General features: G+C 47.4%; 4 protein-coding genes across 7 annotated transcripts; 2 read left to right on the top strand and 2 right to left on the bottom strand.

Annotated features, from left to right (window-relative positions):
* Positions 1–6173: 6173 nt before the first annotated feature.
* MAP2K2 (mitogen-activated protein kinase kinase 2) lies at positions 6174–32008 on the bottom strand. Of its 2 annotated transcripts, none has more exons than XM_084825884.1 (11): positions 31731–32008; positions 26503–26713; positions 25948–26094; positions 20217–20294; positions 19273–19324; positions 15877–16001; positions 14306–14519; positions 12279–12343; positions 10615–10676; positions 10127–10172; positions 6174–7955 (listed from the first exon to the last, which is right to left on the bottom strand). In XM_084825884.1, the coding sequence occupies exons 1-11, from the start codon at positions 31826–31828 to the stop codon at positions 7845–7847; spliced, it is 1209 nt and encodes a 402-aa protein (XP_084682010.1). In that variant the 5' UTR covers positions 31829–32008; the 3' UTR covers positions 6174–7844. The 2 variants fall into 2 exon arrangements, with proteins under 2 accessions (XP_084682010.1, XP_084682011.1); XM_084825885.1 differs by lacking the exon at positions 6174–7955 and adding an exon at positions 8497–8572.
* A 130-nt stretch (positions 32009–32138) lies between these two features.
* Positions 32139–66971, top strand: LOC146333548 (cyclic AMP-responsive element-binding protein 3-like protein 3). 2 transcript variants are annotated; one of them, XM_084825882.1, is made up of 10 exons: positions 32139–32399; positions 49786–49910; positions 51232–51535; positions 53775–53893; positions 54399–54533; positions 58579–58685; positions 59458–59526; positions 61171–61255; positions 62125–62221; positions 63696–66971. In XM_084825882.1, the coding sequence occupies exons 2-10, from the start codon at positions 49788–49790 to the stop codon at positions 64055–64057; spliced, it is 1401 nt and encodes a 466-aa protein (XP_084682008.1). In that variant the 5' UTR covers positions 32139–32399; positions 49786–49787; the 3' UTR covers positions 64058–66971. The 2 variants fall into 2 exon arrangements, with proteins under 2 accessions (XP_084682008.1, XP_084682007.1); XM_084825881.1 differs by lacking the exon at positions 32139–32399 and adding an exon at positions 43745–43893.
* Positions 66141–85030, bottom strand: SIRT6 (sirtuin 6). Its single transcript, XM_084825886.1, has 8 exons — positions 84902–85030; positions 80810–80937; positions 79034–79216; positions 77145–77204; positions 75549–75644; positions 73682–73762; positions 71194–71317; positions 66141–68498 (listed from the first exon to the last, which is right to left on the bottom strand). The coding sequence occupies exons 1-8, from the start codon at positions 84965–84967 to the stop codon at positions 68196–68198; spliced, it is 1041 nt and encodes a 346-aa protein (XP_084682012.1). The 5' UTR covers positions 84968–85030; the 3' UTR covers positions 66141–68195.
* A 7580-nt stretch (positions 85031–92610) lies between these two features.
* On the top strand, positions 92611–134333 carry ANKRD24 (ankyrin repeat domain 24). 2 transcript variants are annotated; one of them, XM_084825422.1, is made up of 20 exons: positions 92611–92682; positions 100565–100695; positions 102738–102826; positions 105100–105164; positions 106809–106866; positions 107954–108024; positions 110281–110387; positions 111896–112083; positions 113138–113166; positions 113286–113378; positions 116089–116196; positions 116289–116396; positions 118506–118550; positions 119821–119916; positions 122551–122623; positions 124060–124181; positions 125888–127459; positions 128410–128577; positions 131575–131640; positions 134256–134333. In XM_084825422.1, exons 1-20 carry the CDS (start codon positions 92614–92616, stop codon positions 134331–134333), a joined length of 3336 nt encoding a protein of 1111 aa, XP_084681548.1. In that variant the 5' UTR covers positions 92611–92613. The 2 variants fall into 2 exon arrangements, with proteins under 2 accessions (XP_084681548.1, XP_084681546.1); XM_084825420.1 differs by having other exon boundaries at positions 92614–92682; positions 113141–113166; positions 119821–119907.
* The last annotated feature ends 7366 nt before the right edge of the window (positions 134334–141699 follow it).

Genomic DNA, 141699 nt, shown 5'->3' on the forward strand with positions numbered 1-141699 from the left:
GCCATAGGAACCTGGAATGTAAGATCTATGAGCCAGGGCAAATTGGATGTGGTTATTGGGGAGATGTCAAGATTAAATATAGACATTGTGGGTGTCAGTGAACTGGAATGGGCCACTTCACATCAAATGACCACCAGATCTACTACTGTGGACAAGAGGACCACAGAAGAAGTGGAGGAGCCTTCATAATTAATAATGAAGTGGCTAAAGCACTGCTTGGATACAATCCAAAAAACGACAGAATTCTCTCAGTTCGAATTCTGTGTAAGCCATTTAACATCACAGTGATCCAAATATACGCCCCAACCACAGATGCTGAAGAAGCAGAAGTAGATCAGTTCTATGAGGATCTGCAGCACCTACTGGATAGTATGCCAAACAAAGATGTTATTTTCATTACAGGAGACTGGAATGCTAAGGTGGGTAGTCAAACGACACCTGGAATTACAGGCAAGCATGGTCTGGGAGAACAAAATGAAGCGGGACATAGGCTGATAGAATTTTGCCAAGACAACTCACTGTGCATAACAAACACCCTCTTCCAACAACCTAAGAGACGACGTTATACATGGACTTCACCAGACGGTCGACACCGAAATCAGATTGATACATCCTTTGTAGCCAAAGGTGGCGGACATCTATGCAGTTGGTAAAAACAAGACCTGGAGCTGATTGTAGTTCAGATCACGAACTTCTCATTGCACAATTTAGAATCAGACTAAAGAGAATAGGGAAGACCCACAGATCAGTTAGATATGAGCTCACGAGTATTCCTCATGAATATGCAGTGGAGGTGAAGAATAGATTTAAGGGACTAGATTTAGTAGATAGGGTCCCGGAAGAACTATGGACAGAAGTTCGCAACATTGTTCAGGAGGCGGCAACAAAAAACATCCCAAAGAAAAAGAAAACCAAGAAGGCAAGATGGCTGTCTGCTGAGACCCTGGAAGCAGCCCAAGAAAGAAGGAAAACAAAAGGCAACAGTGATAGGGGAGATATGCCCAATTAAATGCAAAATTCCAGAGGTTAGCCAGAAGAGATAAGGAATTATTTTTAAACAAGCAATGCACAGAAGCGGAGGAAGATAATAGAATAGGAAGGACAAGAGACCTCTTCCAGAAAATTAGAAACATCGGAGGTAAATTCCAGACAAAAATGGGTATGATCAAAAACAAAGATGGCAAGGACATAACAGAAGCAGAAGAGATCAAGAAAAGGTGGCAAGAATATACGGAAGATCTGTATAGGAAGGATAATAATATCGGGGATAGATTTGACGGTGCGGTCAGTGAGCTAGAGCCAGACATCCTGAAGAGTGAGATTGAATGGGCCTTAAGAAACATTGTTAATAACAAGGCAGCAAGAGATGACAGTATCCCAGCTGAACTGTTTAAAATCTTGCAAGATGATGCTGTCAAGGTGATGCATGTCATATGCCAGCAAATTTGGAAAACGCAAGAATGGCCAACAGATTGGAAAAAAATCAACTTATATCCCCATATCAAAAAAGGGAAGCACCAAAGAATGTTCAAACTATCGAACAGTGGCACTTATTTCACATGCCAGTAAGGTAATGCTCAAGATCTTGCAAGGTAGACTCCAGCAATTCATGGAACGAGAATTGCCAGATGTACAAGCTGGGTTTAGAAAAGGCAGAGGAACTAGAAACCAAATTGCCAATATCCGCTGGATAATGGAGAAAGCCAGGGAGTTTCAGAAAAACATCTATTTCTGTTTTATTGACTATTCTAAAGCCTTTGACTGTGTGGATCGTAACAAACTGTGGGAAGTTCTTGGTGGGATGGGGATACCAAGTCATCTTGTCTGCCTCCTGAGGAATCTGTATAACGACCAAGTAGCAACGGTAAGAACAGACCACGGAACAACGGACTGGTTTAAGATTGGGAAAGGAGTACGGCAGGGTTGTATACTCTCACCCAACCTATTCAACCTGTACACAGAACACATCATGCGACGTGCCGGGCTTGATGAAGCCAAGGCTGGCGCTAGAATTGCTGGAAGAAACATTAACAATCTCAGCAATGCAGATGATACCACTTTGATGGCTGAAAGCGAGGAGGAGCTAAGGAACCTTATGACGAAGGTGAAACAAGAAAGTGCAAAAGCTGGGTTGCAGTTAAACCTCAAAAAAACCAAGATTATGGCAACCAGCTTGATTGATAACCGGCAAATAGAGGGAGAAAACGTGGAGGCAGTGACAGACTTTGTCTTTCTAGGCGCAAAGATTACTGCAGACGCTGACTGCAGCCAGGAAATCAGAAGACGTTTACTTCTTGGGAGGAGAGCAATGACAAATCTTGATAAAATAGTGAAGGGCAGAGACATCACACTGACAAAGGTCCGCATAGTTCAAGCAATGGTATTCCCCGTAGTAACCTATGGCTGCGAGAGCTGGACCATAAGGAAGGCTGAACAAAGGAAGAGAGATGCTTTTGAACTGTGGTGCTGGAGGAAAATTCTGAGAGTGCCTTGGACTGCAAGATCAAACCTGTCCATACTCCAGGAAATAAAGCCAGACTGCTCACTTGAGGGAATGATATTCAAGGCAAAACTGAAGTACTTTGGACACATAATGAGAGGACAGGACACCCTGGAGAAGACGCTGATGCTAGGGACAGTGGAAGGCGAAAGGAAGAGGGGCCGACCAAGGGCAAGATGGATGGATGATATTCTGGAGGTGACAGACTCGACCTTGGGGGAGCTGGGAGTGGCAATGGCCGACAGGAAGCTCTGGCGAGGGCTGGTCCATGAAGTCACGAAGAGTCGGAAGCGACTGACCGAATAAACAACAACAACAAAAATTTTGACATATGCCACCCTGATAGCTTTATTTAATTTATATCCCACCTTGCTACCAAAGAATGGCACTCAGGGCGGCTAATGATAAAACTGAATTAAAACATTACATAAAAACAAATCAATTAACAACACAATTAAAACACATCAAGCAGCACCAGTCAATTTACAAAGTCCTTAAGGAGGGGACCATCTTACACACCAAAGGCCTGCCTAAATGAAAATGGTTTGCCTGCTGGTGGAAGGACAATGGAGAAGGGGACAACCTAGCCTTCCTCAGCAGGGAGTTCCAGAGAACAGCCACTGAGAAGGCCCTCGGGGCAGCCACTGACGAGACCCATTCTTGTGTCCCCACCAGAAGCACCTCTGATAGTGACAGGACCGAGAGAAGTGCCTTCCCCAATTAACATAAAACCTGGGCAGGCTTGTATAGAAGGCACCCTTTCAAGTAGCTTGGTCCCAACCTGTAGTTTTACTCAATGGTAGCCTAAAAATCTTTAAAATATAGCAGTGGAAACAAACCTAACAGAAATATTGGGGGGACTCTTCCTTGGCTCAGGGAGACAAGTTGGCCTTCCAACTCCTCAAACTTCACACAAGTCAAAAGACAAAAACAAGCACAGACTTTTAATGTAAAGTGCCATTTATTTTATCTCCCCATGATGAAAATATTGAGTTTCTTAAAAAAAAAATTGCACCATCAAAATGCTCACATTCTCCATAAACACTCCCCAAATAACCAAAGCAAAAAAAGCAAAACACAACCCAAAAACCTTTAACTGTAGAACATCTTACTATTTTCTTTTAAAAATTAAATAAGAGGCAGAGAAACATAAAATACACCCCTGCACGCACACACACCCCAGCAAAAGCCTCACTGTTCATATATGCATTGTGTCAAAATAAAAAGGTACAGTAATTAGATCTCATGATCCCACTGGTTCATTGACAACTTTTTTTTTTTTTTGAACTTGGACACTGAATATTATACATTCAAATCTGCAGGACTTACCCCATTTGATAAAACACAGTTGCACTCGGGGTAGGGGGGGAAATTAAATTAGCTGTGAGAAAGCCAGACTGCACCATGCGCAGCACATCTGGCCGTAACAGTGCATTTCAAATTCCTGGAAAACTTCTGAACGCTGCTAGTTCCTTAAGGGCCTAATGCTGCCTATAGATTTTCCCTTGGCCATTATGAGGATCAGAAAATATTTTTCAATATTCCCTGGCTGCTGGGGGAGGGGGGGGGGAAGAGAAACACACAAGTAAAAAGACTTGGATTCCTGCACTGAGCAGGGGGTTGGACCCGATGGTCTTATAGGCCCCTTCCAACCCTGCTTTTCTATGATTCTATGACCACCCCCTTCTGCCATTGCTTCATTGGCTCTACAAAGACACATATAACGTGGGTTGGGGTCCCTTTGGAAGCACATCGAGTAACTCCAGGTTAAAAATCAAGGCCTTCAAATAATTAAAAAAAAAGCACAGTTGAGCCATTCTTCAAAGGAAAGAACAATTAAATGGCCTCCAACACCCAGTACATCTGGACCACAATCAGCAGCATAAGATGGAGCGGTGGAGAGGAAACCAACTTTCCTTCCCTGCCCCAAATGTTCTCTTCCTAGTTTTTCTAGAACTGCCTATCACCGCACCCCCTCTCCCCCTTGCTCTAAACACCCTCACCACACAGGTGCATCATGTCCTGAATGGTGACTCCTCAGAGGAGCAAAAGGCCGCAGAGGCCCAGGGGACCCCAGAGCAGGGGCTGCCCCCAGACCACAGGCGCCTCAGCAAAGGAACCTTCCTCTGAGGCAGAGCCAACCCCTGATCCCAGAGAGGCTAGCACAGCTCCTGGGTGAAGGGGCACCGGCCTCCAGAAGAGGTCTCAGGAGAAAGGGCCTCCTCAGTGAGCTCTGGCAAGAAAGCTCCGATTGCTGGCTGGCTTTGGGCTTAAAAGCCTTCACTGGAAACCCAGTGTTGGAACAGTTGGCCCACCCAGCCTCTGCCATGCGCCGTGCCCCCTGAAGTGCACCGAGACTGATGCTCTGTTTGCTGACCTTCTGGACCGCCCAACGACCCTGCTTCAGGGCCGTGTAACTGATTTACTGTGTTTGACCTCTCGCTCATCACCTTGACTACCCTTGCTGCTGCCTGATTTTGTTGCCTGCCTGTGGCCTGACCTCCACCTGGACTGTGACCACTCCTGCCTTAGCCTAAACCTCCTTGGACTGAAACCTATGAGCTTGACCCTTTGCTCGCCAGCTTGACCATTCTATTGCATTGCCTCTGGCATTTGCTTACAGCTAGCCAACAGTCAGGTAATCTGCGGCCTGGCCCTATCTAGTGGGAAATTCGAAGAGGGGCCAAGCACGCTAGCTACTTGACGTAGGGCACTAAAGATAATTTGAGGCATTGATGAGACATGGGGCTCAGTCTCTTTCCTGAAGTTCACTAATGGAAGCTGGCTTACTGCCTGCTCTACAGCCAGGGATGAAGTTGCTGAGAGTACTGACCCATAAGCACCTTCTGGGTGAAAAATGTAATGAGGAAGTCTGCAGACTTCAGAGCAAAGATGTCTACAGGCCTTGCTGACAAAAGGAGGAATTGCGCTTGCTTGGGGTTTTCTGCAGTAAGAAAAGGGCTACCCCCACCCATCTTGAATCCAAGGTCTACGCCCATATACACACTGACCACAGAAGTTCCTTGAAGATAAACAGCATGCAGCCATCAGCCTATGCCATCTAGCCTCAATCCGATGGCGGTTCTATAGATACATCTGTGCTGACGATGTCGCCAGGGGAATAGTCAAACTGTTAAGGGCCACTTCCACTTTATTAGCATCCCCCAACTCTTTGAAAGATCTGGGAAGGCAGTCCACAAGGTATTTTTTCTTTGAGGAGGGGGCAGTGGATGAGGGAGAGCGAAGGTGAGTGCCTGGGAGCCATGCTGGAGACTTTTGCCTACCAACATCACAGGTGAGAAGCCATCCATCTCCTAGAGGCAGAGGAGGACCATCAAACCTTGCAGTCAGCCACGCTCTTTCCAGCTTGGTGCTTGGTAACCAGGCTATCCAGCCATTCCATGTACCATTGCTGATACACACATGCTCTACTGTTGGCTAAGAGGTGCCGCCCTTCCACGAGAACATGGCTAGAGACCAAGCACCTCAAACAGGCCCTGCTTTGGACTCCATGTGGTTCAGCCACCAGACCACTGCTACTTTACCTACAGGAATTAAAGTGACTTTTTGAGCACTATGATGTGCCCAATTCTTCCCTGCTTCTCAGAAGGGCGGAGGGCCCAGTCCTCAAAGAGCAACGCAATACCAACATTAGCTACCGGAATACCTCAAAGCACATCACCAACTTTTGGATTTAGGTTTTTTTTTTTAATGGACCAAGGAAAAGTATTAGCTTGTTCTCATTCAAGCCTCCTCCACAACTGGGCTGCTAAAAACCAACTGCTTTGGAAATCAGCAAGTCAATGCTTGTAAAGAAAATGAACTTTTCCATCAGAAATGGAAAAGGGTGGGGGTGAGGGAACAGTTTAAAGGGCACTGGGGAGGACTGGAGAAGGGCTAGGGTGGAGTTGTTGGAGAGGGGGGGCCAAAATCTGTGAAGGCCATGCACAAGTGGTCCTACTCAATGCACACCTCACTTCTGCTTCAGCCTTCTTTGAGCTGTGCAGAAGAGTCGCTTGATCAAGACACAGAAGAGCATCAGGTGCGGAGTGAGAATGTCACTAATTACATCATGCACTCTTGGGACAGAGAGACAGCAATATCACTGCCAGAGGAAATGCAGAAAGGGATGAAGCCTTATCAGGAGGACTGAGATACTGCTGTAAGGCAGAGTTGCCACGCCTGAGGAATAGCACATGTTGAGCAAACATTTGAGAGTGAGGGGAAGGCAGTGGCCACAGGCATCCACATCCCATCTATCGCAGGACCAAGAACTAGCAACTATTATTCCACCCCACCCCACTCTGAGCAGGGCTCCTAAAGGACTATTGACCCTCTCTCTATCTTCTCCTTAATGAATTAGTAGTGCTTATGATTCAAGAAATGTAGCACACTGTAGCTGATTTGCTGAGCAGACAGAGGCCGGAAGGAAATGGGCTTTGAACCCTCACACCTTTGAATAGCAGGTGTACAATTGCCAGCCCATTAGATGTTGGGCTAATAACCAGACAATTCCTCCCATGGGGCATAGCAGTGTGCGCACATGCGCATCTCTCTCTCTCAATGGTTGCACTTTTACCCTCAAGGAAGTCCCACCCCCCAAACACACAGAGAATGAGTAGAACTAAAGATAAAACTTCCTTGTCAGAAACCAAATGCAAAAACCAGGGCGAGAGAGAAGGCACAGAGGAAGGAATTTACTGCTGGCTTCTCGCCCAAGCACAAACTCCCTTAATCTTGCAGCACGCTTGCTATCTCCCCCAGGCAGGTCCCATGAAGCAAATGGGTCGATGTCTTTGTTCTCCGTCAACGCCAAGGAAACCATAATGCCGTCCAGCCTGGTCATCTGCCCACTTCTGCCCTGGCTGCTCCCCACAGTGAGCTCTCCACTCCTCCCCAGCATCCATTGTGAGTCATCCTCAGGCCCGTCCCCCAAAAAGCTCCTCCCAAAGGTGCAACCATTCTGCCCCCACAGCAGCCTTTTCTTTCTCTTACCCTCCCCAAAAACCAACAACACAAACAAAAAGCAGCAGAACTGTTTTATACCCCATCCCGCCCAGAGTCAGAAGCTCCAGAGAGTGAGCCATGTTCAGTTGCAGGAAGAGAAATGAAACCAAACAAGGAAACTGAACAGCGAAACCAGAACATAATGAAGCCAGCCAATTTCTGTTCTTGGTGTTGGATGATTGGACAGTTTCCAAACCATGGTGCTTCGCCGTTCCAGAGCAAAGAGGGGGAGGAGGGTTAGGCCAAGAAAGGTGGTTCTTCCTTCTGCTGAAGGACAGCAAACGGCAGCAGACAAGCAGGTGCACAAAAGAATAAAAGAAGGCAGCTTGCTTGGCGGTCACATGGCAGTGCGGGTGGGGGTGCTGGGCTGGTTCAACCTCAGCGTCTTACATAGCCAGCCAGCAAAATCCACCTCTTCCACCTCAGAGCGTTTGATAAAGGCATGATTCTGAAAGCAGAGAAGACAAAAAAGGTGTTATCATACTTGACGATGGGTGGGTTATCCAAACTGTGTAAGGGCAAGGAATTGTGGGATCTTGGAGGCAAGGAAGAACAGGGATCCAGAATGAAAGGCAGTGACTAATACCCCAAACCACTTGAAATCCACCCCCTGCTTTGATTACGAGGCACTTCGCTGGAACTTCCTGTATGTTTCCAACCCCCCCCTCTGAAACAGGGCTCTAGGATTGTGCCGTTTAGAAACTGGATTCCAACTCCCCAGGGAAGAGACAAACCAGAGTTCTGGTTTCAGATACCACACTAGATAATCCAGTGTGCCTGGGATGTTTAGTTGCTCCCAGTGGCAGGAAGAGCCAAGAGGGAGAGATAAAGCAGCATGAACTAGCACACTGGCTTGTTCATGGTAACCCAGGGTTTAAAAAACCCTGGTCTACCATGACATGTGAACTGGGCCATTATGTGGGATTTCAGCTTCCTTGTAAATGGAGGGTGACTCCTCTGACACATAAATGAACCCACACGTACCCTCTCCACAAGGATGGGCAGCACAACTGTTTTGTTGGGTGAACATGGAGTTCAGAATCTCTCTCATACATAGTTGTAGCACTGTCCAAAAGAGATTCCAAGAACACCTGTTGCAGGGAACACTAGTGAAGAGAACAGGTGCTCCACCCAAAATATAGAAGCTCATCTTAACAATGCCTGGGTGGAGCCTGTTTTCTTCCCAGAGATAAAGTGAGGGTCAAGTGCTCTGGACTCTGCACAAACATACACATACACCCTTTTCCTTCAATTGTCCTCTTGAGAGTCATCCCAGATTCAGGTTTTAGATGAGGGTTTGAGAGGTGTTCCACTTCAGGACATTCAATTAATTCTTACAGTTTTGGAGACCACATTGTCATTTTTTGAATGAACCATTTCCAAACAGCAGCCTGCTTTCATAAGCTAATAAATGTACCTAAAAAGAAGACTCCAGACAGATTTTTGAGAAGCTGCTGTCACTGGCCAGGGGTGAAAAACCAAAACCAAAGAGTGCTACCCAGAACAGATTGGTTCTATAAGCACTTATCAGTACAGAATGGTCTCAGCAAGAAGCGGCTTCTGAACCACCGACATCTGTCTGAACGATCTGTTGACATTCAGAGCTCATGGTGGAGCGGGGAGAACAAGATGTAGTCACCAGGCCACAGGCAACTTCCACTCAGCCTCAAATGGGCAGAAAAAGGCTCTGTAACAGATTCTCAATCTTTTCCCTGACAATCTGTGAAATTGTACAGAAGTGGACAAACCAGATACAGAAGTATTGGGGGACAGGTGGGTGGATGAGAGAGAAAAGAGGTATTTGCATATGGGCTTGGCAGGTTTGCAGGGAGGGGGAGACAGATGCAGTAGGCATGAGAACTACTTATGCCTGAGTCGTAAGTCTAGATTCTCTGCTGATCCAGAACTTCCTTCCTCCTCTCCTCCTTTTAAATTGAAGCAAAAGCTGAACACTGGACCCCCTGTCTGAAGGGAATCTGTCACAGCTTCGTTGGGAATACAAACCACACAGCAAGTTGTCTACCATGGGACAACTGCAATGCAAAAGAGCACTCTGCTACTACAGCAAGTATACTCTAGGGCAGTGGCACTGTTCTGTGCTTTTCAAGGGCAAGTGAGGGACTGGGTATGAAATGAGAAATTCCGCATCCTAAGATTCTTTGGGCCACTTCATACGTTATGCAAAGAGCAAACCTGAGTGCACACTCAAGAGAACTGCAGGCAGCCACACTTCCCTGGTTAAGTAAACCAATATGATGCATATGCTCACAAACCCGTGTTGCACACTTGGAGCATGTTACGTTCACACTTAAAAAAGCCATGTCTGAAACATCCCTCAGTTTCTATGTTATTTGTTATGTTTCTAGCCCACATGACTTTGAAGGTAAAATCTTTAAAACTTGTGGGGCAGTGCTTAGTGAAGTCTTTAGAGCCTGGAAGCAGGTAAGCTGGATCCGTTTGCCCCCCACAGCCGGAAGAAAAATATAGACAAATAAGCAGACACGTACAAAATTGCCTAATCGATTCAGACAGAAAAATTCTGCTTTTCTTGAGAGCGGAACTGAGATTTTTAATTTTATTTTGGCATAGAGCAAAAATGCAAAGTTTTTATCCACTTACCATCAGCATCTTTAGATCTGCCCGTTCAGCAGGGTTTTTAATTAAGCTGAAAAAAATAAAAAAATTAAAAGGAGGCAGAAAAGCTGGTCAACGGCTGCCATGGCAAAGCCAGACACTTTGGCCAGGCAGATGGGAGCCTGGTACGACTCCATTAGGTGCTCCTGCTCAACCCCACCCACATGGACCGCCCACAGAGCCATGCAGGGAGAAGAGGATATTCCCATCCCCTCTAGATCAGCCAGAAGGAAGAGTCAGCCTTGTGGCCAGAAAATTGCTAGCCCACCTGTCCACATATACCCATATTAGTCACTGGTGGCTCAGAACAAGGGAAAGGTGAGGAAAAGGACTCAAGTGGTTCTTACACCCCGGAGGAGCCATTTTCAAGGCTGGTGTTCGGAGAAGACATTATCACAGGCTCTGTCCACCAGACACCTTCTCCCACGCCATCCCAAGGCTTTATACCCCCCTTGATAAAAGCAAATCCTTACCATTTATTTACAAACTCCTGGAAATCTTGAGTGAAAACCCCGGTCGGCAGCTTTGGAGGCGGCTGGAAAAACAGGGGAGAAAAGGCACAGAGGTTAGACTTGGGAAAAGAAGAATCAATTCAGAAAAGCAGCCTGAGAGATGGGGACAGAGTGCGGTGGACAGAGGCCCAGGAACAACTGACCCTCTGGATGGAAATAAACCAATAGAAAGGGATGGTGTGTCATTTAATTTATAAATACCCAACTGCACTGAAAAATGTTTCTATATCCAGCGATCTTACATATTTTAATAACTGAGAAATATCAAATGATATTGCGCTTTAATGATTAATATTGCCTATTTTATTACAAATGTAAAACATTGAATTGTTAATATTATTGGTCCCTGAGCCAAGGAGGAATCAAGGCACTGAGGTTTCAAAAGGAAGTCCTTCATGAGCCTTTTCCCTAGCCTGGAAATGTTACACAGAGCATCCTACAGCTGTCAATACTAAAAGAGCTACATGTCTGCAGTGACTTGGACTCAAGTGCTAATATCTAGTGCAGAACATAAGATCCCAAGAATCTTGGCTTTGGGTTAAAAAAAGCTTCTAGCCTTCACAGGGTGTGATGCCAGGAAATGTAGGAGGAGAACACAGCAGGCCTTCAGTGCCCACCATGATTATTTGTTCTGGAGGCTCTGTCTCTGGAGTCCATCTGCTCTCTCCTAGTCTGCAAAGTTTTATGCTGCCACACACTCTTCAACTCTTACGTTCCCAACGAACTCTTTGGCATTTTAGTGACGATGGACTAGTGTGGCCATCCTTCTGAATGTGGTTTTGGGTGGTGTGGGCTGACCTTACTCTCTGCAGTGGCTCCCTCTTTGTTCCCATATTTGATCCAGGTTCTAGCGATTCCTAATACAATGCTCTTCTCTCAGTCTCCCTGCTTCTTCCTCTCCTCACTCCTGTGCTGCTCTTGTCCACCCACAGAACATGAATGATATTCTCCACCTCTGTGACAGCACCCTCCCTTTTGCTGCTCCCTAACTTTGGAACCCTCTGCCTTCTGGCCTCCCTCTGGCTCCTTTCGCTGGTGCAGTTAAACACCTTAGAACTCACCTCTTCACTTAGGCATCACCCAGGTACATCTACATTTCCCCTTCACATCCCTTCCTCTTCCATGCCAAAGGGCAGGCCCAGTATCGATTTCTATTTCATGCACAGCACCTCATTCTTATAAGCACTCTAGAAATTATAATAATCCACAGGAGGAGGGAATAGAATGAACCCCACCCCCCGCCCATTCTTGGGTGCTATGAAATGGGCTTGGCTTAACTTGCAAAGTTTAGCCTTGTTGTGGCAATTCATTTACTGTGCAAATTTTGAACACATGCAAAAGAAAGGAAGGGAAGACTGGACTGGGAAGGCATATTGCAAAAACCAGGCTATATTACTGAGACAGGGGCATACAGGGGACCGAAGGCACTGCTCCCACCCCCTCAATTTTTCAAACCCTTCTGTGCAATCATACGGGCTAGTTACTTGAGAAGCTGGATTTAATCCTAGACTTTGCATTTTGCCTGGCACAGTAATAAAACACACGGCCCTGGTCCCCCCCACCCCATCCCACTATTTTAAAAGTATGAAGCAAAAAGCCCACTGAAGCCTCTTCCAGGCACCAACCTCATTAACAATGTAGTCCAGCAGTTCAAAGATGGCCATTGCAGGCCGACTGTCCATCCCATGCCCTGCAATGTAAAAGGCACAGAATCAAGATGAGAAGATGCCCACACGTAACGCATTAAAAAGAAACCCCCCAAAAGGCTTATATTCTCCCAATGGGCAAGCAAGCAAGAGTTCAGGAATGCAAGAGAACTGAACCCAAGATGGTGAAACTTAAATAAATTGAGGCATTGATCCGGCTTGAATGGGACGGCTGGCCCATCATGAGTTATTTAACCCATAATGAGTGGTGGCGTGTGCTGTGGCCAGTTTGACTGCACAACCCCCGATCGGGCCAATTGGGGGTCGCACTGTGTCCTCTGAACCCAGTAATTGTGGGTTATAACCCTTGATTTGAAGTAGGGGTTAAGCAAGGATTATTTAACCCTCCAACACCCCATGATGACCAAGTTCGGACAACACGGCGCAACCCCCAAATGGGGGTTGCTCAATCAAAATGGCACTTGAAAGCTATGCCGCTAAATGGCTCCCCACCATCAAGCACCTCTTGTCACAATATACATGGGTAGCCCCAACTCCCAGTGTCAGGATGATGAGGGTTAATGAGACAGACTATGTTCAGCACTGTTGTAGGTTAAGCAATTTGAGGGGAACAGGGCACAGGGCTGTGGCTGGCCAGCACAACTTGTGATCCACCAAATCAGATGCATCTGGCCAGCCTTAAGAACGTAAGAAGAGCCCTTCTGGCTCACACCAAAAGGGTCCATCTAGTCCAGCATTATGTTCATGCAGTGGCCAGCCAGCTGCCTGGGGAAAACCCACAAATATGGACATGATTTAAAAGCATAACTAAAGCAAGCTCTTTCCTGCAAAATCAAGGGAAGGACATTACACTTAAGGGGTGACATGTTTGCAGCTTGTGCTTGCACAATAGATGAGGAAAGTTAATTCAGTGAGTAGTTAAGGTTTGCCAAAATGTAACATCTGGTCTTTTGGGTGGCATACTAACTGGCTTCCCTTTAGTCATTAGCAATTGTGGTTTTTCTATGTTTTAGTCACTTAATCTGACTTTACTGAAATGAGTTGTGTTCATTACCTATTTCATGATTTGCGGTTGCTATAATGTTTGTGCCTGGTTTATCACGATGTAGAAACTTTTAAGCCAGGCAATAAATACAGTTTCAAGACAGGTTAATTAGATCTATCCTCCATAAATATATCTATTAATGGCAACTGGGCCTGACAGCTAAAAGTGGAATTGCTATGTGTGAGGACAGGATTTTTTGTATTATTAGATATTGGGGATGAACAGGGCATGGCTATCGCCTTCATTCTTACATTTATATCCCACCTTTTTTCAAAGGAGTTCAGGGCTGCACACCTAGGTCTCCGCTCCCCTTTCATCCTCATAACTATGCAATGCAGAGCAAGCTGAGAGATCATGAGTGTACCAAGGTCACCCCAGCAAGGGCTTCATCGCTGAGTGGGGATTTGGAACAGAGTCTCTCTAGACCAACTCTAACCACTAGGCCACACTGGGTCATGCATTACTTAGGAGCGTTCCCAGAGGTTTCTGGGAGGCCACTATTGAAGAACAGAATGAGGGTGAGAGAGATCAGCTGTCAAGTCTCATGTTCTCATTGCTCTAAGCACCTTGGCATGAAATTTCAGGTTTCCAGACTCAAATTAAGCGGTGAAGGTCAAAAGGTTTTGAATTTGACATTAAAGGTCAAATCCAGAGCCACAGAGTTCCAATGGGACCCACCACACCTCTGCTCCCACTCTGGTCACAACCACCACTCTGCCTTAACATGGCGTGGTGACGAGTAGACAGATGGGGCTGCCGCTGATCACTGGCCAACACAACAGGGAGTGTCTGGTCCTTCCCTTCACTTGATCAAGTAACACCAATCTGGAGGAATCATCAGAACCAGTTTGGCTGTCAAGGGAAGTCCAGCCTTGCCTCTGGAAAGAAAACCTAGAGACAGTGATCCGATTGTCAGCATAGCTCGTGATAAAGCACCTACCGCTAATGGGACGTCCTGGGGGCCTTGGCCGTGGCGAGACACTGTGGGGTTCCCCTTCTGCCCCATCAACCATGGGGCGACCGAATATCGCTTCCAGTTCCTTGGCATCTGGCGGGGGGATGGGATACCTTCCAATGGACAGTTCCACCAAAGACAGGCCCATGCTCCAGATGTCAGACTGAACCGAGTAGTGGGTGCCCTGCAAACGCTCAGGCTGCAAACAGTCGAAAGGGTGTGTGCACATTAGCATAGTCTCGCAAAAGCACACATCCACAGAAGTCACTAGCTCCTTCAACTTTTTTAAATAGCCTGGCCGCCCACACATCCCCATGTCAGCCATTTGTGGCACAGCAACTGGAAGAGTAAGAGGACCGACTTTTCTGTTTACAAAAACAAGTTTCCCCTATCCAGTCAGCTGGAGGTTTAGTCACCAGTGATGAATGGCTCTTTACCAGCCTGGTTTTGGATTACTGCAAACCGCCCAGAGAATCTTTGTTATTGGGCAGTATAAGAATATTACAAACATGAATAAATAGCACAACTGCAATTCCTGTGAAAAGGCAGACAAACTAGATAGCAAAAGATGCCTTTCCCTTCCCCACAGGAAAGAAGGAACCTATGACTGCAGCTAGTTACTGAAAAGCCCCTCTGTGTTGGCTTTGCAGAGGCCATGCCTTGAGAACGGAAAAAGTGCCAGAGGTTTGGACCAGGAAGTTTAATTCCACGAAATAACTGACCTACATAGTCAGTGTAGCAGCTCTGGTTGCAAAGCATCCTCACCAACACCAGTGGTGCCATGCCTGGGGGCGGGGGGGGGGAGGGGGGAGAAGAGGCTCCTCTGAAATATTCTCGACCACATGCTGATTATTCCTCAACAGCACATCTCTCCCTGGCTATTGTGAAGTAACAAATGCTCTTAAATATACTGTAGTGTGTGTGGGCGGGATTACAAAAAATCCAAGATCAAACCTTTGAGCATCGCTATTTTTACATCACCTCAGGTTTAAGCATCACCCAACTGGTTCCCAAATACTTGCCCACCATGACTGGTAGCCAATTTATTAGGCAGCCTAGACCACCCTTCCCCAACCTGGTGCCCTCCAAATGTGTTGGACTACAATTCCCACAATCCCACATGACGCTTGATCCTGTTATGAACAACGTAAGGTTCAAAAAGCTCTTATTCAACTCTGACAAAGTACTTTTTAAACAAGAAAGCCCACTAGATTTAAGAGAGATGCTAAGGAAACAAGAATGCAAAAGTATTAGAGATCAGAAACAGGGACATGTTTAAAACAAACCATGGTTGCTATATTTTTCAATTGTCTTCCTTTGTAACACCTGCCAAAGACTTCAAACACTGAATATACAGCTTTAGGAGAATAATACTGTACAATGTAGCTGTGGCGGGACACCAAGATTCAAAAGACATGCTAGGGATAAATAAGTCACCTTACATGATGCTCATACATATTGCCATATATGAGCTGTCCTCAAATGTACGGGACAGGCCACCACCACCACCCCACTTCTGATGTATAAACATTACACGAAACAACAAAGGGACGTACAGACATATAGGATCGAGTGCCCACGAAAGAATTCGCCATGGAGTCGATGAGCTGACCACTGACCCCAAAATCACAGAGTTTGATCTCTCCCCGAGAATTCACCAAGATATTAGAAGGCTTCACATCTGCAAGTGGATTTTTAAAAAACAAAACAAAGGGAAAATACTGAAGAGCAGGACCAGAGAAAACAATTCAAACTAGGCACCCAAGTGAAGGGTCCACATATTCATAAACATTCACTAGAGATGTGCATCTGATTCAGTGAACGCTTGAGCAGAATTAGCCTACCAGCTCTTGCTTCTTGGAGGTTCTGGTTCTTGACTTCTGTTTCTCTGACAAAAGGCACAGGCTGCATAGAACTGTTGCGGTTCTGTGCTTATGTGGTTGTGGAGCCGGAGCCGGTCCAATCAAGGCAAAGTAGTTAGTTAAGACAACGTAGCACAATGGATAAAAATCAGTACTTCAAACAAAATCCAAAAAATGAGATTTTATTTTAAAAATTTTAATGTGTTTTTTATAAATGTAAATGTTAAGTTTCTCACCCTACTTATTATTTAACATTAAATAATCTGGATATAACCCTGTTAGTCATACAGTTAACCTCTGAACTGAACTGACACCTCTACCAGATAATGACTGGGTTCACACAACATGACAACCTAGAGTATGGGTTGTTGTTGAATTGCGGCTTGCTGCGTTGTGTAAACCCAGCTGCGCTAACAAGCCAGGGACTGGGTCCACACGACACGCTAACTCACACTTAGCGATTTGAGTGTGGGTTGTTGCTGAACAATGGGTTAGCATGTTGTTTGAACCCAAGACATTTTGTGCCGGGTGACTTGTTAGCCATGCGGTATAGTTTATTTTTCTCTAACATGCCACTTTGAGAACCCTTGGTTTGTTGTTGGGTTGTTCAGGGTGGTTAACAAGCCACCCTGTGGAAAATGTCCTGGGTTCAGACAACACAATAACCCACAGTTTAACAACAACCCACGCTCAACCACTAAGTGTTGTGTGAAGAGCCCCAAGGTTTGTTACCTACAAAACCCCCAGAGTTCACAATCCAACAACAAACTGTGGGTTGTTTGTGGTAAACAAACCATAGTTTGTTAGTGCGGCTGGGGTCACACAACACAACACTCCATGATTCAACAACAACTCACAATTCAACCTATACTCAGAGTTGTTGTGTTGTGTGAACAACCACAACATATAGAGTTTACAGATTAACTGTATGGCTAACATGCTTATATCCAGATGTAAGGAAGTTTTCTATCCAAATGAAGAACTAATTTCTCAAGTATGAATATTTACACTATACCCAAACACAGGCATTTCATTTTCACCTAATGAAAATAAACTGTTCTGTTCTGCCCAGTAACTGTCAAACCTTGCTTCAAGCTATCAGTCATGTGCAGTTCATTTTTGTTTCCTACTTTGGTTTTGTGAGGGCAAGGCAGGGCCAAGACAGAATGAAGCAGAAAGGAGCAACACTGAAAAGAAAAAGACAACAAAATTGTCCAGTGTGAATCTGGCTGTATTCCTATTCTTAGGCTGTAATCCTGTAGTCACTTGCCTGGTAGTAAGCCCCATTGAACTCAATGGAATTTATTGCTGAATAAATGTGTGGGATTGTGCTGTTAATTTCAAACTGTTGTGGGTGTGAGTCATAAGAAAAGACTCTTATGTGGGAATGTTTTAAAGACATTTCCTCTATAGGTAAAAAAGGAGAGCATGCAAAATATATACAGTGAGACAGAGATGCAAGCTCCACTTCTTAGAATGAAATAGTGTAACACTAAATTTAGTTGCAAATTAACATGATTTAGCTGTCAGGTCTGCACCATGGTTTAGGAAATATGTTTCAAAGGGAAACTTTCAATCGGACCTTTTTGTGTGGATTTAAACAAATCCACCCTGGTCCATTTTTTATTACAATAGTAATTTCATTAATTATCATTTATAGTATTATTTGTTTATGCGTCTTCCCTGACATTTCCCGATTCCTGTTTACTGCAGGCAGGCAGTTGAATCCAACAGTATTCTTTCCTTGTTATGAATTTGGAAACAATGTTTTAACTCCCAGTCTCTTCTGGTTCCAACTCTCTTTTTGTTCCTGGTTTAATTCGGTACATTTTGCATTACATCAGAGCTGAAGCAGGGGTTTTTCCAAAGCGCCGAATGAAGGTCTGAATCATATCTTGGGGTTGGTACACATGTCTAGTGTTCACAAAGCAAGGGCAAAGTCTGTATCAGCTGCAGACCTGGCTCCTCCCAAGAATATGAACTTTCAGAGCCGCTTCTTTTTAAAAAACAAGACAAAAACTAAGTGCAAGTTCCTAGCCCTTATGACTATAGAGCTGGGGTGGGGAACCTGTGGCCCTTAGCCTAATTTCATGCAATTCTTGGTGTCATCCAGGTATCTGGATGCTGTGGACTCACTCTTCCTCGTGCGTGTATGCAATGGATAGAGAAGGGATGCAGTAGCAGAGAGAGAGGGAAAGCTTTGCCATCCTGCAACCTTCACCCACAACTGAATTCATTTATTTACTTAATTTCATTTCTATACCACCCAATAGCTGGAACTCTCGGCTGAATTTTCTTGTTGATCAGTGGCCCTTCAGTGGGAAAAGGTCTCCCCACCCCTGCTGTAGAGGAAAACCTGGAAGCATGTGGGCCTACATCAAAACCACGAAGGACCTTTCCTACAAAGCAACCTTTTTCCTAGTTCAACATCCACCATCGCCAGTTAAAAGGATCTAAGGTGGACTGGGAGGGAGACCTTGGAGAACTACTGCCAGCCAGAGTTGGTAGAACTAACAGGATGACTCTGTGTAAGAGAAGTGCAGCTGTCCCCTTCCCACAGCACTCTTGCTACTACTAATCTTGCTTAAATGCGACACACAAAACTTTGGAGCAAAATCTAGTACAAACAGCTTGGCTCTTGTAGTAACAGAGTCTGGCCCAGGGCTCAGGAAATAAATGCCCCTTCCTCCCTGACGCCCAACAGGATAGGGAATTATGCCCTCCTGCCTGAGGCCACAGAGGGGAAGCAGGATGATTCCAGAATCCCTGGTATGCCCTGGCACTCCAGTGCCAGTTTGGTCACTCCAAGCAATATGAGAGGCTCAAACGACAGCCTGGAAATTTCAAGTGGTCCCTGAAACAGTTTGCTTTCACTTTGCTCCTACCTATCTTCTAATCGACAATGGTTTTAGGGGTCGAAAAGATTCTGAACAATTGCAGAGCCAAAGCTTGGAAGCAGAATAATGTTGAGTAAGTCTACACAAACCCATTGCCCTTGGGCAATTCATTTCCAATGCAGAATCTGGGTCCCCTGGGCACAGAACACCCCCCCCCCACACACACACACACACAGCCCTGGCTACCTCTCACCTCTGTGCATGATCTGGTGCTTCTCTCGAAGGTAAGCCAACCCTCGCAGAACCTGTCGGTAGGAAAGGTGGGAGTGGGGGGAGGAGAAGAGAAAGGTCAGGGCAAGGCCAGGATGTGGAAAACAGAAGGCTTTGGGGGGCAGGGGTAGGGGAGGAAAAACAGGCTTCTTAAGTAAACCATAAGGATCTGATCAAACCAGACCTTTCAAGGAGCACAAACCTTTCCGAGTGTTGGCCAAGACAAGGCAGATTGCAAAAGAGGGCAACTCTTCCACCTCCTCCTCCACAGAGTGGCTGGTTTCTTCCCACTGGCTAGACTAGAAATAACTGGTCCCAATTACGCTTGGCTTCAAGCTCCCACTATCATTCTGTCATCTTGTTACAGACTTTCAAGTGGGCTCAGAGAGGCACAGGTACTTACCAGGTGAGGTTTTCTCCTGCTTCCTGATTCCTCCCACCCCGCAACCCATTCTAAATCCATCATGCCCATATCAAAAAGTGACACAACATGCAGGTCCAACATACACACCTGCTCCCACTCCCTCTTTCAGGAACACTGTTTCTCTAAGCTCGTTATGCATCCAAGCATGAGTCCTTCTCTCTCTCTGCCCTGTCTTCTCCCAAGAGAAGAGGGGTAGCAGTGAGCTCGACAGAAAAACTTTCTATTGTCTGTTAGTCTTGCAGAGACCTGAGGGTATTTCCCCCCCTACTGACATGATTCGAGAAGCTCTCTTTCATGTGAAAAGAGAAGGTAAACTTCAAGATGATGCATGCAAGGATTTTGATTGTTATCACTTGCTTAGTTCCAAAGAATGAAGGCAGGAAGAGCGGTCCAGAACCCTACAAGTCTTCATCGTTAAAGAGTTCACAATTTAAATATATTATTTTTGAGACACTCCTTTTGGCAAGCAGCTCACAAGAAGCAGCTGGGGGCAGCACACTCACCGCAATGCTGACTTTCCCCAAGATTTCCTCGGGAATTCTCTTAGCTTCTTTCAGAACTTGATCCAGGGATCCTCCATCCTAAATTCAGAGAAAAGATTAGCTGATACAGAGATAAAAAGGATTGGCCTCAATGCCCAGCCATTTACACCAAACACCCCCCTCGCCGAGACAGACTGAGTGGAGTTCACCTAGTCTTCCCCAACCTGGTGCCCCTCAGATGTTTTGGGCTTCAACTCCCATCAGCCCCAGCCAGCATGGCCAATAGTCAGGAATGCTGGAAATAATCGTCCAAAGCATCTGGAGGGCACCAGGTTGGGGAAGGCTGAGCTGACCCATTTTTTTTCTGGTCACATGCAAGGGTGCATTGCCACTTCCCGCATTTTACTGAAAACGGTTTGGGGAGGCCAATGAAGCAAATTTCTCTATTTTCCTGAAGCTGTTACTATTGATTATGCATTCATTGCATCTCAGGGTGTCGCCTTCTTTGACAATGATCTACTTATAAGCCTCAGAGCATGTTACAGTGTGAGCGCAAACGTGTGTTTCAAAAATACATGGTTGGGCTATAGCATGTGATTTGGCCTGAGAATCACAACCACAGCCAAACAGAGACTGAATAAATAAAGTCTCAAAATGTTAGGGAAAGAATTCAGTTTGGTGTGTCTCGAAGGACAGATTCTACAGGTACGTGGCAAGTACTAATATTTATTTATGGATTACATTTCTATGCCGCCCAATAGCCAAAACACTCTGAGCAGTTCACAAAACAAGACTGCCAACCATAAAATAAAACATAAATCACAAACCTTAAAAAGTTTAAAACAGAATAAAAAAACAGAGTAAAAACCAAAGTAAATGCCAGCAGGAGTGCAAAGATCTTAACACACACTAAACCCTGGAGTGCCACTGCCAGATGGATTGATGATATGACTTAGTATAAATCAGCCTCCTCCCATACCTTATATTTACTAAATTTATACTCTGTCTTTGTTATTATTTATTTAGTGCCACCAATGTGGCACTTTCGAGTGGACAAGAGGACTTCCCCTGCCCCGAGGAGCCTATAAATCTAAAATCTGACAGAAGAGAAACAGAGGCAGGGGAATTATCTATTATCTTTGAGAAATCATGGAGGATGGGTAAAGTGCCAGATGACTGGAGGAGGGCTAATGCTGTCCCTATCATCAAAAACGGCAAAAAGGAGGAACCTGGGAACTACAAACCAATCAGTCTGACATCAGTCCCTGGGAAAATTCTGGAGCAGATTATAAAGCAATCAACCAATCAATCTGTAAGAACCTTGAAAACAATGCAGTGATTACTCGAAGCCAACATGGATTTGTCAAGAACAAATCCTGCCAGACGCATCTGATCTCATTTTTTGATCAGGTCACCTCCCTTGTGGACTGTGGGAATGCTGTGGACATCATATACCTCGACTTCAGCAAAGCTTTCGACAAAGTGCCCCATGATCTCCTGATAAGCAAACTAGCTCAAAGTGGGCTAGATGAAACAACGATCCGGTGGATCCACAGTTGACTACAAAACTGGACTCAAAGAGTGCTCCTCAGTGGGACCTTCTCAAACTGGGGAGAGGTAACGAGTGGGGTACCGCAGGGCTCAGTCCTGGGCCCAGTGCTCTTCAACATTGTTATTAATGACTTGGATAAGAAGGTGCAGGGAATGCTGATCACATTTTCAGATGACACAAAATTGGGTGGGATAGCTAATACCCTGGAAGACAGAAACACAATTCAAAGTGATCCTGACAGGCTGGAGTGCTGGGCTGAAAACAACAGAATGAAATTTAGTAGGGGTAAATGCCAAGTTCTGCACCTAGGAAAAAGAAACCAAATGCACAGTTACAAGATGGGCAATACTTAGCTCAACAATACTACAAGCAAAAAGGATCTTGGAATTGTGGTAAATCACAAGCTGAATATGAGCCAACAATGGGATGTGGCTACAAAAAAGGCAAATGCTATTTTGAGCTGCATTCATACAAGCGTAGCTTCCAAATCACGTGAAGTACTAGTTCCCCTCTACTCAGCACTGGTTAGGCATCATCTGGAGCACTGTGTCCAGTTCTGGGCACCACACTTCAAGAACAACGCAGACAAAGTGGAAAAGGTTCAGAGGATGGCAACAAAGCTGATCAGCGGACTGGAAACAAAGCCCTATGAGGAGAGACTGAAAGAATTGGGCATGTTTAGCCTTGAGAAGACTGAAGGGAGATAGCGCTCATCAAGTCCTTGAAAGGTTGTCACAGAGAGGAAGGCCAGGATCTCTTCTCGATCATCCCAAAGTGCAAGACACGGAATAATGGCCTCAAGTAACAGGAAGCTAAATTCCAGCTCAACATCAGGAAAAAATTCCTCTTAGAGCAGTACCACAATGGAACCCATTACCTAGGCAAGTAGTGGGCTCTCCCACACTGGAGCCGTTCAAGATTAAACTGGACAGCCATCTGTCAGAGATGCTCTGACTTGGATTCCTGCACTAAGCAGGGGGTTGGACTCCATGGTCTTACAGGCCCCTTCCAACCCTACTATTACATGATTCAGGGGAGAATGTGCAATTATTTCTGTTTTACATGTATAGGCTGGGTTATAGGTTTAGTTGACATAGGACAGTGAACTCCAACCTGGTGTCCTCCAGATGCCCTGGGCTCACACCTATCAGTCCTAGCCACATGGAGAGCAAGTTTGGGGAAGGTTGCAGTGGGGCACAGGAGGTTAAGCACACACTTAATTCTGTATAGGCCTATGTAAGCCAGCTTCCCATTTCTCTATGTTCACCATCAAGGCTGCCCTTTGCCAGTCCTTTGTCATGTAAACTGCTTTGCAAATCATTACTCAGAACTACCCCCTGAGGAAAGCCACTACCATTCCCATTGTGCAAACAGAGAAGTGATGTTCCCTCGAAGCAACTCTGTGGCCAAGTTAAGATCTGAACTGAGGCTCCCAGAAGAAGTTCCAACCGTCCACCCACCCCCTAACAGTGGTGCACACACCAGCTGCCCCTTGTGTTTCCGCCAGAATTTTATCTCCCATGTCTTAAGGAGGCTCTCTAGGATAAAGTCAACAATCACTGGCATAATGCGTTTGGACTGCTTTGTTTTTCTGATACAGAATTCATAAGGCTCTATGAAATGACTGAGTAAGTCACCAGATGGCAGCATTTCCAATACTAAACGAAGGGGGCTACCACATTCTGCACTAGAGACACTGCTTTGCCGTGAACCAGGTTCAGACGAACCTCCAATGTCGCTCAAGGTCTCCTTTTTGCTGTATGAATCTGACTGCTTGCCAAGAGCATTGGTTGAGGCTCTGCTCTGGATGATCTCACTTTTAGTATCCAGGTGAATGGTTACCAGGAACAAGGCTTTTTTCAGCTGTGCCATTTTGGTTATATAATCCCCACCCCCTATGTTTGCCTGGCATCCAAATTAGTATCTTTTACATGCTGAAAGAAAGCTGCTTCTCTCAAGCTTTTAACAGAACTGCAGAACTATTTTTATATATTGCTAATTCTGCAGATGCTGCTCCATTACTGATTTTACCAGCTTTTATTGTTTTGTAAAAAAATGTTTTTTAAAAAGAACAAGCATATGTGTAAGCCATGTCAGCAATTACTTAGACCGAAAGGCGGAGTACACAAGTAAATAAATAAGTAAATAAAATAAATATACCCTTGGCCAGAACTCAAGGGCTACTGTCCTCTGCTGACCACTACATCAACAATTTCCCATGTTGGAGACCTTTAAACAAGGCAGTGCAATTCTCAAACCTACCACCATAAGACAGCAAGTTCAGTCTCAGTAGCCCCTGACTAAAACTCAATGATAGGGCACAGCAAGAGTGTGCTGGCTGTTTTGGTCCCATAGCTTCTTAACAAAGAGTTCTGCATTGTAACCTTCATTAAGCAGCTCAGAGATCAGGTATATCAAGCCATCTAGCCCAGTATCCCGTTCTTCGGAGTGATCAGCCAGCTGCCTCAATGGGAAATCAACCAGCAGGGCTAGAAGACAACAGCTCCCTCCTGCAGTTGCCCACCGGCAGTTGGGGCTGGAGCTTTCTGCCTCTGAATCTTCCAGAAGCTCCATAAAGCCACCATACCTGACTCATAGCCAATGATACCTTACATGAATATGTCTAATATCTCCTTTTAAAACAATGTAAGCCAGCAGCCATCCCTACAACTTGTGGCAATCAATTCCATAAATAAATTACGCGTTGCATGAAGTACCTTTTTTCGTCCGCCCTGAATGAACTCCCAATCCAAGTTCTAGCATTACAAGGGAGACTTCCCCCACCAAACTCCACTATCGACTTTCCCTGCACCCTGCATGCCTCTGTGCAGTTGTCCCTTTTCCACATGTGAAACAGGACTTAAAACAGAAACTGAAGCAGAACTAAAATAAAATCCATGCACAATCCATGCATAAACTGAAAACACAGACAACCCAAAAGCTGCTGGTTGACCCCACCAACACAAAAGGTGAACAGTCAAGTTCACACATGCCAGCAGAATGAACAAGTTGAACAGTCCACAGAAAGATGTTCTAAATCTCCGAACAGGCCACTGAAGAGGCCCCAATTCTAGCAGAGACTGATCGGACCTCTGTGTAAGCTGGAACTAGGAGCTGGGCCTCCCTGTCAGATCCTATAGTTCAGGGAGGTTCATAAGGGAGCAGCCCTTCCCACAAGGTTCCCAGGACCAGACATTTTAGGGCTTTAGAGGTCAATGCCAGGACATTAAATTGAGCCTCAAACTACTATTCCAACTTGTACCCAGCGGTGCTCTGCACCAGTTGCAATATCCACACCATCTTCCAGATCACACGTTGAGAGGTTTGGGACAGCAAGGACACGGTTAAACAGCTCAGCAACAAGACAATGACTTACTTTTTCACATCTCATTAATTCTATGCCAGTATAAAGAAGCTTGAGGAACTGGATCGAGTCCTATCACAATGTGGATGATCCATTAAAGAACCAGCAGACAAGTTTGATATATGTAGGTGTGGCAAGGGAGGGGTAGGAAGAAGGTGTAGAAAGTGCAGAGACATTTGGGTTAGAGTGGTACACTAACGGATTATGAGGAGAGAGAGAGAGATGGCTTGATAGAACAGGGAGATACACCTGGTTCCAGGCACAGGAAAAACTCAAGCACCTATTTACCCACAAAAGTTACCGCGGGTGTATAGGAATCAGACATGTTCTCTCAGTTCTGCGTGAGGCTGGCTCCTAAGAAGAGCTGATGACAGCACCTAGGCTTTTAAATATTTTTCTGACACTAGGATAAAAGGAACGCTGGGTGATAGATGAACCTGAAAGGAGCAGGAAGTGGGGAGAAAGTCTATAATCACAGACGGAAAAGTCTTTAAACGTAAAGACATGGAGCCTGAAGCACACGGAGCCAATGTAGAAATGCAAACGAAGGAGAAACTGTACTGGAATCACTACACACGTAGTCCAGTATGTTATGCAAGTTTTGCACGACCTGGATGTGTGGAGGAGCTACAGCAGCCTCTCCCAAACTGGTGCCCACCAGAGTGTTGGACTGAACTCCTGTAATCTCTAGCCACATGCTGGATGGGATGATGGGAGTTGCAGCCCAACACATCTAAATGGCACAGTTGAGGAAAGCTGAGTGATGGTCAAAGCGTGGCAGTCTTTCCCCAAAGCCAGTGGCACTGAACAAGCCACCTGAAGGAACATGGCCTCACCATATGCTCCATGCAGATGCTGATCTCCCCGTCACTGTAGAAGGCGCCGTAGAAGCCCACAATGTATGGGGAGTTGCACTCATGAAGCACCTGGAGCTCACGGATGATCTGGTTTCGGATGGCAGGTTTGATCTCCAAGTGAATCAGCTGCAGAGAGGAAGCAGAACGGGGGAAAGTCAAGGAGTGAAGGACACACAGAGCAGCCCCAAGAGCTGTTTCACTGTTGCTTCCCATGGTTTGTTGTTGGGTTAACCGCTGGGTTGTTCAGCGCCTAAACAACCCAACTCTCCAGGTTTGCACGTCACACTCAACAACGTACAAATGGGCCAATTGTAGGTTGATGATTAAACGTGGAAGTGAATGGTGCACTGCAGGCAGAGCGCCTGCTCTCCCCCCATGCAAACTGGCCCTCTAAGATGCCACAGAACTCTCATCACTTCATATGTTTACTGTTGCAGTGTTATTATTGCTTGCCATCTCTGGCTTCCTACAGATGCCCCCAAACATTTGGTCATACTGGAAGAGACTTCATCCTCCCTCTTCCCCCTGCCTCACCTTGCGTGCCATGATTAGCCCTGAGGGTTTGTGTTGTACTTTGGTGACCACCCCGCCATTGCCAGCTCCCAGTTCTGAAATCCTCTCAAAGTCATCATCTTTCAGCTCTCCAACTTTGGCCTTCTGAGTGAGGAAAGCCTCCAACCGCTTCTTTTGCTGCTCATCCAGCTCCAGCTCTTCCAGTTTCTTCTGGAGGTCAACAAGATGTGCTCTGAGGAAAAATGGAGAGAACCATTGGACCTGCTAAGAGTCATGCTGCATAAAGCTCAAGCTATTTGCAAGCTATAGATTAAACCAATGTGTCCTGCACATAAATTGCCAACTGAATCCATTCCAAGTCACCATGGCTCCCCAAATCCTGGTGCTGGAGACTTTAAATGCTTTCTTAGCTCTGTACAAGGTTGGCTTCAAAATTATTAGTCCTGGCTTGTAGGAACTGGAAGCTTTTTCCAGCCCTAAATGAGATACTCTCGGCCTGTTTAATGGGTATTCCTGCAGGGGTATCAGAGGCAGGGAGATGCATAAGGAATACCAGTGTTCTCTCTCTACTCCCTTAAGGTAGTTGCATCAGAGTTGCACCCTACCCCCTAATGATCACATGAAGGCCCTAAAGGGGATCCTGTGTTATTTTCTTGATGAATTTTAAGGTGCATCTTGACATCCCTATAGGACCATCTCTTCTGCACAGAATGCATTTCTTTTTCCCAAGGAGCAGCCCTCAACTCTACTTTACATTTCCTAGGCTTTCTGATCAGCTCTCACTTCCCTACACCATCATGGTATATGTTAGCCCCTGACACCCCCATCCAAGATTTGATCTTCCAAAGTAGAAATCCAGAGCCTAACCAGGCTCTTTTTCTAACTCCCAAAAAATTCTTCAAAGTACCCAACCCCCTGCCAAAGCTCTCCTTCATTACACACACCCAGATTATCCAGCCTCATATGCTCACATCACCATCCTCTGTTTGGAACCCCACCCTTGGCTCCCCCCCACCAAGAACCCTCATTTACAAGCCTCTTACAGCCCCATATAACCACCTCCCTCTTCTCCAGTTATTGACCTGTCTCCCTCATAAATGTCTAAGTGCTGCCCAATTCATTCAACTGATAGTAGTTCCTTCTCAATCCCCCTCAATGTAAGTTGCATCCCCTGGCCTTCCTCACCCCACAGTGCTTTTATACATAAGCACAAGGCTAACCTTCTCTCCCCACCACCCTGCTCACAAGCTTGCAACATGCCCATTCCAGCCCCATACATGGCTGCTTTTCAGCAACATTCTACCCACGGATTCTGAATAGCCCACTCTTCTCATTTTAAGGAGTAATCACTGGGTAAAATGTAACCATGATGCAGATGAGAAATATTATTTTTAATAATATAAAATCTCCCCCAGACCTTAGATGTGCTCACACCACATTCACTGCCTATCCTGCTCTTCCTCACCTCTACAGACTCCTTCTGCCAGCAGTTTAGCCCTGGGTTCCAACTCTGGCTTGCTAGGGGAAACAACCCAGAGTCCCAGGTTTGAATGACGTGCCAAACAACCCAGAGATAGAGCACCCCTGGGTTGTTTAGCCACTCCCACTGGCATCAAGAGCAATCAAGCCGTCTGAACTAGCACGGTAGCTCATTTACAACAACCAAGGGTTTTAAAAAATCCTGGGTTGCTGTTGTGTGCAAACTGTGCCAATGGTCCCCAAATCTGTTAATTTCCCCTCACACTTCCAACCAACCCCACAACCCCATCCCTGCAAACTACATGGCTCCCCTTTAAACACCACTGCTCCTTCAATCTGAGCAACCTTTCCCAGGGCTCCCAGTAACCACCCCCTTTCCCACACATTTCCACATTATAAAATCCATTGTGAACATAGAGATGTAACGTTCTCCCCGACCTCCATCATTTGTCCTTAGAAAGGCATGCCATCACCACATATTGTCAGCCACCCTCCACATCCCCAGCCTCCCTACTCAACCCACTCCAGCCCCATATATGGCTCCCTTTAATCACTCCTCCTCCCTTATTGCAACCCCCTTCCACAGCTTCCCAGGGACCCCAACTAACCATTCCCATCCTGAAATACCCTCCCAGATTCCCGTTTTCCACACATGCATTTTAAGTGTCTAATCCCCCCTGCCACATACACATATAGACTTTCCTCCATTACCAGCCACTCTCCCCACCTCCCTCTCTTGCCTTTCCTCCACCCCATAATGCTCACCCCACTCCTCCTTCAACCCCAGCCTGCTCCCTGTTTCCCATAGAATCGAATATCCCATTCCCCTCTTCACCACAGAACCCCCAGATCTCCCATTCTATACATGCCCCACCACCACAACACACACCTCACAGAACTACCATTTATCTTCTTCTGCTCTTCCTCATTCCCATAACAACCACCACCCTATTGGTTTCCCTTCACATAGCCAGGCTCCACCAGTGTGGTATAGTGCTTATGCATCACTCCCCAACCTGATGCCCTCCAGATGTGGACTATAACTCCAAAACATATGGAGGACACTAGGTTGGAGAAGACTAGCTTAAGTGTTGGACCAAGGAGTCCCAAGCCTTTACACGCACATTCTCTCTCTCAAACTATTCTCCACACAAGTCACTATCTCTTAGCCTAATCTCTTAGTTCAAGGTTTTTGTGAGGAAAAAAGAGAAAGGCTGTGAGGAAGGGTGGGATAAAAATGTGATCACATTAATATTTTATAATAAATACTATTCCATGCTATTATTAGTTTTAAACAACATATGGATACCTTTAGCTGTCACTTGTCCTTCTGCTCTGCACTCTCCCATTCATTTCCTTCCCCAGACTTCTCCCTGCTACTGTCATACAAATATGTCACCTTTAAATGCCTTATGGCACCCACACAGTTATCACACTTTCCACACCGCAGTATTCCTTGCCTTCCCCATTCTCCAGCACTCAACCATCCTCCTACAGCCTATTACTAATGATATTATTAATCATGGCAACAGATACCAAAGTAATGCACAATTTCAACAATGATGATTGTCATCACGTTACTGTAGCACCCTTTGAACCCCAGTCCTCCCTCAACACCACCATGCCATTCCTTTCCCCAAACCTCCTCCCCGCTTCCCTATATGGATCCTCTCTTTTAAATGTCTAAGGTCCCCAGTCTCCCCTTCCCAGGTTCACTGCCTCCCCTGCTCTTCCTTTGTCCTCTTAACATTTAACACCCACCCCACCCTACTCATGGAAATACTTAATTTCAATACAAATAGTTCCAATAATAATGGCCCTTAAAATGCCAATTCTCCCTCAACACAAAGCCTCTCCTTGATTCCCTTTCCCAGACCTCCCCCATACGCTGATCCCTCTTTACAGCTGCAGCCCCATGCACACTTATTTGGGAGTAAGTCCCATTTAACTCAATGGGCCTTAAAGGAATATGCTGTAAATATCTAATGCCCCCACTTCACTGTCTGGAAACTTGTTTGTAACTTTTATTTAGACGGTAACACGAAGAGTCGGACACGACTGAACAACAACAACAACAACCTATCACCACTTTAATCATAATAAGCTGACTCTGATTCCATTTTGATTTGATCACAGTGCAGTTCAAATCTTGTTTTGATACAATGCTCCTGCATTTCCCCTCACTCAAGGCACAATGTTTTTGAATACATTCTCACATACAAGGAGCAAACAGAGTAGCATTAAAAAACAAAACAAAACACAAGCCTTGCTTCATGAAGTATACTGATGGAAAATCTACTGTGTTTTAAAAACTCCTTTGTAAGTTTGCCTTGGGAGTCCCTTTGGGGACTAAAGAGGGGAGCACCAAAGACCCCCCACATAACAATCTGATCTTCCTCAGCCCTAACACTCGACACCCACCCCACCCTATTAATGATGGCAAAAATAATACAGGATATCACAAATGGTGCAGCTAATAATACCCCCTCAGCTGAAGCTACCATGTATCCACTTCCTTTCCCAACCCCCTCCGCCCCTTTTATGGATCCCTCAAAATGTCCAATGTCCTCTCCCAACACAAGCTGCCTCCCCAACCCTGCTCATTGCCTCCTTTGCATTTCCTCACACCCATAATGGTACTACTACTACTAAATGATAACATTATTAACCCACTGTCAGCAAAAGCCTTCACTTTCCCAGACCTCTCCCCAACCCCATACATGGACCCCCCTTTAAATGCCTCATGTGTGTGTCCCAATCTTTCTTTCAGCTGCCTCTCCCCTCTCCATTTGCCCCCTTATGCTTCCCCACCACATAAGAATCAACACCCACCCAACCTCCTAATACCATTTATAATATGAGTAACAATAGTAATATGAATGACAGTCCTCAGCCATTCCCTTTCCCACGCCTCTCCCCATTCCCATAACACCCCCCACACATAAAACTACACAAGGTGGTTCTACTGCTACTAAATGATTGTAACAATATTGTTAATTAATAATATCACAATCATGGTATTAACGCTCCCTGAGCCCACACCGCCAGTCATCCATCCCCTTTCCCAGACCCCTCTCCACTCCTATACATGGACCCCCTTTAAATGCCGTGCGCGCCCCCCAACAATCTCTCAGCTGCCCCTCCCCCACTCATCACCTCCCCTGTGCTTCCCCACTCCCACCATCTTCGACACTCCCCCAACTACAGAATATCTTGGCAATATGAATAATTAGCCTCACTTGCCCCCTTCCGCAGACCCCTCCCCACTCCTATGCACGGACCCCCCTATAAAAGCCTCGTCTGCATGCCCCCCACAACAATCTCTCTCCTAGCTGCCTCTCCCCCAATTCACCCCCTCCCGTGTTTTCCCCTCTCCCACCACATTCAGCACTCCCCCAACCTCCCCATAACAGCCTTATCTTTATACGACGAGGAATATGAATAAGAACCCCTCCCCGCTCCTATACGTGCCCCCTTTGAATGCCTCGTGTGCGTCCCTCCATAACTATCTCTCTTTCAGACGCCCCCCCCCCGGGCTTCGCAAGGCTCAACGCCCACCCACCCCCCTAATAATACCATCATCAATATTAATGCCAGCAATCTTAGCCCTCTCTCAGCCTGAGCCCCCACTCCGCCAAGCCCCTCTCCTCCGCTTCCATACATGGATGCCTCCCTCTGGATGTCCCATATCCCCCCCCCAAGCCTCCCCCTTCCCGCCGCCACCCCCTCTCCTTCCCACCACACATCCCCCTCCGCTCGGTTCCACTCACTCGGAGCCGTCGCCCTCCCCGCCGGTGGGGCTGGGTCCCTCGGCGATGGTGGGGGTGATGTTGAGGGCCGGCGGCACCAGCTTCCTCTTGGCCGGCATGGCGGTGGTGAGGGCGGCGGAGGACACGGCGGCGACCTCTTCCTCCGCTCCGTTCCGCCTAGCGAGGGCCCCGCCTCAGGAGGACCCGCGGCAGTAGCGCCGTCATCGCCCGGCTTGGAGAGCTACGCGAGGCCGAGGCTCGCCGCGAGGCCTACGCACCCTCCGAGCCCGGCCCTGAAGGGGGAACGCGGAGAAGCGAGTGAGGCCAAGGCAAGGGAGGGGGCGTGGCTGGACGCCTCGCGCGCGCACGAGCGGCCCGGGCCTCCCGCGATTGGCTGGCGGACCGGCGCGCGAGCGAGCCCCCCGCCCTGCGATTGGTCGGCTTCCTTTCGGAGCACGGGAGGGAGGGAGGGGGGAGGCGCGCGGCAAAGCCCGCTCTCGATTGGCTGGTTCTGCCCGAGTTCCAGGAGCGCGCGCGCTGCTGGAGCGAAGAGGACGAGAGAATGAAGAAGAAGGATAGAGGGAAATCTCGCGATAGTATGTCGCTCCTCTTTTCTACCCCGGCTCCCGCCCGCCCCTCCTCCACCTCCTCCACCCGCGAAGACGCTTAGCTCGACCGAGCGGCAGAAAGGTTGGCGCATGCGCGTAGAAAGGAGATTGGGAAATTGGGCGGGAAAATTATGAGGCGCGCGCCTGGCAGCTGTGAGGGAAGGAGGGCCGAGGGGGAAACGCGACGTGCTTCAATGGCCCCATACATGGGTGTGATGATATTATTTTTTAAGTGCTTCTGAGGGTGTGCAGAGTGCTTTCCCCCCTCAGCAATGCGTCGTCAAAGTCAGGGCTGGGTCGAACCTGGTCTTTGAATAGGCAGTGGGCCTGCCTCAGAACGTGAAATAATAACGTGATAATAATATTACTGTTGGTAAATCATTTCTAGAGTGCCGGTAACAAACGGTATTCGAGACGAGAGCGCATCTGGCCATGGACAGAGAAACGCTATTCCCCTTGCCACCGAAGCACCCGTCTTGCCAACCTTCGGAGACCTGGGACTGTGGCAGAACCGTGTGATGGTCCTGTCGTGCGCAGACACACATTTATTTACTTAGGGCACAATCCCATGCGTGTTCAGATGGGGAAAAAGCCCTACAGCTCCCAGCATCCCCCAGCCAGCCATGTTAGCTGGGGAATGCTGGGAGTTGCAGGACTTTCCCCCCCATCTAAACATGCGTAGGATCGTGCCCTAAAACAAACAAATGGTTCAAATGGTAGTGCAGGGGTGCCGAGCCTCGGCCCCACAGGCCAAATCTGGCCTGCCTGGGATCCGAATTCGGCCTCCTGCGGTTCTCCAGATGGTCACGCTCCCGTTCCCCGGGCTGCTGATGTTTTGCTGATTTCCCGGCTTCTGTGCAGTTTCCCCCCCCCCGTTTCTAAAAGGCTGAAATGCCTCTCGTGAACCTTAGTTACTGGAAATAAGAGCTTTAAGCCACAAGATGCTGGTATCTGGGGGTATTTGGCCTTGCTCCCTTTGCCTCTGGTCCAGCCATTTTTGGCCCTTGGCCCTGCCCGCTGCTGGAACGCGGCCCCCGAGACTGAATTCGGCCCTTTGGCTGAAAGAGGTTCAGCACCCCCGTTGTGGAGCAACAGAGTTGAGGTCCCCTGAGTAGCTGATAGCCTGACTTTCTTTAACTTTTGTCTCTTATTTATTTATTTATTTATTTATTGCATTTATACTCCGCCGTTTTTCCTCTTGCAAGGAACCCAAGGCGGCTTACATTATCCTCCTCCTCTCCATTTCATCCTCACAACAACAACCCTGTGAGGTGGGTTGGGCTGAGAGTCTGTGGCTGGCCCCAAGTCACCCGGTGAGCTTCCATGGCCGAGTGGGGACTAGAACCCGGATCTCCCGGCTCCCAGTCCAACACTCTCGCCACTGTCTCACATAGCCCCACAAGACTTGCCACATGAGCTGCGCCTTTTCCGTGTCTACAGTTAGCACACCCACGTGCGGGTGTGCGAACTCTATGTACGAGTAGACCGACTTGTGTGATAATTAGTATTTTTAAAGTCATTATGTAATGATGCGCTCACGGCAGTGTGCACGGCAATGGTTCTCTTGCATCGTGTTCTCGCAACAACTTTGTGAGGTAGGCTGAGCTGAGAGATAGTGACTGCCCTGAAGTGGTGTAATGTCAGACTAGAACCGGTGAGACCCAGATTCAAATCCCCACAAGGCTCACTGGATGACCATGGCCGAGTCACTATCTCTCACCTGAACCTACCTCACGGGAGTTGAGAGGATAAAATGGGGGAGGGGGAGGAAACCATTAACCTGTTGCAGGAATAGTATAATATAAATGTAATAATGTTTTTAAATAAGGGGTCCCAATCCTGAGGTTGTCCTCTTCCCCCCCCACCCACTAATTGTTTGGTGGTTTCCTAGCTTTTGTTTGTATTTTCCCTCATGCTAAAAGGTTGAAATGCCTTTTAAAAACCAATTTAAACATGCTTTACCTGTACTCACCTGTTTTGACCTTCAGAGAAATAATATCTAAAATAAATCAGGGCAACTTCTCACAACGCATTCCATACAGATGCAAGTTTCCTAAAATGGTATCAGCCGTAAGGAGCCGCGGACAACTAGGAGCTGTCTATGGGCATGTACCCATCTTTGTATTACTACGTGTTACATAAAAAAGCAAAAAATAGCCATTTTGGCCATAAGAAAAATGTAAAAATCTGTATTTGAGTACTAGCTTTAGTACGTGCAAGCTTTTGAGATCTCCAGGTCTCTTCATCAGGCAAGATGTTACATAAAGGTAGATTTGGTTGGGGTGAGGGACAATAGGGAAAAAAGGGTGGGTTGATACTGAAGAGTGTTAGGTCAGAGTGTTAAGGTGAAACTGCAGTCGTTGTTACCCCACAGCACTCATTACAGGGTCTCCAAGAAGTGACATTTATAATGGCTCCATCCAGTGGGCCTGAATCACAACACTGCATTTTGCGGTGTTGCGGGGGGGGGGGGCGGTATGACAGTGTACATGTGCTGTGAGGAAGCATTGCACCCGATATATTATGTTCCTCTTAATTCTCAGCACCCCATCCATCTGCCAAGCTACTCACGTTGCTTCCCGTCCCCATGGCAGCCAAACACCTCTCAGTTACTTAAAAATAGAAAGAACAGAACATGCATCTTTCATGCTCCTGCAGAAGGAAAAACTGGGTTTGTTGCAGGTTGGTGCACGTGCATAGTCACAAACACACACATGCCTGTGAGAGAGAGACACATTACCACTCTCAAAACTCTGTCTGCATTTCTTGGTGGGAATGAAATCAGCCTATTACTCCTATTACAATTGAACGTATATTTAGCAGCCAATTCCATGGAAGACGCTGTATATAGAAGCAGTGACTAGATAAACAAATAAGCCTTGGTTAAAAGCTACATCATGTTCTCCTTTGAGAAGCACATCTCTAAGCTGTATACATGCCTTTGGAGGAGTTACAGGGCACACGTTATGATTAAAGCCACATCACGTTGGTGCAAAGTAGAGGTGCATGCATGTTATGCTCTGAGACCTAGAGTTGAGGGCACCCAGAGGTCCCATTCTCTTAAAATGTTTCTGCTCTTGCAAATGAGTTGCACATCCAGTGGATACTTTCCCCCACTTCCCCCAGTTATTAAAACCATGATGGTATCGTTGAACTGACTGCATGTTTTGTTTGCAAAAACAGATATGCAGTATTCGCATCAGAATCTGCTGGTGATAAATAAGATATTTACAGCTGCCAGCTTCTCTATGAAGCAGCAGACTGGGAGAGGAACATGTAATGTTTTAATGGTATTATTGTTGTTGTTGTTGTTGCAATTTCCTACAGTGGAATCCTATACAAATCTACTCAGGGGCTGGGGAATGCTGGGAGTTGTAGGACTTTTTGCTCTCTAAACATGCATAGGATTGCACCCTCAGATGCCTTTCTCAACAAGAAAGCAAAGAAAAGAAAGCCTCAAGGCAAATTACAATAGAATTAAAACAAATTTAAAACAGCTACAATTATCCATTAAAATGCAACCACCCCATAAAACAACTAAAACATCTGTTTTAGTTTAATTGTATTATATTTGTGGTATATTTTGGTTCTTATTGTTTGTTTTGTTTACTGCCCTGGTATTCTCTGATGAAGGGCAGGTTAAAATACTTATAATAAATAAATAAAAACATGAGAGAGATGTTACAGAGCAGGTTGAGATGCGTGAGTGATGTGCCATCCATGTGACAATATAAACTCGTTGCAAGGTAATTCCCCCTCCACTCATGACCCCTGCCTGCCTGTGTTGAAAAAACATTGTAGAGAAGGACTCTCCACTTCTTGGCAAATGTTCAGAAAGTGAAAGTTGTAGCAATGGGGCAAAAAGTTGAGATGGTCAAGATGCCAGTGAAATTTTCTTGTGGCAATGATGTGCTTATCAGCATATCAGCACTCTGTGGAACTCCCTCCCTAGGGAACTCCGTCATGCCCCCTCTTTAATGAGCTTCCGTCGTGCATTAAAAACGTGGTTGTTCAGGCAGGCATTTGGGGTGGGTTAGGGTATTTAAAAAAAAATAATTATGGTAAAATTTTATTGTTTTAAATTGTTTTATGGTGGGTTGTACATCGCCCAGAGTGGCTGGGTGACCAGTCAGATGGGCGATTAATAAATTTAATAAATAAATAAATAAATAAATAAATATTAATAGGGCCTTGGATTTGAACAAGCACACAGTGGGACTAAGTCAGTCAGGGGAGCCAAAGGGCTCTTTTTGCCCCTGTGTGAACACAACAACAGCGATTTGGAGAGAATTTCTTCTTATGGAGCTCAGCTGCTCTCTTCACTCTCTTAGAGGAGTCTCCTTTGTGTCTTGGATTTAGGAGAAAGTGGGTGAATCGCATAATAAGAATAAGTTATCATTGGGCTATGTTAGGAGACAGATTCAAAGCACCTGAGCTGGACTTCCTCCCTGGCTTTTAGCTGGCTATCTCTAAAAAGAGAGCCAATGGTGCAGTTTGGTAATTTTTGATGGCTGTGTGTATCGCTTCGCTTGTGACGCACACAACGAACATTTCTCCCTCCCTGCTCTTCCTGATTTACAGCTGCTTCTACATTCCTGTTACGATACAGCAAAGCATGAGAACATAAGATGAGCTGCACTAGATCAGACTAAGAGTCCATCTAGTTCAGCATTCTGTTCACACATTGGCCAACGAGCTGCCCGTGGGAACCCATGAGCAGGGCATGAGTGCAACAGCACCCTCCCGCCCATGTTCCTCAGCGAGTGGTGTACACAGGCACTGCCTCTGATCCTGGAGGGAATGTGATAAATAGCCATCATGGCTAGTAGCCATTGATAGCCCCCTCCTCCATGATAAAGCATGTGCAGTTTTGCATTTTAAACCAGCACCATCATGACTCCAGGGTGCTAAATGCATATAGAATCATAGAATAGTACAGTTGGCAGGGGCCTATAAGACCATTGAGTCCAAGCCCCTGCTCAATGCAGGAATCCAACTCAAAGCATCCCTGACAAGCAGCTGTCCAGCTTCATCTTGAATGCCTCCAGTGTGGGAGAGCCCACCACCTCCCTAGGTAATTGGTTCCATTGTCATATTGCTATAACAGTCCAGAGGTTTTTCCTGATGTTCAACTGGAACCTGGCTTCCTGTAATTTGAGCCCATTATTCTATGTCCTGCACTCTGGGATGATCGGGAATAGATCCTGTCTGTGACAAACTTTCAAGAAGTTAAAGAGCACTATCATATCTCCCCTCCATCTTCTCTTAAGGCTCAGCATGCCCAGTTCTTTCGGTATCTCCTCGTAGGGCTTTGTTTCCAGCCCCATGATCATCTTCCCCTCCTCTGAACCCTCCTCTGAACATGGCCCCCCGAGACTGAATATATGAATATATTTCCTTTACTTGGAAGAGAGAGAAGGATGAAGAGAGAGAAGGAAAGGGATGAATTATGGGGAAAGGGTTATTTAAAACACACATACACAGGAAGATTTTTTAACTGGTGTCTGTAGTAATCCAGACATAGGTTTTTTGAACGTTTGTTATTGCCGTTTTGTTAATTTTTAAGCGAAGTCAGCTTGACATGTTTAAAGTCTCTCCTTGCTAGAATCACCCTTCCAGAGAAGATTTAGAGGCTCTTTGTCTGTGAGGCAGGGGTGGCCAAAAAAGTGAGAAATGCACCCATTTTCTCTCCAGTTGCTCCCTCCCAACCCACCTGTCACTGAGATCCAGAGTTCAAGGTGAAGTGGCCGCACAGATCCTCCCTGTAACTTAAGTCCCTGCGGGAGAACAGGTGAGCAAAGCAGCTCGTGATCGAGGTGTGGCAAGCAGGAGCAAAGATTGGGGTGCAAGGGGCAACTTGGCGTGCCAGCTGGCGCCATCATGTCCTGGTTATGCAATGCCCCCTATAATTAGAAGACCATGGACTGGTAATCCAGGGAGGAGGTGAACTTCTTTTTATCAATAGATTGCCCAAGGACTGCTGGACTAGCCCCATTATCACCTCAGGAAATTGCTCCAGGAAGAGCTGATTCTTGTGGTTCTGCAGTTGGTGCAGTGTGTGTGTGTGTGTGTGTGTGTGTGTTTGTGTGTGGTGGAAAAGGCTGGCCATCAGTCAATGTAGATATTGGAGGGGAGATGCTAGTGAAAGAGGGGGTAATAATAACCAGTGCTGCCTTCAGTTTTTGGAGGTCCCTTGGGCAAGGCACCCTCCATGCGCCCCCTCCCTCGGTGACTCTACCTTCTCACCACTACTGTCACCAGCTGCTTTTACTCCTCCTGCTCTTTATCATCTGACCACCTCTTGCTTGCTTGGCAGGTGGAGAGCCAATGAGTATGTAGGCTCTGGCATCTTCTGTTCCTCCTTCTCGCCACCGCCGTTGTCTGGGCCAGAGCGAGAGGCAGGTGAGCAGGCGGATTGCAATGGTGAAGAGGATCAGCAACTCCAGGGGACTCTTGTCAGTGGGTCACTGCTGGGGTGTGTGCCTAGGCAAGTGCCGACACTTGACATCAGCCCTGGTTAAAACATTTTCAGTGCACTGCTGGACACCTGATGGGAGACAGTAGAAAAGGGGGCCCCAACCTTTTCGGGTCGTTGGGGAATTTTTGAGAGGGTGTTATGGGCGCTCTCACAAAATGGCTGCCATCGGGGGTGGGCTTGCCCATTTCTAAAATGGCTGCCATGGTGGGCATGTCCGGTCCCGAAATACTCATTCCCCAGAAGGCAAACTGATGAATCTAAAAGAAAATTAACTTACCCAAGAGCCAACTTACAAGGCAGAGGTGGGGTCCAAGCTCCCAAACACAAAAACACTCTTTGGAACCCCAGTGAAGATGGCGCTGGAGGGAAGCACTTTGCTTTGCAGCATAACAGCATCCCAATTTAAAGATATAAAATTAAACATCTTAAATAAAATAAAAATCAGGAGAGGCAGGGAGCCTGGCAGGCACCAAGAGAGACGTTTTATGTATGTATGTATGTATGTATGTATTAACTTATCAAAATATCTGCATGAGAAGATGAGTAACACACCTTCTGGCATTTCACAGAGGAAAAATAAAGACATGCGGCATGCCCTATTCTCATACCAAGGAAGGAGCACTTCGTTGGGGGTCGTCAGCTCCATGTTTGAAGAAGCCCTTGCCAAAGCGTAGGGGTGGGCAGACTTCAGGCTTGTGGGATCTACTTTGGGTTTTACTAGACCTGAGATCTACTAACTGGAGCCTGGTGCAAAAGACGTATACTTAGAACATACTAAAGACATACTAGCCCCGCTCCAGGGGATAGGAAGTGCTACCACAGGGGTGGATGCGGGGCTGGGGGGCCTGTCGGACTGCAAGAAATAACTTGGCAGGCTGCACTTTTTGCAATTAAAGGGTCCTGAGCCCAAGATGGAGGTGCTCAGAGCAAAAACAGAAACAGGACAGGGAACCTTGGACACGGTGGTCAAATCCGGCCCTCCTAGGGGTCCCCCATATTGCCACACCTTTTCCCCAACCAATAATTTGGTGGTTTTCTGGCTTTTGTGCAGTTTCCCCCCATTCTAAAAAGTTGAAGTGCCTCTCCTGTTGAAATGTACCAGCAGTAAGATCTTTATGCTATAATATGCTGGGATTTTTATTTTTGGATGTTTGGCCTCACTCCTTTTGCCTTTGACTTTGTCCACACAAGAAATTAAATTTCGGCAGTTGGCTGAAAGAAGTTTCCCCTCCTTGACCCGGAAGGAAATGTTTTATGTTCAAGTGCTCTGATTCTGATGATCTTTAAAACAAAGAAGCAGGACAACTGTGGAGAAGTTGTACATTACATTACAAGCAGCTTTCTCCCACCTCAACCATCCATCAGCGACACATCAGAGCCCTTTAACACAGCTCTTAAGCTGTCTGAGAGGGTATAAAAGCTCCAATCTGGAGATGAACGTTCAAGTCCCACCTCTGACACAGGCACTTTGTCTGACATTGGTAACTTCACCATCTCCCAGCCTCAGTTCCCACCTCTGTAAAATGGGAATAAACAACATGTTGAAGATTGTAAATTGATACATTTGTTGTTCAGTCGTTCAGTCGTGTCCGACTCTTCGTGACCCCATGGATCATAGCACGCCAGGCCTCCTGTCCTGCGCTGTCTCCCGGAGCGTGCTCAAGTCCATATTCATTGCATCAGTGATGCTATCTAGCCATCTCATCCTCTGCCGTCCCCTTCTCCTCTTGCCTTCAGTCTTTCCCAGCATCAGGGTCTTTTCCAGAGAGTTTTCTCTTCGCATTGTTGTTGTTGTTGTTGTTCAGTCGTGTCCGACTCTTCGTGACCCCATGGACCATATCACGCCAGGCCTTCCTGTCCTGTGCTCTCTCCCGGAGCGTGCTCAAGTTCATATTCATTGCATCGGTGATGCTATCTAGCCATCTCATCCTCTGCCGACCCCTTCTCCTTTTGCCTTCAGTCTTTCCCAGCATCAGGGTCTTTTCCAGAGAGTTTTCTCTTCACATTAGGTAAAAGCCAACAGCACATTTTTGGTGGGCAAGATGGTTTCATGAATGATTTACTCAGCAGTGTCTTGACAACTATTTTGGGTTCACAAGTTCTCTCTGTGCAAATTTACTGGAAAAAGAAATGCCAATATTACTCTTTTTGTGTGAATTTGTATAGAGGGAACTTGTGAACCCATAACGGTTGTCAGGACACTGAGTGAATGATTCACGAAAGTAGCACGCCTGCTGAAAAAACACTAGGTGCTTTAGAAATATTTAGGGGAATCAGTCCACAGATGCTCTTGAAACTTGCATAAATACCCAGTGCTCATTGATTGTGAACATGGCAGTCCAAGTCCAAGAAAGATTAATATCAGAATCAAGAATCATGGACGAATAGCTTCAATGTGTTTGCAAACATGGATAATGATAAAAATTACCCCAGTTTATTTCTTGGGAAGTTGCATGGGCTGAAAGCAATAAAAGCTTATTGACTGACCCACTTGAAAAGACTGTGAGAAAGAAACTCCACATTTAAGCATGATTGGACACCTTTGTTTTAATACTGCAATGGAATTAAAACTTATGAAGGTGTATGTCAGGGAATATTTGATATTGTATAGTTTCTTTAAGTTGTAAAGAAACACAATTAATATCACTCTTCTGGTGATATTAATTATTGTAATTGTGCATCTTATATTTATTTTTATGAGAATAGTTAAAATTATTAAATAAATAAAAAAGAATAAATAATAACATTTCTATACCATCCAATAACCAAAGCTCTCTGGGTGGTTCACAACAGTTAAAACCATAAAATACAACACGACAAAAAAAAAATATAAAACTTTTAAATGTTTAAAACTACAGTATAAAACCAAAATAATAATAAAAAAAATAGCAGCAGTGGGAAGATCTAAAAGTACAATACCAGATTTAACGATAACAACTGAAGAACCAAAATGCCAAAAAAGAACTATGTTAGCTTGATTTAAAAAACATAATGTTAGTGCCAGATGAATCTGGCTAGGGATAGGGTTTTACAGTGCAGGTACCACCACAGAAAAGGCCCTGTCTATGGTTGCCACCAGTCTAACTTCCAGAAGTACAGGGCTTCAGATGAGGATCTCAGCTGAGTGGCAGCTTTGGACAGGAGAAGGCCTTTACAATCTTTGGTCCCAGAACCTTTAGCATTGGCCCACCTCCCTCGGGGAGGCACAGTTCATTGTCACTTAGAGCCTGAGCCTAGAAGAGTGACCAGCAGGTTGGAATGGAGATGCAGCAAAGGGAAGATGGCAATAGGGATTGGGGGAGAACTTAATGTCAGTTAATTTTTTTATATATGAATTGGCCGAAATTTGCAAATATCTTCATACGTGTGAGGGAAAGAACTTGAGATTTTTAAAAAATCTGAATGTGGGAGAAACCAAAACAGAGATTCGTTCACCCAGGCCCAGGGCTTAGGTCTTAAACACATGGTTTTGAATCCTTGTATATTCAGCCATGTTAGTAGTGAATTAGGTTTGCCAATTCTTTTTTTTCTGACAGGTTCTCATCTTTACCAACTAAATGGCAGGCAGGTATGTCATATTCGTTTCCATGAGATGGGTGAGAATTTCAGTTCAGTTCATTTTTTTAATTAAGAATTTAGCCAAATGTGCACATTTCTTCATATTCTGAACGGAAAGGACTTGAGATTTTTAAAAATTGAACGCGGGAGGTAGAGAAACTGATTGACTCATCCATCCCTTGTTGGCAGGCCAAGGATGGTGGATGAATAGGCAAGCTGGAAGGCAGCAACGCTGAGGATCATGGGAGGCAACTCACTCAAGGCCATGGTCTGGCTGGTGACCTTTTCCAGCCCTGACCTGGAAGCATTTATAACTAGCGCGGCCAGCATTAAGGGTAGGAATGGCTGGGCCCCTGCTGGGACCCACTGAGGAGAGCCCTCTGGAATTGCTCCCCTTCTTCACCATTGCAACCTGCTTGTTCCCCTGCCTCTCGCTCTGGCCCAGACAACGGTGGTGGTGGTGAGCCGGAGGAACAGGAGATGCCATGGCCTACTTGCTCACTGGCTCTCGGTCAAGCAAGCAAGTGGGAGCAATGATGAGGAAGAGGACCAAGAACAGCTGGTAGCAATACGAAGGTGGACTCAGTGAAGGGGGGTGCATGCAGTGTGTCTTACCCAAGGGCCCTCCTAAATCTGGAGCTGGCACTGATTAGCTAGGTGGCATCAAGAAGAACCAGTGTGCCCCATGCTGGCCCCCAAAATGACAGTACTGCACCTTCACCCACCCCCGAGTGCTCCCTACAAGGGCTACCAACTTCCTTGTTCAAGCACTGGCTGACCTTAGCAACATTGCACACAGACACTTTGCAAGACTAGTCTGTCACAGGGCCGGCCCTACCATTAGGCAGAACGAGATGGCTGCCTCAGGCGACCGGCGCTCGGGGTCAGGAAGCGGTGGCGAGGTTTTGGGGGATAGAGTGGTGTGTCCCATGCGACCGACCCTGTGTCCCCTAAGGAAGCTTGCCGTCCATTGAGCTGTGAATATAGCATCTTTTGAAAACGTTGTGACACAATAATGATGAATGTGCCGTATTGATTAATATACAATTAATTAACATACTGTTTGTGTTGTGTTTGTTTAAAGGAGAGGAAGCAATTCCTGAAAAGTAGGTAAAAGTTCACTGTGACACAGTCCAAGAGAGGACTCTGTACCTATGGGCTCAGCACCCACCTCAAATTGGAAAGGAGTGGATGGGTGAATAGACGGGGGGACGGGGGTGGGGGCAGACAAAGTTATTTAGATAATGGTTACCCAATGCGGCCCAGCGATGACTGCCTCTCTGTACCTCTTTGCCTGTTGAGCTGTCACTCTTTGCCCCATTGGCGAATTGGACGAAGGGAGGGATTTAAAGGACCTGACGCTATTTTTGCTCAGTTGGAGTTTAAACTTTGCCACATAGTAGAAAGAGGTTTCAGCTGGACAGAGGTATTAAGAGAGAAGAAGAAAGGTTCACAGCCACCTTCCCACCAAAGGATCTATTGGAATAAAAGACCACTTGGCAAAACGACGTCAAAAGAGTCAAAGCCAGCGTGAACTGTGGTGAGTAAGTTGGTGGACGCTTGATTTCTGGTGAGACCTGTCGTTTCTCTCTCCCCTGTCTCTCTCCTTTAAACCAACACCATGGTCCTTCTTTGGAAACCACTGCAATACAAATAAGAGGACAAAGGTCAGAACAGAGTTGGGGCTGGGGTGCATAGACGAGCAAACAAACCGTTCAGCTCTCAACAAGCCTTGCTTGGATTAGAAGAGCTAGTTGTACTGCTCTGTGTGTGCACACTTTTAATTATATTTCTCAAAGCTGGGAATGTCTTCAGAACAACAGCCAGAGATGAGAATTGTCGCTTCGTGCATAGGTGTGAGTTGGAAAAGTTTGCAGAGGTGTCAAATTTGCTGGAGTCTGAGCCACAGCAGTGGAATAATATGTATTCAGTGCCAAGAACAGATGGTATTAATAATGATGGTGATGCATCTATACCTAACCCTTCCTTATATAAAATCATTTCAAAGCAGCGTTGCAAAAATCACATCATGCAGTAAACATGAAATGAACATTAAAAATGTAGGCATGTGTGCGTGCGTATTGCACGATGAATGTATGTGACCATTTCTTTACAGGGAGACGTAAGCAAGGATCTGAGTGGATACAATTTAAAGCATGATTTGAGCATGTGCAGCGTGCACTCCCAGCACCACTGAGGAATCACAACCAATCCTCTTCCCCACCCGATGTGAAGTGTGCGAATCTGGCTCAGCATCATAACTCATTGCTTTTTGGAAAGTCCCTGACATGTAGATAAAGGTTCACTCTTGTGGGACCTTTATATATATATAGTTGATGAAATTGTGCTTTTGTCATCCGTCACAGACATGATGCAGGATATATGAGCAGCAAATCTTGCCTTGTCTGCCTCAAACATTAGATCATGTAGGAAATCGGCTTATATTGAGTTAGACCTGTGGTCTATCTAGCCTAGTATTGTCAACACTGACTGGCAATATCTTTCTAGGGTTTCAGATAAGGAGTTGTTCCCAGCCCTACCTGGACACGTCAGGGGATTGAACCTGGGACTTTCTGCATGCAAAGCAGTGTTCTGCCACTGAGCTACAGCCATTAAATATATATAATGTATTTTAAATTTTCTCATCTGCTATTGTGGTATTAGTATATATGTTACCCTTTTAATTTCTGTTTATGCTGTGGACTTTGGCCCACTCAAATGAATAAACTAATTTGTAAATTTGATGTCTTGGCAGGCTTGAATGCCAACACCTTTCATTCTGATTTGTGTTTATTTCTTAATGTAAGGCCTTTCCCCACTAAAAAAGTGCAATATAAATCTTTAGAATAGTAGTAGTAATAACAACAACAACAACAACAACACTTACGAAGTGCTGACGGCTGCAATCCTATACTCACTTACCTGGGAGTAAGCCCCACTGAGCACAATGGGTCTTACGTTTGAGTAGACATGTTTAAAGTTGTGCTGCACAGCTGCACTTGGGATGCAATCCTGTACCCACTTACTTGGATGTAAGCCCCATTGAACTCAATTAGATTTACTTCTGAGTAGAGATACATAGGATTGCAGTATCCGTGTTGTCCAGTGTGTGAGTTATAAGTCCCTGTTGTGACACAAACAGGATATTTAAAACAAAACAAAACAGTAAGAGAGGGGAAAGAAAACAGGAAGATGAATCTTAATTGTACCATGCACCGTTTACATAACAAGTTAACAGGTTGCAAAAAGGATTATTGCTAATGGGTGTTGGCTTTTTTGGTGAAGTTTTGTAAATTAAGGAAGAAAGATTATTAATTTAAATAGCTCCTTGTGGGGAATAAAGCTAAATGAAAAAAGAGGAGTTTCCTACAAAAAAAAGAAAGAGAAGGAAGGTGAAGAGAAGAGGGAGAAAAACATTCCAAGCAAAAGGAGCAAGTTTGCCAACTGACAAGGATAAAAACAAAACAAGAGAGCCTGTCTTGCAGTTGTGGCCTTAACTGCAGTTTACAGTGCAGAAAAATCATCAAGTGACTATTTTTACCACATGGAGATAAGGCTATAAGACCTGCTGATGTTATTATTTTTTTGGCATATCAAGCTATTGCTAAAGGCACAACTACAGTGGCTGGGGGTAGAGTTGGCAATCCTAAAAAGGAGTAGCTAAGGAAAAAAGAGAGGGGGGGAGAGGGAGGGAGAGCAATGAAGAAATCGAAGAGACCAAAATGTGGTAAACACATCGGTCTATTCTGACTATTTATCTTTGTTATGACATATGGAGCTCTGGTCAGGTCATTGTCAGAATGCTCTGTGCTGTTCTAGTGCAAGATGTTGCAAACATGGGAGAATTGCAGAGAAGAGCTACAGGGCAGGGGCTGAAAAGCATTTGTTTGAATGACTTTAAGGGCACCCAGGCCTCTTTATTGAACCTTTGGGAACTGTTGCAAAGGCATTTACTTCAATATAAAAAACCTTGCAGCCCCTGCTAGCATACTGCACTGCACAGATATTCCAGTTCTATAGGGATATCTATATTGGATTGCACTTCTGGCGGTGAAGCTTCTAATACTTGTTGCCTGGTGGGTCAGCATAGAATGTTCATGAACACTCCAACTGCTCAGTGAACAAAGGTGACAGAATGATTGCAATCCAGGTTCTCTAAGAGAAGGGGAAATTGTCCATCTGGCTGAGGCTGAGGCATCCCGCAGATCCCTAGTGTTTGGGGGCAGGCTGAAGACTGGAAAGGGATTCCAGCAGGTAGAGGATCTAACTAAAGAGGCAGGGAGTTGAGCGGCAACATCGATAAAGAACAGATGTGGAACAGAAACATTGAGGGGAGATAAAGAAGGCTTGAGAAAAGGGGCAGAGAAGCAGGGAAATAATTTTGCTTATTGATTTGAATTAACTAGTCATTTTCCGCTTGTTTGTTTATCTGTGGGCTGCTAGTTCTACTAGAAAACAGTGTGAAATATATCCAGATTTTGAAATGAGGACATTGCCCACACAAGGGAACAAATGTACTGTCTCCTCCATCTGGATTGCTAGGGCTGTCACAACTAGACAAATAGAAATGCCTGCGTGACTTCTTAATTTGAGCTGGGACTTGCTGGATTTGGATCCTGAAGCTGTTCCTTGCATCTCCCGTAATCATGAACCAGGCATATGCTGAGTTATGGTTAAGTAGTGTTCAGGAAAGAAGAAAAAAAGATTTGCTGGGTACATGGGGGTGAGGGACGATTATTGCACAGACGCTACTGAATTCCACTCAGTCATTTAGTGTTGGAGCGGTGCATAACTTGGGTGATTCCAGAGCTGGAATCAAACAGCTGAAGGTAGAGCACTTTATTTGCATGTAGAAAGTCCCAGGTTCAATCCCCGGCATCTCCAGGTAGGTCCTGGAAAAAGGCCCGTGTCTGAAACCCTGGAGAGCTGCTGCCAGTCAGTGCAGTCAGTATAAGGCAGCTTCCTATGTTCCTATTTAAAACATTTATTCAGAATCATGAGGACTGGAATCTTACTTTATTTTAGGCCGAGGGCATAGCTCAGTAGTAGAGCCCCCGCTTTGCATGCAGAAGGTTCCAAGTCCAACTGTCATCTCCAAGTAGGGTTGTGAAAGACTCCGGTCTGAGATCCTGGAGAACCTGCACTGCCAGTCAGTGTAGACCACTATGGCCATGCTAGCAGGGGATTACGGCAGTTGTAGTCCAGTACATAATAAAAGGTACCAGTTCAGGAAAGCTGGTATACTGTAAACATAACTGGGCTGGATGAACATCATATGTTTCTAAGATTTGGGGAAAAACCTAGGCAGGTCTTCCACTCACTCGCCAGCCAACTGCATATCAGGTATTGAGAAGAGGGTTTGCAGGTCAGGTGCTCATAAAGAAGAGCCATAGCTTTGTAGGCATAAGGCCCCAGGTTCAATTTCTGGCATCTGTGTGCCTCCTTCAAGGGAGGTTCAGAAGGCATCAACAGGGGAGAGGTCCTTCTCAGTGGTGGCCTCCCAATTACGGAATGCTCTCCCCACTGAGGCCCACCTGGCGCCAATGCTGTCATCTTTTTGGCACCAGGTTAAGACTGTCCTCTATTCCCTGGCATATGATGGGGGCATTTATGTTAGTTGTTCTGTGTCCAGTATCCTATTGTAAACATTTTTAGCTGTTTGCATTGTTTTAAAAGTTGCATGTTAGAGGTTTTATATTATGGTTTTATTATCTTGTATTATGATGTGTATTGTTTTGTGAACCTCCCAAAGAGCTTTGGCTATGGGGCAGTATAGAAATGAAATAAATAAATAATCTACCAGTAGAGCTGGGGGGAAAACTCCTCTCTAAAACCCTGGAGAACTTGCAGTGCCAGTCATTGCAGATAATACTGAGATAGGTGTCCTGATCATCTGTCTTCATATAAGGTAGCTTCCTATGTTCCTGTTTCAATCAGCCCTTTATTTGGAACCATGAGGACTGGAACCTTACTTTATTTTTTAGGCGAAGGACCATAAATCTCTGTATTGGGGCTGTGTATTTGAACGGTGGGAACAAAGGAATTGTTTAGTGCACTGGGGCTCAGACCCCACTTCTGCCCAGTCTTTTGGGTGGATTTCTTGTCCTTTGCCACACCTCCCATGGTAGCCATTTTGTGGTGGTGCCCAGGACAGTTTGCCAAATCTGCCAACAGTTCCCAAAGGCTACCTTACCCTTGGTGTAGACTAACTTAGATAGATCAATGGTATGGCTTTGTAGAAGGCCATTTCTTATGTTCTCTAATCTGAAGCATATTCTGGAGGAACAGGAGCCGGATGTTTTTTGTGGACATCTGACAAGAGAATCCAGATTCACTGAAATGTTTCCAACATTCCTCCTGTTTTCAGAGCTATATAGATCCACTTTCAGTTAAGATACACCTTGGGAAGAGGAATTGACATCAGCTTGTAAATGTGTGTGGAGCTGCCAGTAGACAGATTGCAAGCACAGGGAAGAATTGTTCTTGAACCTGGTTTGCATGTTCCTGAAAAAAGAGATAATAAAACTGGGAGGAAGGGGAAGAGAGAGAGAGAGGCTAGATGAACAGGGATCAGTTTTGAACTGCAAATGCTTATCGTGAGGGTCCCCATAGCCATGTGTCCGAGACTGTCCAAAACTGCATGCAGCTGTGTTGATTCATATCCACAAACCAGTCCTAGCAATTTTCATCTCCCCAAGGAGCAGGTCTTCAGTAAAGCAAATGGGTAGTAATTGTCCATTACAGATCAAGACACCCCAAAATACTTTTCATTACAACAGGGAACAATATATTGTTGCTGGGAAACTTCACTTCTGCTGTGAGAATTACAGCTAAGCTCAGAGGAAACAGAATTCTGAGTGGGGTGGCAAATGATGTTATGAAAATCCCAGAAGAGCCCTGCTGGATTAGACCCAGTGTCCATGTTAAGGGTCATCCAGCATTCTGTTCACAGAGTGGCCAACCAGCTTCCTGTGGGAAACCCACAAGCAGGAAATGAGTGCACCAGAACCCTCCTGCCCATGTTCCCCAGCAACTGACATACATGGGAATACAGCCTCTGACACTGGGGTAGCATATAGCCATCAAGAATAGTAGCCACTGGAAACCACCTCCTCCATGAATTTGTTTAATCCCTTTTTAAAGCCATCCATATTGGTGGCCATCGTGACATCTGATGCTCCTGAATTTTCTACACTTCTATGGGATGACCCCACTGGGTTCTAGTATCAGGAGAAAGGGAGAAAAATGTCTCCCTATCCACATCAGCATACCTACTACTAAAACGGTACCGGGGCTGTGTCCCTGTGAGGCCTGGTTCCACGACGCCACTGCAGACGGTTAATTGCAGTGTGACCAGTTGTAGCAAAGCATGGAGAAGACATCCTCCCGTACTCCTGAGCCTTTGTCCGTGCCGTTCTTTTTTCTCTTGCAGGCATGGACTCTGCCAACCTCAACAGCATGGAGCTTTTGGACCTCTTGTTTGACCGGCAGGATGGGGTCCTTCGCAATGTGGAACTTGGGCCCTCCGTGGCAAATTGGCTGGGACCGGAGGACAGTGTGAGCAATCTTGTGTATCAGTGCAGGAGGAGGAGGAAAGGAGGAGGAAGTGTTGACTTGGGGGTGGGGTGGGAGGTGCTGAGATGCAGCAGCAAGATGGTTAAGAATATTGTCACCTGTGCCCTGTGATCAAGGAGCGTTTAAAGCAGGTTTGGGCAGAAGATATCTCTAAGTGATTTTGCAGTAGGTCAGCAAGGCTTTCCAGCTCCCACTAGCTTACACAAAAAGGTCACCATTTTGCACCTGGCACCAATTGGTGGACTTTGGGCACTAGTAGAACAAAGTGTGGTGTAGTGGTTAGAGCGTTGGACTGGGACTCGGGAGATCCGTGTTCTAGTCCCCACTTGGCCATGAAGCTCACTGGGTGACTTTGAGCCAGTTTCTGACTCTCAGCCTAACCTACCCCACAGGGTTCTTGTGAGGATAAAATGGAGAGGTGGAGGATAATGTAAGCCACTTTGGGTTCCTGGCAAGAGGAAAAAAGGCGGGGTATAAACGTAATAATAAATAAATGTAGGTCTTGCAAACCTGATGTCTGCCCACCCCAATCTAAAATACCCTGTGCCTAAGGCAGAATCTTGCAACCTGAGCCTGAAAGAACAACCTCAGGAGCAGAACAAAGTGGACAGAGAGGGCTTTGCTATGCATGGGGTTTTCGCTCTGCAGTATTTTGAGAGGCACGTGTACAGTCCCTGGAAAGGAGAACTTGTCACCCTTAACCTCCCACATTGGAGGCTTCCAAGCCACCAGAGCAGGGACAAGAGGTGAGGGACAAATGGCTTTGAAGCCTCAGATCCGGTGTTTGTGTGTGCAAACATTTAACATCATCCCAATGCATCTCCTTCTGGTTTTATGTATGCTGCCCACTACCCCCAGCCGTATTGCTCACACACATTTGCTGGTTTTGCATTCTTCTAGCTTTGTTCCAGGTTTTCAAATGCAATAAAATAAAATTGCAGTTTTATAGTTTTTTTGGCAAACACCAGAGGGCATAAACAGACCAAAGAGAGATGAAGGGATATCCCACTCTGGCCTGTGATCAATGGGAGTCCAGCTCCGCTGTGGCATTTTTGATTTCACTAGGCATTGTAGGCCACCAGGGCTAGAAACTCCTATTTTAAAGGAAGTGAGAACAGGGCATGTCCAAGTTCTGTGCTTAAACTGCAGAATTACAGATGTGCGGAAGATGCTCAGTGGTTTAGATAGCACTCAGAAAGAAGTGGATCCCTGAGTTGCTTATTTGGAGGCCAAGCGCACCCCAGCCAGGAGACCTCACGTCACTTTCTCTGCATTCACAGTCTTCTTTCCCTGTATTTTGTAGCACTTGCTGAACACTCAAGAGAATGAGGATTTCATCAACTCCATCTTGGGTCCCTCGGATGCTGTCCTTGACTCCCCAAGTTGGTCTCCGGCTGCCAGTGATAGCGGCATATCGGAGGACCCGAATTCTGACCAGCTGGACAGCCCCCCGCACTACGTTCCTACAGGCAGTCCGGATGCCTACTCCGATGGCAGCTCGCACAGCGACCTGGCTTACCCACCCTACCAGGACTCCCGCCAAGCCATGTCTGCCCTGAAAGCACCAGCCACTGAATCGAGAGAAGCAGAGGTGTCGATAGACTTCGGTGAGTTCTCTTTCCCCAAGGTGCTGAACCCCAGCCCCCAATGGGTTCAGCACTCTGGATAGCTCCTTTTAGAGTTCTGACTGGTTCTGACCGAAACCCAGAGCGGATGCACTGCCCCACTGACATCAGAGCCCCCAGCCCCCGCTGTATTCACTGGAGGATAAACCAAATTAACAAAGGATGATGACAAATGGAACATTTTTGTAGTGTTTAGGCCTCTCTGGAAGCACTTTCATGGCTGTGTTCATAAGAAACAATCTCTGTGTGCCTCCTGCAAGAGAAACTTGGAGGGGGTGGGGGGGCAGTTCTGGAATGGCCTTTTTCTGTGATAGTCCCACGTTTATGGGGTGCTGTCCCCAAGGAAGTTCTCCTGGCACTGTCATCTTTCTGGCATTAGGAAAAAGTGTATTTATTTTCCCCCACATTTGGACATTAGTTATGCCCCTGTGAGCTGCTTTTGTGGTGTTCTTTCTAGGCTGTAGCGGGGGCGGGAGAGATTTGTATATTGTGGATGAACACATTTCGTACTGTATTGTTTTTCGATTATATTTCTTGGGTTTTATTTTTATTTATATTGTTGTGTGGATTATGTTTTATATCATTTTTTGTTTTTCCCTGTTATATTAATTATGGATTTCTGGTTGTGTGTGCTTTGAAACTTTTTGCAGTGGGAAGCAACACATAAATTTAATAATAATAGTAGTAATATTAATAGTAATCTGGCTTCCAGATGTGTTGAACTACAACTCCCATCAACCACAGAGACTGATGGGTGTTTTAATCTAACACATTTGGAAGGCACCAGGTTAGGAGAGGTTACTATGGGGTCATCTTGTTCATCCACCATCCCATGCCAATATTATGTCAGTCTCTACCTAAAGCTCATGGGAATACAAAAAAATGATGCCCGATTGCTAGATGGAGTGAGCTGAAATAGAGAGGAAGTGGATCCAGCCTGCAAAACTCTCCAACACCAGAAGATGGTGATAAAACTATCACTTGAAGTATCTGTTGTAGCAAGTTTGCCTGGATAATTTGAGTAAAACCCCCAAACCAAACTAACTTGCTGCAACCAGAGTTTTGGCCAATTAAGTCAACATAAATTTAAGTCACATCAGATTCATGTGTGGGGTGTTCCTTTCTCCCCAGCTGGCAAATAACTCACTTCTTGGCACTTGCAGAACATTCTGCCCTTGGAGCATTTTCTGGAAGCAAATCCTGGGTTCTGGGCAGGATTTTGGGGCCCATGGGATACATTTTCAATGGCCAAGCATATCCTTGATTTTCCTCTGGAAGGGGGCTCATTATAAATGGTAACCACAGCCCAAGAATAGAAGTGTGCTATTTATTTATTATTTGTTTATTACATATCTATACCACCCAATAGGTGAACCTCTCTGGGCAGTTCACAACAATTAAAACCATAAAATACAACATAAGACACACAGAAAGCATTTAAAAGTTTAAAACTACAGCATAAAATAGAAGTAAAAACAAAACAAAAAAACCTAGCAGAAATGCAAAGGTTTAAAATAGAGTAACAGATTGAAAACAGAAACCAAAGAACTAAAAAGCCTGTGAAAAGAAGAGTACTACACCTGAAAGAGTCCAACATAGGTGCCAGGCAAGCCTCTCTGGGAAGCTCATTCCACAACTTAAGGAATCAAAGCTATCAGTTTAAGGAAAACAACCCATCACTAGCATGATAGGAGGGGGCACAGCTCTTTGGCACAGCACAAGTTTTGCGTGCTGAAGGTTCTTGGTTCAGTCCCTGCCATCTCTAGTTAAAAGAATCCAGTAGCAGATGATGGAAAAGGTTTCTCTCAGCTTGAGACCCAGGAGAACTGCTGCCAGTCAGAATAGATAATAGTAGGCTAGATAGATCTGTGATTTGACATAGTATAATTCCTATTTAAATCAGCCTTTTTGCCAGAATGATGAGGACTGGAAACTTTATTCTGAGGGGAACAACCATAGCTCAATGGTGGACCACATGGGTTCCATGCAGAAGGCCCCAGCTTCAATCCCTGCCAATCTCTAGTTAGAAGAATCAGGTAGCATTGACAGGAAGGGCGCTTTCTGGCCTGCGGACTTGGAGACCATAGTGGGCTAGACTGACAAATAATCAGCACTGGTCTGCAGGCACCTTCCTCTGTCCCTAGCATGCAAGCTTTAACATTCTTCAGGTTTCAGTGTTTTGTGCCCTAACAAACGGTTTCGCTCTTTCCTTTCTTTGCAGATCTGTGGGAAGCAGGATTTTACCCTGGGGAGAGGCAGGACTTGGCTGCTGCTCGTCTGAATTCACCCTCCTGCGCTCTGACTATAAAGGACCTTCTTCTCTCAAACAGCTGCGAGATGGCAAGTGTCTCCGTCTCGTCTAAAGGGAGCTTTAGGCTTTGAGAAACCCTCAGTTATTTTTATGGGCTTACTTTTAAAGGACATGGGGAGCTTCCTTCTACCCTGGGGTGGGCAGGGGCTGAATTCCATTTCAGAGAAGCTCTCGGGGGCCGCATGCCAGGGGTGGGCGGCACTGAATGCAAAAACACCAGGCTACTGTGACTTAAAGCTCTTCTTGCTGGGCCTTTAACTGGGCCTTAGAAGAGGCATTTCAACCTTTTAGGATAGGGAAAAACTGCACAGAAGTCAGGAAAACCACCAACTGATTGGTGGTTGGGGGAAAGGGTTTGAGGCCGGATGAAAGGGGTGTGGCCATTCGGCCCCCTGCTCTGAGGTTATGCAGCTGTGGTCTAAAATGAGTTTTAGAGTTCTAGAAACCCTCGACCATTTTTGTTGGCTTGCTTTTAAGAAGACAGGAAGCTGCCCCCTGCCAGGTCAGGTAACCTTCCCCTTGTGATGTTCGTAGCACCAGCAGACATTGACCCCATCCCTGATTCAGCAAAGTCCCGGGGCTTGCCAGGAATTGGTCTTGACTGAGGATGAGAAGAAGCTGTTGGCCAAGGAAGGGGTGATGCTGCCCACCCAGCTGCCCCTCACCAAGGTAAGGAGAACATCACCCGGTTTTTGAATCCCTTTTGCCCCACAGAAATCTGCGACATCTGGCCAAGGGAAGATCATTAACATATTCTACATTTGGAGAATTTGTCAGGGACACCCCAGCCATTCCATGCTCCTGGGCAGCACCCATTCACCTCAGTGGGTCTTGTGCAGGAGAACTTCCCTGCTCCTCATTATCCTGACTTAGCTGGAGCTGTCCAGTGAGTCAAAGATCAGAGGAGCTGTCCAACAGGGAACACTGCCAGGTTAGCTGTTGCTTCAGCACTGGCAAGGCTTCGGTTGGACAGCTGTTTCTGGCCCGTCATTGGGTCCTGATCCAGAGCACTGGAGGAATCAGGCATCCTCCATATGAGTAGGGCTGTGCTGCCAGAGGCATCTCTGGCTGTGAGCTTCGAGTTGGGAATGCTGCCGCCTCTGCTCCTGGGGTCCTTGTGGGGGGGGGCATGGGGTGGATCCAAAGTGAGGGCACAAGACCGGTCAGGGTGTCTCAGTTCCTCTCAACCTCTTCAAATGGGCTGCCCCTCAGGTGGTGGCATTTATTTATTTATAATACTTTTGCACCACTTAATCTATTAAAATTCCTAAGCGGTTCACATTAAAAGGCAATAGAACAATATAAAAACAAGATATACATTCTTAAAAACATTACAATGCCATAACAACAAAACTGAGTAGTAACACAGTTCCTCACGGGTCAGGGAAAGCCTGTGTGAAGAGGTGCGTTTTCAAGAGGTGTTTCAAACTTGCCATCGTTTCTGCCTCTCGAAGCACGTGTGGGAGAGTGTTTGAATGCACAGGGACAACCACTGAAAAGACCCAGCTTACGTACTGCTACTTGGTAACATTCCAAAGGCTGCAGAATGACCAGGAAGGTCTCCTCAGAAGATCTCAGGGGTAGACTAGGTATATATAGGGGAAGGTGGTCTGCTAGGTATCATGGTCCAAGGCATTTAGGGCTTTGTATGTCAACAACAAAATCTTGAACATGGCTCGGTAGCTAATAGGCAGCCAGTGCTGTTCTTTTTAACACAGGTGTAATATGTGTATAAGTTGGTGCTCCGCTGAGCATCCTAGCTGCTGCATTTGGTGCTAGCAGCAGCTTCCAAACCAGGTGCAAGGGCAGCCCCACATAGAGTGCATTACAGTAGTCTAATTGTGAGGTTAACGGTGTCTGGATTACAGTGGCCAGGCTGAGGTTTCGGAAGGGTTATTGGTCTCCGTTGACTCCCCTGGAACCCCGTCAGTACTGGAGCTAGCAATTGGCTCCTCCTTCTCTTCCTCTGAGGTCTCATGCAGTCTGGGGCTCGTCCAAGAAAGTGGCAAGGCTCAACAATCCCTCTGGATTGTGCCCCGCACTACAAGAGCTGTACTCCTCGTGTCAGGACTGCCAGGATTCTAACCAGGAACCGGTTGCTCTGTGTACAGTCTCCCCATATTCTGAGCTAGCGGGGCTACATGTTGGCGCATCAACAAAGAGTTTCCAGGGACACAGGTTGCCAATGGCTATCCTCAACCGGAAGTGGCTGTACAGGCTTCCGGTTCAGGCTGTCATTTTGTCTGGGCCATGACCCTCTTTACTGTCTTGACTCTGACCTGGACTCAACCCTCCCTGACCGCCTGCATTTCAGCATAGTCTGGGGCAGAGGAGAGGGTGCTGTTTGGATTTCCTGCCTCAGCTGCCACAATGCCTTGGGCCCAGCGGTGCCACAAGGGTTGGAACTTGGGGCCAAAGTCCAGAGCTCTGTAGCCCAGGGGCCCTTGAAAGACCACCCAGGGAGAGGCAGGTGATGAGAGCACCACAGCAGCAGAAGCAAACTCCATTTTATTCCTGTAGTCAAGTGCAGTGGAATGCGGAAGACCACTGTTATTTCGAGCAGTTACTGGTGCACACATAGGTCCTTCTCATGTTTAAACCTCCTGTGAAGGTTTGAGGCCTACAGAGGCAAAGGGGGAAAGAGTCAGGCTTTGAGGCCTGGTTTTTTTGTTGAGAGGTGCTATCCCTAAGAGGAGAAGTTTCATTTCCCTGGTTAAGTTTCAATTTCATTTCCCCAGCTAGGTTTCATTTCTCCAGGTTTGAAGCAGTACTTTTGGTTTTGAGGGAGGAGGGTATATAAAGACAGCGAGAGAACCAGAAAGGGCAGAGACAGAGACCAGAGCATGAAGAGGGAGCAGGGAGAAGCAGCCCAGAGTAGCCTAAGTACAGCTAGGGTAAAGGAATGTGTATTTTGCGACTATTATTTTCTTCTAAGGCCTTTTGTATCGCTCACTCTATTGTGTAAATACCGTTAATTGGGATTTGCTTGCTTTAATCAGTAAACTGTTGCGATTAAACCCTGTGTCTAGAGTGTCCATCACCCCACACCTACAGCCTAAACCTCACCTTATTGGGAAGGGGAAGTTTAAAAGAAGGAAAGTGGGACTCTTAAGGAGGCAAGGGATCCTTAAGGAGTTGCTCAGGCCATAAGGGGAACCCTGACCCTGTTGTGATGCTTAGGAGTTAGCTATGCCTCTTCTTTATCTGTTTGAGACTGTACAGCTTGAGGCTGGGAGATAAATCTCAAAGTCTGGCCGCTTGTTGTTAGCCAGAGTGGTGGGGCTCTGGCTGCCTGCCACTTGCAAGAGCAGATCGTCTCACTGGACGATGTCCAGCATAGAAAGGGTCAATGGGATAATATATGTTTTCCAGGAACACTGCCCCCCCCCCCATTCAGAACCTGGAAGCTGGCTGATCCAGCAGTGCTGCGCAGCCAGGCCGCTGCTGTGCTTTCGTCCTTGATTAAGCGGGCTTCCAGTGACTGAAAGGACGTACGTGTTACGATCTTGCTTTGTGGTTTCTTCCTTGCTGCAGTCATTCCACTGCAGTGTTCAGCTTCAACTACTCGGTCAATCTGCCTTTTGCCTAATAAATCATTAGCCTTCGCCCATGAGTGTGTTTATTGCATTCTGAATCCTTAAAAAGGATGTGCGCATCAAGATGGTGCAATGATTTACGTGAGTTTGCACATGCTCAGAGTATTTTTTAAAAATCAGGGGTGGTAAACAGTGTTGTTGTTCTAACATGTAAGGAATGTAGAAGCAATTGTAAGGCATGGAATGGCAGGGCTGGGGGAAGGAGGATGGCTCAGGATCATTTTTTATATTCCCCATAGTATAAAGATAAAGCTATTATGGGGAGCCTGGGGAGTGAATTGGGGGAGAGGCAGCTAGGAGAGAGATTATTGTGGGGACACACACACACGAAGCATTTATAGGGGGTCCATGCATAGGAGTGGGGAGAGAAATGTTATTTGTATAGACAGCCATTTGAAGTAATGGCTGTCTAAAAGAATCCCTCACAAGATCCGTTAAGCGCAGGGTCTAAAATTACTTAGCTGCACGACTCCTTGGGCCAAACCCTGAATGAACATTTAGCTTTGAAGGCTTTGTTGTGCTTCTGTTTTTTGTGCCTCCCAATAAATTTGTAATGTCGGTTTTACTCATGGTGATTCATTTGATGTGAGGCTTGTTAATGTTTGTTTGTTTGTTTATTACATTTCTCTACCTCCCAAAAGCTGACGCTCTCTGGCAGTTCACAACAATTAAAACCATAAAATACAATATACACATTTAAAAGTTTAAAAATACAGTATAAAAATACAATAATAATGTTGCGTAGCTTCAACCTGTGGAGAAGCTGAGGCATTGCAAGAAGCTCCATTTCGACCAAGCAGCAGCATATCCTAAATTCCAGTTATAAAATGGGAGGAAGTAAAGCCAGCATGGGTCCCAATATTTCCTCGAAACTGTTCACTGCTCCCCAGGGAAACCTGCCTCACAGTTTGAGAACTCTGGGTCTGTCGCCATCCCTCCAGCACTCACATTCCTCACGCCTCACAGCTGCTTTAAGGCTCTGTAACCCTCACGAGAGGGAGGCTGCATTCCCTTTGCGAAATCCTGGCTCCCAGCCCAAGTGGGCTGTAGTAAGCCTTTCTAGCCGGTTACCCAAGGGTAGAATCCAGTCACTAAGCTGTTCCCTTTGCACCCGCCAGTACGAAGAGAGGGTGCTCAAGAAGATCCGCAGAAAGATCCGCAACAAGCAATCAGCGCAGGAAAGTCGGAAGAAGAAGAAGGAGTATATTGACGGTTTGGAGAGCCGGTAAGCCAGGGGTGCAGGACCCCTGTAGGGGTCCCAATCTGGCCTGCTGTGTTTCCCCAGATGGCAATGCCCCTTTTCTCCCAACCACCAATCATCAACTTTTGTGCAGTCCCCCCGCCCCCCTGGCCCCAAGGTTGAAATGCCTAGCAGCAAGAGCTTTAAGCGACAATATGCTGGTGTTTTTGGAATGTGGCCCCACCCCTTGCCCTCGGCCCCACCCTGTTTTGCCCGTGGCCCCGCCCCCTACTGGGTTGCAGCCCCTGAGAGCTCCACCAGAATTGAATTCTGCCATTGGGAGGAAAGAGGTTCAGTGCCCCTGTGGTAGGCTGTCTGTCTACGTTCTCTTCTTTCATGGTTTCCTAGGATTTAATAGCAAAGGGCCAAAGTAAATGTAAAGTGAAGGGCCTCTTTGCATTTGGTGCGCAGTTGTCTGCCTTTTAAAATGCAAATTGCATCAGCTCGATGTGGGCAGGGGGTTAATTATTGGCATTAGAGCAGGCATGTTTTCCTCCCCCACTGTGGTCCTGAGGAAACCCCTTATTTTGAAGATATTATCTGCACTGAAAGTAACACACACACACCCCCGCCACAATGGGGGCAATGAGAGCTTTATGCATGGATGTACATGCGTTGAACCGGCCTAGTGAGCCATTCAGCCTTTGTGCTAATTTTGTCAGCTGGCAGAACTAAAAAAGACTGGGTTGAGTGCTTTTGAGGCAATGCGCTCGCTCTCTCTCTCTCTCTCTCATCTGTTGGCTTTGCTATCTTCCAGGATGTCTGCCTGCACAGCTCAGAACCAAGAACTGCAGAGGAAAGTCGTCCACCTGGAGAAGCAGAACTTGTAAGTCACCTACTGCTCGAGGGATTTTTGGCTACCCATCTTCCCAAAAGGTGGAGAGGCACAGAAGGTGCAAAAGTACCTCTGCCCTGGCCCCAAATGGCTCAGTTGCCAGCTTTCACCGGGTCAGCCCCAAACAATGTTCCCTGAAACTGGGCATTAAAATGGCAAAGTGGTTCAATGTAAGCAAGTGTAAAATGATGCACGTTGCGGCAAAACATCCCAGCTCCTCATATGCTGATGGGATCTGAGCAAACGAAGAAAGAGATCTTGGAGTTGCGGTGGACAGCTTGAAAAAAACATTGTCCCGGTGTCTGGCTGCAGTGAGAAAGGCAAATTCCATGTTGGGGATCATTAGGAAAGAAATCAAAAATGAAACTGCCATTATCATACTGCCCTTATACAAATCTATGGTGTGACTGCCACTTGGAATATTGTGCACCATTCTAGTCATGGCAGCTAAGAAAGGATATTGTAGAATTGGAAAAAGGGCAGAAAAGGGCAACTAAAAAGATCCAGGGGCTGGAGCAAGTCCCCTATGAGGAAAGGTTACAACAGCTGGGACTGTTTAGCTTGGAAAAAAGGCGAGTGAGGGGAGATATGATACAGGCATACAAAATTATGCACGGTGTGGAAAAGGTGGATAGGGAGACATTTTTCTCCCTCTCTCTTAATACTAGAGCCCAAAGGGGTCCTCCCATGAAGCTGATTGGTGGGGGATCCAGGACAGGTAAAAGGTAGTTGTGAACCACCTAGAGAGCTTTGGCTATTGCGTGGTATAAAAATGTAATAAAATAAATAATAAATGAATAAGTATTTCTTCCCCCAGTGCATAGTTAAATCACAGGATTCACTACCACAAGGTGTAGTGATGGCTGCTACCTTGGATGGCTTTCAAAGGGGATTAGAGAAATTCAAGGAGGACAAGGCTTTCAGTGGCTACTAGTCCTGATGGCTATAACTGTCAGTTATATCAGTATTGGATATAAATTGGAATATCCAGTATTGGAAGCAGTATGCTGGGGAACCTGAACTCATGTCCTGCTTGTGGACTTCCCACTGGGTGGTCTGATCCAGCATGGCTTTTCTGGTATTTTTAACAGGTGACAGAGAGTAGGTAAACGGTAGAGGACATAGCTCAGTGGTTTCATTTGCACTCCTGCGTTTCATCTGATGATGGCTAGTTTAATATAATGATGGCTAGTAACTGTTGGGGTCCTATAGTCCCCTTTGCCCAATGATAAGGGCTTCCCTTTCAAAAGTAATGCCCCAACGAAAGGAAACCAGGCAGTGCAGATGGCTTTCCTTGGGAGGCGTCCAGGAGCTGGACCAAAGGAGAGTGCTGTAAGGGTATGCCTGCTTTTAGATGGAATATCCAGCAGAAACCTTCGTCTGACAGAATGGAGAGGGAACAGAATCTCAAGCGAGAGAGGACAAGCAAGGGGACAAGTAAGGATGAGCCATTTCCTGGTTATTTACCTGTACTCTCCCTTAAAAAAATATGTGCCTGGCATTCTTTGCCACGGACTACGAAAAAGCCATCAGCAGTCATTCTGGTTCCACAAACCCTCTCTTGTCTGAACACCCCCAAATGTGATCCAGCCTTCATAACAGCACGGTTGAGTTGTCTTCTTTGTTTACTCCCAGGTCCCTTCTTCAGCAGCTGAAGAAGCTTCAGGGTTTGGTGATGCAATCCAGCAGCAAGGCAGCTCAAACCGGCACTTGTGTTGCGGTATGTGGGACAAATTGTGTGTGTGTCGGGGGGAAGAAGCTGCTATCATTTCCCCCATCTCTCTCTTTTCAAGGCAGGTTTCAAGGCAAGGAAGGTGCAGGAGTAGAGAAGCTTAGACTAGGCTGCGTAAGAAGACCAAAATTCCTCCAAGCCTAGTATCTTGTTTCCAACATCAGCAAGTTGGATGCCACTGGGAAATCCACAGTGGTGAAGTCAATAGTATTGCACAAGCAGTCACACACACTTGCCCGCAGCAAGGAGGGTTTGGAAGCAGAGATTCCATTTAGCTATCATTTATTTATTTAGGGTGCAATCCTATGCCTGTTTAGACAGAACGAAGTCCTACAACTCCCCGCATTCCCCAGCCAGCATGGGAATTTTAGGACTTTTTCTGCCTAAACATGCCTAGGATTGCACCCTTAAGGTATTTTTATCTCCTCAGACAAATAAGATTCCCAGAGTGGCTCACAGTCAGTCATTAAACAAGATGGCCCCTGCCCTGCAAGCTTACAGTCTAAAAAAAAAAGAAAAAGACATGACACACAAAGAAAAAGGGATGAGGAAGGGAGAGGAAAACACTACAAGACTTCCCGCAGGGCTAATGGGATGGCCCTGCTTACCCTCTCATCTCCTGGGGGCGAGGTGGGTGGCAGACCAACTGGCCGTCTTGTTCCCTCTGCCTGCTCCTGTCTCCCATGTTGATAGCCATTGAGAGAACTCCCCTCCTCCTCATCCATGCATTTGTCTAATCCCCTTTTAATGCCATCTAAACTAGCAAATCAGACTGCAGAAGCTTCGTGGTCTGCCCCAAGTCCTGGCCTCAGGATGGAAGGAAAACGCCTGATTTCTCCTCTTCTCTTTCTCCACAGGTCCTGCTGCTTTCCTTCGCCCTGATCGTCTTCCCATCCATCAGCCCTTTTGCCCGCAACAAAGCCGAGACAGAAAGCGACTTTGTACCTGTGAGAGGTGAGCAGTGGCACTGGGTGAGGCAGGCACCTTGAGGTATGCACAGATTTGCACGGATGTGCCTTGTCGTGCCAGCTGGAAAACAGTTAGCTGACAATCGCCCAGAAAAAGATCAACAATATTGAATAGTCAGTGCCTTGGGTGTATCGTTTCATGGTCCCCACTCAGTCAGAGAGGGGGTTAGCTTCTTTGGAGGAGGGCACCGGAGACTTCACAGTGTTGCATTAGCAGGGCTTTTTGGACACCAGCAGAACCCGAAAAACAAGCAGCTAAATGGCTGTCTGTACACCCAATTCACAGGGAGATGCTGTTTTGACCCCTAGGTCCCCTAGGGCTTAGCCCAGTTTTAGCCAACTCCCACTGACAATACCCCCATCTATCTCATTTCATTTCTTATATTTCTATACTGCCCCATAGCCAAAGCTTTCTGGCTGGTTCACAAAAATTAAAAACCATTAAAATACATTATATAAAATGTAAGAACCATTCACATAATGACATAAAACAAATAACACACACAACAACAACATATATCTAAAACAATTTAAAACAATCAGCCAGAGACAATCAAAAGAATCATTATACGCTGCCAAATGCCTGAGAGCCATGGACTGAGGAATTTCTCTCTATAAATTCGAACAACAGAACTGCCCCGAAACTCTTTCTCTGCGCCTCCCTCCAGCCTGACATCTCTCCCTTTCCAGAGGCCAGAGAGAGTGATTCCAGGTCATCGAGGGACATAACTGTGGTTTTGTTCAAGTCCCTGGCCCCTGTGGATTTTGCCCAATCGCAATAAATCAAGACAGCCCCAACCCATAACATGATGAAGCATGGGCAAGTTCAGCTCCTGACCTTCTCTAAGCCTTGATCAAAACAGAGCTTACAACCAGCTTCAGAACATCTCTGATTAGGAGAAGGAGCTTCTGAAGCAAAGGCTGTTAATTCCAGGCAGTGCATCTTGTTTCATATATTGATATGGGATCTATGCCTGTAGAACAGGAAGGGGGAACCTCAGGCCTGGCTTCCAGTGTAGCCCTCCACAGTTCCCCAGATGGCGACACACCCTTCCCCTGACATCATTTGGTGGTTTCCTGGCTTTTGTGCAGATTTTACCTGTTCTGAAAGGTTGAAATGCCTCTCCTAAGGTATAGTTACTGGCACAAAGAGCATTAAGCTGAAATACGCTGGTGTTGTATTTTGACCCCACCCACCACTGGAATGCGGCCCCTGAGAGCTTCTCTGAAATGGAATTTGGCCCTTGGGCTCAAAGAAGCTCAAGACACCCCTGCTGTAGATCACATCAAAGATTTCGGCTACTAATGCAGAGGGGAGATCAGACGCTGTGGATATGCTCCAGCAGAAAAGATGTGTCAAGGATGACAGGTGGACTCCTCAACAGCGTAGGGGCCACCAAATACCCAGCCCTACTCACTGATAATGTTGCCCGTGCCTTGAGTGTCTCCCCTTCTCCCAGTTTTTTCCAGGTCCCTCCACAATGATGCTTCTTCCAGGTTTGCCTATTCCCTGGCAAGAGATGCAGAGCAGAACACCAAAGAGCTGGAGAAACCCCTCTGGGCCGAATATGCCCAGGAAGCACACGGCAGGCAGGATGAAACAACCAGCAAACTGACCGCGAGCCACATCTTCTCAAGGCTGAACAAGGCAGGAGAGACCCTCACGCACAATGGCACGGAGGTCTTCCCGGAGGGCACAGGCCCACGCTTGGAGGGACTTGGGCATGGTGATCACATTGACGGGCACAGCTTGGCGTCGGTGGCATGGACAGAACCTGACCAGCCCAACCAAGTAGTTCTGGAGCAGGCTGAGGAGCTGTGACTGTCCCCTCCTGCTGCCTTCTCCCACATACTGCGTTTCGAGGATTTAATGGGGTAGTGATTGGGCAACCTAGGTGTGCAGACAAAACTGCCACACACTCATTGAGCAGGGAGGAAAAGGCATGGATTAGCCTGGGGTGGGAGGCCATGCTGTGTGAGAGAGGGCGTAACGAGCACCTCCTTCTCCTCTGGCCCTCTCAGCGGCCCACCACAGAAAAGCACAGGATAAGGCACAGGTTCCTGGGCTACATCCCATCTTCCATTTTTAAGTCATGGGGAATTCTCCCAACCACTGCTCCCATGTGATAGCGAAGGAGTCTCAGGGGGGCAGTCTACACTCTGACCACTGGAAATGTGACTTATCCAGTCCTCTGACTTTTGAGATCTCATCAGGCATTGCTCATGTTTTCAAGCATATTTTTTGCAGTCATGAGGACTAGAAACTTAAACAAAAGAACATGAAAGCTGAATTCTATGTCCACAGTCTGCTGCACTTTTGTTGAATCGCGGCAGGGGCCCAGACCTGGCTATGCTCCTTCTATTGCTGGGCAAGAGTTGAAAAGGGGCCAAAGTTTCATACAATCCAATTCTTAAGGCTAGCTCTACCTCTTAATTCTTTAAAAACTTAATTTATATTCCAATCTTACATGGGGTCTCCAATATCCCCTATCCACAGGACCCGCCAATTCCATACCCACTTAGGTTTGTGGTGCTCCTGGATCATTCAGGTCCCATTTTAAAAACACATGTCCTGTTTGCTTACTTGGTCCCAGAAAGACATGTAGGTCCCACCAACTGCGAAGGCCACAAACATACAGGGTAAGATCTGGGCCTCTTCAAGAGAGACTTGTAAGAAAGGCAGGCCAGGGAAGGATCCAGTTTATATCTCCATACATCTAGTTCTACATATTTATGGGGTAGAATCATAGAATAGTGGGGTTTGGAAGGGGCCTACAAGGCCATCGAGTCCAAACCCCTGCTCAGTGCAGGAATCCAAGTCAGAGCATCCCCGACAGGTGGCTGTCCAGCTTCGTCTTGAAGGCCTCCAGTGTGGGAGAGCCCACTACCCACACTGGAGGGTGGATGGCCCAGGATGGGTATAGTTTGTACTGAGCCTTGCACACACAATCAAGGGAGAACTGGCCCTCAGACGAGCATAAAGCAACCCTGGCAGATGACAGCCCATGTTTTTCAGAAATTTCCCTAGCGCTACCTTCCTGCTCCCAACATTTTGTGCCATTTGCGCTCTGGAACGCCGTGCACAGCGGGGTTTATGTATGTGACTACTTCCAAGAGTGCAGCTCTTGGAATGCCAAATCCACCTCAGACACTTAACCTTCTGTCCTAGAAGTAGTCATGTTTCTTAATGTCCCCACCACCTTCTTTGGAGGGCACAACAGGGGCTTGCACACACAACCCTGCCCCCAGCCTAAAAATGTTTTGCTGGCGCTGGCCTAGTTTCATCTTTGCTTGGTGCCTCTTTAAAGTCCCCCAGGATCTCTTGTTTAGATGGGGTCTATTTCCCTTCCTCCCTACAAATCCAGACTTTATGCGCTCATCAGGTCTCTGTATCTAAATCCATTTGTTAGCCAGCTTTGACTGTGGAGAAGAGGAAGGGCAGTGTGTGTGGTGAGGGGGGAGTTTTGTTTCTGGATTACTTGAAACTAGCTGGGACCAGCAAAGATAAGAGGACAGGGGGGACCTTGGCCCTTAACCTGGAACAGGCGAGATCTTCAAGCCCCAAACTGTCTTGCTAACTTTGACCTCCTTGGATGCTGCATGCAAAGTACTTTGGGATGGATTGAGCATCATGTGTACACTCTGGCACTGATGAGAAGAGCATGTGCACAGCGCACATTGCCTCAGGTGCAGGTGGAAGGTGAGCAGATGCAGAGAGGGAGAGGAAATCTAGAGATGAGCCATTACCTTCTTTGCTGCCTCCAAAATGTAAGAATAAGTAGCCCTGACTGAATATATTCCATGTACGTGTTGTTGTTTTTTTAAAACCAAAACAACCCACCAACTACTCAAGTTAAAATTAAATATTGGACGCACAGAATTGTCTTGATTTGTCCGCTCATTTTCTACATCACCGTTCGGTCGCCAACACTAAAGGGTCTCTTCCTCTCTGCCCTACCAAACCAAAAGCACATTTGGTGGGAACGCAAGACAGGGCCTCCTTGGTGGTGGCTCCTGGGTACAGGAACTTCCTGCCAACTTATTCAGACAGGCTTTTCCTTTTTAAGGCTGACCTGATTGCTGAAGCAGCTTTTATCAGGTGGGTTTAGTGGGTGTTTCTAATGGATGTTTTTATGTTTTAATTCCAATTTTAGAGTTTATTGTTAGCAGCATCTAGCACTAGTTTGAGTGGAAAGGTGAGATATAAATGTAATCAATAAATAGGGAGCAAGGGAAGGGGAAAAATGCTGACTGGAGCCTTTGCACTGAATGTAGCCCCCAACTATTCCAAAATACTTAATAGTGGACCTGATCAATCAAGCAACGGTTCCATTGAAGAAAATAGGAAAATCCATAATGGATCACCCAGCTTTTATGCTCTTGTTGAACATTGCTCTCCTAAGAAATGTCTTATTCCTTGACATCTTGGAATCGCTCTGTGCTTCTGCATCTCCAATAGCGTTATTGCTAGCTGAGCACGCAAATGGCGAGCCTCACCTGAAGTCTGCTGAGACTTGAACACACCTACAACTACACACTTGCTGGGGAGTAAGTCTCACTAAACTCAACGGGGCTAACTTCTGAGTAGTTTTGTAATTTCTTAATGCTGGTTGAAACTCATCCATTCGTGATGTTCACTGTTGTAACGAGCCTAGATCACTGTTTGTGGATTTGCTATTAAATTCAGAATGGATTTCGAGCTTCGGAGGAAGCGCGGTCCGTTTCTAAACAATGCCATTTCTGCGCATGCCCTGATTTGGTTGGATTAACCCTTTCTTGATAATCCAATGCTGCTTTCCTCCTCACTGCTGCAGCTCCAGCTCTGTGAGTAACACGACACGGCGGTGCCATTCCTCTGCCTCCTCCACGACTGGCAACAGCCAGGGAGCAATCTTTATGCGGAAGGGCCTCACAAAAACAACCGATCAGGAAGGTGTCACGTTGCCCCATGCGTTTCCAAAGTAGCTCCCAAGATGCACTTTGATACTGCGCAAAACCTCGTGAACACAGAACGAGATTTTGTAATAAAGGAGAGCTCTTGTCTGAGCTAACATGGGCGAATTTGTTATTTTCCACGGAAATAGCAAATTCACCCAGCGAAAGTTCACCCATCGCTTTTTCTGAGTAGACAAGTGTTATCTTACACTGCAATGTATGAACCTACTGAAGCTGTAAGATTCCCCCTCCGCAACACAGCTGGCTATTATTTTTGTGTTAGCTTTTTCTTCTCTGAGAGGAGCAAGTTTTCACTGTTTTTTAAACGTTTTATGCTGGTCTTGGACCACCATAAATCTTTGATTTAATCTGAAAGCTCTAACAGTGAGGCTAGCTCACTTCAATGGCCTATCCATGCATGCAAAGTCACCCCCTGGCACTGCAGTCACTGGGCGACTCACACGCACATGTGAACCAGGCTTAAGACACTTCAGCCTAGTTTAGAGTTAATGGGGAATCATGGTTTCCAGCTACCTTGAATGCACACACATACGCCTCCTGGTTTGTTTTTATTAAACCTAGTTTGTAAACAAACCACAGTTTCCCAAGTTTGGACATCATAGGGAACTGTGGTTTAAAAGTGGACACAGATGCTTCCAATTTCTTCGGACGCACAAGAGAGGGAAGGGTGGGAAGAGTGTAACCCAGAGGTTTCTGCAGACTCATTCACGCAACAGAAAACTGTGGCTGCCCCATTACTCGCAAACTCAGCCTTGGAGCTGGGTGGCGCTCAGTGGGACTGAGCATAATCTAGACTACAGATCACCCTCCTATTTTTTGGTATGACTCATGAAAATGAGCTGGAAGGGCATCTTGAGCAGCACTTGCAAGCTCTAGGGGAGAAAAACCCCACACAAACAAGGGTGTGATGGAAGACAAGTCTTTAAAAAGTTGTATATAAAGATGAATGTCAAAAAAGGTTTCTAAGACATACACAGGTAACACAAACACACACAGAGGGTGGATCAGGTAGGCAGCGACTCCAGTTTCAGCCGCTTGGCTGTGGTGGAGTTGGTGTCCAGTGCACAGGATTCTTGTTTTGGAGTAGCACTGTGCTCCCCGATGCCGTTGCAGTGCGGGATGGGCTCCTCTTTGCACAGGAACTTAAAGTCCGTGCTGGGTTTTGCAAATGGTTTGTCCTCGCTGAGCTCTGCGCTTTCCACCACCACTGGCCTGGTCCATTCGGGGATTTCCAGCCCGAGGTGCTTCATGAGCTTTGTCATGATGTCGTCCACGTAGCCGTGGATGCGCAGATCAGCATGCTTGTCCTGAACAGGTGGGAGAAAGGAAACAGGAATCACAGGGGGTGAGTGGGAGTTTTGCTCTGACGGAGAGAGGTGGAGAAAGAGCACACAGCAAGCAGGGGAACACAAGGCAGCCACTTTTCTGAAGCTAAGCAAGTCTCGATGGGAGACCATGATACTTCACTCCACCCCCAGATAAACTGCTCTGATTTCCTTGATGGGAGGAAAGGCAGGGAGAAAAAACCCAGGGCTACAATCCCCTTAAATGTTAGATCAAGGAGTCTACAAAATCCTTGAGAGAATTTTTGTGAACCGCCCAGAGAGCTTCGGCTATTGGGCGGTACAAAAATGAAATAAAAAATATTGAGAAAAGGTGTAGTACTGGCCTCTTTAAAGGAGACAGTAACTAAGCCAGAACTGAAAAAGCCTAACTTGGACCTGGATGATGCTAACAACTATAGGCCGGTGGCTGATACCCCCTTCTTGGGCAAGGTGCTTGAGCAGTAGTTGCTGGCCAACTCCAGGTACTCTTGACTGAAACTGATCATCTAGACCCATTTCAATCAGGCTTCAGGCCTGGTTTTGGAACACAAACTGCCTTGGTTGCCTTGTGGGATGATCTTTGCCGGGAGAAGGACAGGGGAAGTATGACCCTGTTGATTCTCTTGGACCTCTCAGCAGCTGTCGATACTATCAACCATATAGGCTGTCTGGGTTGGGAGTTGGGAGGTACGGCGTAGCAAAGGTTCTGCTCCTATTGGATGGCTGATTCCAGAAGGTGGTACGAGGGGATCATAGAATAGGAGGGTTGGAAGGGGCCTATAGGACCACTGAGTCCACCCCCCTGGTCAGTGCAGGAATCCAAGTCAAAGCATCCCTGGCAGATGGCTGTCCAGCTTCGTTTTGCATGCCTCCAGTGTGGGGGAGCCCACCAGGATTATTGCTCTGTGCCTTGGCAGCTATGCTGTAGGGTTCCACAGGGCTCTATTCTATCCCCCATGCTATTTCACATCTACATGAAACCACTGGGAGAGGTTATCCAGAGGTGTGGGCTGAGGTGTCATCAATATGCAGATGACACCCAGTTCTGTCTCTCCTTTTCATCAAATACAGGTGAGGCAGTGGCTGTTCAGAAGCATAGAATCACTGAATAATAGGGTTGGAAGGGGTCTATAAGACCATTGAGTCCAACCCCCAGTGCCTGGGCACAGTAATGGACTGGATGACAGCCAATAAACTGAGGCTCAATCCAGACAAGACAGAGGTAGTTAGTGGGTGTTTCTTCTGCCTCGTTAAGTGATGTTCAACATATTCTGGAGGGGGTTGCACTCCCCCTAAAGGATCTTGATCATGATCTGGGGATGTTCTTGGATCCAGCATTGTCAGTAGAGGCAGAGGTGGACCCAGTGGCACGGAGCACTTTTTATCAGCTTAGGATGAGATGCCAACTACGTCCTAACATGGACAGAGATAGCCTAGCTACAGTGATCTATGCTTTGGTAACTATTCGTCTCAATTACTGCAATGTTTCCTTTGAAAACGATCCAGAAACTTCAGCTGGTCAAAAATAAGGCACCAAGATTGTTAATGAGGACTGCCAGCGTGATATTATGCCAGTACTTTCCCGGCTGCCAGTCCATTTCTGGGCCTGATTCAAAGTGCTGGTATTAACAGTCAAAACCCTAAATGGCTTGGGGCCAGGTGACCTGAAGGATCATCTCCTCCTGTATATACCTGCCTGGACCCTAAGATCATCTCCAGTGGTCTTTCTCGAGGAGCACCCATGGAGATGAGGTGGGTGGCTACTAAGAAGAGCCTTTTCTGCTGCGGCACCTGGTTGTGGAATGAGCTTCCCAGAGAGGCTTGCCTGGTGCCTACGTTGTGCTCTTTTCAGTGCTAGGTGAAGACCTTATTCACCCAGGCATTTTAGTCTTTCATTTTCCGTTTTAAATCTGTTACTGTATTTTCAATCTTTGCACTGCTGCTAGGTTTTATTTTGGTTTTTATTTTTTATTTTATACTGCAGATTTAAACTTTTATATTGTGTTTTGTGTTGTGTTTTATGGTTTTAATTGTTGTGAACCGCCCAGAGACCTTTGGCTATTGGGCGGTAAAGAAATGGAGTAAATAAATAGATTGAGCCACGTGGGTTTTGGTTGATTAATCTACTAAATATATTTGCAAATGGGGAAAAAGATTCCTGAAGCAACCACCATACTTTTTGGTTTTGGTTTTAGCTGATTTGCCGAAGTGCGTTGCATGGTGGGCACCGTCCCTGAAGAGGCATTCCCGTGTGTGCGTGTGCGAGAAAGAGAGAGACAGAGAATGGAGAATACTTCTTAGGATGGGGCAGTTGCCAAATGCCATTTCAACCACCACATGATCAGTGGATTAGGGGAAAGGGACAGCAGTGTGGCCATATGGGGAAGCCAGAGGAAGTGACCCCCAGGACTGCGGTCCCCACCCCCCATTTTACAAGACCCTTGCTTGTTCTTGCTGCCACAGACTAACACAACCACCCCTTGTCTAAATAGCAGCGCCTCTGTACATGCCTCACAGAATCCACACTCTCTCCCTGCCCTCCCTCCCCAAAGTTTGGCCATCCTTCAAAGCAGCCATAAGCAACGTGTCACGCACCAAAGGCCAAACTGAAGCAGCAGACCTGCCCCCGGCCAACTGCAGGGGCAAATGTCTGGGGGTAGGGTGGGGGTGGACTTACGTGCTTCGTTTGCTGCAGGTTAATGATCACCAGCTTCCCGCCTTTCTTCTTCGTCAGCAGAGGAAGGTCTCCGCTAGGCTTGATCTGCAGCGACGTCCCCAGGGTGATGGACAGGTCGGCTCTCCTGCAGGGAGAAGAGAAACCGATGCCAGTTTTCATGCCTGGTCAGGATGGGGCTACAAGTGGACAAGGCTTTTCAGCCTGTCTAGCAAGGGCGCTTCTAGAAAGGATGCTAGCTCAGACCCGTCAGCACATACGTGAAGTCAGGATTATTTGCTCTGATATGCAGGATGGCCACATTCAGAGAAGGACTACCTCTGGAGAAACAATTCAGGAAGGTTGTCAGCTCCAGACCCTGCTGCCCATGGCTTTCCCAGAGGCAGCTACCTAGGCCGATAGCCGAGCTTGCCGACTCTTCAGAAAGTTATGAGTTTGGGCTGCTGTGAAAGAGCAAAATTCACAGTCGTGAAGGCCTTTCACAAAAGCACTGCATTGTGCTGCTCGCATTTCGGTCCCTGTGGGACTGGAGAGGTTGCGTCTTACTACCTTGTCCATTTTAGGCAGAGCTCTGATTGAAATGAGGGTCAGATGGGAGGAATTCTTTGAACGAGCAACTTGGTTGTTTGATTTCTGTTAAATTACAGCTTTCGGATTTAGGGCACTATCCTTCTGATTGCGCCCTTGCTACTATGAGGCCCCCGAACCTGGAGGCGTCTGAGCTTCCTATGTTCTGCTGGGCTGAAGCCAGCAGGGTGGAAGGAACGGTGGAGGTGATGGTTGACTCCCAGTCCACCAATTTCTTGTATTTTTGCTAGACAGGCTTTTTGGCCTGTCTAGCGAGGGCGCTTTGGTGGGGGAAGGAAGGAGGCTGGAGGAGGCTCAAGATAACTCATATCCTGGGCTCTCCGGTCTCTTCCCCTCCCAGCCCACCAGAACGCCCCCTTTCCTGAGGCACCAAGGTTGCTTTTCTGACCTCAGAGAGGCAGCCAGCGCAGTTCTTTCTGCGCCAGCTGAAAGGGGGAGGGGTCTGATCTCCGACTCCCCCTTCCGAGGTCAGAACGCTGGCTCTGACCTCAGAGAGGTTTTACAAGCCATTTGATGGTCCCTGGACTGCTGTCCCAGGGACCACAGGACTGCTCTCTTATCCACAAAGGTTTTTGTGGCACCTTAAGCGACCACACATTTATTATGGCACAAGTGTTTGTCGACTTATGCCATAATTCAGCCTCCAGATGTCTTGGGACTATAACTCCCATAATTCCCAGCCAGCATGACCATTTGGGTCCAACACAACTGGAAGCCACCAGGTTGAGGGAGGCTGTCATAATGAATTTATTAGTCTTTAAGGCAGGGGTGCAGAACCTCAGATCCGGGGGTTGAAGCCAGCCCTCCAAGGTTTCCCAGAAGGCCATGCTTCCTTCCCCTGGCCCCACCCCTTTCCCCCCAAACACCGATTGTCCGGTGGTTTTCCAGCTTTTGTGCAGTTTTTCCCCCTATTCTAAAAGGTTAAAATGCCTCTTTGAAGGCTTAGTGACTGGTAGGAACAGCTTTCAGCTAAATTATGCTTGGGTTATTTTTGGCCCCACCCTTTTGTACCTTAGGCCCCACCCCCTTTTGCCTTCAGCCCCACCCCCACTGGAATGCAATGGAATTTGAAATGGAATTTGGCCTTTGGGCTGAAAAAGGTTCTGTACCCCTGCTTTAAGGTGCCAGGAGACTCTTTGTTGTTTTGTCACGTTCCTCTGTCCTCTCCCTTCGCAATCAACACACTCCAGGAAACAAAGACCAGACTACTTTACTGATTAACGACTAGCTTCATTACAAATGCAAATTCTAGGAGTGCAAGGAACCAGCTAATGCACACATCTACGAATATCAATAGAGGATATGAAGTGGAAGTTAGGAAAGCTGCCAGCAGTCTGGGCAAGAACTTCGCGGCCAGACTAGATTTGCAGGGATGCCCCTTCCTTAGGGTGGCTCCCTCCTATGTTAGCATCCATGAGTGGCCAACCTGGTGGAGCATCTAAGCCCTACCCCTAACTTTTCCCGCTTTGCTCTGCAATGGACTCTTGCATCCCCCAAGTCACGCCCTTGCCCCCGCTCTCCTCCTCCTGGAGGAACGGGGGAGCCATTCAGCCTGTGCCATCTGTGTGTCAAGGTCCTGGGAAGAAAGTCCCTCTGTATCTAGGTGCACTGGAGAGGTTGCTTCCCCCTCTTCTAGCTGTTCCCATTCTGAATCTGAGCTGCCACACATCTCCACATGCTCAGATTCATTCCTGACATTTTTCCTGCAACAGACTAACATGGCTAACCCTTTGGAAAAAGATATCAGATGGCGGTTCTTGCAAAAATATTATGTACAGGATCATAAAAATGCTGGTTTAAAATCTGGTTTTAATTGTATTATGGTCATTGACCAGCATAAATACATCTTTGAACTGAGTTTATCAGGCATGCTTTTGGGAACTGGGACTGTGGAAGATCCTACCTGCTCGCTTCACTAGCCAGGTTGAGGTCACGATCTGGCAGGGAATCTTCCCAGTCTAAGATGGTATCCATCAGCTTTCCTCTTTGAAAATAAAAATGAAATTTAGATACACAAACCCGTGAACTTTAGATGAGGCATGCAATTACTTCCATGTGAGATGACACAGCCATTCACTCCCAGAGATTTTTGAGGCAGTTCTACACCACAGATGGAAAATCATTCCCTGTGCCCCAGGGAACTGCAGAGGGGCAAAAGACCTCCAATTTAGAATTTGCTGCACCCTCTCCAAATGACAATTCCTAGAATTCTTGGGGGAAGCTGAGACAGCTTAAACTGGTATAAGCCTGAAACAACATCTGTAGAGCAGCTCTGTATTTTGACACTTTCAAGTAAGGTGGAATTTAAAACAGCAAGAACAGCCTCCAAAATACTGGGAAAGGCTAGCAAAGCCCACGGCGTAAGAAGCAATAGTCTTCAAATATAAACAGATTCTGGGAGTCTTCCGCTACTTCAAGAGCTCATTGGGGTATCCTATTCCTTAAATTCACTTCTTTCATCTTATCGTTAGCACATTCAACAGTCCCATTTAATCCAGGTATCCACACACTTGATCCATCCAAAATCCAGGGAACATTTTCACATGTATTGGCTTTCAGCGCTCCCCCCACCCCCATGTGTAACTCTGTACTTTTTTTCTTTTTAGAGAGAAATCCCCCCCAAATCCCCACTCCATTGGCTGAACTTGGTGTGATGTCATGGAAATTCGCCAACATTTGAAACTGCTCAGGGGAGACATGCGCTAATAGAATGCTGACAAAAAATGCAAGTGCTGCGAAGGAAGCAGAAGGTGAGCATAGCCAGATGAAACCTCAGACAGGATGGGCTGGGCTGTGCCCCTTTTGATGCAGCAGGGGGAGGGAGGGCAGGCTAGGAAGAGCCTTAGGCTGAAAGGGGAGGGGAAAGAGAGACGCGCAGCTGCCCAAGACCTAGGCAGTATGCCAAAAATCCAGGACTCTGAGGGAAGTATTACTGCAGGGGTGTCGAACCTCTTTCAGCTGAAGGGCCGGATTGAATTTCGCAGAAGCTCTCAGAGGCTGCATTCCAGTGGTGGGAAGGGTCACAGGCAAAAGGGGAAGGGCACCCCGCCCCATACCAGCATTCCTTGCTATCAAGCTCTTCCTGCCAGCGACAAAGGAGAGGCATTTCAACCTTTTGGGATGGGGAAAAAAACCCATGCAAAAGCTGGAAAACCACCAAATTATTGGTGGTAGGGGAAAAAGCGGGTGGCCACTTGGGAGAATCCCAGAGGGTAGGACCGGGACCCCAGGAAGCCTGGTGTTTCCCAGCCCTGGATTGGTGGAAGAGGCAAAGGCCCAAGAGAAAAAGGGGGAAAGGGCGGGGGGGGAGAGAATCAGACAGGGCTGGGGGGGCAAATCGCACAGAGCTGAATTTAAAAGGTTGGGGGGAGTGTACACTCAAGAAAGCATTGATGCCTAGGACAGCAATGGCCCCAAAGCCAAGCAGCTGGGGAGGCTGAAATGAGGGCTGGATTTCACATTGCAGATTTGAAACCACCCACCCGCCAGACCTCTGGGACCTCGTATGCCTGCAGTAGCCCTTTCCAACTTTGACCTGGCACCCGAGGAGCCCATTTCTTCCAAGATGCCCTCCACCCTCCCTTGGGCAGCAAGAGGGAGACCACCTGCAACCCCGTCCTTGGTGGCTTGGTCTTTTCGGGGGAACCCACCGGGGACTAAACTCAGCACGAAACGTATCGAACACCCCCCTCAACGCATCGAACATGCCGCTACCCAAAAAGACTTAACACTGGGGGCTCGCAGACAGCTGGTGACAGATGGGACCATACCTGCAAGAGCGAAGCCCTCTGCGTTTGGAGACGTCACACAAGCGGCCGGTGGGTTTGAGTCCCATGGTGCCCACCACTGCGTCCCTCACATACTGCCTAAACACAAACACACGGAGAGGACACAGCAAAGCATTACGGTCTCCGGGAAGCAGTGGTGAGGATGATGCCAGGAAAGGAAGAATCCCTCCTCCCTTTTATCTGTCATTCAGCCCCCGGCGCCCGGGTGAACGTCAGAAGAGCCACGCTGGAGCAGAGCAAAAGTTTATCCGTTCAAGTAACCTGCTTCCTCAGTGGCCAGGCACCCCAATGGGAAGCCCCCAAGCAGGGCGTGAGCGCAACAGCATCGTCCTGCTACCAGTCATGATGGCTATAGACTATCTCCAGGATCACAGGCAAAGTGCCGCAGAATTCTTGCCAGGGAACACACGCAGGAGGGTTGCGTTCCCATCATGTTGCGTTCATGTCCTACCTGTGGGCTTCCTATTGGTGCTTCTGGTTGGCCACTGTGGGAAACAGGATACTCAAACGGATAGGCCTCTGGTCTGATCCAGCACAGCCCTTCTGATGTTGATCCTGACCTTTCTCCCCCTCCCCAGCTTTGGTTGATCCTCGGCTAGGCCAGCATGAACAGCTAACTCACTTTAACAAACCAATTGATGTTCTTTGACATTCAGTAGCCCTGACAGAGAGTTCTAATCCACTTTAAACCAGCATAGTCATGCTGACTGGGGATAATGGGAGTTGTAGCCCAAAGCATCTGGAGGGTGCCTAGTTGGGGAAGACTGCTTTAAACTAAAAAGTCCCACATGCTTTAGCCTTTCCTCACAGGGACGGGGGTACTCCAGCCCCTCCATTGTTTCTGCTTGCCTTTTCCCTGCTCCCCAATCTCCCTTTGGTGCCAAGGCAAGCAGAACCATACAGAGTATTCCAGCCTTGTACTGAACTCACCAGTTTGCCACAGGTAACCAGGAATTCCACATAGGCGAGCATGCAGGCTGGTGGAGGAAGGGGACATCACTTGGTCCCTCTTCCAGCCACCCATCTGGTTTCCATGCTAGCCACAGAGGGGAAAAGGACCTTTCCCCCAAGTCCAGCGGGAAACACAGCAGGCTGGGGCACGGGGGTCTGGTGACGAAGGGTGGAGGAGTGCCCAGCCCCTTTTCCACCACTCCCATTGGGTAGAAGCCAATTATTTTTAAAAACTAGCCTAGTAAGACGTTACTAGCCTGCCTTTCCATGCTGGCTGTTTCTTCACAGCCAGTACGGAAATGCAGGCTATAAGCCTCTTAGTTGGGTAGTACTTTTTTCTTCAGGCTACTAACTTCTGTGGGCTTATTTATAAGGCTGTAAATAAGGGAGCTGCCCGGGAGAGAGAGACAGCTTCCAATTCTACAGTCCCTGCTCTTCTCCAGAACACTGGTGGGCAGAAAGTAGATCTCCAGAGGTTTTGGACTTCAACTCCAAACATTCTTGAACATTGCCCATGCTGGTAGGGGCCTCTGGGAGCTGTAGTCCTAAAGATCTGGAAATCTACCTTCAGCCCACCAATGCTCTGGAAGGCCTAGGGTTGGAGCAGTGGCGAAAGGGGGGACATACTTGCCACATTTCGTGCATTCTTCCACAAACATGTTGCCATGCAACTCCGCCAGCTTGTCCCTGTGGAAGAGCAAATAGCGGGGAAATCTTGGTTAGACAACCGAGATCAGCTCCAGTAAAAGAGCAAGAACTATGGATCTGCTTTAAGATTTTCACCAGTCCTCAGCAATTACCCAAATATTGCTGGGTACAAGAATGCATCGGGGGGGGGGGGGGAGTAAATTAAATAATCCCAAAGCACCCGTCCAGAGTTTGCAAGCTGTGTCCCTGCAGGGGGGCAGTTGGATCATTTTCTGCTTTGCTCCCAGGAGGAGAGAGACAGGAGAACTGCTGGTGAAGAGTCTCTGCTCTGGTCTCACCTCCTTATAAAGCAAACAAGGAGAGGGGATTTCTCCTTGGGCAGTTCCACCTTTCAGTCTAAAGGCAAACCTCTTTCAGGTTTGTGTGCCTACAGTGTAACTGGCTGAGACCCTGACCATTCAGAGCTGTGCCTGATGATTTCCCGTGCACCTAAAACCACACTGTCATTGTTGTTTTAAAAACTGCCAGTTCTGCATCTGGTGTAGCCAGCTGTGGTGCTGTCAGGATTGGGCCCCAGCGTCTTGGCAGAGGCCTCTCAGGAGGCTGCAGGGACAGACTCAGAGTCAGAAGGGGAACAGTGCGACGTGGTGGGAGGGGGACCAGAGCTTCAGGGTGGCAGGGACAGAGAGGAATCAGTCCAGGGGCAAGCTAATCGGTTGGAACAAACCCCAACCATAACCTCTCCCTCTGTGGGAACACAGCAACTCATGGGGGTGGGAGGAAGCGGGCATGACAGATGCAACAAACAGCTGTCAGGTCAAGAGGGAAGCGCATCTTCTGGAAGTTCAGCGTTCTACAAGGTCGGCCCATTGCAAGAGGTCTCTAGGGGAAGACCCTCCCTGAAGGCGGGACTGGGAAAGCCTTCCAGGTTCTGTTCTGCAGGCTGGCACCAGATCTGCAGCAACTTCTCTCCTAAGAGTAGTGTAGTGCATCTCTTAGAAAGATCTTTAGGTAGTCTATTTAGTACTGTGCCAGGTTACGCAGGGATGTCGGCATTAGGTTGCTGCAGCATGACAAAGCCTGTAACCTCAACTGCTGTAGGACTGATTGATTTGCATAACAAAGCTGGTTTATTTGGAGATCGACTTCTTGTTTGCCAGGAGGGCTCAGCACTCGAGCATTCTAGAGACAGAGGTGCAGCATCGTGGTCTGCCTTTAGATGAGGCTGCCTGTCACTCCACAGCATAAGTCAGGTCTCCAGTCTTTCTTCCTTTTAAACTGAAGACGCTCTCAGGCCAAAAACACACTAGAAAAATGGGCCGGGGTGGGGGAGCTTCCTAAAGGGCAGGTGCTGCTTCTTCTTCCTGCACTCTAGAATACAATCTTTTCAGGTATAAAAGAGCAAAGCTGCCTCAGCAATCAAACTTTGGAAGGGGAGGGATGATTGTTCAGTGTAAGAGCACCTGCTTTGCATGCAGAATGTCTCAGATTCAATCCCAGTGTCTTCAGGTCAGGCTTGGGAGGAATCCTGCCTGAAACTGCTGCTGATCAGTGACTAGAATCAGGAGTCAGAAGAACAAGAATCTTACTTTATTTTTATGGGAAGGAGCATTGCGCAACAGTGGAGCCCTTGCTTTGCATGAAGAAGGTCCCTGGTTCGATCCCTTGCATCTCCAGGTCGGGCTGGAAAAATTCCTGCCGGAAACCCTGGAGAGCTGCTGCCTGTCAGTGTCAACAATATTGGGCTGGATGGACCAATGTCTGACTCAATATAAGGCAGCTTCCTATGTTGCTATGTCTGGGGAACTCCAGATCAGTGGCAGTGCCTCTTTTTGTATAATATGAAACAATGATAAGCGGCCCGTTACCTGGGGAAGCCGGAACGCACGTGAAGGCCGTCCACATTCTGGCTGACCAGAAACCGCAGGATGCCAGCTCTCTGCAGCTCCAGCAGGGCCATGTGGGTCTTGGATGGCCGCGCGTTCTCAAAGGTGGTGTCAAACTTGGGGGGGAGGCCCCGCTCCTCCATGGTCCAGACACCATTGGGACCTCTGCAAGGGGGGGAGGGGAGGGAATCCAGTTGTTAAAAGCAGATATAGTGGCTGCTAACCAGTTGCTCCCCGGGATGCTCCAAATCCACAGTTAGGGGGTGGGGGGGAGGGGAAAGAGTGGGCTTTGAGAGACTGAAGGATTATCATTTCATTTATTACACTTCTATACTGCTCGATAGTTAAAGCGCTCTGGACAGTTTTCAAAGAGTAGAACCCTTAAAAGACATAATATTTATCACAATTGTTACTGGACCCACCTAGAATGGCCAAGATTGACTTATAATTTGGTTCGCAGCAAAGATTTCATGGAAAAGGAGTTCAGGGGTTGGTTTGGTCTTCGATGAATTCTAATAGATCTAATTGCTATTTGGGCAGAAAAGCAATCAACCAGCTTTTTTTGCAGAGGGCATTTTGGCCCAGATCATACACAGCAATCTCAGGGCCAAGAATAAACTATCATTTATCAGACCAAGGACAACCACTGGCCCACGTATTGCCATGCCATGCCATGCCTCCCCTTCCCCTCATATGCCCAGCCTTCAGGTTGGTACCTTGGTTAGTTAAGCAACTATTTCCCATGATGTCTGAAAGCCTGGAAACTGTGGATTAAGACATCCATTTAATGCAGCTGCTTCCTGGACTGCCCAACTTTGCAAAATGAGAAGGGGGGGGGGGATCAATGCCTCATATATCACCTCAGGTGAAGTGCGGTGTAGTGCATTGTGTGCTGGGCTGGGGAGATTTGGCATAGAGCTTGCAGGGTGACCTTGAGTTAGTTATTCACTCTCACTCTCTCACTGCCCTCGCAGGGAGGTTGTGCAAGGATAAAAGCAATGGAGGTCCATGTATGCCAGCTCCCAAGTGCCAAAGAGGGATAAAACAAAGAAATAAGATTAGGATGAATAACTGCATCACTGGATGTGGGATTTCCCCTCCTGATCTCTCTCAGAGCCATCACTCACGAACCACGGCACAACTTCCCCCCTTTGATCACGGGAATAACCAGCTGAACAGGCCAAAGCTTCCTCTCAGAAAAACAGACCGGGGCTTGGGGGCTAAATTAGCTTTCCCCCACTTTCTGGATGTGTTGAGACTACAGATCCCATCACCCCAGCCAGCCTGAAAACAAGAGGGATGATGGAAGTTATTGCCCAAGACAGCATGGTCCAAATAGCAGGACCGTTTCCAGATTCTGGGGGGTGAAACTGAGACAGATTAGAAAGAAAGAGGGAAATGGAGGCAGGGAAGAACGAAAGAAAGAAAAAGGGAAACTGAGGAAGAGAAGAAAGAAAAGAAAGGGAATCTGAGGCAGAAAAGAAAGGCAGACAGAAAAGAAGGGAAAGTGAAGCAAAGAAGAAAGAAAAGAAGGAAAAGAGATTTTCAGTGCCCCTGCCTCGACTTGGCTACTTTGCTATTACCCATTCAGTTGCATCTCCCTCCAGGCCCAATCCACACAATGTTCCAGAGCAGGGGTGGGCCGGGAGGGAGGGACTCCGCCCTTGTGGCTCCTTTACTGCAGTGGGAGGCAGGGTGGTAGGCAGGGGGCCCCTCCATATTCCCTCCTCCAGCTGCAGGTTTCCTCACTCCACTTACCTGAAGTCTGGGATCCCCGAAGCTGTACTTATGCCAGCACCGGTGTGAAACACCACATTGGAGGCGCTCTGGATCAAGTCAGCCAGCTGGCGGACCTTGCTCTCCAGCTCTTCTGGCGGGTCAAAAAACTGGACAGAAAAGAGCAAAGCAGAGGAAATCCTGTGTCTGCGAGCATTAAAAGTTGTTCAGCGTTGCAACAGGTACACTGTGGAAACCCACCCACACCGCCAAAGCCGCATTATGCCCCTCGGACCTTTGTAGTTTCTAATCCTGCCAGCTAAACAGGAGGTCCCCAGTCTTACCTGGGCATGAGTTGTGGCCCACTTGCTGGGGGGCTGCTTTTGCCGAGTTCATGCTAAGCTGCAATGGAGGTGTGGAGGGTTTCATGTATTGTGCATGAACCCTTTTCATACTGCATCACTTTTTTAGATCATGCTTTTGTGGTGCACAGTTTTATTTGGGTTATTTTGCCGAGGACAGTTTACATTGATTCTTGGCTGCTTCCTGTTGTATTCATTATAGATTTCTGTATTTGCATGTGGAAGCCCCAGTGAGACAGCTTTTTACGATGGGAAGCAACACATAAACATAATAACATAATTATAAATAATATTATATTGTTATTAATAATGACTAATTATTCTTCTTAGGGCGCAATCCTAGGCATGTTTAGATAGAAAAGTGCTACAACTCCCAGCATGCTGGCTTGGGCATGCTGGGAGTTGTAGAGGTTTTTCTGTCTAAACATGCCTAGGATTATGCCCTTTGTTGTTGTTGTTGTTCAGTTGTTCAGTCGTGTCCGACTCTTCGTGACCCCATGGACCAAAGCACGCCAGGCCTTCCTGTCCTGCGCTCTCTCCCGGAGCATGCTCAAGTCCATATTCATTGCATCGGTGATGCTATCTAGCCATCTCATCCTCTGCCGTCCCCTTCTCCTTTTGCCTTCAATCTTTCCCAGCATCAGGGCCTTTTCCAGTGACTTTTCTCTTCGCATTAGGTGGCCAAAATATTTGAGCTTCAGCTTCAGTCTCTGTCCTTCCAGTGAGCAGTCAGGGTTGATTTCCTTTAGGATAGACTGATTTGACCTCCTTGCAGTCCAAGGGACATGTAAGAGTCTTCTCAAGCACCACAGTTCGAAGGCATCAATTCTTCAGCGCTTAGCCTTCCGTATAGTCCAGCTCTCACAGCCATACGTTGCTACTGGGAAAACCATAACTTTGATTATGCAGACCTTTGTCAGCAAGGTGATGTCTCTGCTTCTTACTATGCTGTCTAGGTTTGCCATAGCTTTCCTCCCAAGGAGCAAGCGTCTTTTAATTTCATGGCTACAGTCACCGTCTGCGGTGATCTTGGAGCCCAAGAAAATAAAATCTGTCACTGCTTCCATTTCTTCCCCTTCTATATGCCAGGAAGTGATGGGGCCAGATGCCATGATCTTAGTTTTTTTAATGTTGAGTTTCAAAGCAGCTTTTGCACTCTCCACTTTCACCCTCAACAAGAGGCTCTTGAGATCCTCTTCGCTTTCTGCCATTAGGGTGGTATCATCTGCGTATCTGAGGTTGTTGATAATTCTCCCGGCAATCTTAATTCTGACCTGTGATTAATCGAACCCGGCGTTTCTCAAGATGTACTCTGCATTAAATAAGCAGGGCGACAATATGCAGCCTTGTCGTACTCCTTTCCCAATTTTGAACCAATCGGTTGTTCCATGTCTGTTCTTACTGTTGCTTCTTGACTCTCGTACAGGTTTCTCAGGAGACAGGTAAGGTGGTCTGGTACTCCCATCACTTTAAGAATTTGCCACAGTTTGTTCTGATCCAAACAATCAAAGACTTTACTGTAGTCAATGAAGCAGAAATAGATGTTTTTCTGGAATTCTCTTGCTTTCTCCATGATGCAGCGAATGTTGGCGATTTGATCTCTAGTTCCTCTGCCTCTTCGAAACCCAGCTTGTACTTCCGGTAGTTCTTGGTTCGCTTACTGCTGAAGCCGAGCTTGTAGCATTTTGAGCATAATCTTGCTGGCATGTGAAATGAGCACAATTGTATGGTAGTTCGAACACTCTTTGGCATTGCCCTTCTTTGGCGTTGGAATGTAAACTGACCTTTTCCAGTCTTGTGGCCATTGTTGAGTGTTCAAAATTTGTTGGCATATTGAGTGCAGCACTTTAACAGCATCATCTTTTAGGATTTTAAATAGCTCAGCTGGAACACTGTCATCTCCGCTAGCTTTGTTGTTAGTAATGCTTCCTAAGGCCCACTTGACTTCACTCTCTAGGATGTCCGGCTCAAGTTCAGTGACCGCACTATCATGGCTATCAGGGACATTCAGATCTTTCCTGTATAGTTCTTCTGTGTATTCTTGCCACCTCTTCTTAATCTCATCTGCTTCTGTTAGGTCCCTGCCTTCTTTGTCCTTTATCATGCCCGTCTTTGCACAAAATGTTCCCTTGAGATCTCCGATTTTCTTGAAGAGATCTCTAGTCTTTCCCATTCTGTTGTTTTCCTCGATTTCTTTGCATTGTTCATTTAAGAAGGCCTTCTTGTCTCTCCTTGCTATTCTCTGGAACTCTGCATTCAGTTGGATATATCTTCCCCTTTCTCCCTTGCTTTTCGCTTCCCTTCTTTTGTGAGCTACTTGTAAAGCCTCATCAGACAGCCACTTTGCTTTCTTGCATTTCTTTTTCTTTGGGATGGATTTCGTTGCTGCCTCCTGAACAATGTTACGGACCTCCGTCCATAGTTCCTCAGGCACTCTGTCTCTCAGGTCTAATCCCTGAAATCTATTCCTCACCTCCACTGTATATTCATAGGGATATGATTTAGGTCATACCTGAACGGTTTAGTGGTTTTCCCAATGTTCTTCAATTTAAGCCGAAATTTTGCAAGAAGCAGCTCATGATCTGAGCCACAGTCAGCTCCAGGTCTTGTTTTTACTGACTGTATGGAGCTTCTCCATCTTTGGCTGCAAAGGACATAATCAATCTGATTTCGATATTGACCATCTGGTGACGTCCATGTGTAGAGTCGCCTCTTGTGCTGTTGGAAAAGAGTGTTTGCTATGATCAGCGTGTTCTCTTGGCAAAACTCTATTAGCTTTTGTCCTGCTTCATTTTGTACACCAAGGCCAAGCCTACCTGTTATCCCGGTTATTTCTGGACTTCCTACTTTAGCATTCCAATCCCCTATGATGAAGAGGACATTTTTTTTGGTGTTAGTTCTAAGTGTTGTAGGTCTTCACAGAACTGATGAGCCTCAGCTTCTTCGGCCTCAGTGGCTGGGGCATAGACTTGAATTACTGTGATGTTGAATGGTTTGCCTTGGATTCGTACTGAGATCATTCTATCGTTTTTGAGATTGTACCTTACTTCTTCTTCTTAATAATTCTTCTTCTTCATAATTCTTAATAACTGCTCTTCTTCATAATTCTTCTCCTTAATAACTCTTGTTCATAATTCTTCTTGATCATAATTAATTCCTTTTCACAATTTTTCTTCTCCTTAACAACTCTTCTTCTTCTTAATCATAATTCTTCTTAATAACAACACTAATAGTACTTCTTAATAACTCTTCTTAATAGGAATAGCTCTTCTTAACAATAACCCTTAACAATAATAATTCTTAATAATAATTCTTAATAATAACAATAATGATAAGTTCTCCATTTGACAATTGCGTTAGGCTGGCTGGAAAGAAAGCGCCGTTGCAAGCAGGGGCACTTTGGGGAGAGGCAGCGGGGAAGCAGCAAGAAAGGGGTTCTGGTGGGGGCCCCGAGATCCCAGCCCTAAAAGGCAAGGGGCGGAGGGGGCTTCTCTTTTCGGGGGGGCGCGAAAACGACGGCTGGCCGCGGGTGCCAGGCGCCCCCTGAGACACTGGAGGGGGAAAGAGGACGCCCCTTCTGGGGGGGGCGTTTAAAGGTGGGAGGGTGCCAGAGGCAACGGGGGGGGCTTCCTGTACACCCCAGTGGGCATTATTGCCGTTTATTTTTCTTTCTACGGGGGGGCTGTCCCCGCCCCCCCCGTCACTTGCGGGTGGGGCGGGCAGGGCAGGGCCTGGAGGGTTTCCATGGCAACCGCGGGGCCTCTCCTCTCACCTCAGGGAGGCCGCATTTGCCCTTATCCGAGTAAGGCGAAAGCCCCGCCGCGTAATTCACCGACATTCTGCTGCTGCTGCCGCTGCCCCCGTTTTATTTATTTTTATATTAATAAAGTTTCCCCTCGTTAACTTCCGGTCAGGGGGAAGCCTTCCCTGCGCACGCGCAGCATCACGGGTGCTGGGGGGGGTTGGAGAGGGATAAATGCGGTGGCGGGCGCCATCTTTGTCTCTGGCAGGGGGGCTCTTCTTTCTGAAGGCACGACGGCAGGTCGCGCCATCTTTGTCTCTGGCCGGGATGGGCTTTTCGTTTTTAATGGAGGCGGGGGAGGGAGAGATCGACCGATGGGAGCCGCCATCTTAGTTTCTGGCTCAGGGGCTTCATTTATAAACGTGTAACGGCAAGTGCCGCCATTTTTGCTTCTGGCAGAGAGGCTTGTCTAATTAATGCCAGTGGCGCCATCCTTTATTTCTTCCCAGCCTTCTGTCTGTCTGTCTATCGTACCTCAGTTTCCTTCCTTTCCTGCTTCAGTTTCCTGTCTGTCTGTCTTTCCTTCCTTCTTTCTGTATCTGTTTTCTTTTCCTTCCTTTCTTTTCTGCTTCAGTTTCCTGTCTTTTTTTCCTTCCTTCCTTCCTCCCTTCCTGTATCTGCTTGCTTGCTTGCTTTCTCTCTCTCTCTCTCTGTTTCCTTCCTTTCTTTTCTGCTTCAGTTTCCTGTCTTTCTTTCTTTCCTTCCTTCCTTCCTTCCTTCCTTCCTCCCTTCCTGTATCTGCTTGCTTGCTTGCTTTCTCTCTCTCTCTCTCTGTTTCCTTCCTTTCTTTTCTGCTTCAGTTTCCTGTCTTTCTTTCTTTCCTTCCTTCCTTCCTTCCTTCCTTCCTTCCTTCCTTTCTGTATCTGCTTGCTTGCTTGCTTTCTCTCTCTCTCTGTTTCCTTCCTTTCTTTTCTGCTTCAGTTTCCTGTCTTTCTTTCATTCCTTCCTTCTTTCTGTATCTTTCTTTCTTTCTCTCTCTCTCTCCTTCCTTTCCTGCTTCAGTTTCCTGTCTGTCTGTCTTTCCTTCCTTCTTTCTGTATCTGTTTTCTTTTCCTTCCTTTCTTTTCTGCTTCAGTTTCCTGTCTTTCTTTCATTCCTTCCTTCTTTCTGTATCTTTCTTTTTCTTTCTTTCTTTCTCTCTCTCCTTTCTTTTCTGCTTCAGTTTCCTGTCTTTCTTTCATTCCTTCCTTCTTTCTGTATCTTTCTTTCTTTCTCGCTCTCTCTCTCTCTCCTTTCTTTTCTGCTTCAGTTTCCTGTCTTTCTTTCTTTCATTCCTTCCTTCCTTTCTGTATCTTCTCTCTCTCTCTCTCTCTCCTTTCTTTTCTGCTTCAGTTTCCTGTCTTTCTTTCCTTCCTTCCTTCCTTTCTGTATCTGCTTGCTTGCTTGCTTGCTTTCTCTCTCTCTCTCTCTGTTTCCTTCCTTTCTTTTCTGCTTCAGTTTCCTGTCTTTCTTTCCTTCCTTCCTTCTTTCTGTTTCTTTCTTTCTTTCTTTCTTTCTCTCTCTCCTTTCTTTTCTGCTTCAGTTTCCTGTCTTTCTTTCATTCCTTCCTTTCTGTATCTTCTCTCTCTTTCTTTTCTGCTTCAGTTTCCTGTCTTTCTTTCATTCCTTCCTTCTTTCTGTATCTTTCTTTCTCTCTCTCTCTCTCTCCTTTCTTTTCTGCTTCAGTTTCCTGTCTTTCTTTCATTCCTTCCTTCTTTCTGTATCTTTCTTTCTCTCTCTCTCTCTCTCTCTCTCCTTTCTTTTCTGCTTCAGTTTCCTGTATTTCTTTCCTTCCTTTCTGTATCTGCTTGCTTGCTTGCTTTCTCTGTCTCTCTCTCTGTTTCCTTCCTTCGTTTTCTGCTTCAGTTTCCTATCTTTCTTTCCTTCCTTCCTTCCTTCTTTCTGTATCTGTTTGCTTTCTTTCTTTTCTCTCTCTCTCTCTGTTTCCTTCCTTTCTTTTCTGCTTCAGTTTCCTGTCTTTCCTTCCTTCATTCTTTCTGTATCTGTTTGCTTGCTTTCTTTCTCTCTGTCTCTCTTTGTTTCCTTCCTTTCTTTTCTGCTTCAGTTTCCTATCCTTCCTTCCTTCCTTCCTTCCTTCCTTCCTTCCTTCCCTGTCTCAGTTTCCCTTCTTTGCTTAAGAAGCAATCCTATGCATGTTTAGATAGGATGAAGTCCTACAATTCCCAGCATCTCCCAGCCAGCATGACTGGCTAGCGAATCCTGGAAATTGTAGGACTTTTTCCTGTCTAAACGTGCATAGGATTGCGCCCTTAATTTCTTTCTTCTGCGGGCTTCCCAGACATACATTGGGAAGAGAATCCCAGTCTAGATGGACTGTTGATATGAGCCAGCAGGGTTCCTAATGTTTTTTTGTGTAATAACAATCATGATGATAGTATTAATAGTAATAAAAATAATAGCTAAATGTATAAGTGTTTGTTTCCATTTCTGCTCTCTTGAGACTGAAGAAAGTCTGCCGATGCAGAACAGCAAGTTTAACACCATGCATAGGCGCAGAATACCTTCTTGCTGCAGAATCCCATGTGACTCCAAAGCTTGCATCCTGCTATTTTAAGCCCCAGCTGGGAGGAACTAAAGGAATGGTCTTCTGCTCTGTGCTTCTTTTTACGGGGAACAACACAGCTGATATAAGACTCTCAGCTCCTGCTCAGGGAGGGGTGGGTAATTTTACCTGTTGCAGGTGGTAACTTAATTCCTGCCTTCCCTCTGCCATCCATTTCTCATTGGCAGGGAGGCCGTCCAGCTGGCGCTTCAAACACCCCTGATACATTGAAATAGTTTTTGAGCCAGGCTCCCGTAAGGAGATACCGCTGAGGTTGTTCTTCTGTCTTAACTCTGTGCTGAAAAAGGACAAGGACACCCAGCGTGGACCTCACCAGAGGCGACAAGGTAGAGACAGGGAACTGAGGCAAAAAGAATAATAATGCAACTGCTATCAAAGAATTTGTAACAGTCCATCCCCCAGAGACAATGCCACGTAAATTTGGTGTTTGTAAGTGTTGTATTTTTAAGACAATATTTGGAAATGGGAATATTTTTTCTTCTTCAAGCTGCGCGGCCTGTTGGAAACATTTGCAAGGGTTCACACTCAGGTGTGAAGGAAAAAAATGGAGAGCTTTGGTTGGTTGGTTGGTTTGCAAAGTGGAGGTGAGTTCCTCTGGAAAAACAACAGGGCTGAGCAACAGGCAAACACACACAGCGGTCTCGCTCTCCTGGCACAGCGGAAAGTTGGCTCCTAATTATGCCAGTGGGATTGAGGCTGCTGGTGTCTGGAGGTTCGAGTGCAGGGAGTAGAGAACCTGACTTCCTGACTTCGTATCCCAGGTGGGCTGTGATGTCAGTAGCAAAAGCCGGTTTGCTTCTGAGCTTCGGTGTGGAAAAGGGAAGGCCGCAAGGAGGCGATGGCGGTCATGTGGCGAGGCTTCAGGGTGAAGCCAGCTGTTGCTTAGGTTCCAATCCACACGTGCAGAAAGTCCCAGGTTCAACCGCCGGCAACCCCAGGTAGGGCTGGGAGAGACGCCCCTGCCTGAAAATCTGGAGAGCTGCTACCACTCAGTACGGACAATCCTGGGCCGGATGAACCAATGGTCTAACTTCTTACACATTGTTTTGTTCCTATGATGCCCACTCTGTCTATCTGTCTGTTTATCCTCTTTCCCCTTGTACTGTCTCCATTAACAACACAGCCATTGTCTAAGGTCCAGGGGTATTGAGCCTGATGATGCAACTTCTACATCAGCGCCAGCACCTCTTTTTTTTAGGTGTGACGTACTGATCTGCTTCTTGATTTGTCTGTTGCAGAGAGTGAAAGAACTGAAGTCAAGATGAAGAGTCTCAAGGCCAGGTTTAAGAAATCCGACGTGAGTAAAAGTTGTCATTGCTGTTCTGTGTTTTAAACCTGAGGATGCATTCTAAGGTTAGATTAAACACCTGCCCAATACAGCCTCCCAACCCCATTTTTATTGGAAGCAAATTACACTAAACTGGGCTTAATGCAGGTAGAATCATAGAATAGTAGGGTTGGAAGGGGCCTACAGCTACAAGGCCATCAAGTCCAACACCCTGCTCAGTGCAGGAATCCAAGTCAGAGCATCACTGGTACATACACTCCAGAGTTCCTATTTGTCAGGGACAGTCTTCTAGTCCCTGTTGTCTCCAGTAAATCACCGTTCTTATTTGTTTTACCTTTTGGGAATGCTTTGTGAAAAAAAATTGTTAGTCTGTGTGGCTAGGGTTGTTCTTTCGGTCTCAGGTCTCTCCCCAGGGTCTCTTGAAGTTATATTTCTAATTGAGGCCAGGATGCATCTAATCACATCCTTCCCCAACCTGGTGCACCCAACCTCCTGGATGTGTTGGACTAGAAGTCCCATCATCCTCAGCCAGCAGGCACACCCTGACAGTGTGATACAGTGGGAGAATAAGCATTTTTCTGGCATCTCTTTAACCTACAGAACAAAAGCTTCTTGGCTTTTTAAACAAAGCAGGATAGGCTATTGCGGGATAAAATGAGTACATCATACGGCTGGCTGATGGATTACAGCGTCCAGCCATGTGTAATGGGGGCGCTTGGCCATGATCCTTGGTGTGTGAGAAATCACTCCCTCTAATAGCCAACTCCGGTGGTGAGTGCCAACAGAAACGGAGCCAAAATGGGGCCACCGAAAAACAAGAGGAAGGTATTATCATGCAGTGTATGTGCATGGCAGGGGGGTGGGGGGATGTAGGCAGGGAAGGGATCCTGAGGTCTGCAGAATTACCAAAAAATATATTAAAAAGAAAAAAATAACGCGAAGGGGGCACCCCCTATAAACTGGCCAGAGGAGGGGGATGGTTGACTTGTTGGCTGTTAGACCCTAAAGAGGAGCACTTCTGTTAGGAAGTGAGGATACACTGCAACAGGTGTTTTTTTGTTTTTTTTTGCAGGACCCATGTTTGTTCCCTCTTTTTGTCTGTGATATAGGAACATCAGGAGCTGCTGTCCTTTCATCCATCTTGCTCAGTCTTACCTGCAGTGACTAGCAGTGGCTCTCCCAGGTTTCGAACTGGGATACTTCCCAGCCCTACCAGGAGATGCCAGGGATTGAACTGGGGACTTTTTGCATGCAAGAATAAATAAAGAAAAGAAAAATGCTGCTGTCCCAGGTTGGCGGCTGGGGCATTGCAACAACACAGAAAACTCCCAGCAATGACATGACCTCCAGTGCTCCGTGTGCCAAAGTGTGCTCTCCGTTTCGTAATTAATCCCCAAGCCGATCAGAGCCAACGGCAACGCAGGTCACCTGGCACACGGACCCATCCAGCTGCAGCCTTGGAGGCATCAGGCCGAGACGGGGTGGGGGAGGACCTGCCTGGCTCAGCTCTCACATTTCCCCCTTCTTTGTGCACAAACAGCATATGTGGGTGGCACTGGCCTGGGAGGGAGGAAATGGGGCACCCTTTAATGTAAAGAGAGAGAGAGAAAGAGACAAGGGGAGCTCTGACCTGGGTATCTCAGCCACACAGAGACCTAGGTATCTCAGCCACAATCTCTTGAGTGTAGAGATGGGAGGCAGGGGCAGTTCTGGCTGGCTGTGCTCAGGTGATGAGGCCATGCGCTCTGTACATGCTCAGGGTGCCCCATTGTCAATGTGGCTGAAGCTCGGCACAGGAAGCAGGTTCCGGGGCTTAGCCTCAGCTCACGTTCATTTTTATTAGTTCTTAGGAGCAAGCAAGAGGCATCCAGATTTACGGGCACCGGGGCATCGTGGGAGAAACTCCTGAGCCAGAGAAAGAAAACCTAACCCTTCCATGACCTCTTCCTAAGGGTTGCCAATCCCTCCCCCCCACACACACACCCCTTGCATTGCTCCTGTGCCCTTAACACAGGGCTGTTGAACCCCTTTCAGCCCAGTGGCCAAATTCCATGTCAGAGAAGCTCCCAGGGGCCGCATTCCCATGGTGGGTGGAGCCAAAGACAAAGGGGAGGAGCCAAGGCAAAGGGGGTAGGGCCAAAATAACCCAATGCCAGCCTGTTGTCGTTTAAATCTCTTTCTGCAAGTAACTAAGCCTTAGGAGAGACATTCCAGCCTTTGAGAATAGAGGGAAATCTGCATAAAAGCTGGGGAAAGGGGGTGGGGTCTGTGGAAAGGGGTGTGGCCATCTGGGGCGTTGGTCCCCAATGAGCTACATCCCTGCCTGAACAGCTGCATAAGAGGCAGGCGGGACATCCTGGCTGAATGACGAAGTGGTGGAAAGAGGAGCTAGCTTCTCCTGTTGAATTTCTGCCCACTATGCAGCTTTTAAAGGCACTGGACAGCCCTGCTAAAGAGGAAGCAGTGACTCCCTCCCAGATCTTAGGTTACCCAGTGAACACATGTGGTTCTTTCCTGATGCGTGTACAGTTGCCAGCGTGTGCGGTTTTGCGTAGCTCTGCTCCCACAGGGCTTGAACAATTGCCAGGCACCCAGGAGTTCATCAGGGGAAGATTTTTTGTGACACGGGGACAGGACAAAGGCGGAAAAAAAATCACTGGCTAAATGCCTGTGTGTCGAGCTCTCATTAACTGTGCAGGAGTGGGGCTGGCAAAAAAGGAAGAAGTTGGCAGTGTTGCATCCTTGGGATTTGGAATGGGGGAATTCCCTTAGAGACCTCATCCCACAATCCTAAACACAGCAACAACTCAATCACCATCCATTTAGATTATGATGCTTTGTTACTCCCAAGGGACGTGCAGTCTAGATTAAGACTGTGTATTTATCTGTATTACTTTTACACTGCTTCATATCCTAACATCTGTCTCAGTGGCTCACCATGCATCTAAAATACAATATAAAAACAATGGAAAAAAACAGTGTAAGAATAATAAAAACAACAAATGCTTACTTAAAAACATTACAACAAGACAATCAATGGAGCAATTGTTGCTGTCCCTTACAAGGCAAGGATGAGGTGCTTAAAGCTCTTCACGCACCCTGCCTCTTGCACAATGCACAGGAGAGCATTCCAGAGGGTGGGTGCCACTCCAGAGAAGGCCCGCTTGTGTGCTGTTCCCTGGTAACACCCAATTTGTCAGAGAACGACCAATAAGACATGACAGATGATGGAAACAAGGGGGCTGATACCCTGCCTCCCCCTCCCTGCTTTGGGGACTCAGGACTCCACCTGGCCGAGCCCACTTTCACTCCAAGGGACTCGTGCCTGGATGCCATGATGCGGCCAAGAGTGCCCCCGAGCATGTGCAGTGTGCCTTTTGCCAGCCGCTGAGTCACACCGCACACCTGCCACAAGGAGGCCTGACCGCCGGGCACAGCCGATGTGTTGGACCACAACTCGCAGCACGCTGGGTGAGGGGGATACTGGGCCCAACACATCTGGAGAGCACCTGTTTGGGGAAAGCTGGGCTAGCGAGATGGATTCCCATCGCACTTCTTGCTATGATTATTAGGAAATTAAGTGCCGATTGATTAGCGTGGGCTTGAGGGCCGTTTTCCCTCGAAGGGAGGTTTTTCCGCACATGCACCAGCCTCCCTTCAGCCACTGGAGTGCGACGTCTCTTCTGAGCCGCCGCCGCCGCCGCCGCTGCAACCCGGCTTGGCGCATCATCATCAGGGCCAGGGAAGCATCCCTCCTCTTGCATCCTTCATCCGCACGGTCACCTCCTGTCCTCCTCCTTTGCTGGGCTAGGTGGTGGATGGGTCGGGTGGATGGCTACTCGCTACTTCCTGGGTGGAACCATGAAGCAGATTTGCTTCTGCGCCGCCTCCTCATTCGCGGTATGTTTCTCTCCCCCCCCCCCGCACCAGTCTGGGAGCCCCTCCCTCTGGTGCGTCTCCTCTTCCTCCCCCCTTCCCTATAATTGCACCATCTTCTTCCTCATCCCCAGACCTCCTCCTGGGATGCACCTCACCCCCACCTACCCGGTTTATTTATTTTTAATGAGAGGCGCCCCGGTTTAGGTTCCCTTCCCGTTTTTTGTCCTCAGGTGGTTAGGGAGATTGGCTGTTTGGGGTGGAGGGAAGGAGAGGGGGAATGCAGTCTGTATATGCTCAGAGAGTGGCAGATGTGCATGTATGGTCACTTTCTGTATCGATAGAGCCTTTGCCGGGAAAAGAAGACGAAGAAAAGAAATAGGTGCTGCGGCAAACATTAAATCCATGCATTTGTTCCTTATTGGAAAATAACACCCCTTATTCCAGAAGATGACAGCTCTGAAGAATGTACTGAATGACCCTTATGTATTGCATAGGAAAAAAGGGGATTATTTTTGTCCCTCCCACCATGGGATTGTTCTTATGGGATGTATTATTATTATTATTATTAGGCATATTTATTTCATGTACATCCTACCTTTTCACTAAGGATCTCAAGGCTGTGTCCATGTTATCCTCCCCACACAGCATTTTATACTCATACCAGCCCTGTGAGGTAGGTTAGGAAAGAGATAGTGACTGGTCCAAGGTCACCCAATGAGTTTCATGCCTGAGTGGAGGATCTGAACACAGGTCTCCTGGATTCAATCCCCACCCACCTACCTTATTAAATTCACCTCCATCCCAGCTGACATTCTGTATTCTGGGTTTCATCAGCCCAGCTGAACCTCTTGGGCCCTTTGGCAGTTTGTGACTCCCCACTCCGCCACTTCTCCAAGAGTATGTACTTGAGAATCTCTTAATTCAGATCAGTTGCCTCCTATTTTCCCTATAGTTAGTTACGGTGGGGAACAGGCTGGCTTTCTCCTGACTTTTCAAATGCATGCTTGTAGGTGAACCTGCATTAACATCTTGCAAAGGTTGCTTTAGCTGTCTGCATCCTTCCTCAAAGGTAGGTAGGTAGGTAGGTAGGTAGGGGTGTGTGTGTGTGTGTGTGGTTATCCCATTTCATCCCCACCACCCTCCAAGGTAGGCCAGGCTTAAAAAATAGCTGAGAGGGAGATTTGGGGGTGGAGTTAAGCTGATTCAGTTGAATGACTCCAACCCTGCAAAAACTTCCAACAACTGGGTCACGGCTGTTTTGTCCCCCAAAAGGGGGGCGTGGGGGGGTAGGGGTCGATGTGGGGCTAGAGAGGCTGAATCAAAAATCAAGAAGCCCCCAGTTTTAATCTTGCTTCTGCCATGAGGTCATCCAGTGGCCCACTCTCTCAGCCTCAGCCCCTCCATCTGTAGAATGAGCACAGTGACTCTTGTCTACCTTATGTGAGGACTGGTGAAACAAAGTAGGTGAATTGTTGTGAATGCCTGAACTACTGAAAGGAAGGGCTAGGTGTTGGGTGTAGAAATCTTCCCTCAGCTACCCCACATTGTGGGTGTCCCCTGCCTAGGGTGGCTGAATGTCCTACTTTACAGAGGACAGGGCTATTTATTTATTTATTTATTTATTTATGTATTATCCCACTCCTCAGTCCCCCACTGCAAAAGGCACCTAGAATGGCTTACAAACAATTGGTAAACAAGATAGTCCCTGCTCTGCAGGCTTACAATTTTAAGAAAGACACGACACACGAAGAAAAGGGGAAGGGGAGGGCAGAGGAAAAAAATAAGTAGAGCTTTCAGCAGGACTGGTGGAATGGCCCTGCTTCACCTCTCATCTTGGGGTGGGTGGAGAGAGTAGTCCAACTGGAGTGGGCCCTGATGTTCCCTATGCTTGCTCCTGTCTCCCTCACTCATTTTGGCTTTGAAGGTGCTCTCTGTTTGAAGGGCTGGCCACTTTAAAGGGGAAGAGCCCTAAGAAAAGAGACCATTCTGGGGTCTTGGAGTTGCCCATCCTGTTAGCTCCTGGATAGAAGAATGAGCAGGCACACAGCTCACCTGGTCACTGTCTTCCCTGGTCTGGTACTTCTGTTTACAGTATAATCATCCTGTCCAAATTTGCATCTATCCGTATGGATTAGCATATGCAAATGCCATGCAAATCTGTGTCCTCTATTGGCTTCTTTTTGGGAGAAGCCTTTCCTCTTTTCTGGCAATGTGGAAGAGGCAAATTAATGCGCCCCCACTCGAGTTTCCATCTCCTTGGGAAATGGTAACCTAAATGTGGAGGAGAAGACATTCAGCTGGGAGGGAAAGCGGGTATCCGGCCTTCTGTTTCTCCCTCTCGATCCAGCACCTCTTCCTGCAGCTTCCCAGAAACTTGCTGATGGGGTCCTCCTCTTTTTGGCTCTGGTAGCCTAGTTTCTAAACCCCAGCTAAGGAGATTTTAAGGGTGTGGCTGTGCTCCAGAGGCCTGGCAACTTCTCTGGCTATTAGAGATTTGCAGTTGATGAACTGCAAGGATGAGATATCTTGCACACTGTAGGCCCGCCGCAAACTGTAATAAACAGTTCGGCTGTAAACTGAGCAGATGTCTGCCCCACTCCATAAACCTACAGAGCAAGGAGAGGCCTAATATGGGGGAATGTTAGGCTACAAAACATTGCAGCATCCCCACTTTCCTGTTCAGGGTTCCAACCAGCTGTTCCTCCAAACAGGACATCCCATCCCTCTTCTCTCTCTCTCTCTCTCTCTCTCCTTCCTTCCTTCCTTCCTTCTTTCTTTTCTAACAGACATTTAGTGTTGCTACTGAGCACATGCTCAGTTTTCATTCGGCTGTTTTTTTTTTGTGAGGAGGTTCTCCCCACAGTTTTTGTTTAGCTTTGTCATGCTTATGCAAAGCTCTGGGTTCTTCCAAGCATGCTAGTACCTCCCCTCTTGTTCCTCAGTGGGCCCATTTTTACTTTAATCCTGTTGGCACTCACCACCCATGTTCAGTAATAGAGGGAGTGATTATTGGTTAATGCTGGATTTCATAATGGCCAATCGCTTGCCTTGTTGTTCTTATTAATATTACTGCAGCATGAAAGGGGGGTGAGTTCCATTTTCCTGCACTGTCTTGTGCCGATTCTGCTACACAGGTGTTCGGAAGATGCCCCCTCTCCAACAGTCCTTCCCCTCAATCCTTAGCTTGTGGTCGTAGCTGCCATAGGGTGAAATCCTATGCATGTTTAGACAGAAAAAAGTCCTACAAATCCCAGCATGCCCCAGCCATCCATGCTGGCTGGGGGATCCTGGGACTTGTAGGACTCCCCCCGCCCCGTCTAAAGGATTCCATCCTTAGGGAGAGCTAGGAGCATAGGAACATACTTTATACTGAGTGAGACCATTGGCCCATCTAGCCCAGTATTGTCGACACTGACTGGCAGTGGCTCTCGAGGGTTTCAGGTAGGATTCTTTCCTAGCCCTGCCTGGAGAAGCTGGGGAGCAAACCTGGGACCTTCCGCAGGCAAAGCAAGGGCTCCATCACACTGAGCTGTGGCCCGTACCATAGCGGGCAAGAGCGACACTGGCTTTGCCAGCTTTGTATTGATTTTTGGTGATGAATCTGGTGGTGGCAAGTGAGAAAAGTGGAAAGGGGCAACATCTCCCAAGTACCAGTGATGGTGGTCTTACATCCCCAGGCCTCATGCTTCAGCCCGTTTAGCATTGCCCTGTCCTTTCTGTGCAGCTGGGCTTGTTCTTTAAAGAAACAGATAACAAGTATTGTGATGATGAAGAGGTGTGCCTCTGAGCACGTGCAGAGTGTCTCTCCCTGCAGCTTGGACCACGTACTCAGGTTTAAGGATCCTTCTTGGGCAGATCAGCTAGGGCTCTTATGCAGTGTCCCCTTCTCCCCCTTCCTAGTTATTTTTAGAAACAGCTATGAAGAAGTATGTTACAAGGGTGCCTGAGCATGTACAGAGTGCCTTTCCCTGCCACTTCTTTCATTCCCCCCCAAAAAAAACATAATAAGAGCCATGCTGCATCAGACCAAGGGTCCATCTAGTCCAGCATTCTGTTCACACAGTGGCCAATGAACTGCCCAGTGGAAACCCACAAGCAGGACAGGAGTGCAACAACACCCTCCCATCCATGTTCCCCACCAGCTGGTGCACATAGGCATACTGCCTCTGATACTGAACGTAGCACAGAGCCATCCGGACTACTATCCATGGATAGCCTTCTCCTCCAGGGATTTGTCTCACCCCCTTTTAAAGCCTTCTAAACTCGTGGCCATCACCAAATTCCATAGTTTGATTATGCGTGGTGTGAAGAAGTCCTTTTATTTTTCCTGTATCTCCCGCCCATCAGCTTTATGGGATGACCCCCACTGGGCACCGGTATTATGAAAGATTTCGTTAGCTTGATCGATCTGCAGAAAAATCAGCCGATGGAGCTCTGCCTGTCATAGAGACAAGCACAGTCACTGGCTAAAGTTAATAGATCAAGCTGCTGCTCAAGGCAGAGGAGCTGAAGCCAGTAAAAAAAAGTTGGTAACCCTGCCGCGTTTTTAAGCCTGTTTGCTAATGGTATTTCTCAGCTTGAACCTCTGGGCATCGATCTACAGAGGGTGGCTGTTAGCAGGACAAAACTGAGCCATCTCCTTGTTCTAAAGAAACCTTCTATGGAGTTCAGTCAGGGTGTTTGTTAAAACAAACAAACGGAGCAGTTGGCACCCCTCCGACCCTTAAAGTACTGGCTGATCTGTTTAACAGGGAGAAAAGACAGGGCCCCAAAAGACAAGTGGGGGCAGTCAAGTGGGGAAGGGGAGATTTAGCGAAGGCTTGGCAAAGGCTACGGGGACCGCCTCCGTTTTACGGCAAAGTGTTCCCGTCAATGCTCAGAGGTACACATCGAAATCAGGTACAGATGCGGGCCCTGGTCCTCGGTGGGGATTAACTGTAGCCACAGCAACCAGGTGATATCTGGGGAATATTAACACCAACATGGGAAAGAATTATCCGTAATCTGGGGAAATGAGGAGCGATTGTGTTGCTGTGGTGCTGCGCTGTGTGTGTGTGTTATGAGAGCTGAGTCTTTGGTGGGGGGCCAAAGGGCCCTGTAGCAAGTGAACCTCCCCTCCTCTGCAACTGGGTGGGGTCGGGGAGCAACAGGCCAAGGCAAACACTGCAGGCAGACCAGTTATTGTGACCCACTCCCTGAGCCTTAGAGATTCCACTCAGATCTCTTCTACCATTATGGAAGAGGCCTTGGAGAGCATCAGAATCTGTAGTGCAGGGTCCATGAGAGACGGTGTTGCAGAATTTTACCCTTCTGCCAAGCTCGGCCAGAGAACAGACACAGACTTTTGTTTGAGTGGATGTTGATTACCAAAACACCAAGGTGTGGTGCAGTCAAGAGTTGCCAACACGGCCCCTCGGGACTGGACCCAGAACAATAGGCGACTTTGGCATTTATGCAAACAAGTAAACAAGGCACATGACGTCAGCATTGGCCAGTGTTTGGTGCGGCGCTGAGTCAAGGGGTGACAAACTTCCTTCAGAGGAAGTTTTCCAGTTTCCAGAGACAAGGGCCCTGTGAGGCATTGCGACTCATGCACAGTAAGTTAATCAGCCACCGTCCTCTGGCTCTGACTCAATTACTACGTCCTTTTACCCATATGACTCTCGGCACCTCAACAACACATTCCCATGCTAACAATGCAAGTGGTATTTTCCCACGTCAGTGGCCATCCTGCCTCTGCTTAAATACCTCGAACAAAGGAAAGCCCACCGCCTCCCAAGGTAGCCCTATTCCACTGTTCCACCACTCTTACCATCAGGACGTTTCTCCCAATGTGTAGCTGAAATCTGCTTCCCTGCCAATTCCACCCCTTGGTTCAAGTCCTGCCCTCTGGAGCAGCAAAGAGTAAGTCTGCTCTGTCATCCGTGCGAAGGCCCTGCAGATATTTGAAAACAGCTCTCACGTCTCCCCTTTATCGTCCCTTCCTCGGGCTAAACATACTTCACTAGCTACTTAAAGCCACATTTCAAAAAATGCAGACGTTGCACTCGGGGCAGTTTTTCCTGGATTGCAGCACTGCGGATTGCAGGTGCAGGGAAATTGCGTGCTAACTATTCCTCCATGGGGAGAGCAATCCTATGGGCCCTAGACAGCGTCTGGGGGGGCACGGGGTAGTTCGGATGCCTGGATCCGAGGTCAGACATAGTGCTCCGACCTCAAACCCAGGAGTCCGAGCTCTGCACCCCCTTCCCCTCCCTTCTGGTGCAGAGAGTACCACGCTGACTGCCTCTCTGAGCTCACAAAAGTGACCTCAGAGAGGACAGAAAGGGGGTGGTTCTATGGGTGGGGAGGGACTGTGGAAGTGAGGATGTGAGCTACCCCCAGCCCTTCCTAGCCTCCTTTCCTCCCACTCTGCAGAGCCCTGGCTAGACGGGCAAACACTCCCGCCTAGCAAAAATGCAGAGCAGAAGAAGTGCAGAGGGGGGACGATTGCGTCTGCACTTTTCCCACTCTGCATAGGATGCCCGTCAGGCCCCCAAGTTTGAAGGTGACAGGCATCCAGATAGGATTGCACCCTAAAAAATAATAATCTTCCTAGACATGGAAAGTTAGCATGGAATGCAGGAACCCTTCTCCTGGGTCCTAGTGTAGCTGAGGATCATCATTCCCTCTATTTTTGATGTTCAGAGGTGATGTTTAAATAGCCAAAATGGCGTCGTACACACACAAGAGGAAGGTGTAAGTAGGGTCGGGGAACCCTCAAGGGTTTTCAAAAGTGCAAAAAGGCTTTGGGAAAAAAGCCCGTCAGGTGGGGAGAAACCCCAAAGGCACCGGCTGAGGACTGAACTTGCTCAGTGGGTGCAGAATGCCAACTAATTATGAGGAGGGGGAAATGGAATGGCTGGTGCCCATTAGGGCTAGTGGTGCCAGTAGACGATCATGTATGGGACTTGTCAGCAGCACATTGGAGCAAATGTCCTGTTTGTTGGGGATCTCTCTGCCACAGGTGGGTGGGGGACAGGCAGGGGATCGCTGCCCAATTTGCCACAAATACAGAGCTGCCTCTGGAATAGCACATTATGGAAAACGGCATGGCTGAATTCTTAGGAGCTCTCAGTTCTGTTGAATTAAAAGATTACTTCACACAAGGCTTCCCCAAGTTCGTGCTCTCCAGATATGCTGGACTTCAACTACCAGCATAGCTGGATGGGGGATGATGGGGGTTGTAATCCCAAACTGCTTTACACAGCTTTTCCCTTGGAAGGGTTCGAGCTTTGCTAGTTTTTTGCCTGCAGGATGACATTTCTGAGCTGGCGACATGTTCGGCCAAACCAAACAAAAACATGCACACCTTTGGGAAACGCACCAAGGAAAATGTGAACATTTCCAAAATAGGCACAAATACACTTTAGTCGATGGGTGTGTGCGTCGCCAAAATGAATACATTTAAGAAGGCATCCCTGGATGTGCAAATGCCGAAAATTGTGTACAAATTTCCATACATTCATTTTCAAAAACTGCAAGCTCATGCGGAAACGGGGTGGAAGGAGATTGACCTCAAAAAACCCAGTCATCTCAGCGACACCAAAACTGTGCGATCTGTCCATCTCTAATCATGGTCTTTTCCACAACGGAGAGATGTATTTTTATTTAAAATTATAGTCGTTCTTTCCAGATTTGCATCTATACATATAAGTTAGCATATACAAAAATTATGCAGTTCGGTGTCCCCCTCGTCCTCCTTTTACGCAGTGTGTAGGTGGTGACCCTAGGTATGCTGCTCCGTCGGCAGAAGGTCTCTGGATCGGGGCCCCGAAGTTGGAGAGGCTGTAAATAAAATAGAAGTGTCTTTGTGGAAGGACATATTTATATTTTTTGTAACTCTCTCCCTCTTGGTTTTCAGAGCCAGGACTGGAGCAAGAATGACGAGAAGTTGCTGCAGGCGGTAGAATACAATGATGCGGATCGTGTCTCCTCTCTCCTCCTCCGGAAGGGCCTCATCCCCACCAAACTGGACTCAGAGGGGAAATCAGCGTAAGCCAATTCCTTTTTTAAAAGATATTCTCAGCCAGTTGTTCTCAAGATACCTTGGGGGGGGGGGGTGGAGGCTGTGAATGTAAAAAAATGCATGAAGGGGAAGGCTATCAATGGCTACTAGTACTCATGGCTATGTGCCCCCTCCAGTATCAGAGGTGGTATGCCTGTGTATACCAGTTGCTGGGGAACATGGGAGGGAGGGTGCTGTTGCACTCGTGTCCTGCTTGTGGGTTTCCTGTGGGCAGCTGGCTGGCCACTGTGCGAACAGAACGCTGGACGAGATGGACCCTTGTCTGATCCAGCAAGGCTCTTCTGATGTCCTTAGAACACATTTTAGCAGCGGTCCCCGCTGTGGTATATGCCACATTTGGGGCAGTTGTCCCATCTGCCCCAAATAGGCTGGTATCAAGGGTAGGCATGGTTGGGCACCTGCCTGCAGCGCTGCCTGCAGATCCATCTCAGCGGGGTGAGGCGGACTGCTCTTTCAGCTTGCAGCTGAGGGTTCTTCTCTGTCTGTGTGCCCAGCGATGATTGGCTGGACCTGGAGTCCATCATTGTCGCCCCCTTGACACTTCCTCCGAGCAGTTTTTCACGGAGGAAAAAGTAAATCAATTGAGCACAAAACAGGTAAGATTGCATGAATGCATTTATGAAGTAAGGTGGGCAGCCTGAAGCAGGTGTGGAGCTGGGTTGAGGGGGACAAAGAGGCAAAGGCCATCGGCAGTAGGTTCAGAAGCTGTGTACTCATGTGCTGGCAACCGGCGCTCTGCTCCAAGGGGACTTCACCCTTGGCACAAATGATGCACTGTTTTTTTTCCGGATGGTGATTCTGGGACATGTAGTTCCTGTGCCCAGCAGGGAAAGACACTCTTCCAGGGACTGGAAACCTCTTTCCTTCACCTGCCCGCTCCACATTACATTTTGGGGCTCTTGGGGCAGGTGGGGTGAGGTGCGGTGGCAGGGGCTTTCCAAGTGTCCTGCTTGATAACGATTCCCCACATCCCTTGGAAGGGTCTTCAGTGGCAGTCCATGTAGAATGGGTCCTCTTCCCCCAGGATACCAGATTTAAAAACCACTGTTGTAGCTTACAAACTACTGGCAATTTTGACAAGACCTAGAGCAAGGTGGGACATGCCTCCCCCACCCACACCCCATGATAGGAACCTCAGTAGGAGCTTCAGTTGGGCAGAATCCTTACTCCAGGGTTGAGGAAGCTTTTTTCTGTCCAGGGCCGCATTTCCACAGGGCTAATAGGTCAGGAGCCATATGCTGGTGATAGTTGGTAGGACCACAACCAAAGGTGGGTAGAGCCGTTGCTTCTCTCTCTCTCTCTCTCTCTCTCTCTCTCTCTCTCTCTGTCACCTCCTTTTTTCTTTCTCTGCCACCCCCTCTCCTTCTCTCTCTCTCTTTGTCACCCCTTCTCTTTCTCTCTGCCATCACCTTCTCTCTCTCTTTCTGCCACCTCCTTTTCTCTCTGTCTCTCTGCCACCCCCTTTTCTCTTTCTCTCTGCTATCCCCTTCTCTCTCCGTCTGTCTGCCATCCCCTTCTCTCTCTGTCTCTCTGCCATCCCCTTCTCTCTCCATGTCTCTGCCATCCCTTCTCTCTCTCTCTCTCTCTCTCTCCCACTCTCTCTCTCTGCCACCTTCTTCTCTCTCTCTCTCTCTCTCTCTCTGCCACCTTCTTTTCTCTCTCTCTCTTTGCCATCCCTTCCTTTCTCTCTGCCACTCCCTTTTCTCTCTCTCTCTTGTCTCTGCCATCCCTTCTGTCTCCATCACCTCTTCTCTCTGCCACCCCGTTTCTCTCTCTCCCCCACCCCCTTCTGCCTGTCTGCCTCTCTTTCTGATACCCCCCCTTGCCCAGTGACTGCCAGGAAGCAAACAGACCCCTCTTGCCAGATGTCTGAACTGATCGCTTGCAGAAGGCTTTCAAACTTAGGTTGCCACCCTTCTCCCCTGCCTTCCTCTTTAGAATGCTTAGCCCATTTCCTAATCTGGCCCTGGGGACTGTGGATTAACAGGGTCTTTGGTTTGCACCATAGGTTCCATCTGGCCGCTACGAGAGGAAGTGTGGATTGCCTAGAGGTGATGCTGGCTCATGGGGCAGATGCTATGGCCATCGATGGCGCAGGTGGGTGTGCTCGGTGTCCATTGCAGGGTGGCTGGTGCAAAAATAGCCTTCTCCTGCTGCTGTTCCCCCACAACTGGTGTTCGGAGGCATGCTGCCTCTCAACCTGGGGGTTGATTATGGTTGGCATGACCAGTAGCCTTAGCTGGACTTCTCCCTTTCCTCCATAGATAGATAGATAGATAAAACTTTATTATGGTCAAAGACCAGCCCAAAAAAGGATTACATTAAAATTATCTGCCATATATCTCCAATCAAGTTAATATACACTTCAACACAGCGTAGTACCAATGTAATGCATATCAGCTATACTGGGTGGATGGCATTACTCCCCAGACTTTATCTTTCATCCAGCTAGGTAAGTCCGAGCTCCCCCAGCATCCTTCTTCGAACACCTATTGTGGCTGCAAAAAATTTGGCGACACTATACGTAAATGTTGAATTAGCATCAGACAACAATATGTAGGTATATTGTTGTCCTGTACGTCCCGGAAAGCGATTCATCATTGGGAGATGAGTGCAGCACGCATATTTCTATAAAATATACACCACAGCAAAACGTGCTCTGTAGTTTCTATCTGTTTCATACCACAAGGGCAAAGGCGGTCTGACCAGGGGATCTTTTTCTACCATTCCTCCAAAACCGCCGAGGGGAGTCCATTTAGGCGGGCCAAGGTAAATGCCCTTCTATGTTTATGCAGTTCCAGGTGTTCAAGATCGGGTGCAGCTATTATGATGTATCTGTAGTCCTCCCTAAGGTAGAATTCTGGGGCACTATTGAGATCACTTTGTCTCTCAATATCTGCAATGCGCTGCTTGATAGTCTCTGTTGCCTGTTCAAAGCCCGTATTTAATAAAGTCCACAAGGGAAGACCCAAGAAAGCTATTTTCTGCTCAATTGACTGAAACCAATTGGATTTAAAATCGTCTTGCAAAATTAGCGGGGCAAGGCCAGTAGGAAAATATGACAGTCTAAGCCGGTACACAAGAATAGCCACCCAACCCTAGCTTCAATTTTGATCTGGCCAGTCTCTAATCTTATCTTTGCATTGGAGGCATCCCTAGGAACACCCAATATTGCCCTCAAAAATTTTGATTGTACACGTTCTGATATTTGGGCACTCGGGAAAGGCCCCAATCTCCCTTTCCTCCATGAACTTGTCTAACCAGGATTTCCCCAGCCCCTGTCAGCTCCAGTCAACATAGCCAATGATAGGGTTTGTAGTCTAACAACATCCAAAAGGCCACATGTTCCCCCTCCCTGTTATACACACTGGCTGGGAGCAAGCCCTATTACTTCCAAGTAGACATGCCCAGGATTGCACGGTTAAGCTAGTTTGAAGTAAGGATAGAAAATAATGTTGTTCAGTTCACATTTCTATAAGAACATACCAAGTTTGCACTTCCCAAATGAACCAGAATATTGTGAATTTTGTGATGTGGTTCTCCGAACAACAACAAAGTGCATACAAAAATGGTGGTGGTGGGGGGGAGAAGTGTGGACAAAAATGTGTACATGTGTGTGGGGGGGATCACAAAACAGCATTCTATGAAGGTGAAGTGCTTAAAAAAAGAGAGAGTGTACATTAGGCAAACATGTTTGCAAAGATACAAAATACTTATGTTAAGCAATAATGCGTACAAAAAAAGTATATAAGGAGAAATGCACACAAAACTGCATACAAATATTTGTGCAGACTTTGATTTTAAGGTTGCGAACTGATGTGGAAATGGGGCAGGTCGTGGCGTAGTGAAGACAGGACTCACAGGGTCAAAATGCTGGGGCACTTTTATTAGCCAGGATGCTGACCTTATCTGCCACCCACCTCAGAATTCTCTGTTCCCTCTGAGCTTAGCTGCAATTTTCACAATAGGGTGGTGCGGCAGGGGGGAGAGATAATTACTTTTCCTAGCAACAATATATTGTTCCCTTTTGCAAAGCAAAGCCTTTTGGGGGTGGCTCGGTCTCAAATGGGCAATTAAGACCTGTTCGCTTTGCAAAAGACCTGCTCCTGGTGGAGATGAAACCAGCTAGAACTGCTTGGTTGATATGGATCGACACTGCAGTTTTAGACTCTCCTTGGGGGCGTGGCTATGGGGAGTGTCATGATGAGTGATTGCACTTCCAAATTGGTGGCGGCTCCACTGGGCACAGGACAAACTTAGGGCGGGGAAACGGAGGAGCAGAGAGAAATTGTAACTGGCAGATTCATCCGTTTCAAAGTTTGAAGCCAAAAGACATCTTGCTGTTCTTCTCTTGGGCTTTTCCATCACAGGCTACTCGGCATTGCATCTGTCGGCTAAGCATGGCCACCCGCAGTGCATAAGCAAGCTGTTGCAGGTAATAATCTTCGTCCAGAATCACATGTCAGTGTTGAAATATTCCAGTGATTGCTGGAGATCTGGAATCTTCCCCCTGCTAAAAAAACAGGACCACCATTCGCAAGTGACAGGTTTGCAGGTCCTTTACACACTGTCATCCTCCTCCAGAGCCTCCCCCGTGCTTTGCAACCGTTATCACGTTTTTTCCTAACAAGGAAAGTCTAGTATTTTTTCTGAATGGCATTATAGCAACCTAGTGTAATTGCACAATTCCGCTATACCACAGTGCCACTTAGTGGTTGTGTATTGGAACAACCTCCCCCAAGCATGTGTAAAGGAGCTGACTTTAATCGCGCAAAGAATCCAGAAGCAGAAGCCTCAGCAAAGGTGCAGAATAAAAAGTCTCATGTAGAACTGTCCCGAATTACTTGAAGGACCACCTTCACCCATATCATCCTGCCTGTACTTTAAGATCTACAAGAGAGGCCCTTCTGATTTGCCCACCTGTGAGAGCAGTTAGGTTGTGAGAGGGCCTTCTCTGCAGTGGCCCCATGTCAGGAATGCCCCTGCTGCCTTCTGAAATCCTCCAGTAGCCAGAATCAACACGCAGACAAAAGGGCTCCTTTCCAATGCTTTATTTCCATTCAACTTAATGAAGCTTACAGATGCTAATTGCCTGAGACTAAGTGGAAATACAAAGGAGCAGCCTACCAGGGGAATCTAAGAGTAGGATGTCAGTTGGTCTCTGTTTGGAGAAAAGCGTGGCAAGTCTCTGAACTTAAGGAGTAGGAGGGGAGAGTCCCCCCCTATCCCGTGGGGCCTTGGGGTGCAGCTGTTGTCATCACACCAGTCAGGCTGAGCGCCTCCTCTCAGTGCCCGCAACCTCTCATTTGTCTCTGTGCCTGCGTCTCGCATCTAGAAACTCAAGTTGTTCCTCCCTCTCCATGCCAGGGTCACTGTTGCTCCCAGGAATGTGAGGGGGGGGGCTATCCCTCCAGCTGCGCCTCTGAAAAGCGAGCGGGTTCCTCTCCCATGGATTGTATCTCTTCCTCAGAATCAGAGCTGCTTTGGGATTCTATGGGCTCAGATCCAACCCTGACACCCCACACCTCTGGAATACGTTGCCATCAGGGGTCCGCCATCGTCCATCCCTGCAAGCTTTTAAGAAGGCCTTGAAAGCATTATTTTACTCTGGCCTTCTCCTAATATGATTGCTGTTTTTATTACTGGTTTTGTTGCTGGTTTTATTTATTGTGGGGTTTTGTTGCTGTTTTTATTGTGTTTTGTGTGTGTGTTTATTGCTTTTATTTATTCATTCATTCAATTTATAACCTGCCTATATACAAATACTCTAGGGGGCATTCAAAGTTAAAAACAATTTAACAAAAAATCCAACAATAAAAACAACGCAGCATAAATACAGTATCTAACAGTCAACACAGAGGAACGAGAGTTCTAAAAAGGGAAGGCCTGCCAGAATAATATTGTATTGGTTTGACATGTTTTATTATTGTATGCCACCTTGGGAAGGCTTCTGCTCTGAAAGGCGGCCAAGAAATATTTTAAATGAAATAAATACATGAAAGAAAGAAAGAAAGAAAGAAAGAAAGAAAGAAAGAAAGAAAGAAAGAAAGACAGGCTAAACTTCTCTCTCCTCTCTCAGGCTTCCTGTTCTGTTGATGTGGTGGACAGCCATGGACGGACAGCGCTGCACCATGCAGGTTAGCTCTGTGTGCATCTGCAACTCCCTGAAGCAAGTTGTTGCACTGAGCAGGCAACGGTTGGCCCAAGAGGTTCTGCACCATGAAGTGGAGCCTCCATGGTGCTTCTCTGCCGCCCCTAGGGACAACCCTGGAAACACTTGCTGGGGTTCAGTCCTGCATAGACCTGGAAACTGAGGCCTCCTCAGACCTGGATAGCTGCACGTCAGTCTCCTGGGGAGGAGGGGGAAGCGCATGCAAGCCCCTGCCTAGATTAAGGCCTGGCTGAAAGCCAGCAAAGGGCGGAGCTTCCAGCTCCATCTGAACCGCGGCGCTGATGAAGCAACAACTCCCTTCGAACTCCCGGTGCCAATGCAAAACCTTCCTGCATTGTGAAAACGGACAGGCGCCAATTTCTGGCTTCGCATCCCTCCCTACAGTCACTTCACCATGCTACAAGGCAGGTCCGGCCTTGCGGGCAGGATAAACGGCAACCCAGAGAGGCAATGTGTGCCTCATGCTAGAAGTTGCATGGGGCTCCTAGGCAGAAGTGACGCTGGTCACACAATTAGCGAGTGTGCGAATCGTTGTTTATTTTTAAGTGTAAATAGCAGGCACAAGGTGCGTGTGTGTGAGCTAAATCAGGGCCCTGGCGCAGAAGAAAGCTTCTGTCCCTCCTCTCCATCTCCCACTGTGGTCCTCGTCCAGATTTATACGTTTCCATTGGTGCAAAGGGCAGTCTTGTAATGCACACCGCCAGGGCGGGCCGCCCAGTCTCGGTCGGACTACAGCCAGGATTAAAGCCCCAAACTGCCCTATGCAGCAGGACCCACACACTTGCTATTTACTCTGAAAAAAGGCAATTCATGCAATCGCTAATTGCCTGGATGATTACTGGCAGTGAGAGCTTTAAACTAAAATATGCTGGTAGTCTGGGATTTGGGTCCAAGCTCTGGCCTTTGCTTCTGCCCCTTTTGCCTTTGGCTCTGCCCACCACTGGGATGCGGCCCCTGAGAGCATCTCTGAAATTTGGCCCTTGGGCTGAAAGAAGTTTGACACCCCTGCTCTATCATAATACGAGATTAGATGCTTTCTCCTCCTTTTTCAGCTGTCAACGGATGTATCTCTTGTTTGGAAATCCTTTGCGATTTCAAGGCTGCCTTAAACACAAAGGATCAGGTAAGCTCCCCTGCCTCCCCACCATTCATGATAGATTCCCATTTCTCGATAGGTGGCTGACACCTTTGAGTCTATTTTTCTCACTACCAAATCAAAGCCCTCATTAAGTGGGGCTATGTTTACACCATGATTCCCTGGGACCTCTGAAAAGCAACCAAAAGGGATCTTATGGACAAGATTCCGCTTTCTCGCCATCCCCGTTTCCACTTAGAACTAGGTTTCTAGCCCTTATGGTTTGTAGAAGGTTGAAAACATCTGGTGCAATGTGCACAAGGTACTGACATACTCCATCCCACAGCCAGAGAAGGGAATAAATGGTGCAAAGTAATACAAAATAAAGAAGCAAACAGAATAATTCAAAATAAGATCAATCAGGACATTTTTCTTACATAGAGAGGTAAGAAATTCTGCTTTTTGGAGGATGGGGGCACAGTTTCTGTTATCTAGATGTAGAAGTTCTTTGTTTTCTTTAAACCCACAGTATGCACAACTCTGCTATTAAGTGAATGTTGCAGCCAGGGTAGCTTTTTGTATAGACACAATGGATTCCTACAGGGTCCTTGCCTGTGACCTTGGACCCTATGAGTTTCTTTATAAGAACATCAGAAGAGCCGTGCTGGATGAGACCCAAGGCCTAGCCAAACAGCATTTTGTTTGGTCAGTGACCAGCTACAAACCCCAATGGGAAACCCAGAAGCAGGACATAACTGCAACAGCGGCTTCTCATGCGTGTTCCCCACTATACTGTCTCTGATCCTTGAGGTAATATATAGCCATCCTGATGAACAGCCATGGATAGCATGATCCGCCATGATTTGTCTCATCTGCTTTTAAAACCGGTCAAGTTGGTGGCCATCTCCACATCTTGCGGCAGCGAATTCCATACTTTAACGATGCACTATGAAAAGATGTGCATAGTTTTATCTGCCCTGAGTCTCCCACTATTCAGCTTCATTGAATGATCCCGGGTTCTAGTATTACGTCTCCCTCTCCACTTTCTCCACTCCAGGCATAGTTTTATACACCTCTATCATTTCCTGCCTTACTCATATTTTTTCTAAACTAAAAAGCTCCACATGTTGTAAACTTTCCTCATAGAGGAGTTTTTACAGCCCCTTGATCTTTTTGATTGCCTTTTTTTTTTTTTTGCACCTTTCCCAGTTCTACAATATCCTTTTTAAGCTGCGGCAACCAGAACCTTACACAGTTTATTCTAGTGTGGTCATACCATAGACTTGTATAAAGGCATTACAATATTCACGGTTTTATTTTTGATCCCTTTCCGAATGATCCCTAGCATGGAATTTTTCTTTTTCACAGCTGCCACACACTGAAGTGTGTGCATTTAGTTTCAGCAAAACAAAGTGTGTGTGTGTGTGTGTGTGTGTGTGTGTATCTACCTATAAACATAAATATGAGAAAACAGAAAAATAATCATGCAAAAGTTTAATGGATAGTAGTACTGTAATGGATGCTGGCCAGCCATCTTTTGTTGATAGCAAATAGTCCAGGATGAATAGTTGATGTTCCACCATTGGGAGCCAATAGTCTCCTGAAAGCTGGGAATCGCTCTCCAGGTTTTGGAATGGAACACCCATCTGAGCTAGAGAAGCTGACAGCCTTTAGCTACTAGGAAAGGGCAGAGAAGCAGTTTAGAGTCATCTGGAGGAGTCTGCATTTTTACTTTTAGACAAGGGGTTTGGAGTTTCCAGCTGGAAGTAGTTAAGACTGGGGTGCAGTCTTGGCAGCAGTGAACAAGGCAGAAACTGCACAATACACTCTCTGGGAAGCTGTCGGAGCCTCAGTTTCCTCCATTTGTATATTTGTAAATAAAGCAAATGTGACAAAAACACCATAAGGCTTATTTACTCCTTCATCGAAACCCAGTTGTGCTGCCCTGGAACTTCTCGTTGTTTGGGGAAGGGTGGCAGGCCTTTAATGCGATGTGCAACAATATGAATATAAAATCGAGATGTGGGGGAGCGTGTGTGGAATTTCAGATCCCGAGATCTGATAAATCCGTTCTAATAGTTCTGTGTGGGGTACAAAATGGCGACCAAAGATCCTACTTTTGCCAGCTCTAATTTGGCCGGGCTTCCAATTTTTCAAAGCTTCCAGAGCGTTTTGACCTTTTCAGGAGTTTCCCTTTGGGCCATTGTTGAGAGAGACAGAGAGAGGGAAAGGGAGAACTCTTGCATGGCTAGAATTGACCGGGCTGTGCCTTCCATTCTTTCGATGACTCCCTTGCCTCAGCAGGATGGGGCGACGCCCATGATGCTAGCGGCCAAGATGAGCCATTCTGAGCTTTGCCGTTACCTGCTACACCGTGGAGGTGCTGTCAACGCCAGGGACCAACGGGGCCGGTGAGAACCTTTTCCATGAGGAAGCTGGAAGGGGTTATAGGGGGCTGTGTGCCACCTCTCCATCTACCCCTTTCCCTCTTCAAATTCCCCGTCTCACCCAGTGCTACAAACAAACAACTTTTCAAGCTGCTTTTCCATCCATTCTGGCGAGCAGGAGACTGTGAGACTCCCATGTTGTTGCAGCCTGACCCCTTTTAGAGACAAAGCCTCAGTCAGTAGGGAGGTGTGGCCAGCCAGCCAAAACAGACAACCCTGTCTGGCCTCCAGACCCACTTGGAGCCTTTCCACCCCACCAATTAACCTGGGGGATTTGTTTTTTCTTTTAGTTTGCGATGAGGCGGGCTCCTTATGGCCCTCCAGATATTTTGGCCTGGCAAATCTTTGGCTCTAGGAATTACCCAGTGGATATTTTAGAACATAAAGATTGCCTTGCTGGATTGAACCAATGTTTCATCTGATCTAGTATACTGTTTCTGATGGTGGACAGTGGAATGCTGCAGGGAAGCCTATGTGCAGCGCATGTTGGCAAGAGCCTTTCTCTTTTTCTTGTCCCCCCGGATATTGATATTCAATGGTATACTGCCTCTGAATATGGATATTGGATACAGAGCAGGAACTCCAGTGAAGATCAAAGCACATGAGTGGGTTTGTAGAGGGAGGAGGTGGTCCTTAATGCAGTCTTGTCTATAAGACCACAAAAGTTGACTGCCTGCAAAAATGTTCACTAGCCTGCTGGGGTCTGGCAGAGGCTGTGGGTTCTGTTGATGCCCTGTGCCATAGCCTGAGTTACAGGGTTCTGCTATTGTCTGACCTTGAACAGACGTCTGAATAGTTCAGGTGGAAGCCATACAGGAGTACGGTGGCAGCACCATGAAAAGCTCCAAGCGGGGCTAGAGGCCAGACATGGTTGTGTCTGTATGTTGCGCCAACAAGGAACAGAGCAAAACTGAGCCTTAAATAAGAGTGTGGCCGCATTTAGGCTGGTTGGCACCGCCTCCCTACTGATTGAGGCTTTGTCTCTTAAAGGGGCCAGGCTGCAACAACATGGGAGTGGCTATGGCATGCTAGTTTTTCCCATGGTCTGAGTCCTCAGAGTCTGAGGAAGGCAATACGACCTCCTCTGGATACAGGGGAGCCACTCCTGGGCTCTTTCTGGGGAACTGGTCCCAGGGTGGTGGCAGCCTTATGATGCCTTTGGGTGCTGAGGGGGGGATTGCCCTCCTTCACAGCCTGCTTGGTTTCTATGCTGGGCATGGAGGAGAGATGGAGCACTCCGTCCCAGCTCCGCCAACCTGCTGACTTGCCCGACTGCAATTCTTGCTCACCTATGGTGACTAAGCGAATGCTTCCATGCGAGTCTTCTCCCGTCCCCCCTTGCCCTACGCTGGAAGACCCCAATTGATTCAGTATTACCGACGATGACATCATTCCTATTTATTTCATCAACATTTTCGCCCCTTGGTCCAAAGCCATCTCTCTGAATGTAACTGGACCTGTCTTTGCTTCAGAACAGCCCTGATGGTGGCCTGCGAGAACGGCAGCGTGGAGACGGTGGAGGTTCTCATCCACGGTGGGGCGCGGGTTGGCCTCATCGACGCCACGGGCCACGATGCGGCGCACTATGGGGCGGCCACTGGCAACGCCCTCATCCAGCACTACCTGCAGGACGCTGTCCAACGACACTCTTGGGCCAGTGGTAAGGCACACCCACCCACCCCTCTGAACTATGGTGGCCCAAAAGCTGACGGAGAAGGAGAGGCCACCCTCATCATCCAAAGTTTCCTGAGGAATTGAAGCACGGTCCCTCACACAGGGATGAAGGAAGGGATGGGCAGCAAGAAACTTAGTATCACACCTGTGGTATTAGCAGGATCGGAGCCTCCCTTGACTTGGATGGTGGGGACAGGACTCCTAGCCTCACAGGGACAAATTAGACATCTGTTGGCAGACCTGTGGCATTCCTGCCTATTTACCAGTGTGAATGCCTTTTGTGTAAGACCTTCCCCACAGCGGGCAACGCCTCCCACCACACACACAGGAGCGCTGCCACCAGGACCTTTACTTCCAGGTCCAACACCTTTACTTCTCGAGAAGTGAGCATTTTATGCTCGGCATTTTATTCTGACCTGGATTATTCTCTAGGTCAGAATAAAATTTGGAGACCCTCAGCAAGCTTGACCATCACATGCTATACTATCCCTAGTTTACAAACCTTTGGGGGCACATTTCTAGTCATGCAATATGGGGCGGGGGGGGGGAGCTCAGGGTGGCAAAATGTCTTAGGGTCCTCAGCCCCCAAACAATTGGGTGCAGTGACAGCTCCAGGTTTTTATGGGCCCTGGGGCAAGACACCCTCAACGGGCCCCCTCCTTCAAGGAGTCTCCCTTCTCGCCACCATTGCCCCCAGCTGCCTAGATCCTGATCCTCTTTCTTACCCACTTGCTTGCTCGGCAGGGAGAGCGCCAGGGAGCAAGGAGGCCGCGGCCTCTCCTGCTCCTCCTTCTCCCCGCCAGCGTTGTCTGGGCCGGAGCGAGAGGCAGGCGAACAAGCAGGATGCAGTGGTGGAAAGGAGGAGCAACTTCAGGAGGGAGTCTTGTCAGTGGGCCCCTGCTGGGGAGTGGGCCCCCAGCAGGTGCCCGACCATGCCTGCGCCCCACGCTGACCCCAATAGGGTGGTTCCTCAACAACCTAATTTAATCTGGTCTTGTTTTCTCTCTCTCTCCCTCCCCATCTTTTTCTCCCTTTCGCAGAAGAGGAATCAACCGAACTATCTTCGCAGGTAGTTTTTTCAGCCCACGATCACAGGCCATGTTCTTGTTTGGTGCAAGAGGCTGGGGGGGGCGTCTCTTCATCCTTGCCTTCGCTTAGATTTTCTTCTTCTTCTTTCCCCCCCTACAGGCATCCTCCCCCCGGCAGTCTCTGTCCAAGGGGAAGAACAACAGCCCAAGGAAGAGGAAGGCCCCACCACCACCTCCAAGCACCCCCAACCAGGTAGGAGGATTTGAATAGATGCCCAGATGATGAGCTGGGGTCGGGGGGGAACCCAAGCACTTCTCTTGCATCCTTTCATCAGCAAGTGTACATCGGAGGAGGCCTTGCTGGTTGTCTGCAGTTTGCCATCTGGCAGAAACCTGGAAGCAGGCCTTCTCTGTGGTGGCCCCTTCCTTGTGAAGTGTCCTCCCCCTGGTATTTGGGAGGCCCTAACTGAGGCATGTTTTAGACACCTGTGACATGTTTTAACCATCTACTGTGCTGCCCTGTGAGTCTGCATATTAGTTGTTGTGCTTTTAGCTTTGGTTTTAAACATTTTAACTGTTTATGATGTATTTTAATTTGTGATCTTGTAAACCACTTAGAGATATTTTTAGGTATGATAAGTGATATATAAATAAATAGATTAAATAAATACATACATTTAGGACAGAGATGTAGATAATAGGGTACTGTGTGTGTGTGTGTGTGGGTTTGTGTGTGTCCTGCCCCCCGACAGCCGAAGGTGGCTCTGAAAGAAGAATGGCTGTTTGGGGTGTGGACACAGTGTGTTCTAATAGACAGACGCTAGTATTTTTTGCTCATGCAGGATTGACCTGTTGAACGGGCTACCATGAAAGATGAAGATGGGCTGGGCACTGAACTCTGTTGCTTGAAGTAGGGATAGGGGAGAAATTTGTTCACTTTACATTTTAATGCAAACTTCCCCAATTTTGCACTTTTGAACCACTATGCAAACTGAAACACAATTATCCTTTGCAATTCGCACCCCTGTGAATTTCACAATAGAGGTTTCCAATCAAAGAATGCCTACACAGATGCACATATTAGGGAAAATAACATTCCAAAATGCATTATGTTAAGGAAAATACTTGCAAAAATGTGTATATTAGGCCAAAAAATAAACGTCTGAAAGTTTGGGACAAACCAGACGTAATAGTGGAGAAATTCTCAAAAGTCTGAGGGGGGCCAAAGTTAAGACTGGAAAAATTGAAAAATAGAGAAAAACGTGAGTTGACAGATTCATGCATCCCTGCTTGCAAGAGGCCAAGGATGCAATCCTGTGCACGTTTAAACAGAAAACAGTCCTACAACTCCCAGCATTCCCCAGGTAGGATTTCTGTGTGGATTAAATTAAATTAAATTAAATAAGTCACAAGCATGTGGAGAATGAACTTGACCTAAAAACCCAACGATCTCAGCAAGACCAACGGACCCATCCATTCCTAGTCTAGATAGACTTTGGCCTGATCCATTAGGACTCTTTTTATATTCAGCTTTTCTCCCTGAGAAAACGGATTTGCCAGGTTGTTTTTTTCCTGTATTGGTTTAAGAACCTACACAACTTGTTTAATCACAGGTGACCGTGAAGAACCATGCTGGATTAGATCAAAGGCTTATCAAGTCCAGGATCCTGTTAAACACAGTAGACTTTCATGCACTGTTGACTTCCAGCAGTTAATGTTCAAAGGTATAGTGCCTTTGAAACTGGAGGATCCTTTTTACTGTCATGGCTAAATAGTGTCCCAGAATTCTGTGGGTTAGCCTGACTGCCCTTCTTCTGCTCTGAAGCCATTTTGAGCGGAAGAGGAACTGTGGAAATGGTGCAACGTTTCACCATGGAGTGACCACACACTCCACACAAATACCTCCACCCCTCCAGGAACTGCACAGGGAGATATCTTTTGATTTCCCTCACTGGAGGGAGGTGTCAGTGCTGTTGTGACATTGTCAGCTGCTGGCCTGCCAGTCTCCACCCTCACCTCAGACCTGTCTGCACACGAAGCATCTCTTCTTGCTAAGGGAAGGAGCAAAAACCACCATGCATCATTGGCACAACAACCAGCACAGTGACTGTATTTATTTATTTATTGATTGATTGATTGCATTTATATCCTGCCTTTCTTCCTCTTGCAAGGAACGCAAGGTGGCTTACATGTTCCTCCTCCTCTCCATTTTGTCCTCACAACGATAACCCTGTGAGGCAGGTTGGGCTGAGAGTCAGTGACAGGTCCCAAAGTCGCCCAGTGAGCTCTGTGGCCAAGTGGGGACTAGAACCTGGATCTTCCAGCTCCCAGTCCAGCGCTCTAACCACTACACTACACTGGCTGTCAAGAAACACAACACTTCCCAATGGCCAGAGCAGCCAGACCATTGAATCAACTGCCTAGGGAGGTAGCAGGCTGTCTGTTGCTGGAGGTATTCAAGCAGACCAGACCAAACAGGAAATGTATCCCATCCCCAAACCAAGACACAATAAGACAACTGCAATGAGTAAACTGGTGAAGATGAATAATATCCCAAAAGTCTGATAACATTACGTTATCTATACAGGCTACAAATGCACAGTCATTAAGCAATAGAAGAGGGCAAAATCAAGTTGTACGATCATTCAATACCAGAAATAACTGAATGGGTTTCATGGGTCTTCTTCAGTGGTCTAGAATACAAAAAGGTATATGAAAGATATCTGGAAAGACTGTTATGGTTTTAATTGCCGTGAAGTGCCTGGAGAGCTTCCACTGTTAGGCTGTATAAAAATGGAGTGAATAGATGGATGGATGGATGGATGGATGGATGGATGGATGAAATGCATATGTGGGGACTCTCCCCTCTCTAGGCTGCATTTCTTGCAAGCCTGCTTAATATAATGCATGGCCAGCCACAACTGCGAGTTAATTTCTGCTTGGTGCCTGCTGTCGTATCCAAGCATGTCTCCCACCCGCTGGAACACAGTACGTCTTCTGTGGAACGGAGCAATCGGGTCATCATGGTCAAGCCTGCTAGGACCCATCAGCACCCTGTTCCAGCTGACGTGGTGAGGACCCTTGCACTGGAGGTAGGGCGGGACAGGTGCGTGTGGGGCGGAAACAAGCCCCTCGTCACGTAAGCCTGGATTTCTATTCCTAGGAGGACCGGGAAGCCTATGAAGAGATTGTCCGGCTGCGACAAGAGAGGGCGCAGTTTCTGCAGAAGATCCGGAGCTTGGAGCAACAACAGGAGAAGTGGAAGCAAGAGGTGAGGGGGCAATGCTTCTCCCTGCTCCCTGCCCACAACGCTGCTGGCTGCACCCATAGCAGGTCCACAATAGCAGTGGCGGCTGGTGACCATGATGTCAGTGGGGCAGTGAATCCACCTTGGGTTTCTGTCAGAACCAACCAGGACTCTGAAGGAGTTATGCAAGGTGCTGAACCCTAGTGCCAAATAGGCTCAGCACCTTGGATCGTGCCTTCAGAGTTCTGGCTAGTTCTGCTGTGGTTTGGTCTTGGTCAGGGGACAAATATCCACTGCCTCATAGAGATGCTCAGAATGAACATATCTCCAAGGGTTCCTTCCTGGAGATCCCCCAGAATCTGTGTTTTCTGCCAGCTGGGGAGCAAATGAATTAATCGGGAAGGAGAGAGAGAAAATCTTGGAGGCATAAACAGAGTGCCTCTGAACATTCACATGCAGTCCCCGCAAAGGGTGGATTGGTCAAGGCGTTTGCAGTTGAGAAGGTTTTGCTTCCATGCGAGCATGAACTTCCGCCCACCTTCGATACTTCTCATTTTAGAAATGAAACCCTGACATGAAGTTTCTACAGTTTCTATAGGACACTTCTCCAGGAGAGGTGACTGGAAAGAGGACCTTCTTCGTTGTGGGACCCTGCCTGTGGGAATTTGCTTCCCGAGGAAGCTTGCCCAGTTCTTACTTTTTAATTCTTTAATCTCTTTTCCGCACCAGGCCAGGGGGCATTGCTAGGCACTTAGCAGATTCAGGGCCCCAACCCATGGGTCACAATCTACATAATATTTGCCTATGTCGATTTATATCTACATAGGCAAATTGAGAAATAATTACTAGGATTTATTTACATTTCACGGGAGGCAAAGCCAGCAAGTTCATTTCTCATCCAGATCACCTCAGATAAAATAAGTTCTTCAATTAATTTGTCCCCTGACCAAGATCATACTGAATTCAGTGGGAAAATGTTTTCCTAAGTTTAATGACCATGCAGGAGAAGGGTTTTTGAGGGGCACAGGGGTGACGGGAGGGGGGGGATGTTGCAGCACGTCCCTTCAAAATCGGCCCCTGTATGGCAATTAAGCTAAGAAAAAAACATTTTTATTGGCACCAATGGATACTCAGGGCTCTGGGGAATAGATTTGCTGTCCCTGCTGCAAGGCAAATACCTTTTATATTTTCTGGACTTTTTCCCTCAGAAGGACTTTTTATCATGGATTTCTACGGCTGCTTTTATCTGCTGTTGTGATGTTTGCTTGTACTTTCCTGTCTATTTTAATGTTTGCAAACTGCCCCCAAAATTGTGTAGGCAGTATAATTGCGAAGGGAGGTCTAAAAACCTGATAAGTAAATACATACGTAGTGTTAATTTTCTCAGTCGGCATTAATCCATATCTGTGACTTCTGTTTGGGCTAGAATACAAGTCAGTCTTCTAAACTTTCATAATAGATATTATCTTTGCATTTTCATGTTTGGCTTTCCCTTACATTCTCTGAGGAGAGTAACTGCATTACAGACACTTGCTACAAGCCTTGGTTGTCAACTGACTAAGATCCAGTCGATGTCCAGATCTCAGTTAAGGCTTTTCGGGTTTGGAAAAGTCTTCTGACTGATGGTACTCATTCGTTATTCTAGCTTTTCTCAATTGTATCCATGCATCAAGTCCGAGCATCAGTTATTTGGATCTTATTTCTTTATGTAGTAATGCTTTTACAGAATTAAGATTTAACGTTACGCCCCCTGCTTTCTTAGAAGGCTGTTATAAGAAAACACCATTGGAACAGCATCTTTTGCAAAACTTGCTGAGGACATGGTTCATTATGTTCCCCCAATATCTTTATAAGGATCCCCATGAAAAATGTTGTCTGAGTTTAGGATCGGGAAAATTTTTCTTACACCAAGCGAATGTGGATGTTTTCTGTGGTTTGATCGTGGAAATTTTGTTACTTTGCATGTTTCTTTATTTGTGCTGGTGACCAGGAAATTGAGAGCTAAATTCGTCACTCAGCTCTGAATGTTCGATCGGTTTTTGATATGGCTTGTAGCTAAACAATATGATTATTACTACCATAGTCAGCATTAACCATGCGCACCCTTTATTCTTTTCTTTTTGTCTCTGTTAGCAACTGGAGTTGGAGGATGGCGCCCTGCATACCCTGGAGAAACAGGTGAGTCCCATCCTGGAACTAGAGGGCGTGAAACAAATTTTGGGGGCATTTGAGGGGGGATTAAAAACAACAAAAGCTAGATAAACTGGTGATCTGTCCTGCTATAAAGCAGCTTTCTAGGTCCCTTTTAAAATCAGCTGTTTATTTAGACCAATGAGGACTGGCAACTTACTTTAGTTTTAGGAGAAAGTCCATAGCTCAGTAGTGACGCACACGCGTTGCAAGCAAAAGGTCCCAGGTTCAGTCTCCAGCACTTGAGCCAGATACATCGATGGCTTGACTCAGGAGAAGGCAGCTTCCTGTTCCTATTCAAATTGGCCCTTTATTCAGAACCAGGAGGACTAGAATCTTACTTGATTTTAGGGGAAGGGCTATAGCTCAGTGGTAGAGTATATGTTTTGCATGCAGAAGATGCTAGATTCAGGTTTTTTCTACATGAGGCTTTTAACCCACACCTTTACTGAGGCTTTTGCTTCTGGATTTTTTGCAGAATTAAGCTTTGCTCCTTTACACTTTTTTTTTCTGGAGTTTTTCTTTCTCTTCATTTCTGTATGTTCCCTTATACAACTGCTATGTGATATAGCAGAATTGCACAATTACACTAGGTTTCTATAACGCCATTCAGAAAAGTAATTTGGGGTATTTCTATATGTGGCTTTTATCCTGCACATTAACCGAGGTTTCTGCTTCCAGATTCTTTGTAGGATTAAGTTCAGTTCCTTTACATGTGCTTTCTTTCGAGGGGTTTTCTTTCCTTGCCTTTCTATATGTCTCATCATACAGCCACAAGATGGCGCTGTGGTATAGCAGAATTGCACAGATACATGAGACTCTCATTCCGCTATTTCTAAATAATAGCAGACTTTCCTCATTAGGAAAACCCTCGCAATAATGGTTGCAAAGCATGGGAGAAGCCCTGGAGGAGGATGACATCATGGAAAGGACCTGCAAACTACCAAGACTGAGCAATCACGAGCACACAATAAAAGCCTTGTGAAGGCTCTATATCTCCAGGGAGGGCTAGGAAAGTCCCCTGCCTGAAACCCAAGAGCGCTACTGTCCGTTGGTGTAGAGAATTCTGAGCTACATAGACCGATGGTCTGACAGGGTGGGGAAAGCTACCGTACATATTGGCACCAGACTATGGCCTGTAGCCAGGATTAAACTCCATCTCCCCCCGCCCTCTCTCACACCAAAGTAATTATCACTACATAGCTGAATAGGCGAGTGGTCTGGTTCGATTAAAGTGCCATTTTCTCTGATCCACCAGATCAAAGACCTTCAGAAGCAGCTGGCGGAGAAAGAAAACCTTGGCAAGGAGCTGGAGGTGCTACGGAACCGCCTGTCATCCATCGAGGTACTGGAGGTGTGTTTGGGTGTGGGAGCGTTGAGGCTCCTCTGAGCCGAGTCTGAAACCTACAGTCTCGGTCAGGCTGACTAGTCGGCCAAGAATCGGCAGCTTGATGGGCCCAGGTGGGACCCTGTTGGTTTTGCAAGGACCCCGGATGACAGCTGTGATTCTGACACAGAGGAGGAGGAATCCGTTGGTTTAGGAAGAGCCACGGGGCAAACCAGGGAAGGTCTGAACCCAGATCCTGGGTGAGCCTGAGCAAAAGGCCCTTGAACTGGGAGTGCCAGAGGCAGCTAGAGGAACCTTTTCATCAGGGGCCTCATGCTTCTTGCCGCCTGCACAGGCAACGCCCAAGGAGGGAGCTGGCAGAGGGGTGGTGGAGTGGTCTCCCCGTTAAGGCTGTCCCCGTTTCCAGAAGAGGGCAGAGGTTTGACTCGAGGGATTGCTTTTCTTCCACTTGCCAACTGCGGAATGTCAGTCTGAGTTGGCTTTCCTCATGAGTGATACAATTTCTAACTATTGCAATAGGTGGGCATTTTACCGGGCACCGAGAAGTGCGAGTCTTATTAAGCAACCGGGAACATCCCCCCCGCCGCCAAATAGACTGCTACCCCTGAGCTTAGACCCTCAGAGACTGCAAACCTTGAGCCAAATTCCATTGAGGGGGACAGCATCCTCACCCCAAGACCCTCATGCTCTACTGATCCCCAGGTTTTGGAGCGTTCTTGGGGAAGATCCCCTCCATGGGCCCCCTCCCTTGGCGAGTCTCCCTTCTCACTGCCATCGTCACCAGCTGCCCTTCTCCTCCTCCTCTTCCTTTTCTTTGCTCCTGCTTGCTTGCTTGCCAGGCAGAGCGCCAGGGAGCAAGTGGGCTCTGGCCTCTCCTGTTCCTCCTTCTCACCACCACCGTTGCCTGGGCTGCAGCGAGAGGCAGGTGAAGGGGTAGGTCGCAATGGTGATGAGGAGCAGCAGCTCTTGTCAGTGGCCCCTGCTAGGGTGTGGGCCCTTGGCAAATGCCCAACTATGCCTGCCCTTGGTGCCAGAACCTCAGAGGGGTGTCTGCCCCAAGAGGGATTTTAAGCAGGCCTCCGTTGAGCTCCAGACTTCATTGGAGCAAGTGGTCTGTTTGGAGCTATCCAAGGTCTTGCCATTTGACTGCCGAATCGAACTCCCTTCCAACATTTGTCACGCCCTGTGGGCTCCTGCTTGTGGTCAGAAGATGAAAGGCGGCCCACCACAGTGCCAGACCCAAAATCTGTTGAGCTGGCAGCTGCTGCCCCATCCTCTGGCCAGGAGCATAGCAAAGGCACTGCAGCAAAGTGCTCCTGTCCTGGCTAGCTACGCCAGTGAGACCCCTGAGACCTTGCGCAGGTACAGTGCTGCTTGGTTTGCGCAGCCCCGTTCCCTTGCATGGTAGGGCGTTCCGGCACATCGTTAGGGCATCAGTGTCGGGAGGTCGCCCTTGCCGCGTTCTGAGATCCTCAGGAAGCCAGAATCAACACACAGACAAGAGGGCTCTTTTCCAAGGGCTTTATCCCCATTCAGCCTAATGATGCTTACAGATGCTAATTGCTTGATCCTACGAGCGAGACTTAAGAGAGCTGCCTACTTGCGGGTTCTAACCTGAGGAATCAGTTGATCTCCATTTGGAGGGGAAGGCAGGAAACATCTGTACTTATGGGCTAGGAGGAGAGAGTCCACCCTTTTCCCATGGGGCATCTGGGTGCCGCTGTTGCCATCGCGCCAAGTGGGCTGTGTGCCTCCTCTCAGCGCCCGCCATCTCCCGTTTGATGCTGCACCAGTGCCTAGCGTCAAGAAACTGCTATTGCGCCTCCCTCTCCCTGCCAGGGACACTATCACTCTCAGGAATGTGTACCAGGAGGGGCTCTCCCCCTGGCTGTGCCTCTGAACAGCGCATGGGTTCCTCTCCCATGGTTTCTATCTCTTCCTCAGAATCAGAACTCCTTTGGGGCTCTCTGGGCTCTGATCCAACCCTGACAATCAGCTCCCTTGTGAAAAGAGCAAGAGCTGGAGGCTTGTGGTGTCATCCCTGTGGTGATATATCTGAAAAAATATCCAAGCTGAATAGATAAAAAACATGCAGCCATGTAGTGCTGGCCCCGTAACAGCTAGTTCAGCGTTCAGCACCTGAACATTCAGCGTTCAACACCTGAACTTCTGATGTTCTGCACCTGAAGGTTCTCCATTCAGCACCTGAATGTTCAACATTCTGTCTTCCACATGTGAACATTCAACGTTCAAGATGTGCCCGATGTTCAACACGTGGACATTCAACACTTGAATGTTCAACACCATCCCTGGATAAACACATGCATAAACACACCTCCACCACTTCTTTAGTCTTCTCCCCAAAACACTGTCCTTTCGCAGGATGAACAAAAACCATCATAGAGCCCTAGAGTTGGAAGGGGCTATTTAGGCCATCAAGTCCAACCCCCAGCTCAGTGCAAGAATCCAGTTTAAAGCATCCCTGACTGATGGCAGTCAAGTCTCTGCTTGTCCTTTTCATCACAAAGCCTGCAAGTCAGTGTAGCTTTGGATGTCCCGACCACAGCTCCCTGTTTGAGGCCCCAGTCCCATCCCTGAGCTTGTCTCCTTTCTCTCTCTTCCTGTCCTTCCCACATGCAGAATGAGAAGGAGAACACCAGCTATGACATCGAAACGCTGCACGATGAAGAGGGAGACCTGCTAGAATTTCCAGGTAGGGGTCGCCCTGCAACCTTTCACCCCTTGCGCTTATTAAACCCAGCACGGGCAAAACCCCTTCATTCAGTTCATTATGCTGTGTACCCCATAGGCAGGGGTGGGGGACTGTGGGGCTTATCAGAGTCCAACAGCATCTCGGGGGGGGGGGGGCTACCATTCCCCAGCCAGATTTGTGGGGGTGTCTTTCAGTGGAATAATGATGGGGGGTTGGATTTTTCCAGCCACAAGTCCCCCATACAAAGTGAAGGTTAATCCACTTCAGTTGCCCCCCCAAAAAACTTTCTTCCAGCTCAAACCCAGCACTTGGTTGTACTCAAAAGACTCTGGCTTCTCCACTTTTCATGCAGATGCCTTATACTTCTTAAATGCCTAAAAAACTCCAATAAAGTTTATCACACAAAAAGAAGACCTGAGTTAGACATGGCAGGAACATCTGGATTTGCTGCTTCCCTTTGGTGGTGGTGGAAGTGGTGAAGGCACGGAGACGCTGGCGCCCAATCACAGCCGTGCTAAAATCCTGGATGGCTCCATGGATTTCTATGCGGAGCACCCATTTCTTCTCCAGGGAGGAAAAAACCCACACACGTCTCTTGAAACTGCAAACTGGTTCTGTGTATTAGTCTAGTTAGAAGTTTTTCATTTCCCTTTTCCAGCTGACAGTCAATTTTCCATAGCTATTCAACATGCACGGTTCTCATTGTGCTGCTCCTCCCCCGCTTGTGTTCTTAAGATTTTTGTGTACTCCTTCAGACATGGGGACCCCCAAGCATGCTGATATCTCCCTCTTGTTTCTCAGTAGCCGCATTTTGGCTACATAGCCATTGACACTCAGCACCAGAGTTTGCTATTAGAGGGAATGATTACAAGTTAAAAGTTGTTTTTAGTTATATGATGTTTGTATATATTGTCTGTGTGCTTTTATGTAAATGGCTTTTAAACTTTGTCTATTGTATTTTAATGTTTTAACTTCTGTAAACTGTCCAGAAAGCTTTGGCCATGGGGCAGCTGTAATAAATGATGATGATGTCTATGCTTTTTTCTACCTGTATCCCTCTTCCTGTCTTCCCCTAAAATCCATGCATTTCCTTCCAGTCTTAGCACCTGTGTTTCCCTCCTCAGTTTCAGTTTCTGGCTGCTCCCTCGAATGCTGCCAGAAGAACCTTAAAGAGACAGGAGCACATAAGCAACAACAACACATTGCTGTACAACCTGGGCTTTGAACTTCAAAGCAACTTTGAACTTTGAACTTCAAAGCAACTTCAACACACTACTCTACAACCTGGGCTTTGAACTTCACTTCAGAATGAGTTGATCATTCTCTCTCTAATAGAAGGAGGAGGCTGACTGCTCTCCCCTTTAGGTTTTCTCTCTCCTTTCGCTAATCTTAATCTGGTTCTCTAAGTATCTTCATTATGCGGTTTCCTTCTTTAGGGGCTGAGCTTCTGCTATCCAAAAAGAGTCTGAGCGTCTCTACTGAGGAGCTCCTGGCCACCCTGCAAGACCAAGTACAGTCTCTGACCCAGAAGAACAAAGAGCTGATGGAGAAAATACAGGTAAACAGGAAGACCACAGCTCCATCCATCCCTTCCAAGCCTCTGGGCATCGAAAAATCTGTTTAGCTACTGTGGCTAATTGTGGTTCAGGTCAGCCAACCAACATTCTGTGGCAACTTTTGGTGGTGTTGTGCACTCCGTCAAGGGGTGAGAAATTCCAGTGGGCAGCACAAAGTGAATTTGGTTTCCTTTGGCTCATAGAACACTGGGGACATCTTTGTAATTTCTGCTTTATTTACAAATAAACAAGTAGCGTTTAAGAGGAGACAGATATGCTACTTAGGTAGCTAACACAGGTGCTAATCCTGTGGTGTTTGGGATTAATTGCCCTCCCCCACCTTTACCGATATTTAGCTAATTCCAGCTAAACACACATACACACACATATGGAAATATAATACATTCTATAAACAGTATAACGTTAAAACAAAAGGCAAGCATCTACAGTATCTAATATTACTATAAGGTATCATTCTAAACAGGTAGCCAGTATGGTATTAAACATCTGAGAAAGAAGAAGCAAAAGAATTAAACAGTTTGTCAAAAACTGGTAAACTTCACCTCTTGGTCAGACTATAACAAGGAAAAGCATTTATATCTGTCAATATCCAATTTGTATCGAGCCCTCATAAAGACAACAAAAGGGTGCCAGACATGGGAAGGACAAGCAATCTTTTGTCTACCATCTCTGAAATGGACATATTCAGTTAGCTTAGCGATCTCTGCAACCTTCCAAACTTTACACGACCATTCTTTCAGCGTGGGGATAACATTGCTCCTCCAGATCTAAACGTTCATTTCTCTCTCTCTCTCTCTCTCTCTCTCTCATTCAGACTGTTTCTCTGCCCTTGCACCCCATCTAGCTGGGGGGTGTAACCCCCCAAATTCTAAGAGGTATCACGTCCCAAAAGTGGGAAACAGATTCCCACCTATCAGAAGACTCCTTTCCTCAGCCCGTAAAAACGCATTTTGCAAACGTAAGGAAAATGCATGTTTGGATAACATGTATATGTGTGCAGAATTCAGCATTTCACCTGCCAAATTTGGGTTGCCTCGATCAGGCATAGCTCTTGCTATTTCCTCCTCCCTCCAAGACTCTATTCCTTTCCCCCCACACCTCTTTAGCTCACTTTTGACCAGCTAGGCTCCCACAGCAGCCCTTATGTGACACTCACATCCTCCATGGGAGGCATGTTTTGATGGTGCCCATAGCAGTTTCTTAAATTCCCAAATGTGCCCACTGGCAGTGGAGGCTGGAGGCTCCGATTTCAGTGGGGCTGTGAATCCATTTTGGGTTTAGTCGGAACCACCCAGAACTCTAAAGGAGCTGTCCAAGATGCTGGGCCTATTTTGAGGATAGGGTTCAGCAGTTTGGATGGCTCCTTTAGGGTTCTGGCTGCTTCTGACTAAAACCCAGAATGGATTCACAGCCCCACTGAAATTGGAGGCACCACCCTCCACTGCCCAGGGCTCCAAAAAGGTTTGGGACCCCTGGCCTACACTGATTCACAGTGGGTCTCCAGGGTATCAGGCAAAGAGCCTGCAGGATCCTATCATCTGCTACATGATCTGTTAAACTGGAGCCACCAGGGATGGAACTCAAGACATTTATGCATGTGAAACGATTGAGCTTCCTTCCCCAGTCCTTCTCCAGCTTTCTCTGGCTCCTCTTTCCCCTCTTGAAACGGACTTTCCATTTTCTGCAGATCTTGGAGAATTATGAGAAGGATGAGAGCGATGCTGACATTTCTGGGGACTTCATCCCCATCATCCTGTACGACTCGCTCAGGTCGGAGTTTGATCGGCTGAAGGAGCAGCACGCCGAGGCTCAGGAGGTCTTGAGGGCTCTCGAAGGTGCCGGGACAGTCGAAACCTCTTGTAAACTCATCCCGGCCAAGGCTTACGAGCAGCTGAAGGCCGATTATGAGAAGCAAATTGGAGCCCTGAAAGAAGCCCTGGAGAAGATCAGCTCCCCAGCCAATGGGAGCGGTGGAGACCAAGAGTCGGACAGCAATTCTGGTCTGGGGATGGAAGAAAAGAGCCACATGGACAAGGAGGCGAGGGGAGGCGAGGCTGAAGAGCTGGCCACGCAGCTGAGTGTGACCCAGGAGAAATACCAGGCGGCCTTGGCTGAGGTGAAGCTCCTGCAAGAACAGATTGAGCTGGGCATCCTCTCTGTGGAGGACAAGGAGGTCATGGAGAGCTCCAGAAGTGAACTTGAGACGGTGAGAGCTGTTCTGCACCAGGCTCAGGAAGACCTCAAGGAGCGAGATCGGAAGGTGAAGGATTTGGAGGGGCAGCTCAGGGCCCAGGAGGAGACAGCCACGCAAGGCTGCTCTGCTGAGGAGTGCAAGGAGAGGAAGGCCTCCCTCGGCATCTCCTTGGACGAAGCCTCCAGGGAGAAGGAGGCCCTGCTGGTGAGGTGCACCTCTGCTGAGGCAGAGGTGAGGAAACTGAGGGAATCCATGCAGGAGAAAAGCCGTGAGATAGAGAAGGCTGAAGGAAGCGCTTCAGAGAGCCAGAGCCTCCAGGAGGAGGCCGGTGAGTTGCGGAGGCAGCTGGAGGCTGTGACGGGGCAGCGTGAGGAAGCAAAGGCCCAAGTGGAAGAGCTCCAAGAAGGGTGCAAGAAACTGGAGGAGGAGCTGCAAGCCATGGAGGAGAGGCTGGTTTCCCAGTACGTCTCCAGGCCGGAGCATGAAGACACAGTGGGGAAACTGAGGGCCTCCCTTTTGGAAGCGGAGAAGGGGCTCTCAGAGCTGAAGGAGAAGCACAGTTCCACCCAAAAGGAGCTGGCAGAACTGCAGAAGGCAGCGGAGAGATACCGACGGGAGTCGGTGCCCCTGGCAGAGCATGCCCGCACCAAGGAGGCCCTTGAGGGCACCTTGTGGGAGCTGAAGGCCAAAACTAAGTTGCTGGAGCAGGAGCTCAAGGCTAAAGTCCAGGAGGCCTCGGGCCTTCAGGAGGAGCTGGCCGAGGTCCGTCGGGGCGCGGTGTCCCAGGAGGTGCATGAGCAGCTGCGGGCAAGCCTGCAGGGCGAAGTCGACATGCTGAACGGGAAGCTGAGTGAGCTGGGGCGCAAGCATGAGCGCACCTGCACCGAGGTCTTCCAGGTGCAGCGCGAGGCCCTCTTCATGAAGAGCGAGAAGCACGCAGCTGAGGCTCAGGTGGTGGCGGTGGAGAAGCAGCTGCGGAGCCTGCGGGCCGAGTCGGAGCGGATCCAGGAGCTGCACAGCCACATCGAGGCCTCGGCCAAGCTGGTCAAGGAAAAGGACAAGAAGGTGAGTGCTGGGACTTGGGGTGGGGGGCAAAGAGGGCCAAAAATCGGAGGTGCCAGCTGCCGCTACGGTGTCCGTCGCTGGGAAGTCGGTTCTTGTTTGGCTTGGTGCAGCTCTGTGGCATGTACGACTCTATTTCTGTCTGTGATTCGAGCTGCGGGCTGTTCCCCAAAATCTGGGAACGTTTTTGCACATTTGCGGGGGAGGCTCCACAATGCGGCAGTGATTTGCATAAATTCGGCTGTAATTTGCGTGATTTGCACAGATTAATTTGGAATTTGTGCAAATTGCTCAGGAATTTGTGCAAATTGCAGAATCTCTCCCCCCGCCCCGGAAGTGCAAAATTCCTGGACAATCCACAAAGTGGCCTGCCTTGTTGCAAATCGAGCCGGGTGCCACACTGGAACCAAAACAAAGTCCAGGGGGCTGAGCCTAGGAAAACACATCAAACTCCACCTCCAAATGGATTTTGCTGGCATCACTGGTTGGTACCAGCTGGGGGCAGGATCAGGTGTTTGAGGCCCAGGATCTGTTTAGACGGTCCTGCTTCCAGTCACTGTGTGTTGTCATCTTCATGGGCTGTTCTCTGCTGCATATGTAGTCTTACAGTGTCCAGAGAGGTAGCTGTGTTAGCTTGTTGCAGCAACACAGCATCCTGTGGCATTTTAAAGCAGAGATGCTGAACCTCTTTCAGCCCAAGAAGGGGTGGGGACATTCCCACAGGCTTGTAATGAGCTAAACGGGGTGGGGATGTAAAAGGCACAGATGGGCCAACTAGGCTGGTTGGATTTGGCGTATGGGCTGCCAGCTGTCGACTACTGGAATGGAAGGTGAACTTTTTTCTTTCTAAGGCTCAAAGGCTGTCGCTGATTATCCTGAAGTGGGGATACCAGGTGGGTATTTTGTTGAGTTGACTGCCCATGGTGCCTTCTCTGCCCTTTCCCACTCTGCAGATCACAGAACTCTCGAAAGAGGTCTTCAAGTTGAAAGAAGCTCTAAACGACCTTTCTGAGCTCTCCAGCAAGGCCTCCCCCAAGGCCTCCTCCCCACAGAAAGCGGAGGCCTGTCAGGAAGTAGCCAGCCTCCAGGGGAAAATCCAAGATTTGGAGCAGCAGTTGGTTGTGAGTATCTTGCTGGGGGGCGGGGAGAGGAGAGGGCTGGGGTCAGGGGAGATGAAAGCAGATGACACCCATAAGGCAGAAAGGTAAGAACTGGGGATCCACTCTGGACCAGCGTTCTGGTTCCTCCCTGCTGTGGCTGTCCCTGGGAAATGAACAAGCAGTGGAGGAAGGCAAAAGCCTTGACTGAAGTGTCATAGTTGCTGTCAGGAGCGATTCTGAGCACAGGGAGATAGTTAGCAGCTCAGATTCAGAACAGCTGCAGCCAGAACTGGGGGAGGTTTTTTCACAGGCCAGGCCAGATATGGGCAGGCGTGCTTCTCAGGTTACCAACTCCCAGATGGCCAGGCACGAAGCTTCGTCCTTATCCCCCTGTGTGAGAAGCAGCAAGCAGGAGCAGAGCAGAGATGTTGCATTGCTGAGCAAACGTTTCGTCCATGAAACTGGTAGTAGCCCCAGAGTCCACCAGCACCATGACTGTTGTTGACAGACCTCCACACATCTGTTCCAACACAAAAGCCATCACAGATATTGACTGTCACCGCGTCTCGTGACATGGAGCTACATGGGCTGATGCAAAGGTGGGCAACCTCCGGGCCCAGGGGGCAAAGCCAGCCCTCCTGGGGTCTCATTCCGGCCGCCCAGGGTTCCTCAAATGGCCATGCCCCTTTCCCCTGCCACACCCCTTTCCCCTGGCCATGCCCCTTTCCCTGGCCACGCCCCTTTCCCCCAATCACTGATCATTTGATGGCCTCCCAGCTTTTGTGCATTGTCCTCCACTCTAAAGGGTGAAAATGCCTCTCCTTAGTTACTGGCAGGACAAGCTTTAAAACTACAATATGCTGGTATTTTGGGCCCCACCCCTTTTTACTTTGGCCATGCCTCCTTTGCCTTCAGCTCCACCCCCCACTGGAATGCAGCTCCTGAGAGCTTCTCCAGAATTGAATTCAGCCCCCAGGCTGAAAGACGTCCCCACGCCTGGGCTAACGGCATGCCGTGGGAAGAAATACTACCTTGTGTCCATCCTGAACCTGCTGAAATCCAATGTATTGTGTCTGTCATGAACATAATAGGTCTCTGAAAGCAATCTTGCGGCAGTGTTGAGAAGCCATGGGTTGAATCCTTGCAAATGACGTCGTTGCGGAGTGCGTGTGTGTGGGTGTATGGTGGCCTAGAGACATGGGCTCTGTAATTAATCCAGGTGATCCAGATTAATTCCTGGTTGTTGAGGGAACATTCGGCTAAGTAATCTGGTTTTCTTGGATAAATTATGAAGTGAGCTAAGACAGTTCACCCATCCCTACCGTCACTACAGTGCTTTAGCCACGGCTGAGCCGAAAGTTCCCAATCTACTCTTTTCAGTGAGCAAATGGAATTTTAGGTACTGCAAAACATTCCTGCCCAAATGCCTGCCCTTTATTGCTCTTTTTCCACATTTGTTTTCTGCCCTTCTGGGCCTGTGACTTGCATGGCAACAGCCTCACAATTCAGACTGAGGGCTGGAAATGCACGGACACTTTCCACTCAGTTTGCACCCTCCACCCCAAAAAATCGCCATTAAAGGGGCACACGTTTGAAGGGGTCTTGGGAATCCTTCATGAAAAGTTTCCCCAGCCCATTTCAGCTGAGCTCTAGCTTTAACTTCCTTCCTTCTGTAATTAATCCAAGGCAACTATACTAATTATTCAAATGTTTTCCTAACATTTGGATCACCTGGATTTATTAGAGATTGGCTCCCCTCAGGATGTGGACTTCAGACTTCTGTGCAGCTTGTTGGCATTGTCACGGCTGCGTGTGAACCCGGAGGAGGCCTGGGTCTGCTATCCTTAGGGCTGCGGCATATGTTCGCAGGAGAATTGGGGGGGGGCACGTATGTAGGAGTTGGGTGTGGGGAGGTGAGAAGCTGGAGGGGGGAGAATGGGGTGAAGAACTTTGGGCAGCACCTACAATGGCGGGAGACCTCCATGTTTAGTTTCTTTGCACTCTGAGATAGTAATACAGTCAGAGGCTTCTTCAGACGGATTGTGGGGCGAGATGTCCCCTGGCAGAAAAGTTTTTGCTGCTGCTGTAGGGAAATGACAGCAAAAACTATTAGAAAGAAAAGGGGGAATGTTGTTTTCCTGCTAATAATGTAAGCCCATCACCTGAGAAAGACACGGGAAATTCTCCGGTCCATCGTCCAACGTGAAGAATGTGTCTCCCTATCTTCGCAGCCCGAGAGTGGGGCTGTGAAAGTGAGGATGCACTTTCCGATCAGTGTAGATCTGGTTTGACATCCCCACCCCAAACCTACGAGCCCAATTCATCAACAGGTGCAGCTGGCAGTGGCCGCTTTTAGTTTCTCCAAGCCGTGGCATTGCTTCCACCGTACACCCCCTTTACCACCACAGAGTTATCTGGGGGATTGGGAGGGTGTGCCCGTGATGTAACCGTGTGGCGCTCGCAGTTGGTAAATCTTCAAGTTTAGGCAGGAATCCTGAATGGTAGGTAGCAGCTCAAACTGGACTGAGCTGTCAGGCCAGAGTCAGCTGTTATATAAGACCAGGTGGGCTCCTATTGGCTCCTAGAATCACCCGGCTCTGTTGCGCTTGAGAGCTGCAATACCTCCACCAGTCACCTGAAGTGGTGGTGCTGTAGAGCAAGAAAAATCAGGGAGCAACCCCCTCTGTTTTCAAGTATGACTTGAGTCCCCAGCTTTGGCCTCTTACAGTCAGAACCTAGGTGCCTGGAAAGGCCTGTGTCCTTTTGGAACTTCTTTACCCCATTGCCATCGAACTCGAATAGACAAGCAAAATGAGGCTGAAATGACTGGTGCCAGCCAATCGGAATTCAGAATGAGGGCTGTAAATAGGGAAAAGTTCAGAAGTGCTGGAGTTCACCAAGAAGAGGCAGCTTGGTTGCTCTTTTAGGATTCAGATGTTAAAACTGAGTTTTAATACTGGCAAGTCCGGAACAAACTCTGGGTTCTCATTTTAGTTGCTGGTCTCTCTTTGGTTGCAGGAGGCTGAGCGACGCCACAACAATATTGTTTCTCTGTACAGGGGACACCTTCTCTATGCTATCCAGGTGGGTCAGCATGGGTCCTGGTTGTGGGTAGGGAACAGGAGGCTGTGGCGGGAGGGGTGGGGAGGCAGATGGGTGGATGGGATCTGTTTCAGGTGCCGTCCACCAGGAACTCATCCTGCACAAATTCTCCTTGGAACGAATGGAAGGTGCGCATGAATGCATAAATTCTCCTGCCTAAGTCTCATTAACCTCCATGGGGCTTGTGTGGGAGAACTCCCCGCGGGGCACTGTAACACCACTGTGGAGTGGCTGCTAGTGTGTGTGGCTTGTACTCATGAGAATGTGGCTCATACACCTGAGTGATACGCCTGTGTGAGTGCGTGTTGACGGAACATAATCTGCTAGGAGTTTTGAATGTTTTTTCTTTGCATGTTGGCCACGTAAGACCCCGGTGCACTGCCAAAATGATACCCCTCTTTCCCACCCTCACCTCTCTTCCCATTTTTCCTTCACCAATTTCCCCGCAACTTCTCAGTACCTGTCCGGATGCAGCTTTTGGTGGGGGGAAAATCAGTCTCTTCACCTGGGTTCTTAAAGGCAGCGGTTTGGAAGGAAGGGGTGGGACAGCCCAGTGGGGTGGACCTGGCACGAGATTTCCGGGAGGCTGGAAGGTCATTCATGTGTCCATCCGTGCTTAGAGCCAGTGTGTGCATGTCTGTGTGCTTAAGCATGTTGTGTGTGGACACGTCAACCTGTGTCTGTCTCTTGTGCCAGTCTTTGTTGCATGCTAATGGTAGGGGAGGGCTGTAAAACAACTCTGGTCACCTGGGCTTTCAAAGCAGTTCTCTTTTCTTCTTTGGGTTTCTCCCCCCCACCCCAAGGAACTTAGAACTGGGCTGGAAATCCATGGCCAGAGCATGGAACATCTATGTTTCTTTTGGCTTCAGGGGAAAGAAATACCATTTCTTTTTTCCTAGTTTTAGTTCATACAATTCACCAGATATCCCCTATGCTCACACAAATTAGAAGAAAAAAATCCAGTCCAGTCTTCAAACTGGAGGTTGAAATGGGGATCATCTGTGTGCAAAGCAGGTGTTCTCTTCCCCACTCGGTCATAAAACGCCCTGGCCTGCTCACTGTCTCAAAGCCTGCCCTACCTCACAAGGCTGTTGTGAGGATAAAATAGCCTGACCTACTTGGAGGAAGGGTAGGATTTCAAGTGTGTTTTGCTCAGTTGTGCATCTTTTCAGGCCAAAGACAGGAAGGGGAATTTGCACCATTAAGTCAATATCAGGGTTGCCAATCTCCCCCCCCCCCCCTGCCGCTGCCGCCACCCCCTGCAAGCCTGGTCAGCTGTTGTGTCTTTAAAAGAGGGCAGGTAAAGCTCTGTGCAGCCCGGAGATAAACACTTATCACTTGCTAATTTACACATGCCAAGCTCTTGCTAAAGGCACTGTTGCAGGAGCATCTTGAAGTGTTGGCAACCATATCAGTTGTGCTAGTGCAGTTCCTGATTGCACAGACCTTCGCACACTTAAGCTGGTAATTGCAACATGCATTAAAATAATAGCCCAATGTAACGTTTTAAGAACAACCGACTAGGACTGGGAAGAGACCCAGGTTCAAATCCCCATTCAGCCTTGAAACCTACTGGGTCATCTTGGATCGGTCACTTTCTCTCTTAGCCTAGCCTACCTCACAGGGTTGTGGTCAAGCTAAAATGGGAAGTACAAACCACATACACTACATTGAGCACCTTAAAGGCAAGCCAAGATGTAAATATAATGAATAATAATATACTTTCTTTTTTGAAGGGTATTCCTTTGTCTCCAGCACTCTCTGGATCTCACAGGATCCATTGGAAAAAAAAAAATAATGTTTTTGTACACATTCCAGAGGGGTACTCGTGTCTGTCTCTTGCTGCAGAAACAACCACAAGTGTTCGCTATTTAAGATACCACTGGACTCTTGGTGTTTTTATATAGCAGGTTGTAAGAGTTCAAAGTGTGTCACATACATGTACGCCAGGAATCTGGAATATGATTCTAGGGATGGTGCAAGTGCCGGATTCCGTCCGGGAAGCCAGCGGAACCCCCCCTGCCCACACCCCCGGGCCCCACTCTCTGAGCCCCTGCCCCCCCAGCCCAGTCTGCACTCACTCAGGTGGCCTTGTCAAGCTCCACGGTCGCCATTTCTAAACTGCTACTGCAAAAAATGTGCGTATTTGTGTGTTTTTCGCAAAAATGCGCATTTTTGCACACATGCAAATATGTGCATTATGCATTCGCCATTTTATTTTTCAAAAAATGGTGACTGCAGAGCTCGATGAGGCTGCCAAGGTGAGTGTGGGCTGCTTGCTGAACACGGGAGGGGCTCAGGCACAGTCCGGGGAGTAGTGAGTGAGGGCATGGGCTGGGCAGGCACCTGGAGAACCCAGTCAGGGGTGGGTTCTCACATCCCTATGTAGAAATGCTCTAAGTTTCAACTGCTTTGAATACAATATCACTGACTCAGTTTTTAAACTTGCCCCTTGCAGCGAGAGGAGATTTGTTAATGGAAAAATAAACAGAAGAGCTGTAATTCTGTGACAAAATGTGAGAACCCTGGCCTAATTAATAGTCAAGGCTGCCCAATGGTCCACAGCTTACCGGCCTCCTTTACTTCCTCCTTTCCAGGGCCACATGGATGAGGACATCCAGAAGATCCTTTTCCAGATTTTGAAGATGCAAAGACTCCAGGAACAAGGGAAATGAGGCTATGGAAGAAGGACCACATATTTTGACCTGTGGGGTGGGGAGGCTGAGCTTTTCCTTACAGGAGAATGACACAGAACTTACAGGGCCTCTCCATCCCGTAACACAAACCATCCATCCCTTAGTGTGGCACCATGGGTCTCCTTGCCTGTTTTAGGCAAGAACCTGTTTAATTCCAATTCCAATTGTCTTTCTGTCCTTGGGCAACTGTGTGCTGGAACAAGGCCGCCTACTATTTTGCCCCCCACCAGAAGTGCTCTGTGCCTCTGAATAGCTTCACAATAGGCAGAAATTCACTAGATGCTGCTGTTTTCCATTGTTAGATGTCCGCTCTGGGCAAAGCTGAACCTGTTGAATTTCTGCCTGCCACAATAGTGCTAAAGGCATAGAGTCCTTGATGAGGAGGAGGTGGGGGGCAGAGGAGGAACCTAGATTGGAGGTATCCTTGCATGGGTCACCAGACGTGGTGAGTTGTGGTCAACTCCCTGCCCCAAAGTGCCAGTGTGATATAGTGCTCCTGTCCTGGGTTCAGATTCCCCTGTCAGCCATGAAGCTCACTGGATATCCTGAGCCTGACCTACCTCACAAGGTTGGTGTGAGGATAAAAGGGGGCACATACGCTGCCATGAGCTCCTTGCAGGAATGGTGGGAGAAAAATGTCATAAATAATCTAACTTTTTTCCAGGTGGGGAGAGGGGTGAGACAACAGAGAGGGGAGGGGAAGGGAGGGGCAGTTGGTTCAATCCTGTCTACTGTAGAGCAGGGCTATGTTTATGCTGTGTTTCTTCCTGAGTGCAGAAAACCCCATGAGATACTGTTCAAAGAATTTACGCGAGAATCTCAGCTTTCATTAAAAACAAGTAAGGTTCTAGCCCTCATGGCTGTGACCGATATGCTGTGGGCAATTCCTGCTGAAGTCTCAGCAACCAGCAGAGTTGCTGAGGCTGAAATCCTCTACATATGTACTTACAAGTCCCATTGAATTCAATACGACTTCTGAGTAAATATGCCTAGGATCGAGTTGTAAATAAGATTGGCTGGGAGTAGCTACGTACCTACCTTTTACCCCCGACCAACAAACAGGAATAAATTATGAATGATGCCAAAGAGTTTTTAAAAATGGCAACAAAATGATGTACAAAATTAGAGAATGTGTCCAAATCTACTTGATTGCATCTTCTATACAGGTCACAGAATTTAGTTTTTCTGGGCATGTAATTCCATTCTTTTAACTTTTATTTTTTTTCGGATGGAATAAACACAGCCCTGGGCAAGAGTTACAGGGGATGAATATGAATATAGGCAGTTAAGTATAGCCCAATCGTGTGGGATGAGGGTGAGGCCTTAAGGCAGGGGTGAACAGAAGACATACTATACTTCCCAGAGAGAGAACTGGCCGATCTCTGGAGCCTGCCAGTTTCTGTGCTTCTCCCAAAGGACACTGCACTACACAGGCCTTGACCAGGACCTGCAAGGCATTTCCGAAGATTTTAAGCAATTGTGCAGGGTTGTTGATTAAGTCATGTCTTGACTGTGTGTGCACTTTTGCTTTGTAAATTGGAAAACCACAATCAGTGAACTACAGAGATTCTCGTCTAACTGCAAGTTGCCCACTCCTGGACTCATGGGTTTAAAACCAAAGGATCCATGGACGATTTGGCTATTGAGTTGAGGAATTTGTTGTGTGGGGGGCGCGCCCTCTAAAAGAGCAATATATGGCAATAATGGCGAATGACTATACAATACAGTATAGGATTTGCTAGGTGTAACCCCATGCAAATTGCATTTGGGTTGCCAAGTTCATTTCCTGGTTCTGTTCTTCTGTGTTCAGCAGTAGTCTGATAGGGAGAAATCAAGCAGGCGATGTGTTTCTTCTAGGGAAAGCTTCACCTGCTTTCCTGATGCCTCACATCAGCATGCGAGGCTGTTATTTAAAGCCATGGAGCAGGGCCAATTCAAAAGGTGGTGACCATGAAAGAAAAAAACTTTCAGTTTGAGTCCAAGCGTATTTAGAATGGATAGTGCTGGGTGGCTCCGTGTTTGCTCCATGGCTGGGGTGGGTGGGGGCAGGTTAATATTATCCTTACAGGGGAGAGACAGAAGGCAGTGAAGGGAGGGGCTCTATGAAAACCCGTCTTCTTGCTGTCTGTCTTTCTTATGATTCACAGCAATAAAGTATCTGCACTCACCTATATCTAGGTTGCTTGTTCACTCTCTTAAAAAGCAACAACAGGATTTGGAAGATGCATGTTTGCTGGTTGTTCTTGTTGTTGTTGTTATTATTGACAAAACTCAACAGATGCAGCTCATCCAAAGCTTCATCTAAGTGTTGCATTTCCGCCTGTCAGGCATATAGTGAAGGCCACGGGAGTTATGTCTGGTTTGGGGGATGTGTCCTCAGACCAGTGGCGTATGAGGCCATCCCATTTCGTTTTTGGCAGACCTAAAACCACCCTCCCCTTTCAACAGATGTAATTGCAGCTGGGCTCATTTAAAATGAAACCATTCCGCGTCCAGTTTTCTCCAACCAAATGTTGCCTCGGGCCAACAGCATAGCATAGCCAATACCAGGGCCGGAGTGGTGGGCAGTCAGACTATGAGTGGTGGGAGATTTGGAGCCTAGGAATGAAAAAAGCCAGTGGTCGAGGGTTGCTATTCTGGTGACCTGGTTACGGCGTGGGCTGACCAACCTCCTATTGGAGCAGGAGACATGGCAGCCATTCTTGCCTCCTCTTTGCCCATTCCCACCTTGGCCATTTCAGGGCCTGCTGTAGTGAGTGAGCTGGATTTCAAATGTGCCACACAGCAGAAGGAAGGATGGAAAAGAGAAGAAGGGAGGGAATGGTTGTGGGGAGCGGTGACTTGTCCCACTTCAGCAACAGTCCAGGCTGCAATTTGGATGATGGTGACAGGAAGTGAGCTGGAGAAAGAGGAAGTCACCAGAAGTCCTCATCAAAAGAACAATAACTTAATTTTAAAAAATACACATATATACACACAATCTGAATTAGCATCAAGAATGAACCCTTCTACATACTAAGGCTGCTGCTTCCCCTACAAATATCCTCCTTGGCTGTCCAGGCCAGACCAGCCTTTGGATTGGCCCTTGGGGAACCTACACTTTCCAGACTATGGAGAAGCAGGTAGGTAGGTGGGAAGACCTCCCATTGTTGTCACGAGTGCTGGAGCCAACTGCTAGGAACAGTTGAGGGGGAGAGGGTTTGGGCAGGTGGGAGAGGGAAGGATCAGGATGCAGTATACTCCTGAGTGTTGGAAAGTCTGGTGTGACTTGCAGCAGAGTTGCCTTATATGGAGAAAGCATGGCAACGCAGCATTTAGTACTGGAGGGAATAAACACAGGCTAGAGCCAGCTTAGAAAAAGTTCATATCAGCTTACTTTATTAGTGCTTTTATACACATCGTCAGAGGAGGCTATCACTCTTCAATTACAAGCACCCCCTAAGGCTGGGTGCATGAGTGTAACTAAGCAAAGGCATGAGTTATGGTTACTTGCTTTTTTTCTGGAAAGAGCACATGGCGCTTGTCACAGAGTCAGAAGAAGGAAGAGGAAAGGGAGTGAGCAGGAAAAAGGAAATGCTCGAGCTACAGGACAAGGGGGATGAAAAAAGCAAGTGGCAGTTGATGCAACATGTTCTCTATCACCGCCTAGTGCCTGGAAGCATGCGGAGCTGTTCCTATTATCCAACACTGAGGATGTTTTTGAGGGCACAACAAGATCTGATTTGGCTGGCAATTGGGTTCTGAAAACACGTCTTTCCCCCTGCAGTTGGAGGCTGGGGTGGGGTGGGGTGGTGGTTTGGTTTTCTAAGACAAATTATGAGCCTGAGTGGAGGGAGGAGTTCACACCATTACTATCACAATGCCCAGCATGTGTATTAATTTTTATAATGGCTACAGCAAAACTGGGTGAGGGCAGAAGAAACTGCTGCCCCCACACACATTTCCGGAAACCGGGCTGGGTGGATGTCCCATCACCCCAAAAGTAGCCAGGGAGATTGGATTCTGGCCACTCTGCAACCCTAATTAAATGCCATGTTCCTGAACTGAATTTTTAAATTACTTTTCAGCAATAAATATCTAGCACTGGGACAAAAACGGGCAGATTTAACCCTTCCCTAAATCACACACTCCATTAAAACTTCTTTCACAGCTTCTTTTGTAGCTGTTTTTGCCAATATCAGGTGAGTGGGGGAAAGCTAAAAGTCAGACCAAGCAGGTAATGAAAAGGAAGGATTAAGAACTGAGAACACTGTTGCCACAGTCAAGGCCAGGTGATATAACTGCTCCCAGCTTGGCATTTAATTCTGATGTGGTTTTGGAACACTGCCGAATATTAGTTTCTGTCCTTTGTCACAGTGTCTGTGGGAAGGCAGGCTGGCAGAATTGACTCTGGAATAGAACAAAGAATGTGATTCTCTGTTGCCCTCTGCCGGCTTGGATTTGAGGTTGCTCAGATTATAATCATACAAGTCCAAGTTGCAGAGTAACTGCAAGCTTGATCTGTGAGCCAGAATGTCTGTTGCGGTTGACAACAAAGAGGCAGATATTACTACTGAGCTAAGAAACATGGCCACAAGTTTTACCGATTTAACACATGTGTGCGGGTGGGAAAACCTTCTCTCTCTCTTTTACCCAAGGAAATGGCTTGGCTACCTATGCTACAAATGCCACTCAGGTGCCCTGCTCACACTCTCTGGCTACAGTGCATAGCCATATGGATTGGGCCCTTCTCCAGCAGCTGTCCAGATCACTTGGAAGCTTTTTTCTTATGTTAATTGCAGAGGGGGGCAATTCTCATTGGCATTGCAGCTAGGGAGGGAAAGGTAAAAGTTCCCCATTGCATGTGCTATGGTCCCAGTAAAATTTCTTCCCCCAGCTTAATGTTATTATTCCCCTGCCCAGCTTAATGTTATTATTTTAAGCAAGAAAATCGAAGATATCAAGGGAACGTTTTGTGCAAAGATGGGCATGATAAAGGACAAAGAAGGCAGGGACCTAACAGAAGCAGATGAGATTAAGAAGAGGTGGAAAGAATACACAGAAGAACTGTATAGGAAAGATCTTAATGTCCCTGATAGCCATGATAGTGCGGTCACTGAACTTGAGCTGGACATCCTAGAGAGTGAAGTCAAGTGGGCCTTAGGAAGCATTACTAACGACAAAGCTAGTGGAGATGACAGTATCCCAGCTGAGCTCTTTAAAATCCTAAAAGATGATGCTGTTAAAGTGCTGCACTCAATATGCCAACAAATTTGGAACACTCAACAATGGCCGCAAGACTGGAAAAGGTCAGTTTACATTCCAATTCCAAAGAAGGGCAACGCCAAAGAGTGTTCAGACTACCATACAATTGTGCTCATTTCACATGCCAGCAAGGTGATGCTCAACATCCTACAAGCTAGGCTTCAGCAGTATGCGAACCGAGAACTACCGGAAGTACAAGCTGGGTTTCGAAGAGGCAGAGGAACTAGAGATCAAATCGCCAACATTCGCTGCATCATGGAGAAAGCAAGAGAATTCCAGAAAAACGTCTATTTCTGCTTCATTGACTACGCTAAAGCCTTTGATTGTGTGGATCAGAACAAACTGTGGCAAATTCTTAAAGAGATGGGAGTACCAGACCACCTTACCTGTCTCCTGAGAAACCTGTACGAGGATCAAGAAGCAACAGTAAGAACCGGACATGGAACAACCGCTTGGTTCAAAATTGGGAAAGGAGTACGACAAGGCTGCATATTGTCGCCCTGCTTATTTAATTTATATGCAGAGTACATCATGAGAAACGCCGGGTTGGATGAATCACAGGTCGGAATTAAGATTGCCGGGAGAATTATCAACAACCTCAGATACGCAGATGATACCGCCTAATGGCAGAAAGCGAAGAGGATCTAATGAGCCTCTTGTTGAAGGTGAAAGAGGAGAGTGCAAAAGCTGGTTTGAAACTCAACATTAAAACAACAAAGATCATGGCATCTGGCCCCATCACTTCCTGGCATATAGAAGGGGAAGAAATGGAAGCAGTGACAGATTTTACTTTCTTGGGCTCCAAGATCACTGCAGACGGTGACTGTAGCCATGAAATTAAAAGACGCTTGCTCCTTGGGAGGAAAGCTATGGCACACCTAGACAGCATAGTAAGAAGCAAAGACATCACCTTGCTGACAAAGGTCCGTCTAATCAAAGCTATGGTTTTCCCAGTAGTAATGTATGGCTGTGAGAGCTGGACTATAAGGAAGGCTGAGCGCTGAAGAATTGATGCTTTCGAACCGTGGTGCTGGAGAAGAGTCTTACAAGTCCCCTGGACTGCAAGGAGGTCAAATCAGTCCATCCTAAAGGAAATCAACCCTGAGTGCTCATTGGAAGGACAGAGACTGAAAATGAAGCTCCAATATTTTGGCCACCTAATGCGAAGAGAAAACTCCCTGGAAAAGACCCTGATGCTGGGAAAGATTGAAGGCAAAAGGAGAAGGGGACGGCAGAGGATGAGATGGCTAGATAGCATCACGGTTGCAATGAATATGGACTTGAGCACACTCCGGGAGAGAGCGCAGGACAGGAAGGCCTGGCGTGCCGTGGTCCATGGGGTCACGAAGAGTTGGATACGACTGAACGACTGAACAACAACTTCTCTCACAATGATTGATTGATTCATAGATTATATTTCCATACCACTCAATAGCTGAAATCCGAATTACACTAATATCTAGTTTGGCCCATATTGAAAGAACATTTTATTTATTTATTTATTCATTTCATTTCTATACCGCCCAATAGCCGAAGCTCTCAGTACATTTAGTACTGTCTAGGTATAATCTTGCTCCCTAAACTTGGACTTCCATTCCCTTACCCGAGCGATCAAAGTGGAATGTAGTGAAGGTTCAGTCACCATGTTTTACATTGTCTTGGCCTTAATGGGTTTCTTGGTGTTCATCAGCTTCACGGTGGCTTTCCTTGCAAGGAAATTGCCCGACAGCTTTAACGAAGCCAAGTTCATCACCTTCAGCATGCTGATGTTTTGCAGTGTTTGGGTCTCCTTCGTCCCAACTTACCTTAGCACCAAAGGAAAGTCCATAGTGGCCACTGAGGTCTTCTTCTCTGGTGCTGGTCTCCTGGGTTGCGTCTTTCTCCCCAAATGCCACCTTATTCCTATGAGGCCCCACCTCAACAGCAGAGATAATACAGAGTGAAAAAAGAACCAGGCAATCTCACTCTGACATTCCCTGCTGGTTCAATTTCCTATCAATCAGTCAATCACAATTTCCTTCAATCACAATTTCCTATCCAATTTAGTCAAGGAAGCCGGTAGAATTATCCAGGAGTTGTTCAGGTTTGTTTTATTTCAAAA

Source organism: Heloderma suspectum, chromosome Z (genome assembly GCF_057233095.1).
Source record: "Heloderma suspectum isolate Gila_16-S chromosome Z, 16-S_ref, whole genome shotgun sequence".
NCBI lineage: Eukaryota > Metazoa > Chordata > Lepidosauria > Squamata > Helodermatidae > Heloderma > Heloderma suspectum.

What these genes read in the sequence shown, in the direction of transcription:
- ANKRD24 (XM_084825422.1), top strand. Translation starts at nt 92,614, where the DNA reads ATGGCTACTCGCTACTTCCTGGGTGGAACCATGAAGCAGATTTGCTTC. An exon ending in CTCCAAGCACCCCCAACCAG is followed by an intron (nt 113,379 to 116,088) that starts GTAGGAGGATTT and finishes GTCGTATCCAAG; the next exon opens with CATGTCTCCCACCCGCTGGA. An exon ending in CATCCATCGAGGTACTGGAG is followed by an intron (nt 119,917 to 122,550) that starts GTGTGTTTGGGT and finishes TCCCACATGCAG; the next exon opens with AATGAGAAGGAGAACACCAG.
- LOC146333548 (XM_084825882.1), top strand. Translation starts at nt 49,788, where the DNA reads ATGGACTCTGCCAACCTCAACAGCATGGAGCTTTTGGACCTCTTGTTT. An exon ending in CCCAGCTGCCCCTCACCAAG is followed by an intron (nt 54,534 to 58,578) that starts GTAAGGAGAACA and finishes TGCACCCGCCAG; the next exon opens with TACGAAGAGAGGGTGCTCAA. An exon ending in ATTGACGGTTTGGAGAGCCG is followed by an intron (nt 58,686 to 59,457) that starts GTAAGCCAGGGG and finishes GCTATCTTCCAG; the next exon opens with GATGTCTGCCTGCACAGCTC.
- MAP2K2 (XM_084825884.1), bottom strand. Translation starts at nt 31,828, where the DNA reads ATGCCGGCCAAGAGGAAGCTGGTGCCGCCGGCCCTCAACATCACCCCC. An exon ending in TGGGGAAAGTCAGCATTGCG is followed by an intron (nt 19,325 to 20,216) that starts GTGAGTGTGCTG and finishes TCCTACCGACAG; the next exon opens with GTTCTGCGAGGGTTGGCTTA. An exon ending in TGGACTACATTGTTAATGAG is followed by an intron (nt 10,677 to 12,278) that starts GTTGGTGCCTGG and finishes CTGTTTTTCCAG; the next exon opens with CCGCCTCCAAAGCTGCCGAC.
- SIRT6 (XM_084825886.1), bottom strand. Translation starts at nt 84,967, where the DNA reads ATGTCGGTGAATTACGCGGCGGGGCTTTCGCCTTACTCGGATAAGGGC. An exon ending in GTGCGTTCCGGCTTCCCCAG is followed by an intron (nt 77,205 to 79,033) that starts GTAACGGGCCGC and finishes GCTCTTCCACAG; the next exon opens with GGACAAGCTGGCGGAGTTGC. An exon ending in GAATGCACGAAATGTGGCAA is followed by an intron (nt 75,645 to 77,144) that starts GTATGTCCCCCC and finishes GTTTGTGTTTAG; the next exon opens with GCAGTATGTGAGGGACGCAG.